The 111,192-nt window shown below is 53.4% G+C and overlaps 1 protein-coding gene and 1 long non-coding RNA gene across 2 annotated transcripts; one reads left to right on the top strand and one right to left on the bottom strand.

Annotated features, from left to right (window-relative positions):
• Positions 1 to 27,715: 27,715 nt before the first annotated feature.
• On the bottom strand, positions 27,716 to 83,147 carry BAHCC1 (BAH domain and coiled-coil containing 1). The gene is made up of 28 exons (XM_080922205.1): positions 83,015 to 83,147; positions 78,869 to 79,276; positions 58,408 to 58,583; positions 48,846 to 48,977; positions 44,451 to 46,196; positions 44,127 to 44,235; positions 43,655 to 43,845; positions 43,367 to 43,525; positions 42,870 to 43,093; positions 42,370 to 42,700; positions 40,857 to 41,669; positions 37,796 to 37,995; positions 37,548 to 37,684; positions 36,946 to 37,074; positions 34,973 to 35,090; positions 33,938 to 34,226; positions 33,158 to 33,340; positions 32,773 to 33,077; positions 32,491 to 32,598; positions 32,263 to 32,410; positions 32,063 to 32,177; positions 31,904 to 31,979; positions 31,659 to 31,767; positions 31,278 to 31,394; positions 30,944 to 31,120; positions 29,621 to 30,789; positions 28,409 to 28,645; positions 27,716 to 28,260 (listed from the first exon to the last, which is right to left on the bottom strand). Exons 2-28 carry the CDS (start codon positions 79,054 to 79,056, stop codon positions 28,054 to 28,056), a joined length of 7,893 nt encoding a protein of 2,630 aa, XP_080778331.1. The 5' UTR covers positions 79,057 to 79,276; positions 83,015 to 83,147; the 3' UTR covers positions 27,716 to 28,053.
• A 1,374-nt stretch (positions 83,148 to 84,521) lies between these two features.
• LOC308425497 lies at positions 84,522 to 86,238 on the top strand. The gene is made up of 3 exons (XR_013975160.1): positions 84,522 to 84,633; positions 84,830 to 85,071; positions 86,182 to 86,238. It is a non-coding gene; the product is annotated as an uncharacterized lncRNA (long non-coding RNA).
• Positions 86,239 to 111,192: the final 24,954 nt, after the last annotated feature.

Below are 111,192 nucleotides of genomic sequence, written 5' to 3'. Positions count from 1 at the left end.
AAATGTCCTAGCAACTTTTTGTCTCCGTTTGCTTAGATTAAACATTTGTTTTCTTCTAATTAATTTTACTGTAATGGCGTTTTGAGATAAGGTGTCCTGCAGCCTAGGCTGCCTCAGATCTACTACATTGTTGAGAGTAACCTTGGGTTCTTAACCCTTGTTTCTACCTGAAGGGTTTTGAATTCTTTCTTGCAGGGGAGGAAGGCAAGGAGATTTGGGAGGTGTGGCTGCCCACTGCTAGAGCAGGCTTGACCTGTTTTCCCTTCCCTGTTGTATAATGTGGGCGTCAGGTGAGCTCTGGTTAGACCTGAATACCTCAGAGAAGCTCCTCAGCACAGCATTTGGCTTTCTCTCTGCCCATGTTTCCCTGGGAAAATTAGCTTAGCACAAACCTTGCCATTTGCCTGTGGTGAAAGGGACAGACACCTTTGTCTGATTTCCCTTATTCTGTCTTTTATTCGTTGCTTTTACAAGAGCAGGTTACATACATGCTGGGGAGAATCACCTACCTCACAAAGAGGTACTCCTGATGGTCCTGAGGAATCAATGCCTAATCCTATTTTGACCCTCTCACATGTACATGCAATGTGTTCTGGTTACATTCATTCGCCTCCGGTTGATTATCTTCTCTTTCTGTCCCTCTCTGTAGATGACAGACGTGACGTCCATGTTTCTCTTTTTCTTTCCTTTTAAGTTATAAAGAAAACATTGATTTTGATTCATGATTCTGGGTCAAGGTTGGGAGCACAGCGTGGGTGGGGGTGGGTAAGTCTCAGAGGCAGGAAGTCCTCCATGCTGTAACTCTGGAGAGGCATGTAGTATCTGGAGTCCCAGCAGCCACCTGGAGATCAGGGAAGGAGAAAAATCAGCACTCACAGGCGTTGCCGGGAAAAGAGCAGACGAGTCTGGGACCCGAACTGGACAAAATCACACCCCAGCTCTAACTACCCCAATTCCCAATCCCCTCACCCCATCGATAATATGTAAGAAAGATAATTCTTGCAAACTGAATCCCTGTTACTTGGCCCTCTGTAACCAAACTGACTGGCAGTGAAGCTTCCTGAACATGCCTCTGTGGTTGACACTAGCCCCTGTTGTGAGCCCGGGGCTAGCAGAAGTCCCGGGTCTATGGAGCTATGCTATATAGCATGTAGGATTCTTGCCTGTAGGTAACAGATTCTAGCTCCGGGTATCAGGGTGAGAAGACAAGATGAGGGTGCCCAGTGAAACCCTGGGGAGCCACTTTCAGAAAGTGAGTGTGCGCCTGGACAACAAGCAGCAGACGTCCATGGTGGCCCGGGCTCAGCCACCATGTTATCTCCATACGTTTTCCTCTTCTGTGTGGACTAGGGCTCGCGGACAATTTCTGCTTACCCCAAGCCACTGAGCCCTCACCAATTAGGAGTGACCTTTTCCTGTTTAAAAGCAAGTAATGAAGGTGAGCATGGGACATCACTGGGGGGCGGAACCGTATCAAATTCTGGGCTACAGAGTGAGTTCGAAGTCAACCTGACCATGTAAGAAAACTACAACAGGGGCACTGTGTGGCCAGCGTCAAGCAACCAGGTTTCAGGCATAGTGATCATGAGCCCACTTTTTTGTTGGGTTTGTTGCGCAGTTCCAACCAGGGTCTCGAGTTAAACATCAGCCACCTCCAGGTAAGGCTTCTCTTCCGTTTCCTCAGCTCTGTCCTTCACACTCCCTTCTCCTCGCTCCACACACTGCGGTCTCGGCAAACAGAGCAAATGTGGACCTCAGAGATTAGAAGGAACAAAAGCCTGGGGCTCCCAGCAGCCCCGCGGGCAAAGAGAACTTCCTTATGATTGGGCGAGGCCTGAAATGCGCGAACCAATCACAGTGCAGGGTAGGCAGGTCCGCTCTGGTTGGCTGGTTCTGGTGCTGGGCAGGATGGACACCAGCAAAGCCTAGTAGCTCCAGTCTGGTCCGTAGGACGCTTTGGGAGATGGGAGAACGCTGCAAAGCAAGTGGTTTAGTCCCAGGCAAGGCTGAGAGTGGACCCAGCTGCTTACGTCAGTTCATTTTGTCCGGCTCACTTACGGGTTACACAATTAAGTCCCGCAGCCTCGATGCCTCGGTTTCCTTGCCTGTGTAGTGGGGTTCGCAATGCGGGAGCTGGTGTGCTAACTTGTGTTATGAGAGAGTGTTATGCGGGCGCGCGCGTACACACACACACACACACACACACACACACACCACAGCCACTGAACCCTCACCAGAACAGAGTGGTTGGATGCCGTTGTCATGCCCTCCAGTTTCCACACTGAACAATGCCCCCCTTTTTTTCTCTCTATAAAGTGAGCCCATCACCCATATTTCATTAAAGAAAAATACCCCAGTGCAGATGGTGTGTCAACTCTTTATTGCCAGGCAACAAATGACCTTAGAACCCTAGAGCTTGAACAGACATCTGTTACCTCACACAGTGTTTGCGAGTGGGCAGATTGGGGTGGTTTTGGCTCGGGGTCTCCCCTGAGGGTGTGGCCGGGCTGGGGTAGCTCACCCTCTGCCAAGTGCAACCCCTGTGGGAGAGTGGAACCAGAAACCATGGCAACCTTCACAGCCTGATTCCATGCGCATTATCACGCCTGTGGCCACAGACACGGTGGGAGGGTAGACGTGGGCAGGACAGGAGCACCAAGATGCTGTAGTTTCGGTGTCCACCCATGTTGGTCTTAATCTCTCGTCCTCCAGTTTTGTAAGGAGGCTCCAGCTTTTGCAGCAGTTTTAGACTCACACCCCAGATTGCGAACATGGCTCCTCCCAAACTCTCTGTGGGAGGTCCTGCAATTCAGTCCACTCTGACCCACCCAATGTATTCAAGATTTGGATTTTTTTTTCTCAGTTTCTTTTTGCTGAAAATGCTCACATTGGCAGCAAATAAAATCCTTACCTGGACATGCTGATTTTGTCTATCTTGATGATAGATTTTAAGGAATGTGTAGGGTCCAAACTCTCCCTGTGAGCCACAATCACAACCTTGTCAGCCTCAAGGAGGGGTCAGGGCTGTACCCTTACCCAGATGGCACAGTTTTACGAAAGTGAGATTGCAGCCACTGGTTGCAGGTACATGAACTCACTGGCAAAGGTTGTTCAAGCTGAGGTTATTTCAGGGGGTGGGACCAAACGGAAGAGAGGAGGCTACCACAGGGGGCGGAGCCAAAAGAGCATCAGAACCCTAGAGCCTACAACTCCGGGGCCCTAGGGAGCCAGACACTGGAGGATCAGGAGTTAGATTTTTAGCCATCTGTCCTAAGAAGCCTCTGAGAAAGTAAAACATTCAATCTGCACCACCTAATACCAAACCAAAAAAAAAAAAAAAAACAAAACAAAACAAAAACTAAATTAAATATGTCCACACACTACAAACTTCAGGCAGCAACGAGGAGGGGAGGGTGCAGAGACAGACAAAGCTGCGGCTGTGGGGTGCTCTGGCTTCCTCCCACTGACCATAAGATCCTGCAGGCACTTCCTTAGAACGTGAGTCCAACTGTCGACGCCAGCTTAGTGTCCCTGGTCAGCCATCGTCCACAGTGTCGCAGAAACATCAAACAATAGCGGAACTGGGAGGGAGAGGCAGGAAGGGGCCGGGGCAGCATCTGTGGGCCCGTTCTTGGCCAGAGCTGTGACGTCATTGTCCTGCAGGGTCTGCTTGATTTCTGCACACAGCAATGCTCAGTGGTCCGCCTGGCTCGGCTGCTCTTCTTCCTTTGTGGGAAACTTCAGGAACTGGAATAGCAGACCCTGCTGCCCAAGTCTGCCTTCTCCCCAAGCCAGCCCCTCCAGCTTCCCCACGGGACACCTTCCTTTACACCTGGGAGTGTCTGCCAATTTGGCGGATAAGTGACCACTGTGACTATTTGAATTTTCTTTCTTTCTTTTGGGGCCACTATGAAAAAAACTTTTTTTTTTTTTTTTTTTGACGATCTTTGCTTATTTTCTGCTAAGTGTTCCTGTTTTCCTTATGGAGGAAGGATGCTCTAGAATATTTGTTTCTATTTAGTTAATTTTGAGACAGAGACTGACTGCAGAGCCCTGTCTGACCACAACCTCACAAACAGATCTGGCTGTTTCTGCCTGTGTGCTGGAATTAAAGGCATACGCCCCCACCCAAATATTTCTCGGTTTGCTTTGGTCTGCAGTCGGAAAGAAGTTAGGTGTGGCTCGATAAAGGTTTCACATTTAGTTTCACACTGAGTTTTGTGTGTTGTAGGCATGTATGTGAGGGTGGCCGGGTCATTTATGCACCTGCAGAGCCCCAAGGTCAATGTGGGCTGTGTTTCTAAAGTGCTCCGCCACGGTGTTTTGTTTCTTCATTTATTTGGTGTGTGTGCTTGTGTGCACATGTGTGTGTGTGTGTGTGTATTTAGGTGAGAGGATAACTTGCAGCAATCAGTTTCTTCTTCCAACAAGTTAGTCCCAGGCACTGAACTCAGGTCCTCCGGCTTGGCAGCCAAGAGGCTTTTTCTCACCAGTGTTCCATCTGTTTTGTTTTATTTATTTATTTTTCTTTGAAACTGGGTTTCCTGTGTAGCAGCCCTGGAGCTCTCTTTGTAGACCACATGGGTCTTGAACTCACTCCTGGCTCTCCATCTTATCTTTAAGAACAGAGTCTCCCCTGCCAGTTTCCACACTTAGCCTTTATGTGGGAGCCGGGAATCCAAACGCAGTCCCTGTGCCTGCACGGCAGGCCTTCACCCTGAGCCATTCCTGCTGCAGTATCTTAGCTGTTTTAATTTCACACTGCAGACTAGTTTTCAACAGTTCAGAGACGCCGGGTTTATTGCCGGGTGTGGTGGTGACTGTCTTTAATCCCAGCACTCAGGAGGCAGAGGCAGGTGGATTTCTGTGAATTTGAGGTCAGCCTGGTCTACAAAGAAAAGTCCAGGACAAGCAGGGGTAGACAGAAAAACCCTGTCTCGAAAAACCGGATCAATCAACTAATCAATCAATGAAACAAACAAAACAACCATGAAAAAAAGATGTAGTTTATTAAGATGAGATTAAAAAAAAAACCCAACTCAACAGTTTTAGGCATTAACTGTTTGAGTTCAGGCTGACCTCAAACTCGGGATGATTTTCCTCCTTCGGCCTTTCAACTTTGTGGTGCTGGGGTTATTGGCACGCACCCATCCCCACAGTGAGCTCAGAGCCACATCTCTAGTGAATGGCCTGAAGTCCATGGCTTCCTAGTCAGCTTGAGGCAGGCTGGGAAGACAAGATATATGCAGAGGGATGGAGCCCCTTCTGCTAGTTTGGTGAAGTCTTCTACCGAGAGTCACGAATCCCAGCATGATTCATAAAAATTTGTTGTGAAGGCTGTCTTTGTAGAGACAACATCCCCGTTATACAGAGATATCTCAAATAAGAATAAACCAGCAATAAACCAGGCTGGAGACTTAAGAGTATATGACCTCTGAGTTTGGCCTCATTTCTTTCTCCGATATAAACCTGCAATTTTCTAGGAATCTCACAGGCAAGATTATAAACCCCATCATGGTAACAGACATGGCTTAACCTGTGTGCAACCTTCCCAACCCATGGTTTCACCACATTAGATTGTCGTCCTACCCAAACCACTTCAGGAATTGCCGGCTCTGTGATCTAATTCACGGAAGGAGGGAGGGGCTCACTTCCAAACGCCTTGAGCAACGTAAAACTCAGGAGTCACCAAGAAAGTGCATATATGGTTACTGCTCAAAGCAGGAAGCTCGGGAAGGCTGCACTCAGAGCCTGGGTACACCGGATGCTTTCCCTGGATCACCTTTAAGACTTAACGCTGTTAGCAATCTCATCTTTATAAACTTTGACTCTGAATCCTGGCTTCCTCTGAGAACTGTTCTGAAGGAAAGCCTCAAACTGCTTTAGGCACCAGGGTGGGGCTGTCTTTTGCTCCCATTACTTCTGACTGATGACAGCTTCCTCTTGCCCCCAGCCAGATAAGACAGACCCAGATCCTAGCTAAGGGACTGGGTTATAGGGAAGTCGTTTGTGTAGGGAGGTCAGAGTAGGAAGAACACTGCAGTAGAGGTTTCCCCAAGGAAGGAGGGAGGGCAAGTGTCCCCGAAGTGAAAATCTTGGAACCACTTGGAGGCCTGTAGAGCCAAGCAGGTGCATAGCACAGGGAGGCAGGTGGGGTTGCGAGTTCCCATGTGTCCTTTTAGGGTTCTGAGTAAGAAGGGTTCCTGTGCAATGCCATGCAGCTAGGTGACACAGCGCAGGTCTGCAGACAGCAGAAATTCCAAGCTCAGGGGCCTACAAAGCTTTATTGGAGAACCTGCCAGGCAAGGGTCCTGAGGCCCCACCCACCCCATGATCCGCCAGCCTTTGTTCCCTCCTCCCTCTATGGTTTGGGGCTCCGGATCCAACAAGCTGGCCCTTGGGGAGCAAGGTCCAGGTCAGGAAAGGCCTATCATGGCTGCTTGAAGCACCACACCACATAAGGCAGGAAGGACGGCCAGGTGGTGAGGTTCTCTTTGGACTTGGGAGAATCCGGGTTTCCTGTTGTTCTCTGGTCCGGCGAACTCAAATGCAACCTGCTTCCTTGTGGCCTATGTCATCTCCTTCATCTGGGCGACAGGAGTCCAGAGCGACGCGGGTGGTCAGCCCAGTCCCCTAAGCACGCTCGGGGCGGGGGAGCTCGCCCAGGCTTCCCCGCACCAGAGCAAGGCCCTGGCGCTTTGTCCTAAGGAGAAACCGGCTCCCGGAGCCCAGAGTGGGGCGCGCCTGATCACGTGGGGGACCGCGGGACCCAATAGTCAGCTCAGCTAAAGTCTCGAAGTCCCCCATCCCCCACTCCCATCCCCCATTCCGGCTGCAGAGCCCAGGGCGCACGCGCGCCGCTCCCCGCCCTCCGCATTCCTAGTAGGCGCTGGGATGTTGTGCGTTGATTGGCTCGGGCTGCCGTTCTCTCAACCAATAGGCGCGCGGCTGCTGGCTAGCGTTTAGCGGTGTGTGCGCTTCTCGGTGTCTCCCCGAGAGGTGCTGCCTCTGCCCTGACTGCAGACAAGGGAAGGGAGGCTCGGGGGTGAGAGCCCATCTGGACGTACCTTGATAGGACGCTGACTCCTGGCCTTGTTTGGCCTTGGGTGATTGTCGGCGTAGCCCTGATTCCTGATGTTCCCCCTCCCCAACACCTCCACCGCGAGCCAGCCCCAAAGGCAAGCCAGCCTATGCTTGTCAAAAGTGTCGCAGTAGGACTTGATAACACACACCTATAATTCCAGGACTAAGGGAGGTAGAGACTATTCTGGGTTCCATGTCAGGGTTGGCAGAGGTTGTAACTAAGTGTTCGCCTAAATGTACAAAGCCTCACAAAACTAGGCATGATGGCCCACATCTGCAAGCCCAACACTTGAGAGGTGGAGTCGGGAAAATTAGAAACTCAAGGCCATTTTGGGCTATATATGGAGTTCAGGGTCAGCCTGAGCTACATGAGACTCGGTCTCAAAACACAAAACAAACTTAGTAAGTCTCAATAAAAATTAGCAGTCATCAGCCAGGCAGAGGTGGCACACACCGTGCATGCTAGCACTGGGGAGGCAGAGGCAGGCAGATATCTGAGTTTGAGGCCAACCTGGTCTACAGAGTGAGTTCCAGGACAGCCAGGGCTACACAGGGAAACCCTGTCTTGGAAAAAAAAAAAAAACAGTAGTGATTATAGCTGAGATATTTTTCTAACATGCAGAAATTAGATATGTGGTTTACAATAAGAAATTTGGCTTTAAATTGAGGGTTCCCCCTGGATACTAGTATTCCAAGAGTTGTCAGTAGTTATTCATAGTGGACAAAAGATGGTTTCCACCCAGAACAGATAGGTAAGCAAGGACATACACACCTTAACATAGGAGCCTTACTAAGGAGGAAACTATAGTATGTTGGCTTTTGAAAATATATGTATTTTTAATTTATGTGTGTGTGTGTCACTTGCATGTTGCTTGCATGTATAGTCCCATGGAAACCGGAAGAAACTGGGATTCCCCCCAAACTCAGGTTACAGATGGTTGTGAACCAGCACATGGGTGCTGGCAAGCAAACCTTGACCCTCTGTAAGATCAGTGGGCTATCCTGCCACTCTATCCCAGTGACAACTAAAAGCTTAAACACACTTAAGGCTGTTTTAAAAGTTAACACTGGGGGCTGGAGAGATGGCTTAGTGGTTAGAGCACTGACTGCTCTTCCAGAGGTCCTGAGTTCAATTCCCAACAACCACATGGTGGCTCATAACCATCTATCATGGGATCTGGTGCCCTCTTCTGGTGTGACCGAAGACAGCTGCAGTGTACTCATAAAAATCAATCAATCTTAAAAAAAAAAAAGTTAACACTGTAATATATGTAGGCCCCAGCAACCTGTGGATTTTATGTTATGTGTAGGTTGTGTTTCAATAAATCGATTACAAACGTCACTGGGACAAGAAGGCAGGGCAGACAACTCCCCTGGAAATGATCTATTTGAAGGCTTTGGGGAGGTCAGAGGTTGGTAAAGGCTTTAGGTTTCTTAGGACACAGCCTCAGGCAATGATGATAAATTAGGCTGGGCTTCTGACTCTTGGGCTCCCTGAGGGGTGCTCCCTGAGGTGTGCTCCCTGAGGGGTGCTCCCTGAGGAGTGCTCCCTGAGGTGTGCTCCCTGAGGGGTGCTCTCTGAGGAGTACTCCCTGAGGAGTGCTCCCTGAGGGGTGCTCCCTGAGGAGTACTCCCTGAGGAGTGCTCCCTGAAGAATGCTCCCTGAGGTGTGCTCCCTGAGGAGTGCTCCCTGAGGGGTGCTCCCTGAGGAATGCTCCCTGAGTTGTGCTCCCTGAGGTGTGCTCCCTGAGGTGTGCTCCCAGACCATCTCCAGTTTCTATCCATGTGTTCCTGCCATCTCCTAATGTGACGATTCTAGCTCCTCCTGGGCTGGTTCCTTTCTGGTTAGGTGATCTTTGGCCCCACCCCTTCAGGACCCTAGTGAAGTCGTCTAGGACAGTCATCGTGCGTTTGTGTGAGGTATATGCATAGGAATTCGTGTTTGCTCTTGCCTGTGCACACATGGGGGCCAGAGCAGATGCCAGGCGTCTTCCCTCCCTTGTCGCCTTGAGGTGCAGCCTCTCATGGAATCAGAAGCTGCTTGGTACTCAGGACTCACCTGTCTTCTGCCCTCAGTGCTGGGGCTGTGTAGGCAAGAACAGCTTTTCAAATGGGTGCTGGAGATTCAGACTCAGCTCTTCTGTTTGCAGGCCACTGTACTTGGCCATGGAGCCATCTGCTTAGTCCTTTGGAGTGTGTGCATGTGTGCGTGTGTGTGTGTGTGTGTGTGTGTGTGTGAGCTGCCTGACACGGGTGCTCAGAAACAAACTCAGGTTCTCTGGAAGAGCAGCAACCACCCTTAACTCCTGAGCCACCCCTTCAACTTCTTTGGTTAATTTTTATGTGACCTGGGCTGCACTCAAACTCAAGATCCTCCTGCCTCAACCCTCTGGGTCAGGATCACAAGTGTGCACCAGTGCAGCTAGCATAAGAGACATGTTACTATTCCCTCTTTGACAAACGGTTCATTTCTTTAGTCCCCAAGTTGCCCATGGTCCAAATCAGGAGCATTTGGATCCTGGAAGCAATCCCAGTCTCCCCTCCCCCGTTGCCGCCTTCTTGTCTCCCGCGGCTGCCATACTGAATATGACCGCTGGAGGGAGCTCCCGCACCGCTCCTACTGACCAATTGGTTCCTATGGGAGGGCCCCTGTTGTGTGAAAGCCAGATTGATTTCCAGATTCATACTTGAATTGTAAAACTGAAAACCAGAGCGAGAGGCTGCAGAAGTGAGTTTAGACTAAAGTTCCCCGACCCACTTGGTGGCAACTTCGTGAACCAGGCTGTAGGTCAATTCACTAGGTCAGGGAGGCCGACCAGCTCCTTTGTAAACGGGGCCGGCCATGTCCAGATGAAACAATGTTGCCAGATGCTTACAGGCAGAATACTTGCAGAGCAGCCAGTGCCGTCTGTCACCGAGCCTCCGACATTAAATACGAAGGCAGAAAAGAGTTCCCCAGTGGTGGTGACTTCCATTGTTAGCCTCTCCCCTGCCCTTCCAGCCTCTATGTGTTTACCTCCCTTTGATGTGTCCTTCCTGTCTCTTGGTCCGGTGGCCAGGAGTCAGCTCACATGGGACAGGCAGGCTTCACACCTACAGAGGCCTACTCCCAGTGGAAGCTAGCTAGCTCCATCTCCAGGCATTTCCTGCACTCTTGACCAACTCCTGATCTCAAGTTAGCGAAACTCTTTCAAAGCCGTCTAGCCTGGGGCTCCTGCTTGCTTCAGACCCCTGATAAGTACTCTACCCTCCCTGGGAGCTTCAGGGAGCCCAGTATCTGTTGCCTGACTCCAGACTAATATTAAAAATACCCTAGCATGTGACGGAGTACAGGCAGTTTGGTGGGTGCTAAGAGTTGGGTGGCCAGCAGTGACTGCAGGTGACCATGGCTGGCTCCACCTGAAATGAAACCCTCCCCCATCAGCCCTAGTCCTGATCTTTGGAGAAAGGCAGAGGTTGTCTGAGAGCAACCAGGACAGGAGGAATATGGTAACAGCTTAGTCAGGTTCTCAGGCAAGGTCATCCTGGCCAGCTGGGTCTGCTCCTGGAGGGCGACTCCACATCCTTTCTAATACTTCTACAATGGGATTCCCCCTCCCTATACACCTGGGGAGTCTCCTCTCCTGATGACTTCCAGTATTTGGAGTCTGGATTGACTTAGGAACTATAGAGCTCCAAAGAGCTAGAGGCTGAAATGCCCAGATGCCTGGGAGCCCCCCGGAGCACAGGACCAGCACCAGACTCCTCTGCAGTAACTTTCACTCTCTTACGAGCACAGAGGCCCTATGGCCTCCAAACAGCAGGGAGAGGAGCATGTTTAAAACCTCATGGTGTGAGGATTGCCCCTCAGACATTCACTGGTTCTCAGCCACCCAGGGTAAGAACAGCCCACAGATGTTAGCCTCCAGCATCCAGTCCTTAGGATGCACACCTGCCAGAGGCCACTTGTGTCAGGCTGTTAGGAGGTGCAGGTCGCTGTACTCCTTGCTAGGCATGCACTCTTAAACCGTGACAGGGCCTTTTAGACTCCCAGTTCTAGGAGGGGACCTTGGAAATGCACCCTCCTTCCTACCCCAACTACTCTCTTCTGCACCAACCTGGGCTTGAGCAGGGGGCCTTTCCAAGTCCACTCACGTTATGGGGTTACTAAGGGCTCCCCAGCCTGATCCCTCCTCTGCAGGCTGTGTGAGACTGGATGCAAGTGCTCACAGCCCACAGCACTGTGGCCTTTCTGCAGCGGATGCTGAGGGAAGTGCTGAAGCAGTTTCTAAAAGGAAGGTGTTGGGACCAGAAGTCAGCTGACTCAGACCTGACCCCCCCACCCCCCACAGTTGAGCCTAGAGAGCTCTCTCTCCTTTTGCTGGCTCTGGGCTTCTTGGGGCACCACTTTTCATCCCAGACGAACTCCACTACCACTAACTGAAAAAAGATTTAGGAAGGCGTTAGCCTGGATTCAAGGCGGAAGTTCTGTCCAGTTTCTACTGAGCCCGGAGTCTTGGATAGGAAAAGAGCTCATTCTGCAAACAGGCTCAGGTTGGTAAAGATTCTCTCTAAGCAGTTTCCCACGTGGCCTCACTCTTAAGAAAGACCCAGCGCCCTTCTATCACTGAATGTTAGGTTTTTAGAAACATTCCAAGCTTGCTGCAGGCTGGTTCTGTTCTTCGCCACAATTCCTAGGAGACCAGGAGAAAACGAGGGTAAGAAACCCGGGAACGGAGAATGAAAAAGCTCGTCCAAGGTCAGACCCTAAGAGGGCTGCGTTGCAGGCGGCTGTTCCTAGTTCGCGTGTGCGAACAAGCGGGGGGTTCCGGGAGGCGCGCAGGGCCGGAGTGGGCGCGCAGGTGGCGGGGCTGGAGCGGGCGCGCGGCGCGGGCGCAAAGAACAAAAGGGCGCCCCACTCCCGTCCCACCCGTCCTCTCTTGGCCAATCGGCGTGGCCTGAACAGGAGCGGCCCTCTAATTGGCTGCACAGCGACCAATCACACACCAAGACTGACAGCCCCAGCGGCCCCACGTGGGGTGATGCTCCTTGCTGGAGAAGGGCGGGGCGCGGAGCTGGCCCGCGATTCGCGCGCCTCGGGGACCTGACGGCGACCCGTGCAGCCCTGGGGGATCCCCTGCGGTAGCCTGTGGACCTCGTAGCCTCCGGTCCCCATGGGGGCGTCGTCAGGCTCCTGCAGCGCCTTGGGAGTGCAGAGCCTCCCGGATGGGAGGTGGTAGGGCAAACACGGGGCTGTCCCCGGCTCCCATGGGAGGTAATGGGGGAAGCAGAAGAGCGCCACCTGGGTTTGGCTCGGAGGCTGAAGCTGGTGGGGTGGAGGAAAGGAAGACATGGTCCTGCTGTTCAGTGGTGGAGGCATCTATTCATTCTTGGACCGAGTCCGGTTTTGACACCTCCTCTCAAGCCCTGGGGACACAAAGAGAGGTGGCCTCTGTGCAAGCTTGGGGGCTAGTCCCCCCCTGGCCGTTTCCATTAGTCTCCCCTCCAAACTACTCCAAGTGGAACATACGAGAATGTTTTTTGATACGGGCAATTGACACGGTCTTACATTTTTATGGCACCCTCAGACGGGACATTTGAGGAGAGTTGAATAGATGGAAAATACATGGCTTAAAGGAGAGATGTTTAGTACCCAAGCCAGCAACCAAGGGGAGCAGCCGCCACCCCGGACCTGGAGGGCAGCTGCAGGAGAGAGAGAGGCCCAGTTCAGGAGCTGTGACCTTGGAAAGGAGACGTGGTGACCTCGCAGGGAGGTGCTGGGTGGTGTATACTTTCCTCAGGCTAGCCAGGGCTTCCCACTGGTTGGATAGAGGCCCAAGTTGGAGCAAAAGAAGCCAGGCCAACACTGCCTACAGTCAGTTTCTGCTGTGGGTAGGGAGGTGGGGTAATGGTAGTGATGATGGTGGTGTGTTAGGGTGCAGGGGTTCAGCAACAGGACTGTGTCCTGCGCTTGCATTCAAGGGTGAACAGAGGAGTCTTTCCTTAAGATTTATTTTGGTTATATGAGTACACTATAGCTGTCTTCAGATGCACCAGAAAAGGGCATCAGATCCCATTACAGATGGTTGTGAGCCACCATGTGGTTGCTGGGAATTGAACTCTGGAAGAGCAGTCAGTGCTCTTAACCACTGAGCCCCAAACAGAAGTGTCTTATGAAACATTGGGTTTTGTTCACAAGCAGTAGGCAGATGTAACATAGGGAGGCCTGGTGGCAGTCTTGGGACAGATGGGTAGGACTGGGCTGAACCTTTGTCCCCACAGAAGACATCCTGCAAGTCACACAGTGGGAGATGCTGTTCAGGTATCTCAGCTATCCTCCTGGATGTGTTTTTCCTGTAGGGTTTTCTGGCTTTGCTGTGGTCTCAGGGTAATAGTAGGAACCTAAGCTCTGTCCCGGGGGCTTGGATCCTGCTTCCTTGTGTCCTTTCAAGGGCTCAAATTGTCAGTCAGCACATACTGGAGTTAGCCTGGATGACTCGGAGGCAGGAAGGATGGGCTCAGCCCTGGGGGTGCCTGGCGGGGGGGTTGGAAAAGTATATGGTTCACCGTGTGGTCACGCTCAAGTCCAGATTGAGTGTGGGAACCACAAGAGGTCTAGAAAGGTTCCTCACAAAAATGGGGACCAATGTGGAGCTGGAGGCAGCTTTTAGAGGCAGTTAGGAGTTGGCTGGTGGACAAGACGAAGAAAGACAAGGATCAAGGAGGCGAGACCAGGTCCGAGAATGTGGTATCTGTCAGGTGTGGTATGTGCAGCGGGCCTCTCTCATGTGGAAGGCTGGGGACACTGGCAACACCCCCCCAACATATGGTGATAATAACAGGATGGTTTGGGTGACTGCAAGGAGGGTGTGCTGTGTGCAGTCCAGTGTCCTGCAGTCGGCAATTACAGGCTCAGTGCACACACGTCCGCTGTCAGTACGGGCTCTGCCTGCAGTGAAGGAGAAGAGGGTTGTGGGCATGTGAGCCGAGTTGCCCGTGTGGGGACCATGGATGATTTCAGGTAAGGGTCACTCTCTTGTTCTTCGATCACTCACTTGGCCCCACCTGTTCGAAGTTGCTGTCCTGTAATTCACAGGTCTGGCCCCAGAGTCCTCGGCCTCCTGCCTGCTCTAGGCAGCCTTCTTGTGAGCAGGGGCAGCAGACAAAGCAGGGCTGTGCTTGCCAAACCCAAATCTGCTGTTAAAAACTGGTGTTTATGGGCCTGGAAACAGCAGTTAAGTCCGGATCTAGCTGCCTTGAGCCCTGGGGCAGCCAGAGAACAGCGCTTTGGAGGTGAGTTGAGCAGGGTCCTCAGAGGAGCAGCCCTGGCTGTGGTGCTGGGGTACAGGTGCCCTGGGGAGTTGGAACAGCCACAACGTACCAGCAGACATCATCTCCTGGTGAGACCATAGAGAAAATGGTCCAGGAGAGGCCAGAGATCAATAGCTCAGCCTGGGCATGGTGCTATAGAGCCCTGAGGCTCCAGCAGAAGCCACAAGCTCTGAACAGGGACAGAAACAGAAAACACAAAGGCTGGTCAGATGGTTATAGTGACAGTTCCTTCAGATACACACGTGGCAATGTGACATTAGACAGATCCATGGTATGTATGTAGGCATGCATGTATGTACGTATATATATATATATATATATATGTATATATGTTTGTATGTGTGTGTCTGCATGCATGCATATATCTATGTATGTGTATATGTGTGTATGCATATATGTATGCAGGCATACATGTGTTTGTATATATATATATTTGTTTATATGTGTGTATCTGTTTGCATGTATATATGTGTGTGTATATGTATGCACATATGTGTATGAATGTGTATATATGTATGCGTGTATGTGCACATGTATATGTGTATGTATATATGTATGTGTATGCATACATGTATGTTTGTATGCATGTGTATCTGCATGTATGTATGAATGCATGCATGCATGTGTGTGCATGCATGTATATGTTTGTATATATGTATGCATGCTTATTTGTGTGTGTCTTCGTGCATGCATTTGCATATGTATTACATGTGTGTATGTATGTATGCATGCATGCATATATTTTGTAGTGCTAGGAATTCAGTGGCTTTGTATCTTCTAGGAAATGGCTCTACTACTGAGCTACACTGTAGCACTGCCTCTGTTTATCTTAAACATTTGGGATAAATGCACTATTCCTAAAATGCATGAGGTAGAACTTCTGCCCTTCCCCCTCCTACCCATGAGGCAGACATTGCTTTTCTTCCTTGCTACTGACTGCCTTTGCCTGGCCTCAGTCAGGGATGGTTGTGTGGTTGCTACTGTAGCTCCTGGGGGCTTTCTCTGCTGTGCTGAGCTTATGCCCTCCATGTTGTGGGGCCGCAGGGTGTTCACTGGTTTCTCTGCACATCCACTGTCACTCAGAGCAGGGCAGTAGCTCTTCAGGAGGAGGTTCTAGTGGCCACATGTCCTTTCAAGCGTTTTGTATTTCCATCTCTTTCTGTCAGTCATGAGGGAAATCTAAGGGTATGCATGCCACTCCTTAATCTCCCAAAGCTCAAAGGAGCCTCTTACCCCTGCCACACAGGCACCCTTTCCTCATGTCTGAAACCAGAGTTCAGAAGACCAGACTGTCTGGGCCCGAGTCTGCTGCAGGAAGGCTTTAGTATCAGCAAAAACAGGCCAATGAAGAAGATGGCTGGGGCAGGGTTGGGGTGTGCAGAACTCTGGGTCAGAGCAAACCTGGGAGCTGAGGACAACGTGAGAATGCCTTCTTGTGCCCAGACCCCTGGATGCTGAGGACACTGTGGTGAACACGGAGGCAGGAGCTCTGCCATCATGTTAATGACAGGCCAGGGAAGGCAGCAGTCAAATAAACCCACAATAAATACATAATTGCAGACTGTGATGAGTATTCCACACTGTTAGAAGGCCTGACCTGGCAGTGACATCAAACTATAGAGGACTGTGCCCTCAGGGACGAGAGTCCTGGAGGGTCTCTTAAAGGGTGTCCTAGCCAAATGGGGGTGGGGCCTTGTTCTGGAGAAATGTGCAAGCTATAGATGAGGAAATGGGAGGGGTATCTAGTAATTGAAAGTCATGAGATGGTGTGGTGTGTGTGCATATGTGTATGGATTCATGTGTGTGTGTGCATGTGCGTATGTGTATGCATATGTATGTGTGTATGTGCATGTGTGTATGTGTGTGCATATGTGTGTATGTGTGTGTGCATGTGTATGTGTGTGCATGATCAGAAGCCCAGACTTAGAGGGGGTTGCATTTTGGCCTTGAGGGCTAGCCTTGAGGACTAGTCTCTATTTTGGCCTTGGGGGCTTAGTCTCTGACATAATTAAATAGACCTTGACAACCATTTTGCTTGGTCTCACTCTTCTTTCTCGCCCATTTCCCAGAAGGCATGGTGCCCCTTGTGCCTCTCAAATAACTGGGTCCTTCAGGACCGGACAGTCTTGTCCTTCAGCTATTTCCAAATGTGGCTTCCTTCTCATAATAAAGAGGATAGTTAATGCTCTCTCTAGTCTACATTCCAACCAGTCAGGAGAGAAATCAGGCACAGCTCTTGAAGAACTCTTCCCACTCCATGTTCACCAGCACCGCTGCATATAGCTGCAAGGGAAGCTAGGAGGTGATGTAATTTTCACCCTGAAGGAAAAAGGGAGAGTTGGTGTTGGGGATCTTCCTGGTAGCTTTAAAGAAAAAGCTAATGCCGAGAACAGGAGACTCTATAGTCATATGTAGCACTCAGACATGCCTTTATTGAGGCTGTCGGGCCAATGCCAGAGTTATCACATGTTCACACACAAAGGAAACAGCTCCCAGGGAGCAGATTAGTCTGTCCAATCCAGTTGGGGACAGCCTAAGAAGAGGCAGGTGAGGAAAGCTCCAGAACTTTGACTCATGAGGCATTCCTCTCTCACCTTCCTTTCTCTTGTCTGTCTGCCTGCCTGTCTGTCTGTCAGTCTCTCTCTAAATATTGAAAGCCTCATCAATTTGTGTATCACCCCTGTGTAGGGGTCATGCTAATCTCTATATCATCCCAGCTTTAACGTGCACAAGGTTTTCTTTTGTCTTTCTTCATGGTCTCCTCCTCTTCGTGTTCCTTGAGAACTAGATTGTCTCTGTGACCTTTTGTTTGTTTGTTTGTAGATAAGGTTCCTCTATGTAATTCTGGTTGGCCTGGAACTCACAGAGATCCACCTGCCTCTATCCTTCCTAAATGTTGGGACAAAAGGCATGTGCCACCACTGCATGCCTGAAGTAGACATGTTTTTTTTTTTTTTAATTAAAGATTTATTTATTTATTATATATAAATACACTGTAGCTGTTTTTAGACACACCAGAAGAGGGATCAGATCCCATTACAGATGGTTGTGAGCCACCATGTGGGTGCTGGGAATTGAACTCAGGACCTCTGGAAAAGCAGTCAGTGCTCTTAACCACTGAACCATCTCTCCAGCTCCTGAATTAGACATTTTGATGTCTGTTTTCATTTCAGTGGTACTGGGGATTGAACCCAGGGCCTTGGATGTGGTAGGCAGCACTGAGCTATTCTCAGACCTCAGTCATGTGTTGTCATCCTTTTATGTGAGCTTCGAAGGACTTGCACACAGGTATTTTTTTTTTTTTTGCCTTAGTTTTGTTTGTTTAGTTTTAGTTTTTTTTTTTTTGTTTTGTTTTTTCTTTTCCTCTTTCTTCTTTCCCCACTCTGTCCTCTATTTGTCATAGACAGGGACTTATCTTGGCCTGGAACTTGCTTTGTAAATCAGGCTCGTGAAACTTATAGAGTCCCTCTAACCTCTGCTTCTCAAGTGCTGGGGTTGAAGGTGTGCACCACCATGTCTGCCCTGAGCCTTCATCTTCACCACGGTTCTGATAGTTGACACTGTCAGCTCAGCCCCTGGTTCAAGGCAAAGAGGACTCTGCTCCCTCTTGGTACTGAGATCTCACAGGGAAGGGAGGACTCCAGGCCTTCCCGAGGGCTGGGGAATAAAATGCTGGATGGTCTGTTTAACTGGTTCAGGATATGAGAGAAAATACGGTTGGCTCCAGACGAGGTACCTTCCTTTCTGTTGTGCAGATGGGAAGGCTGTTCCCAGGTCAGGTGGACCAATCCTTGTCCTTGGGGTCAGCCCTTGTGTCCCTGCCCAGCCAGAGTTGCAAAGGTCCTTGTTATCACAGCTCTTCCTAGAGGATGTTCCTGAGGTTCCCTGTCCACACACATGCCAGTCTGCCAGCCGACATCCCATCTCCTTGGGGCTGTGCTTGACGATCCTTGTCCGTGAGCCACTTGGTGTCTTGTAGGCTCCGTGTCACAGATGGCAAGGCACTGACACAGAGAGGAGGCTAAATAAACCCTGGGCACTGGTGTGACCAGTGAAGGAGAAAACCCCAACTCGTCCTCTTCTCCTCCCTCTGGCCAGGACCTGCCCCAGTCCAGCAGGGTCCTGGATACCCAGGTAGGGGTGAGGGTCAGCTTCTTCTAAAACTATTCCCAATCATATTCTATTGCTGTGGGGCTAGACAGGTGCTCTACAGAGAGACCATGGGCTGTTCAGTCCAGAGTAGTGTCCACTAAGGTGAGAACAGTTATTACCCACGCCATGATGGACAGACCCACAGAAGCCTGGCCACTGGTAAGCTGCAGGACATCACAAATGATATCAGAAGAATAAAGATTTTTTTTTTTGAGACAGAGTTGTTGCAGCAAATATTAAAAAGTTTCTGTTGCTTCCCGAGGTCACACTCCGTGGGAGCTGCTCTAGTGCAGAGCCAGGCGCCTGGACGCCATCACACGATCCGCAAGCTGCCCCCCTCCACTCTGTTCACTTCCTGGTCAGTTCACTCTGTCCACCTATCTCAGCCATTACTTTCACACACATTGTTTTCCTCTACAGCCTGGTAAAGTCATGATTCAACAACCAGTAACTTATCAAACAGGTTTAGATGTTAAATTCTCAATCCACAACCCCTTTATACAATAAACTTACAACCAGTTGAAAAAGATATAAACTGCCCACCTAGATAATATACATTAACCCATAGAAACCCTTAGAAATAATCATAACAACCTTATCTATATAGAGATGCATTGAGAGAAACAGCCACGTCTGCTTCCATGTTGCCTCCTCTCCCATCTCCTTTCTCCTCCTCTTCCGCTTTACCAGCACTTTGTCCCCACCCACTCTCTACTGTTCAATCATGTATCACCTTGACATCAACCTACATAGGGTCTCTTGTAGCCCAGGCTAGCCTCAAGTTCTGTAAGCAGCCAAGTGAGTGTTGAATTCTGACCCTCCTGTCTCTACCTCTCAAATCCTGGGATTACAGACATGGACCCCCAAGGTGTGGTCATTTGCCTGAAGCAATCCAGGCCTGCTGTGGATACTACAGAGTCCCATGATGGGGTCCTTTCTGTCCACAGGCTCCTCAAGGAAGCCTTGGGCTAGTTTTGGGAGATCATGTACCCTCTTCATCTTCCAGTGTGTGTTTGCTTTGGTGATGAGCACCCAGGGTGTGTATAGCCAGACACGGGCCAATATGTCTTCCATCTTCTGTGCCACAAACTTTTAGTCTCAGACACTGAGACAATTGATCCATTTTTTTTTTTAACTCAACCCTTGGAGTGAGTTTTATCTTTTGTTTTGTTCTGCTTGTTTGCTTGCTTTCTGCAGGGAAGTTCTGTAAAGGCTCACTTGTCTACTTGAGGTTGGGCGGGCACCCTCATAGGAGATGTTTGCAAAGCTGGGCTGCCATAGTTTTGGCTAGCTGGCACTTCTCAGGGGGCCGTGAACTTGAGGTGAGGGAGGGCCAGAACAATCTCTTTTCTGTATTCCTTTCTAAGCCATGTAGGACAGCTGGGTGCATCTGTTTATGGCAAAGGGGAATGGGGCATACCCAGTTTGAATTGGACAGCTGGATCTCACACTTGCTAGACTTAGCCAATAAAATATAAAATGTTAGGTTAAATTCAAATTTCAGATGAAGAATGAGCCATTTGTAGTATAGGTATGCCCCAAGCATTTCATGCAACATTTATTTTACAAATATTTGCTCCTTCTCTGAATTCAGATTAAACCCTTGAGTTCTGAAATTTATCAGAGAGTCTGGTTCCTGCCAGCGTCCTGGTACCAAGAGTGCTGGAGGCAACCACAGAGAGGCCAGTGCATGGTATTCCTCCTGATGACGCCCAAGAAGGACTTCTGTGTTTCTTTTTCTCCCAGGGAAAGCTCTGATTGATTGGCTCATGCTGGGTCAGGTGCCCACCTGAAAGCCAATCACCATGGCTGGGGGAGGTACAAGTGCTATGATTGGCCTACCCTGAGTCATGTGGCTAGAGATGCACATGGCAGTCGGTAGACCCAAATGAGAACAGGGAGGACCTCGCAGGAGTCGGTAGACACAAAGTGGGCTCTTCACTGTAGTAGCCTGGGCCCTGAGGTTGTGGTCTTCCGATGGCTTTTTGGTACTTGTTTAAAATTCTATGCACTAGAAGCTTGAAACGTTGTTGCAAGCACCTCGAATTGCCCATTCTGCCTCCAAGAGCTGAGAGCCCTACCCTTAGGCTGCTTGGCGCCCTTCTTTTCTGCCCATCAGTGTCTTGTTCATACTCACCTCTAACCCTCCACATTGCTCCTCTTGCTTAGAGGCACCCCCAAATGGGAGCCATGTTAGGTGCCCCGGGGTGCCCTAGACCTATTCACATAGGGTCATAGAGGGCAGCTGAGGACCTGGAGGGGAAAATGTAATTACCAGCAGAGTGTGTCTCCTCACCTGCCTGCTCACAGCAGCTCCGAGCCTGTTTCTCCTAAGTGGAAACAGGTTTCCCGAAAGGGGGCAAGATCATAAACTTCTTTGGAGGCTTGCAAATAAAAATGGTTGTTTTAACTTTCCCTCCTCAGCAAACCCAACTGTGAGGAGGCCTCTAGACCGTTCCACAGCTGTTGGGAGGGCTGCTTAGAAACTTGGGCAAAGGCGAGACCTCAGGTGAGTTCCAAATTAACCTCGGGAGGGCAGAAAGACAGACAGCTCGGAAGGAAACAGGCTGTGTTATGCAGGTCTAGAACACAGCCCACAGGCAGAAGGGCCACGTGCTTAGAGCTCTTTTCTGATGGCTCAGGGCACCATCACAAGCCTCTTCTGGTGGTATGGCTAGTCCTGAAATCTTAGACCAGGCTGGAGGCGTAAGCCACTTCTGCTATGAGTCTGGGGCTGAGGGAGGCAGGACTGAGCAGAAGGTGGTGGCCTAGGCTGGTCTTGTTGGTCTTTCACATTTACATTCTGAGGATGTGCTACCTGCTTTGGGTGCCCCAAAGAGCAGACAGGGACACAGTCCAGAGGGGGACTGCAGACTCTCATGCGGCGGAGCATTCCTCCCCGTACTTTCCTAGGAGGCCAGAGACACAGTAGAGGCACATGGAACCCACAGAGCTGTCTGCCCTGTAATCCTCCTCTGGACTTGGCAGCTGCTCTCTGTGCCGCTGGGGTCTGTGGCTTCTCCAGCTTCAGGAAGGCCCTCCCCCAGGCCCTCGGGACTCCAGGGGGTTGTATGGAGGTCGAACGTGTCCAGACTGCAGAAGTCACACAATCGCCCAGAGAACTCTCCTTTAAGATTGTCCCAAACTGGTAGCGATGGGACCCACTCCTGTTAGCATGGACTGGATGCTCTCAGGGTTCCTTTGGTTGGGGGCCAGAGCCTCTGCAGAGGGGGTGAGCGAAGTCTGCAGAAAGTATTCTGATCAGCAGCCCTGCAGAGCCCCTCCTAGAGCAGGGATGGCTTTTAGTGCCTGAACTGCTCTGGCTCTCCTAGGGCCAGGCTCTCTCTGGGTCCCAATCTGGCTTTTGTTGCCACCAGAGTCGGTCCAGGTTCCTAGTGAAGAGGGTGTATATGGGATCCTCAGAGCTGACTTTGGGGCCACAGTACCCCTCCATCTTTCAGAGGTGGGTGTGACACTCAGGTAAGTCTGACAGATGCTCTTCCTGAGATTAGGCTTGTGGTGCAAAGGAGACTTGTAGGTTGAATGACCCAGTTGGGGCTTCCTCAGTCCTGGGAACCTGTCCCTGCCAACAGTCCTCCTGGGCTGCATCCCTCTGTATCTCTTTGCCTCGGCCTGCTCAGCTGTGGGACTGTCCCTGCTCCTGACAGGTTTTTCTATGGGGTCCCCCACACGTGTGGAGAGAGGGGCTGTCTGATTTACCAGATGGGCATGGCAGATAGACAGCACCTTCATTTAGTGCAGATCTCTGCGCAGGGAATGAGCGAATGCAGGCCCCACCATGTGCGCCACAGAAGCAGATGTCTCAGGAAGAGTCCACCCAATATAGGGCCACACCCCAAGGGAACCTATTGCCACCGGGTCCCCAAGGAGCTTCCGGAGACAGAACCTGGGAGCCCCTCTTCTGACAGCAGGTGGAATCCCACTTTCCCTGTATCCAGTTGTCTAACTGAGGCCTTGTTTTATCCCCATGTCTGAATCCCACCAGGAGGTGTTGAAACAGTGAACTTGGGGAGCTCAGTCCTTACAATGGGACCCCTGGTAGGGACTGGGTTAGCCCTGCCCACATGCTGGTTCCAAGGCTGGTTCCCACCACCCTCACCCGAGTCTCGCAGCAGGTTTGGGGCGAAGCCTGTGATGTGAGAGTGGAGTCAGAGAGCAGACACTGCAGGGTCTTTGCCCTACCTGCCTCTCCCCAGAGTACGCTGGAGGGCTGGGTTATAGCCTCATGGTTCCCTGTAAGCTACGGTCTGGTGCCTGGGGGACAGAGAGAGGGCTGGATGTGTTATCAAGGGCAGAGCTCCTCAGCACTTTGAGCAGTGTTGAGCAGGGGGCCTGTGGAGATGCAAGGACTGTGTGGTGCCCAGGAGTGGCTCAAGAAAGCAGGAGGTCGGTTCTCTCTCTGGTTGTCAGGGTAGAAAAATGGGGGCTCCATAGGGCCTGTGGGAGTAGCGTGTAGGGGTGGGGGTGGGGCTGAGGGTACAGGGTTGGCTGTAGAATAGCAGTGGCGAGGGTAGGGAACCACACTCCATTGTCCTGACAGCTACTCCAGGAGCTTCCTTGACCTACCTGTGAGCCATGGCAGCCCCTCCTTACCTGCCTCTGTTCCCGGATGCTTCAGACATGATGCTCATGCAGGGCTGTGACACCCCAGGGTCTCTGAGCCCCTCTCAAAGTTGGTTGCTGGTGAGGGCTCCCCTACGCCCGGCCTAAGTAGTTTCAGTGTTCCACCAGCCCCTGGCAACCTTGCCAAGGCTGGCGCCCAGCAATTAAAGCCCCCTCGTCTCCGATTCGTTTGTAAGTATTAAAAACGAATTGCGATCAGCCGGGTTGTCATTTCTACCTGATAAAACATCACTTTTATTGATCTCGGCTCACCCAGTGCCGTCATTTATCTTGCTCCAGCGTTTCACATAATGGCTCGTTTGTCTTGATCAAAGTGGAGTCTTGCATGTTTAACCCTCGGGGCGCCACAGCCCATGTCCTCTCCATGTCCCTTCCTGCCCTTGGACCAGCCCCTGTTCTGAGGGCAGCGGGTCCTGGAGAGCCAGGACCACAATGTCTAAACTCCTGGAGACATGGAGTCAGACTCAGAGTCGGCTCCACCCGGAGTGTGTCCTGCCTGTGCCCCTTGGAACTCCTACGGGGAGGTCTGAACTTGGGGGCTAGTACAATGTGTTCAGCAGTAGCCTGCCTGGGGCTTGCCCCACTTGCCATGTTCCTAGGCCTGTGAGCAGCACCCTCCTGGTCCTGCCTAGTACACTTCCACACCAGCACCTTTGTCTTGGTGAGGAATCTTTCCTGGGGTCTGGACCAGCCTGGCCCCTTTAATGCTGACCCAAGGTCACAAAGGAGCCATCTGTCTGTGGCCTCTTGGTGCTCTTTGGCGATCTGCTTGTCAGCAAGTAGCTACGGGCCTTACAGTCCCCCTCCCCATGTCTAGCCACTATCTTCCTCTTCTCTCTACTTGCTCTGTCCTACCTGGGTGTCCTTTCTTCAGAAAGCTGCCTGGATTAACTCGGGGACAATCAGGGCTGCCTGCTAACAGCATGACCTACCTCATGAGGTGTTATCTTGGCCACCTGGCCCCAGTGTAGTTGCTGGCTTCTGCCTGCCTGTGTGTCTGGGGTCTTGGAGGCTGGCTGTTTAGCTGCTCCCAGCCATGCTTGCTGCTCAGCTCTGCTGGCTGCAAGTAGACTTGATTGGACAGAGGAAAGAAGCCCAAGGCCTGCTGGAGGGTCTCTTGCTAGGCCTCATGGCAGATGTCAGAGACACCCTCCTGGCTCTGGCCCCGCCTACTTCCTTTCATCAGAGCCTCCTTGTGTGACCCCCCTGAGCAAGCTTTTGCCTCCTCCCTCTCTCTCCCACCTCTCTCTCTGTGTTACTGGGGTAAAATCCGGGACCTTGCATATCCTAGGTTTGCACTGCACTCTACTGAGTTACAATCCCAGCAAAACAGGTTCATGGCAGAAGACACTCAACACTTCTAAGCCCCTGCAGTTGTGCCAAGTGCACAGAGGGACCCTGGACCAGAGGCCTGTGCAGTGCACCTGGGAGTCCTACCCTTTTGTGTGGCCCCAGGTGGGCAGAAGACAGTGGTCACTGGCGGCTAGGAAAGACAGGACACCTTTTCCAAAGGTCAGTCTCAGATAATGCCAGGACTCAGTATACACCCCCCCCCCCCGCAGCTAACTACTTCACCAGCACCCTGCACACCTGGTCTCATGGCCCTTACCTATCAGCTTTTGGTGGGACTTAGAGTGGGGTAAAGGAAGAATTTGGTGGCTGTCTATGCAGCAGATACCTGCTGGACCACACAGCCACTCGGAGCTTGTCCTGCTTCCATGAGAGGGGCATCTCTTACCAAAATAGTTCAGGTAACACTGGAGAGGAAGACACACCAGCCGGGCAGGGCTGGGTTGAGTGTCTATGCACCACAATCCTTACAGATCCTTACACACGGAGGTAGAAAGCTAAGGACCCCATTCTGCTCCCAGAGCCAACCTTCCTTTACATGTCCCCTGCTGGGGTTGCATCTCAGGGCATCAGTAGTTAATTACAAGTCCCAGTTGTCCTGCCTGGTCAGTGTTGGGCTTTGGGTCTGCAGCCTCCTGACCAGGCCACGCATAGTCCTGTCTCCCTCCCTGAGTCTTGGTCACTTGACTTGCTTAGCAATGAGCACTTTTTACCCAAGAGACAGGGTCTCACCGTGCAATCTTTGGCCAGCTTGGAACTTGCTACAAGGAGCGAGCCAGCATCAAACTCAAGGGGGCTCATCTGTCTCTGCGCCCTGAGTGCTGAGGTCACAGGCGTGCGCCACTGTGTCTATCAGAACTGTTTCGTATTATTCTTGGCATAGCCGTCTGGCAGGGACATTCTTTGTTGAACAAATCCATTCAGCCCTGGCCAAGGCAGTTTTTCCAGTGTGGAGCATCAGTGTTTGGGGTCTTCTCCCCCTTGCCCTGTGTTTTGTGGACTCCACCACAGCTCTTTGAGTGGTTAAGGTTGGCAGGTGACTAACATTCGTGCCTGACTAACAAGTCCAGCCTAGGATCAAGCAAGGTATATGACCAGGGGAAGGGTGGCATCTCTAAGCCTAAGGCGGCACAAACCCATTCTAGCCAGTCTTCCCCCAGCCCACACAGGAATGACCGTGTGACACACATGTAGGAGGCAGGTACAGTCACAATCTGGACTACCGAGCACCTGTACAATGGTCATATATTTATTCTTAAGCAAGTTATCAATAAAAAATTTAATAGTAAAATGCCTTTACATAGAGTTTGCTGTTCATAAAACCTTTGTGTTTTTTTTTTTGTTTTGTTTTGTATTTAGTGTTTACATCAAAAAAAAAAAAAAATCCAACCCAGCCTCTTAGTTTACACATTTACAAGAATCGTGCTTTTTACCACGTTAGCCACAGTTGGGGAGGAAGGGTCACGCCATTTGCGTGCGTACACAGGGCAAGAAAGGAAAAGGGTGGGGGCGGGGCTAAAGATAAAGACAGATAAAAGAGGTCAGCTCAGCAGAAGAAACATGGAGAAGGTGGCGGCATACAGAACAAACAGACTTTCTATGTGCTCCGGGGCTCCTGGGTACTGGGGTTCTGAGCCGCCTTCCTAGTGCCGGCCCTGGCTCTTGCTTTGTCACCATCTTCTGGATCCCGAGCTGTGAGCAGGACCTTGGTGGCTGTCTCTTCTAAAGACCACCAGGAATGAAATATTGCACTCATGTGGAGAACAGAAACCCTCGGGGTGATGGGACAGCCAGGAATGGGTACCCTTGATTATCCTGTGGGCCGCCAAGAGTGACCCTTGGAACAACTAGTGAGAAAAATGGAGTCCCTGGGATCGGGACAGACTCCTGGTGCGCCTGAGCAAAGGAAGAGAGGCTGAGGGTTCCCAGTTAGGGTTGGGTGCCCATCAATACTTCTTGCTTCCTAGGAAGCCTTGGCCCAGTGGGACACTGGGGAGGACAAAGGCTTTTGGTCCATGGGTCTAGCCTGCTCTTTCCATCACAGAAAAAGTGGGGACCGCTGGGCTTTCCTGGTACTTGGGGCCAGGATGTGTGCACAAGAGGCCAGAGGGGACCCTGCCATGCCATCGCCCCGTTGAGTGGCTATAAAAAAAGGTCCAGAAACTGTTTGGGGGTGGGGTGAGCAAAGGGCCTCCCGCCTTGGGTGAGCAGCACCTTCCTTTCTACCGTTCTGACTCCAGAACCTCCGGCTCAGCCATGCCATTAACCACACCTGAGGTTATCCAGAGGTGGTGGGGCCCCAGGGAAAGTGTCTGGTGTGGAAAGGGGGTGTGTCTTAGTGGTGAGAAGGTACTCATATAGAACTGTGGACCAGCCCCAGGCGGGCCCCAAATTCTGGCCCAGACAGGGGCCTGGACCAGCTGCACCATTGTGGAAGCCCTGCAGCTCTTGTGGGGAGGCAGTTGCTGCCCTGGATAAGGAAGGGGCTGAGAGGTGGAGGGGCCTGGGGGCCGGCTACATCCTGCTTCAGTGAGGTCAGGCTTCTCTCCCTGCATCAAACTGGCCATGGAAACGGAAACCAGAAATGACTTGGAATATTCAGGAAATAAATTCTAAAACATCCATTTTTCTTACTGATATTTCAAAATATTTGTTCATTTGTTTTAAACAGAGGTAAGAGATAACGTGGCTGCTGCCATACTCCTGGGCTAGAGAGCGGGGCAGGCTGAGACTGGCCTGCAGGCCGATCCTGGTTTTCATCTTGTGGCTGGAACCCCTGTCCTTCTGGGGACCGCCATCACTGCCCCCACCCCAATACTTTCACGGATGGGATGTATTGAAAGGAAATAAACCGCAGTGTAATTTCCTTCACACAGTTGGCCCCCAAGAGATTGGAGGGTATGATTGGGTCTCATGTGACCATCCCACGGCCTTTGGCCTCGCCCCCATTCCAGCAGCCTCTGCAGTCACAGATGCCCCTGTTGGAATTCAACTAGGCTGAGAACAGTGCATTTCCAAAGAAAACCCCAGGACAAAACCCCTACACACACACACACACACACACACACACACACACACACACACACACACACACACCCTTGTCACGCATCCACCCTTGTTGCAAAGGTGGGGAAAAAAATCCTTTTCCACTTTTTCCCCCATAAAACTTCCCCACAGAAATACAATATTTACACAGAGAAATAAATAGACAACACACCTGATTTCTGCTTTCCCTGGTGGGAGACAGTCGGAGGTACTAGGGAAATATGGCTTGGATTCTAATCTCTCGAGAACTGCGGTACAGAGGCAGAGCAGCCGGTCCCTGTGGGACCGGCATGGCTCTCCCCCTAGAGCGGCTAGGATGGGATTGGGGGTCCATCCTAGGAGCTCTCTCCAGAGAACTTCGAGGAGAAGTCTGATCCCGCCTGGGGGGTTGCATATTTCAGACCAGCTCCTGGCTGGCTGACCTCTTGGCTGCAGCCGTGGACTTGGGTGGGTAGAGGCAGAGGCAGCTCAGCACAGGACGGGCACGCCGTCGGCTGTCACCAGGCGCCCAGTAGTAGGATCATAGGTGCCTGCCAAGTAGTAGAGGTCCTGCTGGTCCTGGTACTTGCGGGCCCGAATCAGCTGTTCATACTGCTCCCGGCCCACCACTTGGCACTTGTGCGAGATGGTCTGCACGTCATTCTCATCCTCATGACACGACTGGTACAGCGCATTCTGCAGGGTGAGCGAACACCCCACACCCAAGGGAAGGCTCAGTGCTTGGAAAGGGTTTCTAGGACAAGGTGATGCTGGCTTCTGAGATGCTGCCCATTCTCCTGAAGGCCCACCGCACCCGCCGGACCCCCCTCCCCCGGCACCCTACCTTTCCATCACTCTGCCGCTTCCCCAGCTTGGTCTCCTCGGGGTGGTAGAACCATTTGACCTTCACCACCATGTTGCTGCCCCATGACTCCCACAAGCTCTCGATGCGGCCGATGTAGGGCAGATTGGGCCGGCCGGCCGACAGGAAGACCGCACAGTCCCCAATGCGCAGGGTCTCCTTGCCTCGGACAATGGCCTTGTAGAACAGCTTCCTGGCTTTCCCCTTCATGCCTCTCCTCTGCAGGGCAGACCAGCAGACACCGGAGCATGAGGAGGGACCCAGGAAGCTTAAGAAAAGGTGGTGGCTGGGGAAACTGAGCGCTCTCGGAAGGGGCAGGTGGTGCGTCTCTGCATGTGTTTGGGAGGGCAGAAAACTGGCACAGGATGGATGGAGAAGTGTCACCACTGCAACAGGTTCCCTATGAGGTCACGACAGAAATACTACAGTGGAGTCCAGAGGCAGAGACGTGCATACGAGATGCTCACTGCAGTTTGGTTTACAAGTGTGTGTGTGTGTGTGTGTGTGTGTGTGTGTAAAACCCAAATAGCTGAGCAAGGTGGTACACTGCACCTTTAACCCCAGCACTCAGGAGGTAGGAGCAGGAGGATCTCTGTGAGTTCGAGGCCAGCTTGGGCTACAAAGCAAGCTTCAGGTCAGCCGGGGCCACACTGTGAGACCCTGTCACAACCAAACACCAAAAAGCCCCAAACAAGTGCTGGTCCCCAGGTCAGGAAAGGCTCCTCTAGCAGCATAGCCAAGGGGCGGAGCAACATGAAAAACTAGCAGAACACACACTCCCAGTGTGCAGGTCACTTGTGTGACCAAACATGCAAGACAACTCTCTAAGGTGCCGATCACAATGCTGGCTGTTTGTCTCATTAGGTTACTGGCGGGTTCCTGTTGTTGCTCGGGGGTTTCTAAATGGCTTAAGTAAGTAAAAATAAAAACAAAAACACAGCATTCAGGAGACAGCCAGAGGAAGGTGGATCTAAGTTCGAGGCCAGCCTGGTCTACAGAGCAAATTCCAGGACACCCAGGGCCACATAGAGAAACTCTGTAGGGGGCAAAAATAACTGAACCAACAAAAACCAAACCACCACCACCAAGCCTCAAACAACAACAAAAGGTATTTTATGTGCAGGTTCCCCTGTAGCTAGAGTTACAGACAGTTGTGAGCTGCCCTATGTGGGTGCTGGGAGACAGGCCACCTACCTGTGTGGGGTTTCCCGACCACTTCCACAGCTGCCGGGCAGGCAGGAAGGCTGAGATCTTTGGCCGGTTTTCTACGGAGGGCAGCCGTTGCCTCCGAGAAAGCTCTTTGGCTTTGGAGAAGCTCAGGGTCTCCTTGCGCTTGAACTTGGATTTGCTACCACTGGGGCCAGCACCTGCACCTGCACCAGCCACCCCAGCCCTGGACAGGAAGCAGCGCTGGGCGTGGGCGTGGGGGCTGCTACCCTTAGTGCGCAGGGCTTCGGGTGGGGCCAGGAGGGCGGGTACAGGGCGGGTGAGACAGGTCTGCAGCAGCAGGGCGGGGTCCTCGTCATCTGAGCTGTAAGATGAGTCCTCATTGTCTGAGGAACACAGGCTGGAAGTGGACACGGAGCCTGAGGAGGAGGACGTGGACGAGCCAGAGGAGGAGGACGACATGGATAGGCGGGTGAGGAATCGGGAGGGAACGCCGGTGGCTAACCCCGGCCCATCCTCATCCTCATCGGAGTAGGAGCTGGGACAGTCACTATCACAGGGCAGTGGGTACTTGCGCAGAGCCAGTCCCATGGGTAGCGTATGCACAGGGGTCCGCCCCTTCTTGTCCTTGCCAATGAGGGCTGGGTGTGCGTAACTGGGGCTAGCCAGAGGTCGCCCCAGCTTGGGTCCAAAGTCCTTGTCGCTCATGAGCAGGGCCTTGCAGTTTTTGTTCTTGGGAGAGGTCACACCCTCATGGTCCAGCTTAACCAGAAACTCGCTGCCTGCCCGCCGCCTCCCGGCCTTTTCTACTTCAGCCCGCTCAGCCTTCTTGGCCCGAAGCAGCTTGTGGGCTCCTCCGGGAAGGCCTGCCCCAGCCCCTCCAAGGAAGGGTGTGTAGGAACTGGCCAGGCTGCTGAAGGAGTCAGCTCGGAAGCTGTTACCAAACACAGGGGCAGCCATGCTATGCATGGGAAACAGGGTGTCCCGGGCCCGCAGCTTCTTGGTGCTTCCGTTGAGCTGGAAGAGGTTCTGCAGTGCCCCTGGCCCTTTGCCAGCTGCCGCTGCTGCAGCCACCGCTTTCCGCTTGGTCTGAGCCACTGCTGACCAGCTCAGCAAGGGACTGCCTCTGCGGCCTAGGAAGTGGTCTGAGGCCCCCGTGGGGGACTTGGCACCTGAGGTTAGGAGGTCGACTTTGCCTGGGGGGGAAGCCAGGTAGGGTCAGCTGTACCTGCTGGGCCCACACAGCTATCTCCACTCACCCCTCCCTGACCCCAGCAGGCCCCATGCGCCTCCCAGTGACCACACCCCCAGGGGCCCTCCCTTCCCAGTTCTCAACAGCTCTGCAAATACCAGCTTTGTCTTTGGTGCCAGATTTCTTCCCAGGGGTCTTAGAAGTTTCAGGGCCATCCTGCACTTTAGGGGACAGGCTGGGAGTGGGGGCTTCACTGGACGGGTGGCCCTCACTGGCTGCTTTTTTGGTCCTCCGGCAGCTGCTGGACACCAGCAGGGCTGGCGAGGGCTCTGTACCTGTGGGGTAGACAGAGGGGCCTGTTGGTAGGTGGCTACCACCCTCTGTGGAGTACTGAGAACATCTCCAGGTTTGGTGAGGCCCCAAGTAGGAGGGCAGGAGCTGTTACAGACGGGGGAGCCCCACTCTTAGGTTAGATACTCCTGAGGTACTCACATTGGATCTTGAAGTCCGGAGGCAGCAGTCTGATGTTAGAGACAGCTATGTGGCCTGTGTCTCCGTCATCAAACTCTACCAGCACCGAATCCAGGTCTTCCTCATCGCTAGAAGCACCTGCAATGGGGCATGTCCTTGCATATGTGGTCGGCCCAGCTCACCAGAAGGCAGGGGACGCAGAAAGACAACAGGAGTGCTGAGAAGGGTGCTTCCCCCACCCCCCTCCGACTTTATGGCTGCTGGTGGATTGATCTTACTGGTCTCACTTAGAGCAGACCCAAGTCTGTCTTCCTCCAACCTCCAGGATAGCTGGACTGTGGGCAAGAACTCTAAAGGTCGCAGAGGGGCCTCGGCCCTAGTCCTGGCCTTGAGCATGCGTACCTTGAACCACATTGCCTGGATATAGGCACCGAGACTTCTGACTCCAGTAGGCACAGACCCGGGTACCAGGTGGAAGGTACCGACTGGACTGCGGCCGGACATCAAGAACCTGCAGGGAACCGCAGAACAGTAGCCTATGAAGGGTTGGGTCTGGTCACGGGGTTCCGTGTAGGGCTGGGCCAAGGTCCTCCTGGTGGTGGGGAAAAGCCACCAGGCTTGTTTACCCGGGCACAGGCCTTGCTTACCGCCTCCTGCAGCAGCTGCTCCAGCGAGTAGATCCGCTGCCGGTTGCCTCTCTCCCCCTCGATGACGATGCTGTAGCTGAGGGAATTGTAAGGGTGTGTGAGGTTCCTGAAGGAATCTCACTACCCAACACGTCACTCCCACCCAGGCCTGGGCCTCACATATCGGGGGGCTGCAGGGTCCTGACGCTGCCCGCATAGAGCAGACTATCCTCCTTGGGGATCAGCACGGGTAGTCCATCCTGCAGGTCTTCCTTGTGGATGGTACAGGATCGTGCTGCAGGAGAGGACATCGGTGCTGGGCTCTGGGTCACCCAACCACCCACCATTCCCTCCCTGGTCAGCTGCCGTCTCTTCCTTACCCAGGGCTGCGCTCTGCTCCGCGCTGAGCTGGACACCGGCTTCCTCCTCTTCCTCTTCCTCGTCTGAGAAGCTGCTGTCATCGTCAAACTCGAAGTCTTCCTCCACAGCGAAGCTCTCCAGCAGCCGGCTCACTGCTCGGCCCTGGCCCTGGGCAGACCACAGAGGTCAGGGGAGGAGGCTGGGAAGGGCTGGGCCCCCACCAAGCCTTGGCCTGGGAGGGCTGTTACCTGCTTGCTGACAGCCTCTCTCTTCACCTTCGTCAGCTTCCTGCTCTTTCCCAGGATGGCCTTGGTATTTCGGGCTGACAGGGCGATGGACAAAGCCCCATTCTTCCGCTGGTCAAGAAGGGTGGACAGAGAACAGCAATGAGGGTCAGAATGGCTTGCCCAGGCCAGCAGGCGCTGTGACTCAGGGGTTCAGGGTCGAGTGGGGGAAGGAAAGGAGGCTGTGTCATTCTCCTTGGGATGCTCACTGATCACTCTTAAGGTCTACTTGACCGGTTAGCCTACCCTCAGGACCGGCTGCAACATGGCGCTCTTGCGTGTGGCCCTCTTGAGGCGATCACTGGCAAGCTTGCTGCCCTCCTCGCGGCAGGCAAAGGTCCGGGTGGGGTTGAAAAGGGCGTCCCTGCTGGTGGCGTTGTTCCCAGGCTCTGTACGAAGGCCAGTCTTCGCCTTGCCCTTGGCTTTCTTCTTGCCCAGTGCACCCGGGGGCCTCCGCCCCGGTGCCCGCTCCAGCTTGGGGCCCACCTTGGTCTTTACTGTCCGTCTCTTGATCTTAACCTCGCCCTCGGGGCTGGACAGGCGGCAGGTCCCTGTGGAAGGGAGGGAGGCTGTCACTGGGACCCTGGTTATCTAGGCCCCTGTTCCTACTCTGCTCTGGTTTCTCAGTTACCTAGTAAGCCCTGCCTCTCCTTTTTCTTCTTGGCCTTCTGGTTGGCTTCCATCTTGACCACGGAGGAAGGTGAAGGTCCCAGTACTGCCATACCAGTCCCTGGGTGCAATACCAGCCCGGGCTCCCTGGGAGCTGCCTCTGTCCCCAGGAGTGCCTGGCAGTCCTCACTGTCATAGCCGATGCCTGGGGGACAGTAGAGAGGACTTAGTGACTAGTGTTAGACCTGGCTATTTGGGGTATACCTAGGGAGTATAGCCAATAAAAACACTCATCTTCTGGGCTGCTCAGGGGTGGGACACCAGGGTTTTCTCTCTTGCAGTCCCACTGAGCTTCTCCCAGGGGAGGCCCTCCCTCTTTCTATACCCCCTGGCCCAGCAGCCCTTGCTTCCTGCCCCCAAAAGCAGTACTTCCTCTCAGCCTCAGGAGGAGGGACTGGGAGGGAGGAAGCATCTATTTTTCCAGGCTGTCTCTGGACTTGTTTTCTGGGGAAGGAAGAGATACCCCACCAACCTGCCGGATGCTGTAGGGCAGAGGTGAGGAGGGGCTATTTTTAACATACTTTCCAGGGTGTGTCCAGGGCTTCTTTCTGCCCCAGGAAGGGAGTGGCTGGGCTCTGGCCTGGGGACAAAGGCTCCTTCCCAACCGTTCACAAACAGCTGTCCCTGGTTCTGCCTATTCACAGGCTTCCCTTGGATCTGGTGGTTGTGACCCCTGTGCACCCGACCTTCAGCCCCCAGGAAACCATGGCTCAGGTTCCAGTCACTCAAACTACCAACTTGCCTGCCTCATGTGCCACAGCCACTGCTGGTTGGGCTTGGAATTTGGGCATCTCCCTGCCACCATCCCCATCGGGGTGCGGATGCCGCGCTGTCCCTGACACCTTGACGCTCTTGGTTCTTGAGAGCTTCTTTCGGATGCGCCCACCTGGGGCAGCCTCTTTGCGCTGGAAGGCACCGAGGCTGGTTGGCAGTCCCCTGCTCTTGACCTTGGGCTTCAGCTGGGCCACCTTGTGGGCCACTGACGATGACAGTTCGGCTTGGGCAGAGCTCTTCTTGCACCGGACCTTCTCCTGTGAATGGAAAGATAAGGTGCCACCCACAGGACTTGTCTTGAGAAGGGCTCTAAGGACTGGAGCAAATGCCATGCCCATCTCCTGAGCACCCCTTCCACCCACACTGGACTTTCTATGCTGTTTGCTTTTGTGAAATGGAAAAGTTAAAAAGAAGAGTTTCTTAGGCAGAATAACCTGCCCACGCCTACATGCACAGAGATACACAAGGAGGGCTACAAGTTCAAGGACGGCCTGGTCTACACAGCAAGTTCTAGAGTCAGGGAGCATGGAGGCTGAAACCACTATGGCCAAACCATGCCGAAAAGCAAGCAAGCAAAAATAAAAACAGCCTTCGGATGTGGAAGGGGACAGACTAGGAAACAACAGGTCTGGGAACTTGGAGAATGAGAAAAGTTTAAGGGTTCCACTAGGCATAATAGATATTCAGAGGCATGTGGAGTCCTATCTTCAGTGTACTACTGTGTGCATGTGCATTTTATGTCTACTGGTGTGTGTGTGTGTGTGTGTGTGTGTGCGCGCGCACACACACACGTGCACAAGTACAAGCATGTGCAAGCCACCGAACTAGCCACACTCGGAAATCTGTGTCCAGCGTGCCAGAGGAAACAGCTCCTGGCTACTACACCTGCAAATCTGCAGCATCATTTTCTTTAACCAAGGTATCCAAAGCTCACCAAACCCTAGCTGGTCTACCCGGGCTCAGTACCCGGCACCATCCCCAACATCTCCTGTAGGGTGCCCACCTGGGGTGAGGCCGTCTGCAGGCCAGTGTAAGGGCTCTTTTCCAGTTTGCTTCGCTTTCTCGGGGGCTCGTCACCTCGTAGCTCAGCACACAGCAGACTTAGGCTGGAACGGACAGCCCTAGGGGAAGACAGTGGTCGGTACAGCAGCAGGGCCTGGGCCTCAGGATCCCCTCATGCAGCCACGATGGTATGTCCTGTCTCGCCTGCTAAGAGCAGGCCCTGGGGGTGTCAGACCAGTACTGAGCCAGTCGGTACTTTCTGACCACCAGCTCCTGGTGGTGGTCCCTGAAGCCCTCAAATCCTGACTCATCCGGCTTCAATAGTGCTATGTTCCGCGGTGAGCTAGCTCATCTAGGCTGGTAACTGGGTCAGGGGTCATTATGGTCAAGCAGCTACTGGGGAAAAAACACGAGGGATCCTGCCTGATCCCCCAACCCCCATCCCTCCACTTTCATACCCTGTGGGCAGACACTGAACACACGTGTTCAATGTGTGATTTCATTTCCTTCCCCGTATTCCCTCCCTGAGAGGAAACGAACACTGCCTGTTTGCCCATGGCTGGCCAGGGGCTGGGGTTTGGCCTCCCATCTGTCAGCCTTTATCCCTTACAGAGACAGAAGGAAACTGGCTGCTCGTGAGAATGAGTGAGGGCTTGGCCTGGCCCTGAACTCATGGCCAGACACGATTCTCCACCTTCCTGTCCAACAAGGAGGCTGAACCTCTGAAGCCAGGGAAGGCCAGGCAGGAAGCCCCTGCAGCTCTAGGGGCCTTCTTGACCCCAGCTTCCTGCTGCCTTTCCTGGCCTCCCACTTCCTGCATGGGGGAGGCCCAGCCTTCAGGCCCAAGGCCTCCTGCCCTCACTGGATTCCGGAATGCAGCTGAGAGTCTGGACAGGAGCTGGGGAGGAGGTCAGGAGACCCACTCTTTGGAAAGAGAGGGCTGTGGCCGTGCCCTTAGGCTTCTGGGTTCTCTGGGTCATAGGTGACTTGGTTACAGGGTTAGGCTATCTCTCTGGGATCTGGGACACAGTCCAGCATGGGTCGGTTTGCGGCCTATCACTCCCATCTAGCATTTCTTCCAATGCCCCCCACTGGACCCCAACTTCCAATGGCCCTATCCTGCTCAGCAGCCCCAATACTTCAGACAGGTTCTCAAAGGATACCCCTGGGCTCCCTGCTGGGTGACACCTGGGTAGGACAACAGGCCATCTTGGCGAGGCCCCCAGCCATATGGTGAGCCTTCTCCGTTGCCTGTAGCCCACACAAACTCCCCCACCTCATAACCTTCTCCGCGTTTGCTAATGTTTTGTGACATAAAGCCCCGAGATTAATTTTTTGCCTCTGTCTTAATTGAAGGAACCGTTTAGTGCCGATTTAACTATTATTACCAAATCATCAGGATTGATGCAGCGCACACGCGTGCGCGCCAATCCTGTTTGGAGGAGCTCGGAGGATTTATGCAAATGGGCCTGCCGGGAGAGGCAATTTGTAGCCGAGAAGGACAATTATACCCGGCCCGGGAGTGTGCCAACGAGTACGCCGGGCGGGTAATGGGTAATAACATCGCGCAGCAGCCGTGAGCAGCAGCCCAGCGTGACCAACGACTTTATACAGTGCAGATAAAGAGCCTTTTACGCAACGCCGCCCAGCATGCAAGGGGCCAGGGCTGGCCGGTGGCTCCGGTGGGGTGATGCCACCACCTTAGCCACGGCCAGGTTCCCATAGTTGGTGCAGCCAAGCCTAAGCTGTGGCTTCCCAGGAGGGGGCGCTGATACTGGCGGTCATGCATGGAGAGAGGATGTCTGTACTGGGTCATGCCAGTCCCTAACAGGGAGGTCTCTCTCTGCTGGACATTTGTCACGGCCCCAGGTTTTGGTAGGGGACACACTAGGCCTTCAGACACTGCACCATCAGTTCCTAAAGCCAGAGAGGAACCGTGACCCTCCATGGTAGCCAGGCTGACTCCAGACTCACTTGGCTTTCTTGCTGTCGCTTCGGGCAAGCTGGCCCCCGGGACGCAGTGCGGGCAGTGAGCTGGAGTGTTTGCGCTTTCTCGGCCGGCCAGGCCCGCGCCGCGCAGGACTCCGAGAGCTCTCCTCTCTCCTGGGGGCCAGAGAAAGGGTGTTAAGAAACCTCAAAACACCCCACCCTCTGGGCATAGTGCTGAGTGTAATGGCCATCAGGTTGAAGTCAGGCCCAACAAGGTTCCTGCTGCCCAAGATCTGTAGCTCTAAGTGGGAGGTGCCGTTTCCTGCTCTACCCTGGGATCTAACCGTCTTGTACACATTGGTCGGGAAGCCCACACTGCCCCTCATGCAGCTGAGCAGGTTCCCAGTCCTCCTGGGGTCACACTCATAGTTGCTGTAGCCACCACTGCCCTTTCTGAAGGAGCATCTTCTACCCACCCAGGCCTCACCCTCTGCTCATCGACCTAGGTCTCATGAGCACCATGCAGATCCCAGCCCCAGGGCTGCTCCGGCACTGCCCCCCCCACGCCCGCCCCCCCCCCCCCCCCCGCCTACAAGGTGGCACAGGACCCAGTGACCAACGGTGCTACCCCTGCCTGGGCGTCATACTCATGGTCGTGCCTGCGTTGCAGACGAGCCAGCTCCCGCTGTTTCTCCTTGTAGCGCCTCTGCAGCTCTGCCAGCTGCATGCGCATCTCCACTTCCTGCGTGTCCAGCTGGTCGATGGCAGCCTTCAGGGGGCATACCTGTGTGCGAGAGTTTGGGAGCCTGAGTACTGTAAGCCTCGGCGTGGTGTGGTGGGACGCCGCCCAGGCATGCAGAGGTCTTTTCGTCTGTAAGGCGGTGTTCTAACTTACAGGCTTGGTTTTAGGGGCCCAGGTGTCCTTGCGCTGTAGGATCTGCATTCTGGGAGTGAGCCTGGGGCCTCTGTCTGGGCCAGCAGCTGGGGCCTGCAGTGAGGTGACTGAGTTGTCCAGGCTAGCAGCCTCCACTAGGGACCAGGCTGTGGCCAGTGTGGCCAGGTGCTGCAGGTTGAAGGCCAGTACATCCTCCTCCTCTGCTGCAGGGAGAGGTACGGGTCATCATTCGCTGCCCCCCGCCCGCCCGAGAGGCTTTGAGGTCAGCCCCCTTACCAGCAGACCCAGCCTCAGGCTGTGAGAACCCGGGGAGGAGTCAAGCCATAAGGAGTGGCCTGCCTGCCGAGATACAGCTGGGGAGATCCACTCCAGGACACAGCACAGGGCAAGTGTGTCATGCAGGCCTGCCAAGTGTGCGCCCACTCCTTCCGACACTGCGGATCGAGTAGACAGAGGATGTTGCGGCCATGAACCAAGTACAAAATTAGGCAGACCAATGCTTCCCAGACCCTAGGCCCAAGCACTGAACTGTGCTCTAGAGACCGATGTACAGTTACGACAGTCTATCCACCCTCGACCAGCATGTGTAATATCAAGGCAGCAGGGGTAAAGAACCACAGAAGGAAAACATGGAAGAAACAGCAAGGGTTGGCTCAACATTGAGCTAAAGCTCAGGTAGCATGGATTCAGGGAAGAGGCTTAGAGCAGAGACACCCTGAAAGACCGCGGACAATGGAGCTGATCCCACCAAGACATCTAAGGAGGACCACTGAAGCCCAGTGGGGTCTGAGTGGAAGTCATGGTATCCTTAGACACCCTGGAACAGCAGCACTCCACCGTCCCACCCCGTGGCAATGGGCACGCTATGGCTCTGGTCATGAATTGACACCACTCTCCACTGGAAGGAAATCGGGCTCCCCAGGAACAACTGGGGCTGAGGACTGCAAGAGGACTCTGGAGAGCAAGGGAATGATCCAGAAGCGACAGGGAAACACGGAAAGTAAGTGCCCAGGGATTGGCTCAAGGGTTCTACCATCAAAACCCAAGCAATCTGGTCATTAGAGCAGTGATAGCAATGGACCATTGTAGCTGGAAAGACTGAATCTAGGAAGGGCAACGAGTCAGGATATCAATGCAGGGTAGGGCATGCAGGGAAAAGAGGCCTCCACAGCTCCACGGTGCTTCTGCACCAATGTTCTCAACTACTGAGGGGCAGGCAGGAGGGGCTGTGAACCAGGGAACACAGGTGACCAATGACAGCTGATTGGTAACCTGGAGGACCTACCAAATATGCACTGCCTGAATCTCAACAGGAGGAAAAAGCAGTGAAGCCCAGCACTAGGTACCCCAGAGTAATGGTGTTTACCCTTTACATGAAGCAATGGGGATGCCCAACACAGGAAGTCTCCCCAAAGGTTGCTTCTGTGAGCCAGGAGGGGCAGCCGGCAAATGCTCAAACTTTTGGGCATAATTCTTTTTTTTCCTCACCAAGGATCTCTACCCTTTCAACCTAGAGACAGGTTTAGGCCCCAAGCAATGAGAGGGCAGAAGTCTGGCTTTCTCCTTAGGAAGAAGGCAGACTTTATCATCAGGGAATGCCCGCCGTAAACCTAGGTCAGATGGGAGCCTTTCTTTTGTTGCTGGTGCCCTTGAGGCCTGGGCTTGGCACCCATGGCTCTGACAGGCCTGGGTCGCCCAGGGGTCTCCTTGTTATTCTGGTACAGGCAGCTGGCTCTGAGCCTACTCCTCCTATTTGTCTCCTCAGACAAACCTGGTGGAAGAAGCTGATCTGGCCGATTTCTGCCACAGCAGCTACATCTTGTAAGGCTACTTACTGTTCCTGCAGTGGCTTAGGCTCAGCCACTGTGGGGCTGGGAAGAAGGTAGGTAGGGTACGCAAGGCATGGATTGTCAGCTACAACACCCACACCAGCTTATACAGTGCCCTCCCCCACCCCAACACACACTCACTCACACACACTCTCTCTAAAGGTCGTCGCACAGTGAATGGGCTCCAGGCTTGCCAACATTCTCAGGCAGTGTGGCATGTGCACATAGTGCCCAGCATCTGATTGGTGGCTCATAGTCTCCTTCATGCTATGACCTTCATACAGGCGGCTCTGGCCTCAGCAGGGATCTAGCCAGGGTTCCTGGGTCTCTTCCCCTCTACATAGCCCAGCAGGGGTTCCTCCACAGTCTGCACTTGCTGGCACTGCCCATCTGTTTTCCTCATGACTCTTGCCCAAGTAGGTCTGAGTCTAGGCTACACTGAAGCCCCCAGCTGAGGACAAGGGACTTGAGAGCTTTGTGCATCAGGAGACTTGGCTAGCTCTTTCTATAAATACTCGGCTGCACAATGGTTGGCTGAGGTGCTCCTCAGTGAGGGGCTTCCTCTGCGGCCACAAGGGAAGGGGCCGTTTCTCTGGGCAGTGAGGAGGGGGACTTACAGTACAGGGGCAGCTGGGGAGCTGTGTGGGGTCTTCCTGATGAGAAGAGATGGCTTAGGTTTCAGGTCTCAACCTATTACACTTAGGGTCTTTAGGTGATTGGCTGGGTGAGCTTAGTAACTCTTGTCCCAAAAGCCAGCATGAAGCAGACTGAAGCCATGGCCTGGTGGGGCGTATGAGAAGCCTCCCGAGGCTGTGAGGTTCCATGATTCCCAGTCTGGTGTCTCTGCTTGGAACAATGCAGTGAACTGGAGATCCCTGACCCCTTTCTTGCTACTAGGCCCTCATCTAAACCTCTGCCTTAGGCCTCAACATGTCCTCCTCGAAACGGAGACAGCACAGAGTTGTGCTAGCACCCCTGAGGTTTGAACCCACCACAGAGGACTGATCTGGAACCAAAGGTCCTGTCCAGGATCAGGTGGCTCCTCCAGGCTAGAGAGAATCCTGTAGAAGGTGGTACATCTGCATCTGATTTCCACAAAGGCAGACCTGTTGGGGCTTCCCTGGGGATTTTCTTTTTTCTTTTTCCCTTTAGGAACAGATTCTCCAGGCCAAAGGCTACCATCTGTCCGACCCTGAGGGTCCAACTCTCGGGGTACTGTAGCTGGGACTCACCTTGCATGGTCAGCTCGCTCTTCTGCCGCTGGATCTCCAGGTCAGCCAGCTCACTGAGCAGGGCAATCCCATGAATCCCTGAGCTATGGGGCAGAGGGGCCGTGCTGAGAGGCACGGAGGCTGCTGGGGTCTGAGGATCTGGCAGGCTGATGTCAGGCAGGTCCCCCAGATCCACAGTAGCAGCCACCAAGGCATCCAAGCCTGGCAGCGCTTTGGGTGAGTGGCTATGGCTGGGAGTCCCCCAGTCTACCTCCGAGTCCCCCCTACTCTCCTCCATCCGTGTTTCCTCCTCCTGTAGCTGGGCCACATCAGGGACCTTCTGTGGACCTTCATCCTTGTCCAGGGCAACTGGGCTCCCTGCTACTTGTTCCAGTGCTTGAGGGGTAGCCCCCAAAGAGGGCTGCGGTACCCCCTGATCCGCAGTCCTCTCCTGCATCCCTCCCTGAGTAGAATTAGTCTGGCCAGTAGCCTCAGTTTCCCCTCCCTCAAGGAGGTCTCCAAATTTCAGTGCTTGTAACCCCTCGAGTGGGCTGGGGTCTTCTGCCTTCCCTGGTGGGAGTCCTCCCTCAACAGGAGGGGGCAGGATGGCAAGGTCCTGGGTGGTATCCCTGACCCTTGAGAGCAGCCCAGGCTCTTCTAAGCTCCTGGGGCTGCAGGGAGGTGGCTCCCCAGGTAAGAACGTCCTCATGGGCTCAGGCCGAGTTCCTGGGGTAGTGGTTTGCATAGTTTTGGGGTCTGGGAGGTCGGCGGAGTGCACGTCTGAAGGGAGGGAGAAGTCCACGCCAGCTGTGGGGTTCAGTCCTGGAGGCAGGTCTGTGGAAGAAGGTACATGTGAGCGGCCAGCTGCGGCCAGTACAGGAACTGTGGCCCCATTACAGGACAGAGAGAGGCTTTCCAAACTAAAGGGCAGGAGACTTGGGGACAAAGGCTCAGCAAGGAGAAAGGCTTCAGAACCAGCACCACGCCCAACCAGGAACCTGCAGAGATCCCCGGGGGACACCTCTGGTATGGCCGTCTGGAAAAGAGGAATTTTTAAGCCATGGCGCCTGAATTGGGGTTTTCCCTGTATGAGAACAGGGTGGCGGCATGTGAGAGGCATTATGCCCCATTATAAACAAACAAACAAACACAAAACCTCTGCTGCCTGATTCAGGGAAAACCCTAGAGCGGCAGACATAAGACCCCAGCACAGCCACCTTGCCTCGCCTAGGGCAGGGCAGATTATTTCTCTAGCCCCAAGTCTGATGCCACCATCTGCAGCAGTTCAAGCACGCCACCGCTCACACTGCCGGTTGGGTCCCGGAGGCATGCATGGGTCTGGTTCTTATTTTGCCCCATCTACCCAGGGTAAAGAGGGGCCGGCCTATGGCTGGGTCATTACACTGACCCGTGGATCGTAAGAGGGGTGCTGAGAAGAAAGAAAAAGGAGAAAAGCTTCAGGACCTAAGGACAAGAATGTCTATCCACCCAGTGGGGGTAGGACTTGCCAGGCCAAAGAGACCCACTCTCTCACCTGGTTCCAGCGTGGTAAGGTCGGTTCCAGCCCGCTGGCCCTCCTTACTCTTGTCCTTGGTACTAGGCACCTTGGAGCCAGGCCCTGGGCTGCCAGTAGGGGAAATGGATAAAGTGCAGGGGGCGCTGGGCCGAGGTGGCGGTGTCGGGCAACTAGCAGGGGTCTTCAGAGTGGGTGACTGGCAGCAGGGTGACAACTTGACCAGGCCTGCAGTGGCAGATGAGGGGGTGCCCTTGGCCATGGGGGTTAAGGCAACTGGCTTGTGGGTGGACTTTGGGGCCTTCTCCCGGGCAGCTTCCTCGAGTTCCATGTGGCGATCCTCAGGCTTGTGCTGTTGGGGGTGAGGGGAAGAGGCTGAGATGGCTGGAACCTCGGTACTTCCTTGTGACTCACCGCTTGGTGAGAGACATGCAGGAGTGTCCTGGGGCCATCTGCATGGGACCTGGGGGGGTAGAATTGCCTTGGATCTCAGGTTGGGGTGGCTGTTGGGGACAGGGTACCTGGAATTGGGCAGCTCGCTGTAGCTCAAGGGCCTGCGTGGCCCGGTGGTGGTGGTGGTGGTGCTGCTGCTGCTGCTGCTGCTGCTGCTGCTGCTGTTGCAGTGCATACAACTCTTGCTGCTGAAGCAGCTGGGACCGAGAGTACACAGGGTGCTGCATGTGTGTGGCGGGGCCCCGGGCCCCATACATGGGGGGCCACAGTGAGGCCTGATCCATAACTTCAGCTGCAGACAGGACCAGAGGACTATCAGTTCCAGTCAGAGGGGAAGGGCCCACCTGGGACAGTTTCCCTCTTATGCACCAGCCCCATCTCCCTTCAGCCTCTCTCAGCCCATTCCTACTCCTGTCCCTCGGGAGATAAGCAACCCATCTAGCATGGGTCCTGGTCAGCCATATTTCTGCCTCCTCCAACCCCCATACCAAGACTGCTGCTGCCCTCCTCCAATGCACTGCTGACACCCCCACGTGCAGCCAGCCAGACTGGAGAGGGTCCTTACCGAGCGTGTGAGGGGTGGTGTGGGGTGTGGGTTCCGAGGGCAAGATGACCAGCTGCGTGGCTGCATCTTGGGGGAGGGGGAACACAGAGGGCATGGAGCCGGGCACAGAGGCTGGGAAGCCAGGGGGTAGGTTCTGGTGCAGGGCAGGGTGTCCGAGGCCTGAGGGACAGAAGTGTAGTGTTCAGGCTGGAGAGCCTCCTAGGCTTTCCCATTCTGTGGTGGCTCAGCTAGGACAGGATAACCTCCAACCCCAAGCCACCCTCCCAGTCTGCTCTTGGGAGCACTGACCGTAGGAATGTCCCCCCATCCACAAGGAGGGACTTCGGGTGCGGGGCAGCCAGTGGGGGTGGGCAGGATGGGGATGGGGGGCTGGGTCCCCGCCCAGCTGGCCCCCTTGCATCATGAGGTGGGGGGGCAGGTCTCCAGGGCAGCTGCTCGAAGGGTGGATCCGGGCAAATTCCACGAGGTCTTTATTGTCTCTGTAAGATTATTAAGAGACGGCTTGGCCCCTTCCGTTGCCCCCACCAATGCCAGCCCCGCGACAGACTGTCAACCTGCAAGGGGACCCAGGCTCTGAGCCTCCGTTCCAGCAGTGGTACTGCTGGCAGAGGGTAAGTGACCAGGACCCTTTGGGAATGTTGGAATGCTGTGCATATGACACAAGACAGGCCAGCGCCTGATGTCATGGTCATGATACTTCCCTTTCTCCCACGAGGGCTCTGAGAGGCAGACCCACCGAGGGCCCCCACTCAGCTCTTACTGTAACAGCAGCTCACGGCCAGGCAGCCCCAGGCGGTCATCGCACGCCCGCGACCTTTCCTCTTCCCTCTCCAGGTCCAGCGCATGGCTGGCACGTGGTCCTCCGGCAGCTGACCAAGTAAAGATGGCAGAGAAACCAGGCTGGGTATACTCAGAGAACCACCGACTAACGTATGCCTTGAGTTGGGGCTAAGGGACTAAGGCAGGGTCCCCTGGTCCTGGGGGCTTTGGAGGATCTTCCAGGGGCAGAAGTAGGGAGCCCATGAGGTTCACAGAAAGAACCACTACGGATGCCATCTTGCCTCCCCGACCAGGAACAACATACCTTTGAAGGTGGAGGCGGCCCGGCCCTGCCGTCCACTGTTGGTGTTGTAGGCTGTATCGGGCCGGCTGACCGTGTCCTTCTGCCGGGCCAAGGCCACTGCGATGCCCACGGGTGGCTGCCGCACCTCCCCGTCTCCATGTGAGGCCTCATGCTCCCTGCTGCGGGCACAGTCGGGCCTTTCCACAGGGCCTGGGCCCTTGGTGGCTGGAAACTTGGCTTCCTGCTGGACACAGCTGGCTTTGAGGCCACCCAGGCCCACAAACGGAGCCTTCTGGCCCACGACCAGAGCTTGGTTGCTGTACTTGAGCAGGTTCTTCATGGCCGAGACCTCGTCTGGTGGAGTGGGCAGCTCCTGAGGCAGGAGGGCTGCCTGCTGGAGGCCACTTCCGAAAGGGTCAAGGTAGGCAGCGCCCTTTCGTTCCTCGATGATGGCCATGGAGGTGTCATGGCCTGTCTGAACACCCCATGGAGGCATATGGTGCCCGCTATAACCCAGAGAAGCCAGCTCCACGGACTTGCGTTTAGTCTCAGCCCCGCTGCCCCCCGATTCTGCTTCAGAGGGTACCAGGTGCTGCTGGTGCCGGATCCTGGCTACTTTCTGGCCCCCTGGAGGGCCAGCAGGGGCCTCTTTGTTGACCACTTTGTCTAAAGTGCAGCAGGCCTGGGTGGCCTTCCCACCCAGTGGGTCTTGGTGATTGGACCGGGCACAGTCCTGTGAAGTGGGCAACTCAAAGTAGCCACTTTTGTCCAGACTGCCTTTGGGAAGTCCAGAGAAGGGAGCCTCGGGGCCTGAACTAAGATACTCCAGGCCTTTCAGCCGGGGGTGGAGGGCTGCCTCAAAGCCCCCGGGTCGCCGTTCACCCTTGCCCTCAGCCTTGAGGTGGGCATAGGAGACTCCGTAGGGTGCACCATGGTCGGGGGCCATGGCCCCATCCAGGTGCCGGTCCTTGCCGTCCCCTGCCACGGCACAGGCCTCTGCCACTTGGAAAGAGCGGCTCTTGTCAGCCAGGTGTCCCACAGAAGGCACAAAGGTGGGCCCGCTGGCCTTTAGGTCCCGGGAGACTTTGTCCTGCAGGGGGCAGAGCCCGTCTGGACCTGCATGGAGCTGCAGGCAGGGGAAAGAGCCTGCTGGGCCTGTGCTGAGGGGTGGGGGTGGCCCGGTAGGCAGGCCAGAGGGTACTGTGTAGGACACAGCGTGATGCAGCATCTGCCTCCGCTCCAGGCACTCACTGAAGGCTGGCCCAGGCTCCACAGGGCCTGCTACCTCCTTGGCACAGCGTCCAGGTGCTGCCACACCTGTTCCGGGCCTGCCCAGCGTGCCCCCTGCACAGCTGGCCAGCGAGTTCTTGCCCATGTCTCCATTGAGTACCTTGGTGTTGAGCAGGCAGGAGGTGAGGTGTTTGGGGCGGCCCTCGCAGGACCCCCGGGGTGCAGGACCCGCCTCCTTGCAGGGCCCCTCGGCGGGCATAGGTGGCACCAGCTTCTGTCGATCTTTACTGCCGTCTTCCTCCACCGCTGGCCGCTCCCTGCCCTCTGCTACCTTGCTAGATTTCTCTTTGCCCAGCTCTTTACCCATGAGGAAGCGGTCAAACTCCTTAGGACCCTTCTGCAGTGAGGCAGCTTCAATGCGGTCCCGGCTGCAGGATCCGATGGGATGGGCAGGGGCGGCTCGGGGCACTCCGGGGAAGTTGTGGTTGGCAGGTAGGATTGTAGGCTGTGGGGGCAGGTTGCGCAGGTAGAAGTTATCTGCAAATCAAAAGTGCCAAGGTCAACAGGAAGTACAGGGGCAGGGATGAGTCTCAACTATCTCCCCAACCCAGGATCTTTGTTTTGTTTTCCAAATCAAAGAGGGCTGGAGAGATGGCTTAGTGGTTAAGAGCACTGATCCAGGTTTGGCTCCTAGCAACCACACAGTGACTCACGACCATCCCTGACTCTAGCTTCTGGAGAGCTAACACCTTCTGACCTTTGTGGGCACCAGACACACACCTGGTGCATGTACATACATGCAGGCAAAAACACTCATGCACAGGACGTGAAGTTTTAAAAATCTAAAGAATTTTCTTTAAAAATCATAGACACATATATGCAACATGAATCAACCCTCTTCAAGTGTTCAGTTGGGGCACTGAACGCATGAACCATGTGGCCCCAACATCACTGCCATCCACAGCCAGAACCTTCCAAACTGAAGTTTCCCTTTCTAAAATGCTGGCCATTCCCTTCTCCTCTTCTCTGTGTGTGCAGCTTAGAACAAGGGCTGGGGCTAGCCAGGTGCATACAAAGCAAAGTGGGCAGTGATGCCCGTAGCTCCTGCCGGTCTTGTCTTCCACACTAAATGCTGTGACTGTCAGGGTGAGAGTGAGCCCAGGGTGTCTGAAGATGGGTGGCATGGAAGATTCATCTCCAGGACACTCTGAGGAGTCCCGGGAATGCAATGTCTTATCTATTTCAGGCTAATAGGATTGGGGGAGTGTGGGGAGGAGACAATCTTCTCTGTTAAGGAACAACTGTACCTACTTGAATCCCAACTCTGGCAACTGTGGGACACCCAGCCTGGGGAGGTGGCTCCTGAGGATGGGCTGTCCAGATAGGGCCCTGGATCTGGGCAAACCCTTCGTACCAGGTAGGGTCAGTTCCAGGTTGTCAACAGTAAGCTCTAGGGACATCCACTCTTTGCCATTTACCAGCCAGGCTGGAGCCACATCAAACCTTTGGCTGACTCTGGGGGCAGCCCTGTCTCTCCCTAGTTGGGTGGGCGGGCAGCAGAGTGAGGTCCTAGCTAAGAAAGGGCACTGGGGGGGGGGGGGAGACAAAAGAAAACATTTGCAACTTGTAAAACTGTCCTCAGTCATGTAAATTCCTTGTCAATTTCTTCTAATTAGAAACAAGGGGGAAGGGAAGTAGGAAAGGGGGTAGCCCAGGAGAAACCCAATTAGCTTAATTTCCCAAACCAAATAATGTTCTTGGACGGAGCTCCACCACAGAGTTGTGAAAACCAAGAGGCCCGGCCAGCAGCCGCCAAGACACCAGTCAGCCCCACCGCCCAGAGGGAGTCCTGGGCCCTGGCTCACTAGTCTGGTTTCTAGGGCTCAGACTAGCCACCTGCCCACCCTTGACAGATGCTGTCAAAACAGCTGCAGGCACAGGGGACCAACCGGAGGCTGTGTGAGTAACGGCTTGGTGGACCCAGCCCACAAGTGTTCAAGTCTGGTTCCTAGGATGTGGCAGGACCGTCTAGGATGACATCAGGCCTCTGGGTGGGGCTGGGATAGACTTCCTGGCCACACCCCAAAAGCAGGCCAGCCTGCACCGAGTCTGAGCAAGGCAGAGGCTATTCTGAGCTTCAGGGATCCAAGACTCTCCTGTGCCCAAATGTGCAGAACCATTTCAAGGACCCAGACATGACAGACACCCTTAGGTCCTTAATTCACCTCCCTGGTTCGGGAGAGCCATCCAAAGGCACCCTGTACACTGCCCATACATCGGTTCCTAATGGCTCCTGGCAGGGAGAGGGCACAGTTATCTACCCCAACTGGGGCTCCCTAGGGAAACCAGCCTCACCCGTTTTCCTCGTGCTGCACACATACACACGTGTCTTATTACGTGGGGGACTACTGTTACGCTGTCCAGGACCCCAAGAAGGCCCCTAGGCCTCCATCTCTAAGCTGGGTTTATCTCCTCAAACTGGTGGTCCCTCCCACAGCCTGGGCTGGGAATTGCAATTATTAGGAATACATACTTCTGCCCTGGAATATACTCCCTGACATCACTAATTCTGCCTTACGAGACCCTGTCTGGGTGCGTGCCATATCTGGCCATGGGGTCACTGGAAACTGAAATACAGTCTCTAATCCAGTGCTAGCCTTTCGCCACACCGTAAGAGGACATCATCCCCAAATTTGAACAGACCCTCAAAAACAAAACACCTCCACCTAGTGACAGAGCCTCTGCTCTTCCCCAGCCTCCCCTAGTCAGGTCTCTTGCAGATTCCCAGCTGGGAGCTGAATCACTTGCTCTTGTTCCTACACAAGGAACTGTCTCAAGGGGTAGGGCTGGGGCAGGGGTAGGGGTTCCTGGCAGCCTAGAACCAGCTCAGCCCTCCCCCCCAGAACACTTCCTGCCCCAAGTCCAAGAGCAGATATGGATCAGCGTGGCTGTTTCAGAGTATCCTCAATGTGCATGCACCTGCTCCAGCACCTGTACCTGGCACCTGCACCTGCACCCGGCACCTGCACCTGCACCCGGCACCTGCACCTGCACCTGGCAGTGGCACCACGACATCCTCCTCTGGGTCCCACCTAGCCTGGGAAGGAGGGCTAACCTAGCCTGCTGCCTTTACTGGTACCCCTTAAGCTCACCCTCAGGATGCCTGCACCCCACACCAAGCCCCACAGCACTTGCCTTTTTGGGTTCCATAGAAACGGTGTTGCCCATAGAGAACATTGCTGTTTCCATGGTGATCCAAGTGGCTCACGGGTAGGAAGGTAGATGCCAGGCTCCCCGAAAATCTGGGGTACGCAGGAGCTAGGGAAGCAAAGCAGTGGTTGTAGAGACAATTCTTAGCTCCCCGGGCCTTACCATCCTGACCCCAAGGAAGCAAGAAGCACGCAAGCAGCCGGGGAGCAACACCCCGCAGAGCCGCTCACAGCCCACCAGTGGGAAATCAACCCATCAATACATCATATTAACTCTGACTCGACTAATACCATCCCTCCGGTGCGGCACAAATTGAATTGCTGACGGGCTAGGGGATGGAGGTGGGGGGAGGCTGCCTTTGACTCTCTCCCAGCAGCACTTGGTGTGGCAGAAGCTTCCAGGTCAGGCAACAAAGGGGCTCAGAGAGGTTGCCTGAGAGGAAGGGTGCAGTCTGGACTCTGAGTTCTCAGCTAAGAGAGAACCAAGACATGGCTGCCAGCCTGCAACCTCCACAGGCACCCATGAAAGCAGATGGTATGGGAGGGTGGTGCTGTGCCACAGCTGGTCTGGGTGACTCACACTCTCTAGCTAGGTGAAGCTCGGATGTGGCCAGTTCCCACTCACTGGAAGCCACAAGGCTCCCCTCAGCTGAGCTCTCTACGGAAGGGCAGCGTCTGCGTATGTCCCAGACCTTGTGAACCAGCCTTAGCACCAACTGCTACCTGGCAACTTTATTCTTTTTTTTAAAAAAAAATATTTATTTTCATTTGTATGAGTACACTGTAGCTGTACTCATCAGACACACACCAGAAAGATGCATCTGATCCCCTGACAGATGGTTGTGAGCCACCATGTGGTTGGCTGGGAACTGAACTCAGGACCTCTGGAAGAGCAGTTAGTGCTCTTAACCTCTGAGCCACCTCTCTAGCCCTACCTGGCAACTTTAAACGGTACAAACAGGCACCTCTCAGACTATGGTCCGTCCCTCAGAGGCAGCCAAAGCTCTGAAGGACTGCCTACATGACACGAGAATGCTAACCACAACCTAGAGCCAATCCTGCCTTGTTGACCTTGGGCTTAGAGTGAATGGCTCTTGTTCCTGTAACAATGTCCCCTTTCCCCTGCCTCAGGAGACCCTGGCTTGCTAGAAAAATGACTGAGACCTGGTGGCAAGTCCAGGGGAAGGGGCTCAAAAGCTGCAGCCCTGGGAGCTGGTGATATGACACAGTGGTTAGGGACTGTAGCTGGGCACTTGGGAGGCAGAGGCAGGCTGATCTCTGAGTTCGAGGTCAGCCTGGTCTGAGTGAGTTCTAAGGCAGCCAGGGTTACACAGAGACACCCTGTCTTGGAAAAACAACAGCAACAACAACAGGGAACATTGGCCGTTCTCTCGAAGAGGACCTGGGTTCAATTCCGGCACTCACAGAGTGGCTCACCACCACCCATAAACTCATTTCCAGGGAGCCCGGCAGCCTCTGATCTTAGAGGGTACCAGGCACACATGTGGCGCAGACATATACACATGCAAAATACTCACACACATTAAATAAAATCAGTCCATCTAATACCTTTAACAGGAAAACATGCTGCAGCTCTGTACCGGCTGCCCTTGGGGAGGTCCTGGACTAAAGGATCAGAGACCACTGCCTCTAGGACTATGACTTCCTGGCTGGTCCCTTCTGTCAGGAGCATAGGGACCTGGACCTCCATCCAACCCATCCAGGAGTCTTGGCTGCTGGTAGCTTCTGACCCTCTCCACCGTCACCAAGACAGCTGCTAAGAAATGGGGAGGGAACTTGTCTCCTTCAGCTTAGCTCACTGGTTCAGGCGACTGGGTCACACGGAAGGCATTCTTACAAGAGGCCACATGTCCTCCAAGGTCTTTGGTCAGTTCAGTATGAACCGAAGGCTATCGGTGTATGTGTGGGGTTGAGCACTCTGAGGCAGAGATGGAGGGTGAGCCAGGGAAACCTGGAGGATCAACTCAGAGATGCTCTGCCGGGCAAGCAGGCACTTCCCCATACCACACAGGCTAGGAGAGAAGCAGGCAGACTGAGCTGGAGTTGGGCTCCGCATGTATGTGATTCTGGTGTTCCCCGGGGAGATCAGACCCTAGAAGGGCTTCTCTCTGGGGACACCACTGCTGCCCCAAGAGTTTCCCAACAGTCTCACTTCTCAGGCAGTGCTGGAGAAGAACAAGGAATCCTTTAGTCTCCTCTCCATAGTCCCCAGGGAGGAACCCAGGGCAAGAAGTGCTGTTACTTGATGAAAGGCACTTGAGCCACAGGCACAGGACTCTCGGTGCCACAGGCACAGGACTCTCGGTGTCACAGTGGGGTCCCCGACAGTCTCACCACGGCCCAGAGCTGGCACACACAGCAAACGCTAGGTCGGGAGCGGGAGACCACCTAGAACCCTCAGATCCCAGTGAGGCGTGGGAGCAGGGGGATGCCCCTGGGGAACCCATGTTGGGAATCCCTTCCCCCAGAAGGACCAGCCACAGGATGGTATAGTACAGAATAGAGTTTCTTCAGGTCATGGGGAGGGGAGTTAAGAGGGTAGTAGAGGCAGAGAGAGAGAGAGAGAGAAGAGGAGTAGAGAAGTAGAGGCCGGCCATGAGCATGTGGAGAGAGAGGGGAAGGGAATGGGGAGAGGAGAAGTTGGGGGGGCAAGAGAGCCAGAGAGAGTAAGAGGAGTGGGGGCAAGCAGCCCTTTTATAGTGCTAGTTAACTGGGGCAGAGCATACCTGGCTGTAGCCAGAATCCCAACACTTTCCATCTGTGTCACAAGGAAAGGGCCACAGGAAATCTCAGAGAATCCTGACTGCATGACGTGGCACCGACCACACGGGAGGGTCTGGGGACAGTGCCCACTGCCAGCCCTGTACCCTGTTGCTGAAGAGCAAGCTGAGACTGAAAGAGCTACCCCATTGGCCTGGTGTGTACGAACACATCTGCAGCAGATGTTAGCCAGATTAAACTCAGCTCCTGGAAGACTTGACAAAAGCCAAGAGGCCTGGGTGGGAGCGGCTGAGGGGGGTTGGGGCCTGGGGGGGTAGGTAAAGCACTGCAGCTGTCCCCCATAATTGGCTGCTGTTAAATGTTTTACGGGCCTCTTTTTTTTTTTTTTTTTTTTTTTTTTTTTTGGTAAACAGAAGTCTGTAAATTCCTCCTTCCCAGACGGTTCCAGGCGCGCACACACCCCCTGGACTCCCTGATGAGGCCTCGGCCCCTCCTGCTCTCTGGGGGCAGTGAACACTTTGGCTAACTGAATATGGGTGCTTTGGGTGCTGTGAAAAGGCTGGTGGCCGCCACTCCAGGGAGTGAGGCTGAAATCTACCGGCCATTTCAATGTACGGAGGTTCTTCACATCCCAGACCTCAGATGGGGTGCTGCCTGGAGAAAGAAGAGCAGGAACAAGAGAGGCAAGAAGTCCCGGGGAACACAGTGGGGAAAGGGGGGTCCCCTTAGCCCAGTAACAGAAAGGCCCCTTTCTCTTCCCCAAGACTAATCTGTGAACCAAAGAGGAAAATAGAAACTGACTTCTGAATCGGAGCAGCTGCTCCGAGACCAGAAGCAGGGACATCCAGCATCCTGAAAGGACCAAGAAGACCAAGCGTGGGCTGTGCCGATCTAGGGAGGACCCTGGTAGGGGTAGCCTGGGCATCAAGGAGAGGACCCTGGGGCAGAGAGAGCCTCACAACTCACACCTCTGACCACCAGGCCTGCTTAGCCCATCCCCCTGCCAGGAAGTCCAGACACCAGGACATCCCTGTCCCTACAGCCTCTGCATGTAATTGCTCCAATGATCACATGACAAATCTGAGACCACCTTGGAACCCCTGGTGGACTTGGGGAAGCAGCCCTGAGTAGGTGTGAAATCTGGGTTTAGGATGTTCTCTCCTGCCTTACCGAGGCTGCCACAACTACCAAAGCCCTTGGTAATGGTGAACATGAGCATTCTCTGATCAACAGGCAGAAAGAGAAAAAAAAAGGCTGGAAGCGAGGTCACCTAGAAACAGCCTTTAAAAGACAAGGCAAGCAGACAAATGAGCACCTGGGTAGGGAAGCCTTAAGGTAGGGGCTCTCTCTGCCCACCGAGAAGAAACAGATACCTAGAAGGTCCTCAGATGGGCTCTGCTTTTCTGGTGTGTTGAGGGATGGTTCCTGCTCAAGTGCCCTGGCTTGTTCCCCATTATTTAGGACGCTGTCACACGAGGACGACACAGTGACTCGGTGCTAGCCCTCTCCCAGATGCCTGCCTTTCACATACAGCCAGCAATTTCCACTGCAGTTCATTCACTGATGGGCTAAGAACCCCAAAGCTAGGTTCTCATGCTGCCTAATTGACTAGTAATGTCTGCCTTGGGAACAGGCAGGATGTGGCTGCCGGTTCACGGGATGCTTGCCATCTCCGCTTTGGTGACTGAAGGGAGTAACCTAGCAACAACCCAAGATCTCCCGGCCAAGTGCCCCTCCTTCAGGGTCTCTTCACCCTATTTGGTTGGAATTGGTCATCCAGCCAGGATTTCAGAGCACAGCTCCCAAGGATTGACCACCCAAGTGGCTGAGGATTAGAATGACACCCTTCAGGGTTTGTATCCTCCCTCAGGCTTGCAGAGTGCTGACCCACAACTGCTCAGGGAACAGGGCCCTGTAGTCTCCATATCCCCAGGAATGACATATCTGAGAGGAATAACGAAGTGCCAAGGGGCCAGGCTCCCATGGGCAGGCTGCCCTAGTACCAGGGGGACAGCCTTCCACATCACAGGGAGGCGTCTGGCCAGTAGGCAGGATGAGGGGGCTGGGAACTCAACCGATAATGACTACAGGAGTATCCTGGATGTGGCCCCAATACCTGCTGGCACCTAGGAGAACAGTCCTGCCACCCACGGCTTCAGCAGCAATCCTGGGTGGTCCACTGTTCCAGGACACCACTCATGGGCAGTGAGCAGGTGCGTCTGGTTGGCAACTGTTTTTGTCCAGGTTAGTCTTCAAGGATCCAGGGAGAGCTTTGCCTAATGACATGGCCACTTCCTGCCCCTCTACCCCCAATGTATATCTGAGGAAGGGGTGCCAAGTGAAGGAGCCATCTCTAAAGCACTGGTCCTGTGCTGTTCTCTGTCCAGGCAGCTGATCATCTGTGTGCTTTACAGGTGAGGACAAAGCTTCAGAGGCTTAATGCAGCTCTTGAGACTGTGACAACCAGAGTGTGAAGCTCTGAGACCCCGGAGCTGCTTCCTGCTGGCTGCAATGAGGCTGGCTGGGAGTATTCTAATCAGGAGAACATCCTGATTCCCAGGGCAGAGTCTGAGTTTGTCCCAAGATGTCCTCCAGATATTTCCCTAACTTGTCCAGAAGCTCCTTGTGGATAAGGGTGCGGACGGAACTGGGCTCTGAAAGGGGACATTTCATTCAGTGACCACAGGTATAGAGACGATTGGTTAAGTGTGCATGCCGCTCTTGCAGAAGACTCCGGGTTCTGTTCCAAGCACCCACATCTGATGGCTCACAACTACCTGTAACCTAGCTCCAGAAGACCCAATGTCCTCTTCTTGATTCTATAAGCACCTGCACCCACACGTACACATACCATACACGCCCACGTAGGAAACCCATTCATACGCATAACTAAAAATAAAAAATATATCTTAAGAAATTTTTTAATAAAGGAGAGATTCCGGGATGCAAGGGTTCATCCCCACAGTGGCAACGAGGAGGCAGAGACCAAGGGATCGTTGCAATTTACAGACCAGACTGGTCTTCATACCAAGTTCTAGCCCAGCCAGAGTTACATGCTGAGCCTGTTTCAAGAAAACTAAATGAGGTAGAAAAAGAAGGGCAGAGAGCATCGAGGGTCTGAAGAAATAGTGTTAGAGCAAGCGCAGCCACTAGGGGGCACAATTCCAGGGAACTGAGTCTGATGGGCCACAGAAGTCTTTAGCCCACCCATGAGGGTGGATGTTGGATAGGACCTGTCTCCTGAATGGACATGTTCCAGCCCCTGCTTACCCCTGTGGTAAGTCTTGGGGCCTCATAAGGTATTGAGGGAGAAATGAGGGAGTGTGTGAGGTCTGGAGGAGCAGGGTACACTTGGTGGTGGCTCCTGTGTGTGGCTCCTGTCTCACTGGAATCCAGCCAGACACCGATGGAGAAGTGGCCACCAGGGTGGGTGTGGCTTTCACAGAAGCTGGCTAGGCAGGCAGCCAGTGCTGGCACGTGTACCCATGGCTCCCCCTCCAGGTGGCATAAGAGACCACTTCTAGCAGGGCTGAGTCAGCTCCAAGCTCCTGTATCCATCCCCAGCCCCCTAGCAACAGCATCCTCTTTCATTGCCCTGTGGGTGGTCCCAAGCAAGCAGGGGGTGGGGGAGCTCACTGACAATAGGGCCAGCTGTGCCGCACCACACCCCGGCACCAGCCACTCACTCAGGCCAGGTTGGCAACTAGCCACTCACCTCTGCCCTGGGCCAGTTCTGTTGTCCACCCTACGCCAAAGCCCTGCCGTCCATTTCTGGCAAGACCTATCATCTTGGGTGAGCCAAGGGGCCAGAAGGCCTGGGGCTCAACAAGCAGGTCCTGCTCGGGGCCAGATGTTCCAGGGCGGCTCCTCCAACACCAGGGTGCATCCCTTGAACCCCCAGCTGTTCCGGGGACACAGGAAGCCTGAGCCCCCGCTCTACAGCTGCCTTACAGATGGTGAGGAGAGGGTGTTCCGGCTGTCTGAGAGTCCCCGTCCAGAGTAGACAGGCACCTAAGGCTAACTCCCACATGAAGTTAGCCACTCAATCAGTCCTATCTGCCTGGCCTACCTGCTCTAGACACACAAGAAGGCCCAGGGCAGGAAGAAAGCGGCGAGCGTGCGAGGCAGAGTCCCTGCACCTCTCCATTCTAGGGTGGTTTAAGGAAGCAGGACAAGGGTAAAGCTGGGCCTCCTGGCCTACTGCCCAGGAAGCCCCCATGCTGATGGCCCCCATTCTTTGGCCCTGTCGCGTGCCCCTGCCTGCCTTGCCCCCCGCCCTTCTGTACACACATGGCCGAGAAACAGGCCCCAGCACGCGGAGCCAGCTGGCACCCCGTCAGACTAGCAGCCAGGCATGCTGCCAGGGCAGTCAGCCAGGTTGCCACTCGCGCTTACCCCGCCCGCCTGGCCTCTACCGCTCGGAGCAGGCTGCACCATGTGGCCTGTCAGGGAGTAAGGCTGCATACTCAGAAAACAGGGGAACCCCTGCGAGGAAGGGGGGGGGGACACCCTGGGTGGGGAGGAGCCAACGGTGAGGGGGGTAACCTGAGGCTGAGGCTTGAAAGGTATGCACTGTCATATGATGTGGACTTGCCGTCACTCTTGTGGGACTCCGGAAGGTTGCAAGCGTGCACTTCCCCCTCCAGGACTGCAGCTTCTCCACACACCTGTCTCCAGCCCCCGTGGGCCCTGTGCTGTGCTGTGTGCGGCCCTGAACATCCTGCTTCTTATACAGCCTACACCTGTGCTGGTCCTCCCCTACCTGACTCTGGGAACTCTGTCCTGCACCTGACACAGTGGGTGCCCAGCAGCGGGCAAAGAGACTCCTGCTGCCCTTGGAGCTGGTCTCAGGGTCGAAAGCTCTCTCCTTGTGACACAGCCAGGCCTCTGTTACTGACCCAAACGCTGGGTGGGAGACAGAGTGTGAGCCAGTGGCAGGAGAGAGCCGAGAACTCTCCACGGTGTACCACCTGGGTCCTGGCTTTCACCAGCCTAGTGGGCATCCTTGGGACTCAGCCTTGAAAACAGGACCACAGAGGCTGGGCCTCATGTGGGGTCTGAGGTTTGAGGGTACTTAGGGTGGGTCATAAACAATGCTACCAGTCAACCGTTGATACAAGGGGAAGTAAATGCTTGTGGGTGTTGTCAGCAGGTCCCTACTCACCCTCTGGAGCGAGTGGCCCAAGAGGGAACAAGGACTGGGCTCTAAGGCAGGTGGTGCCACCCACAAACTGCCCTTTTTGCTGGTGGTGTCTCCTGGGGTAGGATAGAGAGGAAGCAGGCATATGTGTCTCTACTGAGTAGGAGGTGGGCCGACATTCTGAGCCACTGTTGCTTACAAGGACAGAAACCAGGTCAGGTGGCCCAGGATGCACCTACGGTCAGTCCAGGGATGCGGCTCTTTTTGAGAAGAGGCTTCTCTTGAGAAGGAGACTTCCATTGCTGGCTCCTCCTGTTTGACTACCCTCATCTCTTCCTGCAAACATCCCGGGAGCCAGATGCTGTGGCCAGCTGGGAGATGCCCAGCAGACACAAAAGGCTGGTCTGAGAATAGGGAGCGAGTGTTTCTCGCAGGGTCTGGGGCCACCCACAGCTGGCCAGGGAGTCTCTTACTAGGGCCCAGCTCTGCCAACCCAGTCTCCTCTGCCTAGGCTTCTGCTGGAAAGGCAGGAACAGAAAGCTCGCAAGTGGGTCTGGGATGAAGACCCCACTCTGCCGATTTGGTTCTCAAGACCTGGCTGGCCTACCGTCCACCCAGGAGAGTTGTTCCTTATCATTTGCCCAACATGTGTGCTCTGAGCGGAGTCCAGAGAGCAGATTACTCTAACTGTCCCTCACTTGTCACCTGTCCTGTCTGGAAAACAGCCCCTTCTGGTTGCACAAAGAGAGGTTTCTCAGGGTTCCAGCAACGCCGGGCGCTAATCTCTCACTCAGCCTAGAACGCAGCCGGGCTGTGTGTGGGTCCACCGCGCTCTGTAAACACGATGCCTGAGCGCAGCGCTCATTGAGTTACGGTAGTGCCTAGTGCCAGGAGTGAGAGCCCTGTGTGCCCGCTGCCAACTACAATTACCTCCCTCGTGCCAGCGGGGGGGGGGGGGGTTAACCCTTCCTGCACCAGGAGGGGTACACAGTCGAGGGAACACAAGCAATGAGCAGGCCAGGGATGTCGGGGACCCAGGGCCACCTTCCAAGTTACAAAACCAAAGTGCAAAGCGGACCCCAGACATCTGGACGAGGTGCATTCTAGTCTGGGAAAAAACTGGGAGAGGCCTGGAGGTCCCAACGGGGCTCTAGAGACCGTTCAGTTTCACGGTGTCTGAGAGCAACAGGTACCTCTGGGGCACCAGACTGCACCAAGTGCAAGGCTGGTGGCTGAGGAGGAGCTGTAGCATAGGCAGGATGGGGTGGGGGTGGGAGCAACAGCAGTCTCTGCCTGCTGACGGCTCTCCTCTCCTTCCCAGCTGACACATCTGGAACCCATGCCTGCTTGAGTCTGAGGAGGTGGGGGCAGGCCATGGTGGAGGGCACAGCCCAGTCCGGCTGGCCCAGCTGCATTCCACATTTCCTTCGCTCCCTGGAGCCCTCCCTGCCCAACATCTGGAGCACACATCTGGCCAGGACCAGTGCCTACTGGGGCCATCCCATTTCCAACCAATTACCACCTCCCCTGAGAGCCTTCCTCAGCAGGGAGGCAGCCCCTCTGCCCTAGGACACTTGACAGGGTTAGCCAGTGGGGCTTCTCCAGTTGGTCTCCTACAACCCCTGGGGGACAGTCAGGAGCCTGGGACCTCACTTACCTTCGTGGGAGTGGGAGAACCAGATCTGAGAGGTGGCAGGGTGTGATCCTCGGTAGGCCTGCTCAGAGGGAGAGGATGTGGGGCCATTGGGGTGCGCAGACGCTGCTGAGCCCAGGCTGCTGGTGAGGAAGCTGCCCATGAAAGAGGAGGCTGGGGGGTTTCCCATCAGACGGCTGCTGGCTGTGGACACAGGACAAAGGTGAGTGTGTGGATGCTCCGCGGCACAGCATTAGAAGCACAAGGCCATTCCTCAAAGCTCTCCTTCTGGGTGCCCCTCAGGTTCCATCGCTCCCACAGAGCCTTTGTCTTCAAATGTGTAAGAAAGCCACCGGCAGGGCAAGTTGCCCACACAAGGACCTGACAATCACACCCACTGTCCTGAGACTCTCGAGCCTCCAGTGTCTTAGGAGTAAAACCCTGTTTCTTTAAAGCCACCATCTGTACCACTACCACCCACACCACCTACTAACACACCATCACCACCCACAACCACATCAGCACCACCATTATGTCACCCTCCATACAGCACTACCATTCCTATTACCACTAACAACCACACCACCCCCACTGCCACGCCTAGCACCTCCACCAGGACCAACAACTCTATCAGTATCGCCATCGGTAACCAAGTCACCTAGCTGTCACTGTTTCCTCTACCATCGTAAGCTCAAGCATCACCTCCACCACAACAGCCATCTCACCTACGGTCAATCACATCATCATCGCTGTCACCAACAACTAGGTGCTTGATGCAGCGTCAAAACCACATTTAGGATGCACTGGGGAAAGACTCCCTGTGGCCTTCTCATTAGTGCAGCTCTCCAGCCTTGGCATTGGTACCCAGAGGCTTCGCTGACACCAGTGGGCTTGTCAGCAAGCTTTGCTGGCTGAGAGGGCCCAGGTGAGGTACTTAGAAGCAGCAAGACCCCAGTCGGAGGCCATGGTCTGTAGGGACGGAGGTCCCTGCCCTGTCCTGGGCGGCATGGGAGAAACTGTGCCTTTACTTTTTCCACTACCACGTAACTGTTTATTTAGACAAGGGGCCCCAGTCCCAGGTGAATAAGGGGAGACTGGATTGGACTAGTCAGGGGAGGAGTTTGGATCCACACAGAGTATCTTTTCAAGTCCCCTGTGGATCACTCGGGAGCGGGCTGTGATGGAGTTGACGCTGAGCAGGAGACAGTCACTTATCTGATAGTTCAGAGTCCCAAGCTTCTTGGACCGGGCCAGTGTTTTTCTTGGTGGCCTGGGAATGCAGCAGATGGTGAGCTACCCCTGACCTAGGCCAGTCTCCACAACCTGTTCACCCTCTTCTCTTGCCCACCAGCTAGCTGCATCCCTCACTGGTGGCTGGCACCGTCTGGGCCCTGTCTCTGCCAGAGTCCAGCAGTCAGGGCCAGGCCAAGAAAGTCTCCCTGGTTGTCATGGTGACCAGCTCTTGTCCACACATCACATACGTGCACAGAAAGCCTCTGCACACAGGGTTGTTCGGTGGGTGGTCTGGGCTGCAGAGCTGGTCTTTTACCCCAGGATGTTGCCCTGGTACCTTGCCATAGGTACCCAGGGGGCCTAGTCCATGGCCATCCTGGGGTGGTGGGCAGGCAGTGTAGGGTGGAGCCTGGCCAGCCCAAGGTGAGTCACTGCAGTAGCTTCCCGCCCAGGAGGCAGGGGAATTGCTATATTGGTGATGCCTCATCTCAGCCTGGCTTGGCCCTGGGAACTTCCCAAACACAGGGTGACTCAGTAGGGAAGCAGTCAGTAGGGGAGGGGACTGCCCCTGTGGGACCCTGCCATCTGTACTGAATTCCACCAGCTTCCAGCCTAGTGGTTGGAAAGTGGTTTCTTCCGCGCCTGGTCTGAGGGGATGGGGTGCACAGAGGAGACCTTAGACATGGGCAGAGGAAGGGCATGCGAGTGCTGACCCGGGCAGAGCTGAAAGGGTCCTCCGCTTTGTGCAGGCCCACGGAGAACATGCTGAAGGCACCCAAGAGCCAGGGACTTCCCGGACAAGACCACATGGCTGGGATTGCCAAGGGATCTACTCCAGACCACAGGCGTGTCCACGCCAGGGGAGGAGACTCCAGGCTGGGAAGGGAAGTGTTGGCCTTCCTGCCCTGCTCCAGAGACTGTGGGGGGCCATGCTTGTGGGCTGAGTGTGGCTGCTCCAGCTGCAGACTTTGTGCCTGCCCCACGGAGCTGGCCTGGAGTCTCCCAGGCCTTTCTACTCCTCCCACCCACCCCACCCCCACACCCTTTTAGGGAAGCCCCGCCCATGGGAAGTAATGGGAGTCCAAAAGTTGGGTCTGCAAAACCAATTTCTCCAGGATCTCGGTCTGGGAATGGAGCACCTGGAGTTCTCTCACATCACGTGGGTGTGAATCCATGAAACCCAGGCAAGGCAACAGTTCCCCCACTGTTTCCTGGCAAGGAAGGGGATCAGCAGGAAAAGTCACTGGCCAAAATCCTACAGCAGCTAGCAGGGCTTCTGAGCAACTAGGCCCGCAAGTCAGAGCCCAGTATGTCTTGGGCCATCATGTTCCAACCTAGGAGATCGATCCTGACTGCATCTGACGCTTTGCCCCAATACTTTCTCAGAAGAGGGTCCTTCTGATTGGAGGTGTGAGGGACAATACAACAGACTGATCAGCCCCCTACTCTATCTCATAAGGGTAGAGGCTGCTCTACTGAGAGGCTGTGCCAACGTCAACGTCTTCCAGCCTGAGGGCCCTCATCACTCCATATTGGCCCACATTCTGACTTGGGGGGGGGTCTCTTTTACAGATACCCATTGAAGCATGGGCTGCTGCCTGTGGAGTCTGTGAAATTAAAGCAGAGGGGGCAGGGTCACAGCTCTCCCCCTCTTGCAGGGTTCCACACCTCTCCTCTCCTGTCATGTTGAAAAAGTGCAGAAGGGAACGCAGTGTCCTCACCCAGATGCCATATCTGTCCAAGTAGTAAAAGCAGAGGAAATCCCCAGCCCAGAGGTCACTGCCATGAGTATTTCGAGGGACCCCCCTTTTGGGTACTGCTGACCTTGGCAGAGTTCTCTTATGGCATAGCCAACTTCCTGGGACATTGCTCCAGAGGACTTTATTTGCTACAGCAGTTTGGGGTGACTCAGGCAGGCCCAGCATAGACCACATATGATCCTGACTCGGCCTGTCGAGGGGCAGGGTTTTCCCCACCATCTTTGTTCTGGTGGGAAAACTCCAAGGGATTCCGTAGGCCTTGCCAGGTGGACAGCCTCACGGTAGGTAGCAACTGCTGTGGGGTAAGAGACACTGCTGGCTCGTTGAGGTTTTCCCCTCAGCCTACCCAGTCTCTAAGCAACCCGAAAAAACCCAGGACCAGGGATCTGAGTTCCTATTGTCACCTACACCTTTGAGGACTGCGGTGATGGCAATGTGCCAGGCAAGCAGAGCCCTGGGCAGACCTGGCAGCCACCTTCTAAGCTCTGCCTGCTGACCAGGAGCCAACCCCAGACAGGGCTGGTGCAGTGGGCCTGGGATCCCAGTTCAGCTTGGGCCCTTGGCCAGGGCCACTGCCTCAGGCCAAGTCCAGCCAGGAACTAGGCTGAAGGCTCTTTCCTCTTGGCAAAGTCTCCTGTCTATGAGTGTTGGTTACCAGACTAGGCAGGACACTGGGGAGCCTGGTACAGTGGAGAGAGCCAGAAGGTCTCCTGACAGTGAGTCGGGGGTCTCCTCACCATCAGGCTCCCAGATCTTTGCACCAACCGCACTTGTCCCAGGTCCTGCAAACAATACACGTTCTACCCTGCATAGCGTAGTCCCAGCCCACAGCCCCAAGGACCGAACTGAACAGGTCCATAGAATGATGTCACTGACTATCCAGTCACCCCCTCTGTGGGACAAGATGAGCCCATTGCCTGAACATCCTCCCAGGAACTATCTGAGAAGTATGAGGTGACAACGGCCTCTGGGACCCCACCAGCTGCTCAACTGGAGTGAAGCTCTGGTCTCAGCTCCAGGCCCACCTCAGCTCTGCCCAGGACACCATGAAGGCCTGGCGTGAATAGCTGGCTGGCTGAGAAAACCATTCTGGAAGCCAGCATGCCAGAGGGCCTACTTGACACACCTCAGGCAATGACACAAAAAGCACAGCCCCATTCGTGGGAGGCTACTCTGTCCCCATGCCAAGGTCAGTGACCCGCCATGGGCCACACCTGGATCATGGCTGCTCCGGGGCTGCCAGCAGCAGGAGGGCTCAGGAAACTGCTAGACAGGGCATAGAATGGCCTGCTTTGAGGACTGCAGGTGCTACACAGCTCTCAGGTCTGTTTCTGAGAAGATGGCATGCTACTGTGATGGGCAAGAGAGACCGGGTCACTGTGTTTGCCAGGCTCCTCAGAGGGAGGGCTGACCATCAGCAGGAGCACATGGGAAGAATGGACCCCTCAACTTTACTTGGAGTTGTGGAGGCTACAGTCCCAGGGCAGACACCCTTGGTCAGCCTTCCCTGTCAACCCGACACAGCCTAGAGTCAATTGAAAGAAGCCTCTACTGAGGAGTCGCCTACACCAGGTTGGCTGTGGGTGTGTCTGTGAAGACCTACCTTGATTATTAATTGATATAAGAGGGCCCAGGCTGGCCGCTTCTTTCCTTGGGCACATGGTCCTGGTTGGTGTGTGTGTGTGCGCGTAAAGTCTAGTTAAACATGAGCTAGCAAGTAGCATCCATCCATAGCTCCTTCATCAAGTTTCCTGCTTCAGTTCCTAGTTTCCTTGAAGACAAAATACAGCCTGGAAGTATAAGCCAAACGAGCCAAATAGTGTGGCTGTTCTGGGCCAGACTGCTCAATCACAGCAAGAGAACAAAACCAGAAAACCTGGAGATCTCAGTGACCACTGAGGCCACTATGTAGGCCGTAGGGGTAGCAACAACCTATATACCTGGGAGGCAAATGCAGCCTACATAGCTGGACATAAGCCACTCATGAGCAGAGGAGGAAAGAGAGACAGCCTTTTCCGCTCACTCATGTGTATGCTGGGCCACTGAGGCCAAGACAGTTCACAGACAGGAGATCATCAGACCACCTTAGGTTGCCTAGGAGCCTGGGGGACAAAGCCTTGAGGGTCTGACAGCCTAAAGCCGTGCCAAAGATCCCCATGAAGATCTGGCACACCAGAACCCAGTCCCGGGTGGCTGGGTGGCCAGGTGCTAGCTAGCCATGCCTGTGTACCAGCTCTCTGGCCAGGCTGTCTTGGCATTCTGACACTCTCCTGAGCCAGTGGGGTAGGCGGGAGCAAGCATTTGTTCTGAGTTAAGCTAGCCTCTGAGACACTGTCCTCCTCTTCTGGAAACTGTGAAATGGGTTGTAAAAAACAAAACAAAACAAAAACACAAATAAATAAATAAAGCCACAGCTCCCTGAGATGGCGGCAGCTCCAGAGAAACAAGTCTATTCCCAGGCTCTCTGGGCTCCTGTTGCTTCCGGAAGCCCAGCTGACTGGCTGCTGGCATGGGCCTTCTTGGTTCTGTGTCTGGCGGCTGTACCCACTGCCTGTGCCAGCTCCCACCCTCCCGCTCACACCCATTCAGACTCCCCTCTTCCTTAGGCACTGGCTTCCTGCTCTGCCTCTCTAGGTCCCCTGTAAGGCTAACCAGGCAATGGTGACATCTAGCTGCCCAGCTCCACAGGAGACACCAGACTAGGGTGAGGAGCATCTTTGGCTAAAGAAGAAAAAAAAAAATGAAAGCAAAGTTCTCCTCTCCGACCAAGCCTATCCCACAGGGAACAGAGGAGGAAGGAGAGACAGCCCTTCTGCCCCACCCCACATTCCTCTCATTCCAGGAACCCTAGGGAGAACAGAACTCCAACACGGGTCTCTCCACAAGTGCAGAATCAGGAAAAAAGGCTTCAGTCTAGCCTGCTTGGAAACCGGATGACGCCTATCTAACCCCCCTGCCCGGTGGAGGGTGGAGGAGGAGGGGTTAAGAGTAGGGATGCCAGGCCCGGTAGAGAAACAATTCTGAAACTCTTCCCCAAGCCAGGTGACTGGAAAGAGGCTGCTCCTGGTGTGCACTGGTCCCATCTGCTGCAGCACCTGACAGCATGGGGACAGCACACATGGCAGAGGTGGGAACAGGTCTTTTTCAAGCACTCGAAGGGTGTGTCTCTTAATGTGTGCACACTTCTCTCTCAATGTACGTCTCTGACGATATGTGCATGTTGGGGTACAACAAGCGCTGGCTGTGAAGGCATGTCTAGATTGTGTGTCTGTGAGGACGCACCCATGGCTGCCTAGAGGCCTTTACAAACTCCGTTCCTGAACATGAGGGCACGTAGTCTGTGCACATTCTCCAGAAAGCTATTTCCCAAGGGTCTTTACCAGACTCGCACTGACTGACTTGGGTGGACCCTGATAAGTCTGCCCACCGCCTCCCCTGGTGTAGATAAACATCCAGGCTAGCTTTGGGAGGAAGGGAACCAACCATAGGCTCAAGTCAGCCCCAGGCGGCAGCTTTAAGGCCTCTGTCTGAGCCAGCACAGCATCCCAGCCGCCTCTCTTGCTGCAGGAAAGATCCAAACCTAAGAGTGGCTGAGAAAAATTACTCGAGAAGGCAGGTTACATGGTCAAGGCTGTCTCTCCACTGGGAGAAGCAAGGTCCAGTTTTCCTCAGACTCCTCTTCATCGGCAGACTTGCTGTTATAGCAGGGGGCCATCTTAAATGGGGGGGGCAAAAATCCCCTAAAGCTTTGAGCCCACTGCCAGGAGGTGTCAGCCTGCAGCTCAGCAATAGGCTTCCCTGACCGGCCTCTTCAGCCCTCGAAGCTCAGATAGGACACCCAGCCATCACAGGGCCCCACACCGCAAAAGCCAGCTCCATGAGGTGGTTAGAGAAGAGGCTAAGACAAGCCCAGAGAGAGGAACAGAAGGAAAGGGAGGGAGGAAAGATGGAAGGCCCTGCAGCCACGGCCTGGGGCGGGAGCTGAAGGAGAGGCCAAGAATGTTGAGCAGTGGGCGTTGGGCTTGGCCCATCCTTGGGACATGGGGGTGGCCTGGGAATGATCACCTCACCCGGGAAGCCCCTTGGCCAGTCCGAGAGAACCTTCCGGAAGTCCCAAAGGAAGTCACTCTCAGGCCATAATAGGAAAGCTCTGTGGTTGCTGAACCACTCAACTGGGCAACCATGGAAAAGGCCGGGAGGCAGTGATGACAAGGGACCAGGCTCAACCGACAGCCCAGAACTAATAAAAGAAAAGGAAAATCGGATATAAGTCTGGTTCTTATTAAAAGAGTAAATTTAGCCCCTTGGCTAGGACAGGAGGCGGGTGGCCAAGGCTCCTCAGTGGGGGGACGGGGAGAGGCTTAACTTCTTCCTAGAGTGATTCAGTGTCCCAGGACAGGCAGGCGGGGGCTGGTGTTGCAGGAGGGACAAGGAAGGGCACATACCCACTCTGGTCCTTCACACATTCCCTCTGGGGCAGCTGGGAATCCAGGACTCTCCCAGCTGCTGGTCAGGCAGCAAGAGTGTGAGAAGGTAAGTAGGGCTGCTCAACACCACTCTTGGGAGCCACACCCGCCAGCTTGGAGAGCTTCCACTACTAAACAACACTTCTCTTCCCACTGCCTTGAAATAAGCCAGCCACATAAAGAAAGGCCACCCTGGTGTCGTTTATCAGGGTTTCCCACCCATACATACTTGCCTGTAAGGCTACATGCATGCTCACATATACACTCACACAAACATGTTTATACATATAATGTTCAGGGACCTACAAATGCACTCACATGTTTGGGCCTCATCTCGGAGAAGCATCGGCCCCATAGTTAGGACTGGAAACTCTGATCCAGCTATGGACATCCACCCTGTTCTCTCGGATCTAGCCTCTCAACCCATGCCTATAACCCTTAAGGAGAGCCCTGAATATGGTCCATCTCAACTATTCATGGAGAGGACGGAGGAAACCCAAACAGGGAGGGACACAGACCCTCACCAGGTCATGCTACCTGCAGGATGAATGTCCATGAAACTATATCCACAGAAAACTTTCACTCTTCCTAGTCGAGTGTCTGTGGGTAATGACATCACCAGGTTGGCGCAATTTCCCCTTCTGCCAAGTGGACAAGTGTCTGTGATGGTGCATGTAACCCCTTGTCCCATCCAGGACCCACAGTAGTGACAGGAGCTGTCTTGATACTCCAGAGACAAGGTACCCTGAGAGATTGAGGATATTAAGAATATGGGGGAGGGGAGGTTAAAGATATGGGGGAGGGGGAGGTTAGGAATATGGGGGAGGGGAGGTTAAGGGTATGGGGGTGGGGGTTAAGGATATGAGGGAGGGGGGTTAAGGATGTGGGGGAGGGGTTAAGGATATGAGGGAGGGGCTAAGGATATGAGGGAGGGGGAGGTTAAGGATATGGGGGAGGGGGAGGTTAAGGATATGAGGGAGGGGGAGGCTAAGGATATGGGGGAGGGGGCTAAGGATATGAGGGAGGGGAGGTTAAGAATATGGGGGAGGGGGAGGTTAGAGCTGCTAGCGGGCAGCTCCCAACCTTCTCTGTGACTCTATTCCCCTAGCTTTATTCATGCTCACACATTTCCTGGCCGGCCTGGTTGCTGGGAGGTGTGAGCCCTCAGTCCTTGTGGCCAGGGCCTCTCTGGCCCACAGCCAAAGTATGTGATGGTTCTATGGAAAGCCACTGCCCCAGGCCCACAGCACTATGGGAACAAAGGACCACTGAAGGAACCCAAGTCCCTGCTGCTGCCAGTGTTCTGCCTGTGGTGCCCAGCGTCTCTCCTGCACCCAGGGGCTAGCTACCTCCATTAGATATCTGCCCAGGTCTCCAGAGCAGCAGGTATTCATGCTGTGGCTCTCCTAACCTGGCCCTCCTTGCTGCACAGGGAACGTACAAACCGGACAGACTGACTTCTTGCAGGAGCTCAGACTTCTAAGCCCTCTTGATACATAAAGTATAGGATCACTTGCCCAGCTGACACTGACCACCTGAGAAGTGGGAAGTACCTCATCTGCTAGAGCTGAGGGAGGGCCATTCATGTCTCCCAAACACCTTCCCATGGTTTCCTGGAGCAAGCCATTCGTCCGAAAGCTTGGGCTGGCTCGCACTTCCTGGATGACTGAGGACCCATCTACAACACCTAGCAAGACTCCAGCCATGAAGCGCCTCTGGTACCACACACCTAGGCAAGACAAACACCAGCCTGTGTCAAAGATTTAGCAGGCAGTATAGCAGCAGGGACAGACATGCACACGGTGGCCTCTGGCCCCGGGTCAACTGCCACACTGGGCTGGGAGAATTCCTGCTGCCCACAGGAACCATCTGTCCTGAAAACTGGGAAAGAAGGCACCCAGGGCCTGGATTCCAGAATGGCTTGGCGTAGTTAGTTATCATCCCCTGGAGGCCCGAGGGACACTATATTCCACAGGGATGCTGCAGGACCATGGGCCTTCTAGATCTGTGCTGCCAGCGCCAGACTGTGTCATTTCCCAAACAGCTGCCTCAGGTACGGCTGTCTCCAGCCGCTGAGACTCATACTGTGTTCTCATTCGGAGGGAACGGATGGGGGCCCCTCCGAAACTCCTCAAGGTTTTCCCTGAAAAGCCCTGGCTGACCCCTTCCCAGTGAAGGCTGCACCCTGGATTCCTCACCACCACAGGACCCTCCACTCAGCCTTCTGCTGCATGTCCAAGAGGCGGAGCGGGCATTTGTGTCTTGCGCTTGGCCTGGTACCAGACTTATCTAGGCTAACCCAGGGCACAAGGACCTTGCAATAAGAAAGGGCAAGGAAAGGTCTGGGAAGGAAGCATGCAACAGTGCTGCCTTCTGCTCCGGAAAACAGGACACTGGGCAGAGAGAAGCAGGAAGCAACTTCCCGATTCTGGTGCTTTCTCCTAGAGATGGGTCCTGGTTCTCAGGAAGACCTCCCAGGCTTAGGCACGGAGAGGGAAGGACTAGGTGCTCAGAAGCATAGAGGCACGTGCAGGAAAGAGGCTAGGGGTACAGCAAGTGCTGAAAGGTTCTGTGAGACTCCACAGGCCCAGACAGAGCGGGACAGAGGTCTGGGGATCTGATTAGCGCGAAACCATGGTCATTTCTCAGCAAGATTGCATCATTTTGCCAGGCTGCTGAGCAGAGGCGAGGACTGCTCAGCCCATGAGGACACTGACTTGCCTGCAAGTCCACACACCCTTTCAGGGGCACAGGGTACCAGCAGTAGCTTCCAGTGGAGACACAGCGGTCAGATAATTTACAGCTGAACAGTGAAGCTAAGGAGCACAGAACGCAGGCTGTACCTGAGCATCTCTCCTATCTCAGGAGAAGGCGTACCACTGGGTGTGTCTTGCTCCTTGGTGCGGGATGCTTTCCAAGTGCAGTGCCACTGTGGCAGACTGTCTGTCCCTGCTCCCTTCAGTGTGGGAAGGAAACAAGGCCTTTGGTGCATATGTGATGGGAAAGGCAGAAAATTACCTCCCTACACCCCTGCCATGCTGGGTAGGTCCTGCTCTCAGGGCAGGGTTGGTAAGGCACCAACTGATTCTTACCCTGTCTACTTAAGAGTTTGAAGGCCCCGGTGAGCCTGGGGCTGGGCGCTCATTGTTGGGGCTGAAACAATGGTAAATACAGTCCTTAGAAGTAACCCCAACAGCTTTAGAGGAGGAATGACACCTAAATGCATGGTGGTGCTCTGATTAGCTCCTCCCCCAGCATCATCCCCCCCCCCAGTCAGCTGCCTTTTACAGGGAAGTGGGGACCAAGGGTAGGGTTGGGGTCTGCTTAGGGCCTTCCCTGGAGGCTGGATGAGCTCTGACGCCACTTGGGCAGACAGACAGCTGGCAAAGGGAAGACTGGAGGAAATTCTGCCCAGATCAGAGGACATGAACTGTTGCTATGAAGGCCACAGAATGAGAGACCTATGCACCATCCAGAGGAGGTTCTACCCCAGCCTATGTGGCTCTAGGCTCATCCCCCCCATCACCCTACCCCTGCCTGCAATCTGGGGAAGCCATGAGCTGCCCTGTACTCGATCTGTAGCCTGGCTCTGTGTCTCACACAAACCCCACAAGCCCCTAGGTAGTGGCACAGCTAGGGAATAGGCTTCTGTCAGGGCTCAGGCGTCTGGGTCTGTGACCAACAGTATCCTGACTGGTAGAAGGGACAAGTTTACACATTTCACACATCCCCAGAGTCCTGTGGAGCGGGGACAGCTCACAATGGAGTCTACAGCAATGCTGGAGAATCGGGAAGAGAAGCTGGGACAGAGAATCAGGGTGAGGTGCGTTGGGGGTCCGCTTTGGGGTGCCCAGGGGCTGGAACGAGGCTGAGAGGCAGGAAGGCCTTAGTGAGAAGAGAGGCTTCCATTCGAAGGAATAAACCCTAAGGAGGTTTCTGAGCCAGTATCCAGAGACCAAGGAGTGAGGGGTGCAGGGGGGCTGGTATGGCCACAGGAGTGCTGAGATAGTCTCCAGTGTTTCTGACATGTACCCTATTTGTATCCAACACACACACACACACACACACACACACACACACACACACACACACACACACGTACAGGGCAACCTCAGGTTGATTGTGTGACTAGAAGGCTGTCTCTCTGTGTCGTGTGTCTCTGTCTCTCCCTCTCCCTGTGTGTCTCTCTGTCTCTCTCTCTGGTTTGCTCTGAGTAAAATGCTGTCCAGAAGAAGGATGCCAGAAGGCCCCAGGGGAAAGAACTGGTAAGCTACCTACAGTTCAATCCACCCTGTGCCCCAGATTCCTGACCCACAGAATCTGAAATAATAAACACTTGCTGCTTTAACCGACTGAGGACAACAACGAGGAGGATAATTGGATGCTATTTGTTAACCATCCTGCAAGACCTAATGAATACGTATCGAGAGGAGACAGAACCATAGGCTGCTTAAGCCTTCAGAGAGCCCAGAGCACACAGCGAACCCCAAGAAGGCAAAGGGAGGTTCTGGAGGGTAGTCAGCAACACAGGAGAAGTACAGATTCAGGTGTCCCGTGGGCCCCAGCATCCTAGTGGCCCCTGCTTCCTAGTCTGTATCTGAAGGAGTGTTCCCTGCCCGACTCCCACTGAAGGCCCTTCTGGGATTGATCGTTCTGGCTCTGTACTGTTTACCACCTATCGCCAGTGTTATAAAAAGACAAATATGGTGCCACGTACAACTTTTGCTGCTGCTGTTGTTGTTGTTGTTTTCTTAACTTTAAGTTCAGAAATGATAAGGGCTTGTTCAGGGTTGGCCTAAGATGTATTGTGATTTAAATTAGTTTCCATTTCAATATTACTTTAAAGAAAATTAAAAGCTTATTTTTAGGACACCCAAAGGGTTGTGACAAGTCTCAAAATGGGGGTTGGTTTCGTTTCCAGGTGAGTTTTCCGCAAGGTGACCTGGTGGCTTGGGGTGACACAGCGCAAAGAAACACTGGTGGGGTCAGAACAGTCACTCCTCTACACAGAGGGGCACGGGGCAAGGAGGGGCCGGTCCTCTAGAGGTCGATCACTAGCTAGAGACAGAGGGGTCTGCGTAGGGAGGAGTGAGGTAAGGGGCTGACAGGGCAGGCTGAGAGTGAGTCCTCCGTACAACAGAGCAGAGGATCCCGAGTGTCGAGAAGCAAGGGGAGCTCGTTGGGAAGGACCTCCCTGAGTTGTGTATGTGTGGGGTGGAGTAGACACAGCACCTGAGAGGGACACAGCAGAGCTAATGCCCGGGCAGCATCTCCAGGTCCAGTGGCCAAGCACAAGGTAAGCAGAGGTGGGGGCTGAGCAGCAATCCGACACAGGGGAATAGGCTCACTCTCCATGTTTATGGTCACCTCAACATGGGGACGTCTTGTGGGGGGTCCAGAGAAGCAGAGTGGGAGGCCTTGGGTGGTGCCAAAGAGGGTCATGGGGCCTGCAGCTCAGCTCAGTCAGTAGGTGGCAGAGATCAAAGGCTGGAGCAGGTGACACCGGAAGCCCTAGAGAATTCACTGTCCCTAGATGACTGGCTGTCAGGCCACTGGAATGTGATTCTCTGAAGGCCACTAGGAGCCAGCAGAAATGTATCAGTACCAGTGAAAAGACCTACCCCAAAGTGTTGAGAACAGTGAGCAGGTGTGAACTGTCACGTGTGTGTGTGTGTGTGTGTGTGTGTGTGTGTGTGTGTGTTTGTGTTTCACCCGCCAGCTGCTAGCTAAAGAGCTATTTCCAGGTGTGTAGCTTGGGCCCTGCTTCACAAAAGGGGACAAACCTGCCAGGCCTAAGGGGAAACCTGCCCTAAAGGGAACACCTTCTCCATGGTGTCCTGGATGCTCACTTGGACTCCCACTTTCTCCTCAACGCAGTCCTCACCCTGCCCTGTCCCACTCCCAGGCCGCTGGCCCTGAGGAACCCAGTCCCATCTGGCTGTAGGAATGAGTGTCCGTGGACCCTCCTCTGGAGCCTTTGCAGAAGACAGGGAAAGCAAGGGCCCTGTTCCACTGCAAACAGACGGGCAGGTGAGGAAAAGAGAGCCCAGCTCTTGCACGAGGATTGTAGCCGGCTAGTTCTTTTCTTACTTAGTAAAGCTGATTCTGCTTTTTGGGCAGGGCACCTCAGCATCACACACACACACCCCCCCCCACCATGCTGTTCTTTGCCTTGAGGACCCCCGTGTACTGTTCAGAAAAGCCTTCCCTTGGAAGTATAACCATTCTCCACTCCACTGCCCCCCTCATCTCTAAAATCTTCCCCTGAAAAAAACCGTGTCCCTGCTCTGAGGTAGGAGTGGGTTGCTTGGCTTGCCTTTCTTCCCCAATTCCAGGCACACAGTGGATACTTTACCAACAACTGACTGAACACTGCCTCCAGCCAGCCGAAAAGCCTTCCCATGCAGACACTGGACTCTTTGTTGGGGCTGGGGGTGGGGGAAAGGGACAGGAGCCAACCCACCTGTTCGCTCCCCCAGGTCAGAATGAAAGAGATGTTTCCTAGCCCACAGAATCTGGAATCTAATCATGTAGACAGCTGCAGCTGCAGCCTACAAGCAGAGGCTTGATAGCTCTAAGCTTAGACACTGGACACCTCTCCACCAGGCTTGAGGTCCACTGTGAACCCAGAGCTGGTCCTGAAGCAGGGTAAGGTGTCCCCTTATTCAACCCCCACCAACACCTCCCTTGAGCCCACACCCCACGCCTGCGGTGGCAGCTGCTCACAGGGCCACAGGACGCAGTGGTATTATATATTACGACAAACAGGGGCGGCCCACTGACAAATAGGCCTGCGTGATCTAAACGGTATATTATCCCATAAAAACGTCAGCGGGCAGAGCGTCGGAGCCAAAGCGGAGTGCCGTCCCATGCCGGAGGCCCTTCGAGGCCCTGTTCCTTCCCAGCACAGCGAGGGCTGTGAGCTGATTTTCTAGGCCTTGCACAGCGCTTGCGATTCTGTTTTCTGCTTGTTACACCATGTCTATTGGGGAGGAGAATGAGGTCCCAGAGGTTAATGGGGACCAGGAACCCCAGGGGAGACACTCCTTGGCAGGCAAAGGGGTTGGACATGGGACAGAGTAAGTCACCTAATTTGCCAAAGAGACAAGGCACGTGCTTTGAATTCTGAAGCTAGTTCACCGTAGGTCTGAAACTAAGGAGATACACACACCCAACCTGGAGGCCTCTTGGGCAGGCCACCACCCCTGCAGGATCAGGGACTTCAGAACCTCTGGACAAAGGAGCTCCAGGGACTTGCCTGCCAAAGGGCCTGAGGCAGCAGCTGTGTCCTGAGATTCTTTTGAGAATCTCCAGAGTCATATTGGTCAATAAGGCAAGAAGGCATTTCCTCAAGGACTCCCTAGGCAGGGACCTCCCCTCCTGTGCCAGGCCCAGGACAGGGCCACTAGGCCCCTCCAATGTGATTCTGAAGGGGCACATTAGTGCAGGCTGAGCTGGGGCAGGGGTAAGGGGGTAGGGAAGAACTCTCTTGGGACTTTGGCCTCCACAATCAAGGCATCTGCACAGGATCCAGGGGATAGGGCAGCCTATACCATTGTGGGGACTTACAGTCAGATGTTTGTGGTAAAGAGGAAGACAGGCAGGACTCCTGGGGCCTCAGAGGAAGAAGGGCAAAGAGACACTGGGGTGACCACCATGGCTCCCTTCCGCTGCCCGGAAAGCCCTGATTCCCAGTGGCAGTGCTTGAACTTTATCGTCTTTGCTTGGGAATTCCCAGTTCAGGGATCCAAAGGGTCCCAGGCTCAGAGTCTGGAGCTAGACCAAGGCATTCTGGGAAATGTAGTCCTTGGGGAGTTACAGGGGTCAGTAGAATGGGATGTTGGGGTGTTTAGTTAGGGAAGAATGAGAGCCAAGGATGCCACCCTGACAACCACAGTCAGAGTAGAAGCATAAAACTGGATTCACTTAAAAAGCCGCCAACTTCACATGGTTTTTCTGAACACGAAGTCCTGGCCCCTTTTATTTTGGCGGGAGAGAGATCTCTTCAGGGAGGATGGTCCCAACCCAATCTCACAAATAGAGAGAAGCATTCGTTCCCACACCCCTTCACTCCTCTGGCCAGGACCTCCAGACACGGAGAACGGGTGGGGGGGGTGAGAGGTTGGGGTGCGACCTGCCACCTCCCCTTGGAGAACCTGTGAGCGTCCCGAAGCTCCCGAGTTATTTATGTTCACAGCCCGTTCTGATGACATATGTAAGTTGACAGCGAACATCCTATCAACTTGCTGGAGTGTATCTTGATTGTTAAAACACACTCTTAAAGGTGTACAATCATTTATCAAATTAAAACAGCCAAGCTTTGCTTGCTGGTTTTCTGTCTCCCTGGAAGATCCCCAGGCAGCCTCCTGCCTCCTCTGGCCTCCTGTATTAGTATTAGCACTGTGCTCTGCTCCCCAGAGACCCTTTTCTGATGCCTGGGACCCTGGCCTCAGCACCCCCACCCCCGCCACACCCCCGCCCCAGGCCAGGGCAAGCAAGCCCACTAATCGCCAAGAAGTGACAAACGCCAGAAGCCCCACCAATTAAATTTAAACTCATGCAAAGCTCAGTGGCTAGTAAATTATTATTTTTATTAGCTTGAACCAAGTTCCCGTAAGAGAGAAAGTCAACTTGCTCCCATGAATGGCTCTTGTATAATTTATTTAACTCTGTGCTCTTTGCCAAAGCCTGGAATATTTTTAGCTTGTTCTGTTGTTGGATTTGGCTTTTTTATGTGTGTTTCTGAGGGGTATTTTTAGCCACATCCATGTTATCCTAACTGCCTCCTATGCGCTTTTTGTCCTGTCTGTGCGGGCTGCTGAACCCTGTCTCACAGGGAACCGAGGGAGATTTCTAAGAATAACTGAGAAGTGTTTGGGGGTGTGGTATTTTCCAGGGTGATGTGCCATTTGTACAATATCATTCTTACTCCGGCCACCAAATTCGCTTTACTGTTCACCTGCCTTGGATAGTCCACCGGAGAACTCCATGTTTCCCTATAGGAATAATTGGACATGGTGACAGCATAGGCCCCAACTGAGAAAAAACCCACATTCCAAAAACAGCTTTGGTGGAGCGGGCGCGGCTGTCTGCCACAGCCGGCCCAGTCTATGCAGCCGCCAGATTCCCGGATCCCCGCGGCTCCGTTGGGTACAGCGGCAGCTTTGATGTCTGGCTCTGTCACTTATGAAGCAGAATGGGTAGAAGCTCGGAAAGTAACTCTTTTCACACCTACTTAATGTTGGTAACTGCTGCAGAGACACTCTATCGTGCCGTGGAGTTAATGAGGTATTTACGAAAATGTATTTTTTTTTTCTTTACAAAAAAAAAAAAAAAAAAAAAAACCCTCATGATGAGAGGGACACCTTTGATGGGGTCTTTTTTTCACACAGGAAATTGTCTTTTTATTTTTTTAAATCTTTGAGGCTAGGAGGAGTTTGGGCGGTTGATTATTTTATTTTACATTAGAGACTGGTCATCCAAAGCGCCTTTAACAGGAAATAGGTTGGCAGTCTCCCTCCAGAAAGGGCCTGCCTGAATCCCCCCAAAGCCGTAGCCAAGACACATGGCTGCACAGGCCAGGCTAAATCACATCCCAAAGCCAAAGGGGGTGGAGAAGAGTCCAAAAAGAGGATTCACACCAAGAAGTGAACCAGCCCCTTGGTGGAGCCCCAACCCTGGGGGGCTGGCTCTAGGAGGGCAGGACAGGAGCTGACCCAGCCGGAAAGGGGGAGGGGTGTGCGAGCACACAGCTCCCGGGTTTCTCCCGGAGCCAGCTGCCTCCTGATTAAACCCGTTCCCGGGGAGAGAAGAGATTCCCCCAAGTCACTCCAGGCAGTAGCACGGAGGAGAAAACCTAGATTAGTTCATGTTGATTTTTTTTTTTTTTTTTTTTTTTTTTTTTTTTTGGTGTGTGTGCTTCCCCATCTCTAGATTTCACATCTTTGCCTCCGGACCATCTGTATTAGAGACAAAAAAAAAAAAAAAAAAAAAACCTTACACCGAACTAAAAGTAATGGTTCCAAACATTTTAATTGCACCTCTCCTTGACAAGGTTAAGGGAGCACCGCTTTACCAGATCCTACAGCTTGGATGTCGAGAGACTGACACTTTCAGTTCGGGGAAAACAATGGAAGACACCCGGGAGCCCATCCTCATCCCTCCTCCCCCGCCCCGTAGGGTCCCGCAAGCTGACACCATCAAAGTACCAGGTGGGAATGGAGCAGGGCAGGAAGTGGAGAGACCCTTAGCTCAGCCTGGTCAGGCAGGTGGGGAGAGCATAGCGCACAAGGAAGTCCTTCGAAGCAGAGGAAGGGCAGCCTGGATGTCTGTATCCTACCCAGACTCAGGGAAGAAGAGTCTTCCCCAGCAATTCTGCTCTCAGCAGTTGGGGCAGGGAGGGGCGGGCTGGACTACGGTGGGCCAAGGTCATCCACAGACAGAGGGAGAACAGAAGAGGGTGACCATTTGGAAATCCACACACAAAACCCACACTCAAGATCTAAAGACAAATTCCTTAACTTCATCCCATCTTTTTTTTTTCCCCCTTTCTTTCTAAATGAGGACCTAGACTAAAGTACAGGGATCTTGAAGTCTAACTCCTGTTTTAAAAATACATGTAGCAAGATTCTAAAAATGAATGTGAAATCCTGGCCATCCTAGCTCTTAACAATTGCAAACGGCCTCCAGCCCCACACAGCCCAGCCAGCTTTCTCCTTGCAACCCAGTCCAGCATCTCCAAACACAATAGGTTCCTCTGGGGCCCAAGGGGATGGAAACCGGGCCTTGGGAAGCAGGAGACACATGGCCTCCAGCACTAAAAGAGGGAACCCTCTAGAGCCCCCCAGTGTATGAGGAAGCAGGAAGGGTGTGGGGTCACACAGTAGGACCTGGTACAGTTGCTCACAGCTCTCTGTGGCCTGTAGTCCAAGAACCACGTGGTCCAAGTTAGTATGAGCAAGACAAAGGTCCAGACCACTTCACCACATTCCTACCTGACTGGGTATTACCTAGATCTGGGAACAAGGGCAAAAAGGAAGAAATGGCTGCTGACCAAAAGCTGGCTGGGCTAAGGGCTGGTGACTGGGGGCAGGAGGCAGCAGTGACCTGAACTGATGGGGAGCTGGGCTTAGCCTAGCTGCCCCCCCAGGGGGCACAGCCCCAGCCAGCCTGGGTACTACTGTGGAAACTTGCTCTCTGCAGCACGGTGACCTAGCAGGCTGGAGGGCACTGCACACTGGAGGAAGAGGGCAGAGGCATCCTCTCTCTTCCTCAACCCTGCAGACTCAGCCTCTCCAGTCTGCCACTAGAAGCTGAGGCTGTTGGGGAAGCTGAGCACTGACCATCACATGTCAAAGCACCCCCTCTGCTCCCCAGTGGGCCAGGGACAAGTGGGCAGCATCTCAGTGCAGCAGTCAGGACAGACAATAACCGCAGGGATATTGGGAAAAGATATTTTTAAATTCATCAATTGTTCAACCAAGTAGTTTCCTTTCTCTTTCCAGTTGTAAATCTAGAAAGGGAGAGAGAGAGAGAGAGAGAGAGAGAGAGAGAGAGAGAGAGAGAGAGAGAGAGAGAGAGAAGAGAAGAGAAGAGAAGAGAAGAGAAGAGAAGAGAAGAGAAGAGAAGAGAAGAGAAGAGAAGAGAAGAGAAGAGAAGAGAAGAGAAGAGAAGAGAAGAGAAGAGAAGAAAGGAAAGGAAGAGAAAAGAAAAAAGCGATCCACTGAGAGGAAGGCAGAGACTCGCTGAAGCTCCGCCTGGAAAGGCAAGCCGGCAGTGTGAGGATCACCCAGAGCAGGAGGCTGGCCACTCTAGCCCAGGGCTGCTCACTCAGACTAACCCCAGGCCGTAAAAACTGGAGGCCCTTTAGTAATTAGGCAATTTCAAGGATTTTTTTTTTTAAAAGAAAATATGTTTTTTTTTTTTCTTTTTGACTGCTTTCCCCTCCAACATTTTCCCTTCTAGCCCTGCCGTTGCCATCCGTTTTAATCCACACACTAATTGTAATCCCATTAAAGCAGATATAATTTTATTACTATTCACGGTTCATCAAGCTAATAATAATAACTGTTACTGCCAAACTGAAAAATAAAAGCAGCAAATAATATTTCTGATGTTTAGGATAAACTGTAAACAAAAGCAAGCCGACCTGTGAGGGTGACCCAGCAGGTCCACGCGCAGTCCCTCAGGCCCCCCCAGCTCCGCCCACGCTGGTCAATGACTTCCCCCGCCAGCTGCGGCTTCGCTCCAGAGACTGGGTCAGCGCTACCAAGAACAGACCCTTGGGGAAGGGGTCATGAGTGGCCCGCAACACGGGGGCGTGCCGGGAATGATCAGAACAACTCAGGGTCTCTGGTCTCGAAGCTAAAGCACACGGACTCGCCTGCACCGAAATCCCGAGCGGGGCGCCGCTCTGAGTTCCCGCGGTGCGGGATGCGCGGTCCGCATTCGGGCCACGCTTAGTCCGGCGTTAGCAGGATACCAGAGGCACTTGTTAAAGCGCATGCATCCCCTGCAAACCCATTCTCGCCCTGACACTTCAAGGCTTTATATAGAAACAGGATTTTCTCGTCTTACACTAGCAGTTCCCATTAGCGCTCCCCGGGCGCGCACTGCTCTCTAATCCGCGGGCCGGACGCGCCCTGGCCCCCTCCCCCAAGCCACACAGTCGTTCTGTCCCTGCAGAAAGCGCCACGGTGTCTCAGACGCTGAACGTCTTAAGGAGGTGAATGCAAAATGCAGAAAAGAGGCTTCCGCAGAATTTACTTCTGCAGAAAGGGGTGGGGGAGGGCGGCTAGGAGTTGAAGGTTTGGTTTGGTGCCTGCTCTCGGGGCCTCCCTGCGTGACCCGGGGGTAGCCCGGGAAAGGCAGCTGGAAGCGGCGTGAGCAAGCTCGGCGTTGCACAGAGAAATGAAACCGAAGCTCCGAGAACTGCTCCGAGGAGCGGAGGAGCCGGCGCTCTTTGCTCTGGGCACTGTTGCCTGCTGCGGCGGAGCCTCCCGCACAGCACCCGCCCCGGGCGGACACTGACCTGTGTGCGAAGCCATCGGCAGCGGCGACGGGAAGTACTTTCCGGGCTGGAAATGCGCGGCCGGTTGCGCGGCGGGGCCGGCGGGGGCGAGGCGTGCGGCGGCGGCGGCGGCGCTGCGGTGGCCCAGGCTCCCGCGCTCCGAGAGCAAATGCGGCGGCGGCGGCGCGAAGTCTCGGCCATCCATGCCGGGCCCCGGCCCCGGCCCGCCGCCGCCGCCTCCAGCAAGCAGCGTGGCCGGGGCCTGGGAACGGCTCGGAGTGCAGGCGGCGCGCGGGCGGCGCGCAGGAGGCGGCGTGCGGGATCACCGGAGGCACAGACAGTCGAGCCGGTCAGCACACCGGCGGACTGGGCTTCTCCGCCGGCGGCCGCGCTCCGAGCCGGCGACCGCCGTGCAGGTCCATGGTCTGCAGAGGCAAGCAGAAGAGACTCGTTGACTAGGGGGTTCTCGTCGCCCGGGGTACCCGCCCCTCCTGCTACCGGCCCCCTCCTCGCGCGCCAAACGGAGTGGCATCCAGACCGGACAGCGAGGCTGGGAGCGCTCGGAGGACTCCCTACTGCACACGCTTACGCGCCGGGTCATTGGAGCCGCCCTGCACGCGGGTCCGCGAGCACACACGCACCGTCCGAGCCACGCTTGGCCTGCAAGAGCCAGAGGCAACCCAACCGCGCTGCGCGCAGCTTCCCTTTCTGGTCCCTGAGAGTCCCTGCGGCGAGGGCGCCGTTGCGAAGAGGCTGCTGGCTCCGCTGGGTGATAAAAACCCAAATCTGCGAAGCCATCACGCACACTCGCACGCGCGCGCACTCACACACACACACACACACTCACACACACGCACACCCTCTCCCCTCCCCCGCTGCCCAAAGGTGTCTCGGAGGAAAAAGCCCGGGGTCCACGCTACGCCCCCCCAACCCCCCGCCCGTCTTTCTGAGGTCCAGCTTTTACTACATTCCGCTTAACCGAATAACCATGCTAATTAAGCGAGTAATTTTATTGATTGTAACTCAAGAGTTCTTTTTAAAATAACCTTCCTTTTCTCCTCTCTCCCATCCCCCCATGCGTCTTTCAGTCCATTCTTTTGAATGTCGTACCCCACTCAGCCTCAGTGGGACCGCCCCCCTCACCCCAGCATTGTGCCACAACCCCAGACTGGCGTCCCGGAGCTCCGGGCGCCCCTCGACCGCCACCGGCATCACCTGGGCCGCTACGCCGCAGTGCCTGGCCTGCTGTCCCCGAGCCCGGAGGTTCCCGGTGAGGCTGGAACAATCACCCCGCCCCCCAATCAAATTCGCCCAGGATCTTCCTCTGCGGATTGGGGGTTTGGGGGGGAGGGGGCTCAGAGAGTCAGAAATTGTTTTCTCTCGGCCTCCCAAATCGGCCACAATGTTTCTCCATTCAGCGCCTGCCCGCGATCACCTAACCGAGGCTGGTCTCCCCGCGTGGCACCTAAGTCGACCCTGCAGGGAAGGAGCCCAGACCAAGCACACAGCTCAGCCTTCTGCGTCTGGGTCCCAGCAGACCCGGGTCCATCTCGGGCAGGGCCGGCTTAAAATGACCCTCCTCTCCCTTTTCTTCTACCCCTCCCATCGCGGAAGTCTGCTCCCGGGCGAAATCGGAGACAATTTCAAACTCTGAGAGGAGCAACCGAGCAAGCGAAATAAACTGTTCACCACCATGCACGTGCGAGCAAAGTCTCTCGGCCCTCCTCCATTTCGAATACTTCTCTCCCTATTTCCGAAATACGCATTATTTTAATACTTCGTCTCAGTTGCAATAGAACGGAGATATTCCTAACTGTGAACTTTGCAGACAATCAAAACCTTTTTTTTTAAAGCCACCCCACCGTGACAACAAAGCGATTAAGATGTTTTCTATTTCGTAAATACCATTTAAAATTGCTATATTTTATGCTCTGGGTTCTACACTGTCTTATTTGCACACTATTTTGTGTCTGATTTAATCTATAACCGAAAACATAATGTATTAAGTGAATACATATTTGCTCAGCTGATAAGCTTTTTTAATATTTATTCGGAGAATTTTGCATTGTAAATAAACGGGACTACACAAAGACTTCTCTTTGTGCTCAAACTGCATACAAAGGGGTTTGGTGCTCTCTTCCCTCTGGGGAGCTCCACGCTCCCCGGGTCCAACAAATAACTCGCTTCTCCACCGCGCGGGCCTACTCGGCCATAGCCTAGGCGCGGAAGGCTCAAGAAAGGCCGAGGCGCTGGAAGCGCCGGGGTCAGGGGAGGAGCTGCCCCGGGATGGAGAGGGGCTTGCGCGCCCCTACCCAGGCCGGCGCCTCTCGAACCCCGGAGGCGCCGAGCAGGACAAAGGGAAAGGAGGAAGGGAAGGGAGGTCAGGAACCTGCCGCTTCAAAGGCGCCGAGGGCCGGAGTTGGGTCGGAGGCTGCGCGCGCGGTACAAGGCGGGCGACGGCCTCCGGGGAGTCGTGTGCGCTGGGCTTTTGTTCTGGGCCCCCACCCCCAGGAAGGCATTTCAAAGTAGGAGCGAAAGTGGGGGCTGCCCGCGATTCTCGGGACGCGGGCTCTGAGCTCACGCCGCAGCTTCACTCTCCACCCCCTGCGGGCTGCTGGCCGGCTCCTTCGTGCCCTTCCCGCAAGCCTGCTAGACTTTCTACGCCAACAAGGGCTGGGTTATGTCGCCCGTACCCGCCGTGGCGCTTCTGACCGGACTCAAAGGGACTTCTCTTTGTGTTCCCTCCAGCCCGAGAGCCGCCCTGCTCTGCTCGCGCCTTGGCCTTGGGACAGCCGGCTCCTCGGAACGAGGAAGGACAGAAGCTGAGACCGCAGTCCGAGAGCCGCGGCCGGAAGCTGAGATGCAGCAGTTCGCCGAGTCCCGAGGCTCCGAGGCCTCCCCGAGCCCAACCCCGGACAGGACACCGCAATGGACCGCGGGCATGTTTGGACCAGAGAAAACGGTGGCAGCGGGCAGAGAGCCGCGCGCGGCTCCAGTCGCCGACAAGAACACATCTATTGAACCCGAACCCCAAAATCCTCCCCCCCCGGGGTGGCTGGGCGTGACCCCCAGAACTGCGGTCCCTCCCGAGGCTTGGCTAGCACTCCTACCCCCAGCTCCTCAAGGTTTGCTTTGTTTTCAAATTTTGCATCTAAACGCCGGGGTTAAGACGCCTTTGTCCTCCGGCGGAGGCCACGGTCTGGGGTCCGTGGGCTCCCTCCTGCCGAGTTTCCCGCACGGGTGGGCGCAATGGGGCCTGCAAGGCCAGGCCGAAGCCAGGAGCGCGCCGGGAGCGAATGGCTCCAGCGTCGTTGCACAACCCGCTCCCTGCGAAACGCCACCCCCCCCATCGGCCCAGATAAGAAGGGAGACCGGGTAGTGGAAGACCCCAGCTCCGGGGGATGGACCGGTCCCCGGACCACGCCACGCGGGTCGTGGCCTGAGCCCGCGTGCTGCCCAGAACCCACCGCATGAAGACGCCCCACTGTTCAGCCCCCCTCCTCCCCAACTCCTCCAGAAGGGGGAAAAAAAAGAGAAATGTTCTGAAAAGAATTAAATCTGTGGGGAGCGGAACCTGAAGACCTGCCAGTACCCCTCTAATCTCCTGTCCCCTCACGGAGGCCCGGAAAGCAGCGGCCGTGGCCACCGAGAGCCGACCGTTCCCTGCGCCACGGAACGACCGGGCGGAGCCCATTCAACATTGCTGGGGGAGGGGAGTAAGATGGGGGAGCAAATAATTGGGGTTCGCTCATGGTTCCTCCAGAGCTGGGCTCTCACTAACTGCCCATTCGGGGCTACCCGCGAGGCTCTCGCTGAACGAAGCTTGGCGGTCTCTGTCCTGTCTCGATAATTTATTTTTAATGCAGGGTGTCGATCGAGACAACAAGCGCTCAGAGCAAAGCAAGGACGCATTACGGGGGGAATTTTAAAGCGATCGATAAAATTTTTCAGAGGAAAAAAAATATCGTACTCATATACACAGTCCATCTTGTTTTTTAAAAAGCCTTTCAACATCATAACGGATTTAAAAAGGGAAGCGCTATTATTTCTTAACATCACAATCCTGAATTTCTTTTGCTTAAAAATGTAAAACCCCCAAAAACCAAAATAAAATAATAAAAATTAAAATTAAATTAAAAATGAAAGCAATTTGAGTTACTTACTGGAGGCTGTTTCCTGGATACAATTGAATGCAATACAATTAAATCAGTAAATGTGACTTTGGTTTGTATTCCTACTGGTATTTTCAATGTGCTGACTGTTGCACTGTGAATGCACGGCTTCCACAACAACGACTCTAGCGAGCCCATCCAGAGCGGCTCTCAAACCTGCAGCCCGGCGCGGCGAGCCACGGACCCTGCATACTAATAAGCTCGTGCCACTCAGCCCGGAGCAGCCGGAGCGCTGATTGGCCGCTCGGCCCTCCACGGCCCTGAGCTCGTGCCACTCATTCGGCGTAAACAGGCCTCCCAATAGGCTGGCGCCGGGCCAGGGAGCTGCCAATCAGGGAGCAGCAGGGCTACTACCAAGCCTGATGGCGCCTAATTCAAGCCCAGCGACTGCGCAGCCCCTTTGCGCAGATCATTGCTGCTGAATGGGAATGTGGTGGCGCAGGGCGGGAGAGGAGCACCGGGGAGCGAGAGCGCGTGTCCGTGTCCAGGGGAGATTTGTGGTTTTGTTTTTCCATAATTTGTCAGGTGTAACGTCTGGGTTTTTCGTTTGTTTGTTTGTTTGTTTGTTTCGCACGGAATAAGAAGGAAGAAATAGTCTCACGCTGTAAACCGGATGCTCTGTCCATACCAAGGGTCTGTCTGGCAGGTGGCGGACCCTCCTGCAAGTAGGCCCAACTTCCAAGCGAAGATCCCGAATTGCCCTAATGTACCTCCACTCCTAGGCGCCCCCGACCCAAACTAGGAATACACTTCGGCCTGAGGCATGCCCACAAGACGACATAAATGCCCTTCCTCCTCCTGCCTGAGATGGGCAGATGTACCTTCGCCAGCCACCTATCTGTCCGCTCAATTATTTTCTCCCTCCGCAGTAACAATCGAAATGAAAATCGAGGCTCTGTTGCCCAGATAAGGATTTACTTTTTCTATCAGCCCCTACATTTTAAAAATATCTTCACTTGATAATTTTAGGGGTGGTTGTCATGGTGTGAAAACCATGCTTAGCATTTTTCAGTGCCTGTCCCTGCATATTCGCAAAATTCTCTCTACAATGGAAAACAGGCTCTAAACAATTCTCCTTATCATAATCAGAATCAAACCGCTTTAAAATATATTCTGCAAGCAAATATTTCGGTTAGAATTTGGTTGCCTACCCAAATGTTATTTATTCTCAAGAAGTAGAGGTGATGTCTTAGTGGCGATGAATACATAATTTCTGCTTCTCCTTTTTTTTTTTTTTTCCTGTGTCTGTTGGGGGGGAATATTTAAGTAGATGCCAAACGACACAGCTATATTTCTTTGGATTTTTTCAGTCTCTTTCCTGCGTGGACACAAAGGAGTTAAATCTGAGATCTGAGGTCCGCTCTCTTTCCCCGCCTCCCTCGCTTCTGCGAAACGGTTATGATTGGTTGGCACTCTGCCAGCGGGCTGTCCATCACTAAGTGTAAACAAGGCGCTGATTGGCTGTTATCCAGTCCGCACCGGGCCTCCTGAAAAAAGCAATTACTGGCTCCGCGGTTTCAAGGCTGCCCAAGGCCGCTTGATGAAAGGAGATAAACCGGGGACGGTTTCCAGGGTCCCCGCGGGCCGACCCAGGCAGCTCCCGAGCCGAGGTGCGGCGGAGAGCCCGGGGATCAAAGGCATCTGAAGAGAAAGGGGAAGCGGGCGCACTGCCGGGCCGGCCTGGCCCCCTGCGGGCCGCGCTGACCTGGGAGGATGGGGGCGGCGGGCGGGGACTCCGGGATTTCCCCCTCGCTAGGGACCGGGCTTCGGCCGGCGCCCGCTCCAGGTAAGCCCGGTCTTCCGCAGCCCGCCGGGACGGTGCAGTCCAGCCTGACTGCGGGGTGTAGACCCGAGGCCAGGCCGCGATTGCGTCTTCGCCAGCGCGGTGGCCGCTGCGCGCCGAGGCGCACGAGCTGCGGGGAGGCGCATCTCCTGGAGACCCGATCAACGCGATGGAATCAGGCCGTCCTGTGCGGGATGGCCGCGGACTCCGGCTCTCGGTGGCTCGGTGGTGACCAGACGGCGAACGCCGCTGGGCTTGGCCTGAGGTGAGCTCCGTTGTCTGGGTTCCTCCGGCGGCGGGTAACCGTTTCCCGCTTCGCACGCACGCAGAGGAGCTTCCCGGCTCGGGAGAAATCGCTGCTGGCAACGGGAGGCCCCCGGACGGGAGCGCCCCCGTTCTCGGTTGGTGTAAACATCCCTTGCAAGCCGCAGATTTTGTGAGTGCTTGGAATTCGAGTTCCTCATTATTTTATTTCACTGATTTTGGTTACCGATCCAGGAATCTTTGTATCTCCACATTTAACTATTTCTCCCCCGTCCCATCCGTCCTCTCAAAAAGGGGGGAAAAAGGGAGGAAAGAGAGGTAAAAGAGGAAAAGAATTAGATCCTACAGGAACAACTGCGTGGCGAACCTCCAAGCTGCTGCAACCTCGAGGGGACCCTGAAGGCCGGTGTGGGGGAGGGGCGCGCCTAGACAGCCCCGCACCCATCCTTCCATTTTGCGTAACCCGGGTCCCCTAGGCCGGGCCGGAAAGAACCTAGAGCTTGGGATCTAACCCTGCTGGGCGGGTGGAGACAGAAGGGCACACCGGTGATGCACCCGCAGGTCTGCTGGCTAGACTTGAGAACACGAGGTTTCTTTTCCTCCTCAGCCCGGTTTAGAATCTTGGGGATCGGCACCTCCGGATCCCTAAAAGCTGGGCATGAGGATTTGTCTCCAACCCCCGCCATGTGCTGTGTCCACACACCCCAGTCCCCGTTCTGTGTCCCCTCACATCCGGGAGACCCGGCCCCCCGCCCCCGGTGTGAAAGGCCTCGGCTCCTTGCTGTCTCGCTCCCACCTCTGCATCCTCTGTAGCCTCAGCATTCACTTAAGTCCAGTAGCCTTTTTCCTCCTTCGCTCAGTACTGTTTCAAAATAGTTGTTACAGACGCGCCTCTGGATGCCGCCAGAGGCTGGCAGCTGCCCAGCGCGGGCGCACAGCCCCCGGCAGTTCCAACAAGACCAAAATAAGCTCCCGTGTTCCTCTCACAGGGTTCGGCCTCCCGGGCGGGCCCGGGCTTGTCTGGCTGGGCTCGCTATCTCTCGGAGCAAACCATCCTGGTTTCCTCCTTGACTTCCTGCTATCCAAAACTAACAAATGTTTTTCATTTTAGAAGAACGTGGCGTGAGGACCGGGGTCCTTCTAGAGCAGTAGTTCCCACCCTTCCGAGTGCTGCGACCCTTTAATACAGTTCCTCGTGTTGTAGTGACCCTCAACCATAAAATTATTTTCATTGCTACTTCATAACTGCAATTTTGCTACTGTTATATGAATCTCAATGTAAATGTTTTTGGAGAGACGGGTTTGCCAAAGAGTTCATGACCCCTTAGGTGGAGAACCGCTGGATCTAAAGGGAAAGAAGCAGGGAGGGTTAGGAAGAGGAGAGGAGACAGACTATAAGCCGTAGGTCAGCCTTTGCAATGGCGTCTCCGCTGTCCCCTAAAGTTTTTTTTTTAATGTATGTTATTAATGCTGCAGCCACAGATGTCCAATCGCTAGCCCAGGGCACAATGGCCTCTGGATGAACCAGCCACCTCTGTAGCCTGGCGGATACCTTCATAGTTTCCTCTAGGCTGGGGACGTCCTACATAGGCAGCTGTGCCGTTCATACATCAGACTTCATCACCCTCGAACACTTGCGCCGATTTGGACGTGTGCTCTGCATACGCATTCAGCGGGCTCACACTTCATGTGTACGTATGCCACAAAATGTGAGTCTCACATCACACCAGGCACCTGAGTTAGATCCCGGGATCTCCTGGTTCTCCTGTGGTAGGAGGGAACTGACTCCTCTTGCAACAGGCAAGCCAGGCAGCTCGGCAGGCAGGCAGGCACACAGAGAAAATAAATAAATGTAATCTAAAAAGACAGTTTGGATCTCACAACACACTGACACACATCACACATGTACGAGCACTCTCAATTATAACTGACTAACCCGTGGCAGAGCAGCCTGTTACCCACAAACCCTGGTACCTCCTCCAGCATTTCCCCCACCGCCCTTACAAGACAGGAGACTGGAAGCAGGCCTAGGCCTCCCAGCTTCCAAATGACAGAGAGCCTACTGTGTGAACTCATTGAATAAATAATCACTTTTTAATACAAGGGGGTGGGGGTGTATCTCAAGTTACATAAAACCGTAAATGCCTGCTTGGGCCGGAGGACAGCGGCCCTGCTCTGCCGGGTAATTGTGTGTTGGGTGCCTTCATTGTTCCCTGGGCCATTAGTCAGAGGGGAAATTAGAAACAATTTCTTGACGACAAAAAAATTGACTCTTAATTCTTCCCACCAGAAGTAAAAGGGCCGAGTCCAGAGGCCATGTTCAAGGTTGGAGCCCGAGAGCAGCTCTGGGTCTCAGGGGCAAGGGACCTGGAGGGGAGAGGGTTTGTATGTGTGCAGTGCAGCCACTTCCAGGTTGGATCCAGCCGGGGAAAGATGGACAGGAGGGCCTGGGTTGGAGCTGATGTTCCTCCCTCGGAGATTGCAACCTCAGTCTAGAATTTGAAGAGATAATTGGAACATTGAGGTGTGTGTGTGTGTGTGTGTGTGTGTGTGTGTGTGTGTGTGTGTGTTCATGTTCCCCAAAGGTACTGGCTTGGTGCTCTGTGCCTGGGAATGAGAGAAGAAAGTGGAGGTGGTGCTCATCAAAAGGTAAATGGGCTTCTCCCCCCAAGGACAGAACTCTCAAACAGAGAGTAGGTAAGGGAGCTGGAGGTGTGACACTGACCTGTGGGCTCCTGCCCCCTTCCAACTGGAGCCTGGGCTGAGGCCCAGGTAAGGGGACAAAACACAGAAGCAAAGAAGGGAGAGGTGCAGGATCCTGGTTTGCTAAGAGTCACCTCCTCTCCACACACACCTCTGGAGGCCTGGCTGTGCCCATCACCAACATCCTCCCCAAGGCATTTCCCTGACACAGCTCCAAACCAAGCCTGGAGCTTTGCTAAATTGAAGCTGGCTCAAGCCAGAGGGACCCCTGTGGGAGGCAGAGGTTTTCCCTTTAAGGCCATAGAGGGATCTTCAGACCTGCCTCTAAGTTTTAAAGAAGCAAGGAGAGAAGCCCCGACCACTTTGAAGTCAGATAAACAGCTTCCCAGCCGCTGTGCCGCTTCCTCCCAGGGAGGTTTAAATTCAGTTGTTGCTGATTTCCTCCAACCAGGTCAGGAGGCTGCCCAGCCCCCTTCCTGCGCAGGAAAGGTGCTTGTTAAACACAGTCGTAATTTGTGGCTAAATATAACCCAGTGTGTTCACAGGGAAAGCATAATTCAGAGGGCTCGTTGCGTGAGGTTATCAGTGAGGAGACCCATCTGGGGTAAATTAAAGTGATTTTCATAAAGGGCAGAAGCATCTATTGCCAGGCTTCTCCGGGCCCTTTTACTAGTGATAGTGAGATCTTGGTACTAAAAGGGATTAGGGAAGGTGGGAGATGCCGCGTACCCCACAGCTGAAGAAGCAGCTTCCTGGGCCTGAACGCCATCCAGCCTTCCAGGGCTCTTCGTCTAAGGCTAGATGTGGCTTCTTTTAAGCCTGGGAAGGTTCTAGAGGAACAGGCTTCAGAGGCCTAAGAGGATAGCTTGCTTGCGGGGGAGGGGGTCTGCCTAAATAAGGAGTGATTCATTTTCATGTTAGGCTGATCCAGATAGCCCTCGGTCTCAGCAGGGCAGACGTGCCCTCTGAACTCATCCCCCACCACCCATGACTATAGGAGTCCAGAAGGGAAAGCCTGGGTGATTGGGGAGACTCAGGCATAGGTCAGGAGCAAGTACCAGGTCAGTCTCTCTGTGTGTGTGGATACTCCAGCTTCTTCTAGTCCCTAAGAAAGAGACGTACGTAGGCTGGGTGTCGGGGATTCCTTTGACCTGGCTTTGCTGGCCTCAAGGCCCAGGGTTTGACAGGATCCACGGCCACTCATGCTTCTTCCAAGCCCTCATACTGGGAACAGCCAGCTTTGGCCAGACTTCCCCACCACTATTTCTACCCCACAGAAGGTTCCTAGTTAGGAAAACCCACAACCACAGAGCACACCTGTCTTGTTCTGGAGCTCTGTGTTCTACACCCAGCAGAAGACCCCCTTCTGGGAAGAAAATAAGGTGAGACAAACATTTTGCCCCTTCTCCCTAATTTCTGGGGAAGAATCTCTCAAAGTTCCCACTGAGGGGCAGACCCTCCTCAAACCTGGAGGCAGCTGGGCCTCCTGAGTGCTGTCTTCTGGGCAGAGTGTGGTATGTCCACTGCCTCTTCCGTTAGCAGGACAGTTGATCCATTAAATTAAAAGTCAGTCAATAGATCCATCTCCCCCCACCTCTAAGAATGAATACGTATTCCACCCTAGTTCTCGGGCATCAATACCAGCTGAGGTGCTGACTCCCCAACCAAGAGAAGTGTCCACAAGTGGTTCCGAAAGGAAACTCCGGGGGACAATCTATATTCACCAGAAGCCAGGATGGCCAGAGAAACCTGCGGCCAGCACTGAACCCCAGTTTCCGCACTCTGGTATACTCCACCTAAGCAGGCACTGAAATGCGGTTACAGAGCTCTGGGCCCTGCATATCCGTGGGACAGACCCGGTGTGCACTGGGAATCCAGCATGAGGCTGCTTCCCATCCAGTGAGAAGTACACACACAATTGGGGGGACCGGGTAGTTGTCTTCCCACTAGGTTTTAAAGTAGCATGATTTCCAGATGCAAACAAGAAAAGCCTCCTGAGGTGGGCGGTTTAAAAAAAAAAAAATCAAAGCCTTTACATCTCCGAGTCATAAACAAAAGCTCTTTGGAAGTGCCAGGAGCGCATCGCAGATCTGGTGGAGCTAGCCGCCCAGGACCCGCATCCTGAGAAGGATCAGGCGGGCGCTAGAATCCCCACTTGCTTGCAGACATCCCTGTCCCGAAGAGGAGGAAAGCGGCCGGAGGCACTATAACCAGAAATTTATGGCCTGGGTGACGTGCTTCCCTCTCCCACAATGAGGCCTGGTGACATTAAACAGAAAATTGATGAGAGGGGAGCGAAATCTAATCTCTTTCTCTTCCATGCCGGCTCTTAGCGCTTTTGTGGAGGGGGTTGGGACGGGGAGGAAGACTGTGGTTGCCTGGGGTTTAGAGCTCTGGACCAGAGGTTTCTTTCCACCTGGTTTCTCAATACTAGTACGCTAGAGAACCGCGACACTTCGCGGACTGCCCTCTCGCAGTCATACTTCTGGTGGGATTTCAGAGCCAGGCGCCCGGGTGGAATGCCCAAGCCGAGGCTCCAGAATTATATAACATCTCAGGTGCTCTCCCAAACCCCAGCTCCCAGGAACACCTCATCCAGAGGAGAGCACCCAGTCCCCACCGTGGCCACGAGCCCCCACACCCCTCCACTGACTGCTGCAAGACTCCCCAGGTGCCGCAAGGATCGCCCTGTCCTTAAAGGAGCCGGCTTTCTTCCAGCTATTGTCAGTGTTTAGAAGGAGGTCATTCTAAGAGGATGCCTGGACAATGCCCTGGGGACCCAGAGGGGAAACCTAGGCCCTGCTGCCTTGGGCCACACATTACTTAGCTGCTTCAGGCTAGGTGTTACCACCTGGGTTGTGTTGGCACAGCTGTCCAAGGTCTGAGTTTTCAGTGAGCGTGTGCCCCTGGACTCCAAGGGATGAGGCTTGAACCAACTCATACCTTGCTCGCTTCCCTGACCTATGAGAATATGATGTTCGGGCTCCCGTAAAGAGCCTCTAGACTTGTCAAGAGCCACCCAGCATGAGGATGAGGCCCATTTTACAATCATCGAATAAGTTGGCCTCACCCAGGACCTGGATATATAGACCCTGGGTTCTTCCACAAAATGGGACAAGAATTAGCTGGTGTTTGGGTCCTGACACCCATGGAGTTCCACCTTTTGCCTTGAGACCAGCATTAGGTGTTTTGGACCACCACACCCAAGGAAGAACGTGCCAGAGGTCCATTCTCCTGGGTTATCCCCTCTGAAGGCCACATTCAGGCACCCTGTTGCGTCACTGGGATAAAGCCCAGCAGGGCAGGTCTCCCTGTCTGAATCTGGAGGCATAGCTAATGTACAGCATGAATCTGGAAACCAGATTCCAAAGGGTCAGGTTGGCCTGAAACCAAGATTACGTTTAACAGGCTGGAAGGGAACCTCGACTCTTAAGTTCAAAAATTAGTTGTAAAAATGCAGGGCAGCTTCCCGCTGTGGACAGGAGGAGCCTACCGCAGCTGCTGCACTGTTCATGCAGGACACACACACACACACACAGACATGCACACCTATTCACACACACACAGAGACACAGGGGCCTATTCCCAGCCAGCTCCCTTGTGAATTTCTCTGAGTGTCTGCAGCTGAGCCTGGCCCCAAGGGTGGGGGCTCCCAGGATGTCTGGCCCACTGGGGGAGGGGACACAGCTGGGGACAGTAGAGAATGGGGTCCTTGTACCACTGTCATCAGGCCCAGGGCTTCGATGAACACGGCTTTGTCCGGACCCACACCCCGTGGTGACCACGGGACCAGAGGATCAGTGGGTCTCAGAACAAGAATTGCTGGCTTTTTTGGCTTTGGTTTATTCTTAAACAGATATTGGTTGTACAGTCTCCCCGGCCATGTGCCTGGGGCAGGTAGGAGAGATGAAAATCCAGCTTGAAGTCCAAGGTCTAAAACAATGTTGCTAAAGTCAGGTTTTCTGTTAAAGTGACTGCAGCCAGAGGTACAGAGTGAAGGACCTGCCTAAGGCATACAGGAGCAACAGAAACCTAGTCTGGTCTGGCTAGTGTGGGGCAGGCATGCCTCCTGAGAATTCTTGGTCATCCAGAGAAAGTGGCCTCTTTCTTGGCATTGAGCAGACAAGACAAGCCTCCTTCTTGATAAAGGAAGGACCCACCTACAGGAGGGGACCTTGTGGGTTGTGGATCAGTCCTAAAGAACTTCCTGGAGGAAGGGGGTGGGGGGGTGTACAGAGACCTGTTGTTAAATGGCAGTCGTGGGCCTGGTTTAGGAAGTGGGGTTCTCCCTGCATTGTTAGTGAAGGATTATAACCCTGTTGACACTGGGAGCCCAAGAACTCAGACTATAACGGTCTACTCCTGAATCAACAGTCTGAGGACCCTAAGAACCATACCATCTAACTATCCTATACAGGAGGTCGGGTGAATTTTGTTTATAATCTTTATATATATATATTCCTCAAGTTTCTCTTGAAATGTATTTATTTTGTAGTCAGCAGCAACCAGTCAACACTACCCCAGAAAAAGTGCAGGCCTGGAAGTCAGTGGCTTGCTAAGGATGGGTCCAGTGCCTCAGCCCTAGTGTTCTGTCCCAGAGACCCCTCAGGTACCTACATGTGCTCCCACAGAGAAGGCTTAAGGAGAATTGCAAACAAGCCCTTTTCCTATTCCCCCATGATGTGGCTAGCAAAGGGTGTTTTCTCAGCATACGTGGAGAGAGAAACCTCAGCAAGGTTCAGGTTCCTGACTGTGAGAATCCCATAGCTCCTGGGGAGGACAAACCTGTAACATCCAAATCTGCATGTTGAGACCAAAAAGGTACTTCGTACCTGCTGTACCAGGGACTTTTAGGTTAGGGTTGACCTCCACCAGCCATTCAGAGGTGAGGCACAGTGGTTCCTTAAAGAAGGGACTGGGCAGCCAGCCCATGGCAGCAGGAAAACATCTGCAAGGCTGGGTCCCTTCCACAGGCCCCTACACTCATGTGACCGCACACATGTTCTGCCCACCCCACCCCACCCATCTCAGACCTACCTCATCAGGCCCACCCCGTGACTGGGGATAGGTTGGCCCCAACCATTCCCCAGGGTGGGGGGTCCTGTAGAATTCGTGACAGGAAGTGCGTGGAAGGTGAGCACCAGGAGTCACTGACCCAGACCCACAGGACCTGGATGTGGCTGTAAGTGTAATCGGAATAGGCCCTGGACTCTTTAAAAACTTCAGAAAGAATAGGAAGTTTGGAATCTAAGGAGACAGCAAACCCCCGACCCTCTTAGTTACTGCTTCTCTTCTGGTGAGACCATTGGGGGACCAGCACACACACAGAAAAGGGAGCCAAGGCTTTACTCCCACAAAGACACTTAGGGAGGTTGCAGGAGACACACGTGAACCAAGGTCATACAGTCCCAGCCTTGTGAGCTCTGAGCAGTGAGAGTCGGGCTGTACCTGTGAATCCTCAGAAGGGTCTAGTGACCACTGGCTCTAACAGGAATTCAGGGAGCCCTAAGTAGCCCAGAGGAAAGCACTGGGGGAGGGTCTTGAGCAGATCCCAGCCCTGTTACACTCCTTATCCCACAAAGCAGACCCCCAAATGCAAGCGGGGACCTATACAACCACCGTCCTCATTTATGACAGGCTACGCAGGGCACTGAGAAGCCAAACTCTAGGGGAACATGACTGAGAGTTGGGTGGAGTGTCCCACGGGAGAGGGGGGAAATAAGTCCTGCCCTGATGATTCAGGTGTTTCCCTCCCACCAGGTAATTCACATTATCAGTTAACCTCAGGTTCAAAGTTCAAAGGTTGGGGTGGGAAACTGGAAACAGAAAGCGAGTGTCTCTTGTAGTGAAGCAGGTGGCCTGTCCCCATATGGGTGGGGTGGCAGCAAGACCCATGTGTGAGTGGAGAACAGGTCAGCTCTGGATAGCTGTCACCTTGTCCCTCTCCTCAGACATCCCACCCCCATCTTCAAGGCCAGAACAGGCATCCACAGACTTACTGGGCCACCTTGGCTCCAGAGGCAGGAGCTCTACAGAGAATACCCCCCATGGCACTACCACCATTTCACAAGCTCCCCCGTGATCTGGCTGTCCTGGCTGAGGCTCTTTTTTGTCTCCAGTCACATAGGGTGACTAGGCACACATGCGCAGCTGTCACTAACCAGGAAGTCCTGCTGCCTAACCAGGTGCCCCTTCTTCCTGCGTTGGTTCTATTAGCATGAGCAACCATCCTGCTGGGCATAGTGACTTTTAATCCCACCACTTGGGAGGCAGAGGCAGGTAGGTCTCTGAGTTCAAGGCCAGCCTGCCTGGTCTTATATAGTAAACACCGGGACAGCCAAGGCTACATAAAAAAGAAAAGAAAAAAGCCTTTCCTTCTGGGGCACACCCCCTCTATGGTCAGGCCCTTACCTTCTGTCCTGCCTCCCAAGTCCTGTCCAGACTTGCCCCTCTGGCTGCCAGTGACTTGCTACAGCTCTCAGACTCACCTCTTAGTCATAACCAGCCCTGCGAGCCACAAACAGCACAAGAAACACTTCGAATGTCTGCGTTTGTTTTCAGCTGGGGTCAGGGATTCACATATCAGGGACTTCTGCCCAGCAACAAGACAAAAGTGGTGATTATTATTATTGGTGTCGAGACAGAGTCTCATGCTACAACTCAGACCAGCCTTGAATCGAAGCAGTTCTGTCTCTGCTAAATGCCCAGGAAGCTTGTCCAGCGCTGGGCATGTATATTTATGGCCGCTGGTCAGGATAGGCTGGCCTTCTCAAGTTGGAAGGGTTTCAGGTAGGTTAGGAAGCCCTGGGGGTTGGGACAAAGCTGATGTACAAATTATAGGTGTGAGGGAGGTGTTGGGGGGTGTCACAAGCTGGATTCACAGGCATGTGCTTTGGGGGTCCCACTGTAGTGAACTAAATGGTGTCACTCCCCCACTAAAGAAAGAGTAAAGAAAGGAAAGTGTAAGTTAAAGTCCCCTGGAGCCTGACCCAGACTCTAACTGGAAAGGGGTTTTTCCAGGTATTGAAAGAAATAAGGATCCAGAGATGAAGCCGGTGTGTATTTGGGAAGATGCAAGGGAGACGCAGGGAGATTAGAAGCGTTGAAGATCCTCTGTTGGGAGAGACTCAGAGGCCGCGTGGAAAGAAGCAGTTACAGGGTGAGGGCTCTGGGCCGCCAGCAGCTGGAGGCAGCAGTAAGGACTCTGCTGAAGGGTGGTCCAGGAGGAGGCAAGGTGGGATACTGTTCATGCAAGTCCTCCGCTCAGGACTGTGGTCCCCACCCAGGACGGGAAGAGCACAAACGGCCTGGGTTGCCTGGCTTGTCCCATGAGGCAATGTGCCTGTCCTTGCAGAGGTGTGGACATGTTTCCCTAAAGAGATCCAGGATGTGGGGTCCACACTACCTAGGGCATGTCCACTAGCTAGTTAGGGAACCGTGGAGGTCTCCACACCCCCTCTCACAGGTAGGGAGGGTGGGATTCAGTCTGGGCAAGGCTGGAAAATGCGTAGGCAATTCAAACTGACGCAGAGAAGGTGACTGTAGCCAGATGGCAGGGGTGCCTGGGTACAGGACAGGGGACTTCCTCCTTCTATATGTTTCTACAAATCAGCCTTTGCCTCCTTGGAAGAAGTCTTCCTTTTCTGGGGAAATCTTTGAGGACAGTGGATGGCTCAGTGGTGTGCCGTGGGCATTGTGTTCTGGGCTAAGGAGAAGGCAGCTGAGGGTCAGCTTTAGAAAGCAGAGGGGACTGGCCAGATTTGACTTGGCCTGTTCCTGTGTGGCCCCTGCTCTCAAATTACCACCTCTCAGGCTGTCACGGCAGCGTGCATCTCATAATTCCAGCACCAGGGAGGCTGGGACGAGAGAGCCAACTAGACTCAAGTCCAGCCTGACCTCTGTAAACAAGATGCAGGCCAACCTGGGTTGTAGTGTGAGACTCTGTCCCCCACCTTCCCTTGCCTGGCTGCCTCTCGGGTAAAAGGAGACACCGGCTGTGGCTTTCCTTTTTTTTTTTTTTTTTTTCTGGATGCAGTCTAGAGAGCAGGAGTGCTCCCAGAGGCTGGAGATCAGAGCAGCCCTCTAAGATCCTCCCTGGCTGGGAAGGTCTGAAGCAGGACAAAAAGTCCATGGTCTGACTGCACGCAAGGTGTAGAGAAACAGCATCGCCTGTGAATATTTGGGGAACAATGGGGTCCAAAGAGGAAGAGTTACTTGTTCCCAGTCTCACAGCCTGTGAGGGACAGCCAGGCTTTGACTAGCCGTAGCTGTCCCTTGGGCTGGAGGCCGGGCTACTGGTGCATCGTCTGGCTTCAAGCCCCAGCCTTGAAGACTTGGATGACTCTGGGATAAGGATACTGCCGCATTGATTTAATTAATTGACATTTACTCGTTTAAATTTGTATTGATTAATTTTGCTCTTTGGCAATTCGAGGTGCACGTATGTAGGCATGGTACATGTAGGTATTCACTCGCACACACGTGGCTATATAATTGAGGATGGCATTGAACCTCTGACCTTCCTGCTTTCATTCCCACATACCAGGACTCCAGAGCTATGCCACACTGTTTATGTGGTGCTTGGGGCAGAACCCTGGATTCAAGTTCATGTACACAGTCACTCTGCCGTTTCATCAGCTCCTATGGATAGTTTAAATTAACCTTTTTACTTTTGTAAGTCTTGGCTGAGTAGTCCAGGCTGACCTGGAACTCACTATACAGTCCAGGCTGGTCTAGATCTTGCTGCAATCCTCCTGCCTCGGTCTCCCATATGTTGAGATTGCAGATATGAGCCTCTGTGTCCAGCTGACAGTACGGTATGCTGTGGCCAGTGCTGCTGTCTTTGTGGCCAGCATCTGGCAGAAGCACAGCTCCCTGTCACACCTTTTCTAGTCTCTGGAGGAAGCTTTGGGGGTTCTCAGCCTCTGAAAGAGGAAGGAAGAGTGCTGTGGTCAGAGAAACAGGGCCCAGAGGCCTGGCAAAGCAAACTTGTGACAAGAGATAGCCCTGCTCTGCGGAGGGAGAGAAGACAGAAGGGAGGAAGAAAAGCCGCTGGATATGAGGCAGGGTTGGGAGTGGCCAGCTTCAGGCCAAGGTAAGCAAAGATCCCACAGCTTCTAGAAACCAAAAAAAAAAATGTCCCTGAAGCTTCCAGAAGGACCCAACCCTCCCCACAAATGGACTTCAGACTTCAGTGTCTAGAAAACCGAGGCACTAAATGTGTCCTGTGGAGCTAAAGCTGGTACATGCACTCTTACTTGGTCCTAAGCTCTTGTTTGATTTATGGATTATCTTGGGGTTCTCTGGACAGACATGGCTAACATGAGCTACACTGACACCTATGTTGATGTTCGCATAAAGAAGCTTGTTAACAAGACTTGTCTTGTGTGATTATGGAGTTTGTAACTTCCGCAGCACAGGGCAGCAGATGGTGCCATGTGTTCCGGCTTAGTCAGACTGGAAGAAAGTCCCTCTACTCTCGGAAAGATCAGCATTTTTGTTCCACTTGGTTCTTTCTTCAACTGATTGGATGAGGCCCATCCCCATCAGGAAGGGCAGACTACTCCGCTCGGTCTACTTGCACCTCACCTAGACATACCCTCAAAGACACGCCTATATGTCCATGTCTGGACCTCTCCCGACCCAGCCAAGCTGACACGGAAAATGAGCCACGGCCTGTTAAGGACAGAAGTGGGGCAGCTAGGTCGCCGGCAGGCATCAGAATGTGTCGTAGCAGCCAAAAGACTCGGCCACCATCATCCTGCTGAGCACTGTTGCTGCTACCCAGCCTCACCCACTCAGAATGGTCTTAGCTTAGCTGCTCTAGGGAGCGTGTGGTAACGTCCTCAGAAAAGTCTCTGTTCCCTAATGAAGAGGTCATTTGTTCACCTGGATATGAGCCGTTTTGATGCCTTTCAAGTCCACAATATGACTGCTTTGTTGTTTCTTCTTACTGATTTGTAGGAGGTCTTGGTATGGTATGGATGCAAAGTCTAGACCAGACATCTCTCTGTCCACCTATCAATGTGTGCAGAGGTGGCAAGGGGCATGTGGCTCACTCTTTCACTCTCCCAGCGGCACCTTCAAGTTCCTAATACCTTCCCGAACCTATGGCTGCTCTTCCAGAGGACCTGGGTTCAATTCTTAGCAACCACATGGTAGTTCACAACTGTCAGTAGCTCCAGTTCCAAGGAATCTTACATCCTCATACAGAAGTATATACAGGCAAAAACAATGCAAATAAAATAAAAAATAAATCATTAAAAATTCATTACATTTGGACTGGAGAGATGGCTCAGTGGTTAACAGCACTGGCTGCTCTTCCAGAAGTCCTGAGTTCAATTCCCAGCAACTACATGGTGGCTCACAGCCATCTGTATGGGATCTGATGCCCTCTTCTGGGTGTCTGAAGACAGCTACAGTGCACTCAAATAAAATAAATCTAAAATAAATAAATAAATAAATAAAAATAAATGCTCGCTTTTAGCAGGTATTGGTATCACTTTTAACAAAAAAAAATTAATTGCACATATCCATTGGTGTGTCGGTATGCATGTGTGTGCCAAATGCATGCATGGTGGCCGGAGAACTTGCGGGAACCAGCTCTCTTCTACCGTGTACGTCCCGGATCCAGTTCAGGTCATCTGGCTTGGTGGCAGGCACTTTTACCCAAAGACCCATGGTTTTCAAGTTCTGGTTCCATGAGGTCCAGTCTGGTTTTCATGGTAACTGCCATTAGTGTCTTAGAGTAGAAATCTCTGCCGAACAGTGTCTGAAAGAGTTCCTACCTTTTATTCTAAATGGGGGGGAGGGGTTGCTTTTCTACCTCTGGTGCGTGATCCGCTTTTTTATTTTTAAATATCTGTATAATGTGATGCTGGACCGAGGGCCACCTCGCTTCTCCCCGCACCCCGTCCTTCCCAGTCACTGTCCAGCTGAAGAGACAGCCTGGAAAGATGGGCTAAGCTGCTGGCTGCACTGCAGTGGTCTTTGTTATAAATCAGCAGGTGGGGGAGGGGTGGCTTCCTGGACCCGCCCTCCTGTCCACTGGTCTATTTGACTGTTCTTGTGCCAATCATTTGTGCCTTTACTGGCTACTCAAAGCCCACCCACAGGCTTAAGCAGAAGGGCCTCAGGATGAGGCTGCAGGCAGGCTACAAAGCTCATCAGTGTTCTGACCCTGAGTGCCTGACTACTCAGCCCCCTCCCTGCAGAGTGGCTTTACTCTGTCCCCTCTGTGATCCTCAGGCGGTGAATGGAGCTGCCCTGTCTGGGCAGCTGAAGGCCTGACCGAGACCCTGTTGCGGTTCCCAGGGACTGCCTCTTCCACTTATCCAGGCAGGACCCCCAGCCCACCCTATGACAGAAATGTTCCCAAGCAGGATCTCCTGAGGTCTATCCTGAGGAGACAGCTGTAGGCAAGGGGCATGTCTTCCTGTCCCCAAGCCCAGCCAGCTAAGTTCTGCGGTTCAGCCACCATTCATGTACCTAGGGCCTGTGAGCCTGACATGTGGACAGGAAAGAGAAATCCCACATGGAGCCAGACTCTGGGGCTTTTGAGGCAGCGAGGGCCAGCTTATGAACAAAGCATGCACACACGTGGGGCTGCCATTTTAAGTCAGGTCATGCTGACATCTGAGGACAGCTGCGGGAGGTAAGGAGCAGGTCCTACAGGAATGAGGAATGCTTCAGGAGTAGCAAAGGCCCTAAGGCTTCCCGAAGGGAAAGGAAGCCAGGGGTCGTCCTATGGGATAGGAGGGGAAATGGAGGGACAGTCACCTAGAGGATCTGGACAGACAGAGTGGCTGGATTCCAGAGGCCCTTGAAGCTTCTAGCTCTAGGACTGAAAGATGGGGAGCCAGGGCAGGAAAATGGGTACAAAAGGACAGCAATGGCTGCCTTTAGAACTAGACAGGGGAGTGGGGGGCATGGTGAGCAACCAGACAACAGAGAGGACACCTGATAAGGAGAGAAAAGGAGCTAGGACTGGGAAGGACCAGGGCCAGGACTGGCTTTATTTAGCATGATGTCTGGAGACCCAGGAGTGAAGGGGTTAGAGGGTGATGTCATTCATGCTTGTAGCCCAGGGGCTGATTGTCTGAGGGGGTACTTCAATAAGCTGTGGGTCAGGGTTGGAGAACCTTTAAGAGACCTGGGCCCTGTGTGGCTGTACACCAGACTAACATCAGGAGCTAGTGTGTCAAGTGTGCCCTCCCCTCTGGGGACATGAACTTAGAGCCGTATCGGGGACTAGAAAGCAGCAATTCGGATAGGGTCATGGCAAGGGCAGGAAGGGACAGGATGGAGCCTCGGGGAGGAGGTCAGAGAGGGGACACATGAGGCAGGTCAGGGTGGCGTCAGAAAGCCTGCAGAGAAAGGCTTCTCTGGGAGGGAGTCACTCCAGGACCCCCTAAAGGAGGTCTGAGCAGTGGCCCTTGTATCTGCTGTGGTGGCAGGCTCTCATATCTCTTCCTTGTATCCATGCCTCAAGCTAAGCCCCAGCATGTCAGACTGACAGCTGTGTCTTCGCTGAGCACCAGGCTGAATGAAGCCCCGGGAGTCCCCTCCTGCCTCAACTTTCCGACACTTGGATACGTGTAGGCAGGACACTCACACATGGTAAACAAAGAGTAAGTAAAAATTGTTTGATGACCATATCCTGTGTGTATTAGTCAACAAGAAAGCATTTCCCCACAGTTGCAGAAGCTGCCAACAGGGAACTGAGGTGTAGGCAGATGGTGGCTCTGGTCCTGAGGGCTGGGACCGTGTGTCAGGCTGATCTGAGCTCTCCAGCTGCTCCAGCAAGTGTGTCAGGTATAAGCTTTGCTTTATTTCTTCTCCATATTCATACAGTTCCTTCGTCTCAGTCGTCCCTCTGCCTCACCTGGGTTTTCCTGTATATATTAAAAATTTTTTTTTGCACATGGTTGCTGTGTTTGTTTTTTTTTTTTAGAATTATTTATTTATTTATGTATGCTTATACATGGTAGCTCTCTTCAGACACCAGAAGAGGGCATTAGATCCCGTGACAGATGGTTGTGAGCCACCATGTAGGTGCCGGGAATCAATCCTGGGTCCCCTGGGAGAGCTTTACTTGTTGAGCCGTCCCTCTGGCCGGCTTTTCCAGATTCCTCCTACAAATTTATGTTGCTGGATGAGGAGCCAAAATTGAGTAATGAAGTAACTTTTCTGGTTGCAGAGGCCCATATTGGAATTCCAATCAATTTGACTCCATCTCTGTAAATGCTGTGCTATCAGACTGCATTTACATCTTTTTACCAGCACAAAACTTTTCTTCAATATTGCCTGTGAGTTTGTTGGTAACTGTCAGGGTATCACACAACTCGAGGGAAAGATAGATAGATAGATAGATAGATAGATAGATAGATAGATAGATAGATAGATAGACAGACAGACACACAGACAAACAGACAGATAGATATCTTCTTAGAACAACATCATGTTGGCTAGGTTCATATCAACTTGACCCAAGCTAGAATCATTTGAAAGGTGGGGACCTCAGTTGGGAAAATGCCTCAGTAAGATCCAGCTGTGGGCTGGAGAGATGGCTCTTCCGTGGGTCCTGAGTGGTGTCTGGTTGTCTGGAGCTGAAAGATTGGGTGTGGTTGACAAGAACCACTGAAATTAAACCTTTTCTTTCCTTGGACAAGGAATGTTGGTCAGCTTGGACTGAAGAATCACCATTGATTAGGAGACCACCAGCGGGGCAGAGGTGGCTCACACCTTTGATCACTGCGCTCAGGAGGCAGAGGCAGGAGGTTCTCTGAGTTTGAGGCCAGCCTGGTCTCAGGCACCCAGAGCTACACAGAGAAATCCTGTCTCAAATCAAACAAACAAAAACCAGAGGAGGAAGAGGAGGAGGAACAAGAGGAAGAGGAGGAGGAAGAGCAAGAAGAGGAGACGACCAGCATTACTCATCATCTCAGAAGGCTTCCTGAGTCAGCACACAGAAACTGTGTTCCGCAGGTGGCTGTACCTTGAGCTGGCAGCTGAACTGGGTAGTGTAAGCGTCACCCGGGGGTTATCGATTTTGAAGGGAGGAAGGGGTCATGGAGAGCAGCTGAGGCTTGGCACTGTGTGACAGGTTGGAGGTCCTGTCTAGAGCCCAGCTGAGATGATGGTGAAAGTGTAACCCAGTTGCAGCAAGTGACCCCAGCATTTTGGAGATGCCAATGTCAAGGGATGACCACCAAGAACAGCAGCAGTGGAGAGGAGCCAGCTGGAACTTAGAAAACATCTGTGCTGCAGAGGCCAGAGCTAGAGAACGACCCGGGCCCTTTGGAGGGGCCCAGAAGATCATGGGTGAGCCCCAGATACCTGGACATTGAGTTATTTACACTTGTGCAGTTTGGTTTTACCTTGTTGAGATGGTGACTGTGTCCTGATTCTTCTCTTTTGAGATAAGAAAGAATTAACCTTATTTTTATTTTAAAAACTCCCACAGTTGGGAGACTTTAAACTTTTAAAAATTTCATTTATGTATATGAGTACACGGTAGCTGCCTTCAGACATGCCGTAAGTAAGAGAGCATCAGATCTCATTACAGATTGTTGTGAGCCACCATATGGTTGTTGGGAATTGAACTCAGAACCTTTGGAAAAGCAGTCAGTGCTCTTAACCACTGAGTCTTCTCTCCATGCCTGAGAGACTTTAAACTTTAAAGAGACATTGGATTTTTTTTTTAAGACTTGAGATTTTTAAAAAGAATATTTTAAAGAACTGAATTTTTAAAGACTGGGGCTTTTAAATTTTGGAATGTTTATATTTTAATGTTGATACTCATGTGTGATGTTGGGGATGAAGAAGAAAGGACTTCCATGGCATCTGTATCAGCTCCTGCCTCCAGGTTCCTGCCCTGACTTTCCTCAGTAGTGGACCATTACACACCTTTAATCCCAGCACTGAGGACAAAGAAACAGGTAGACCTCTGAGTTCGAGGCCACCCTGGTCTGCAGAGCGAGTTCCAGGACATCCAGGGCTACACAGAGAGACCCTGTCTTGAAAAACCAAAACAAGATCATGGCTAGGGCAGGCGAGACTGTGCCGAAGATAGAGATGTGTGCTGGCAAGACCATGCAGAAACACACAAGGCTTGTGTGCTACCAAGCCAGACAATCTAAATTGGAGCTCAGAGCTGAAGATGAGAACAAACCCAGCAAGCTGTTCTCTGATTTCCACATGCTCTATTACACACTCCCATAAATAAATGAAGAAAAACTGTGACTTTATGTATATATGTAAATAAATTTATAAAATTCGCTTTTTAACCATTTTAAGAGGTGTGTGCATGTGCGTGTGCGTGTGCGTGTGTGTGTGTGTGTGTGTTTTGGCCAAGGCAGGGCTAGAGAGACAGTTAAGAGCACCTGTTGCTCTTTTAGAGGACCCAGGTTCGATTTCCAGCACTCACAGGGTGACTCACAACCATCCACAACTCCAGTTCTAGGGGATCCAGCGCCCTCTTGTGGCCTCCCAGACACTGCATGCACCTTGTGAACATCCATACACAAAACACCCCCACAAAAAAATAAGAAAAGAAAAATTTCAGATCTGCATATTATCTTTATTATATGTGTAGGTGTTTTTCCTGCACGCACAGAGTCTGCATCTGTCAAAAGAAGGCTTCAGATCCCCTGGCGTTAGACCGATGGGTGATTTTGAGCTGCTGTGTGGGAGCTGGAAACAGAAAGCAGGTCTTCAGCAAGAGCAAGTGCTCTTAACTGCTGAGCCATTTCTCCAGACCTCATTTTTTCTTTTTTTGTCTTGTCTTTAAAAAAAAGTTTTATTTATTTTATGTATATGAATACTCTACCTGCATGTAAGCCTGCATGCCAGAAGAAGGCGTTAGATCCCAGTGTACATGGTTATGAGCCATGATTTCATTGTCAGGATTTGAACTCAGAACCTCTGGGGAGAGCTGAAAGTGCTCTTAACCACTGAGCCACCGCTCCAGCCTCACCCCATTTTCCTTTAAGGCCAGCACCTGTAACCATGTAGGAGCTGAGGCTCACCTTCTTCAGTGTCCAGTGTAAGGAGCTAGAGGCCACTTTCCGGGACACCCTTTGGCATTCTGGCACCCCGAGAGAGGGCTATCATATTTCTCTTGCCTTTTCCTCCTTGCAGAGGGGGTCTCTCACAGGGACACTAGCTGCCTCTCTGCCAGCTTGCCCAGAGCCATTCCATTCCCAGTATCCCCCACAAGGTAGCCAATGGCCCCTAGGACTCAAGCACTCACCTGCTCTAAAGAGGGCTAGCAGTTTGTGGGATCCAAGCCTTATGGCCCCACACCCTTCCCAGAGAAGATGTGGGCAGAGGAACCCAACAGCCACCAGTTCTGTGACCCAACTCCAGCAGCCTCAGGATACCACACTCTGCCTAAGCTTGCCCTGGGTCAGTCTGGGAGAAGTGAGGCTCCTCAGTGGCTTCTAAATCCTTCCACCCATCGTGTTTGGTTCTCACACAGCTCCATGGACAAGACCCTGCCTTTACTGTGGAAGAACAGCAGTCCTGCTCTGCACGAGACCCTTGGCTGTTCTTCCCCCCAAGCCACATCAGTCTCCAGTCTATGTGGATGGAGATCACCACAGACCCTGAAACCCCCAGAGGAGCCCCACAAGGGCAGGATAGATAGCCTACCTGCTCCTCCCCAGGCAGGGTCGGAACAGAATCAGCTCAGACACTTGAGAAGCCATGAAGCTTGTCTGTTGCATTGTGGGCAATGTCACCCTCCTGTCATCCCTCTGCTCTGTACCGATGAGGTACCAAGCCATTTGCCTATAGCCCCAGGGTGGCCCTTTATCCCTTGTCTCTGTGGGGCTTTTTGTTTGTTTGGTTTTTATTTATTTGTTTGCTTGTGACAAGGCTTCTCTGTGTAGCCCTGGCTATTCTGGAACTCACTCTGTAGACCAGGCTAGCTTCAAACTCACAGAGATCTGCCTGCCTCTACCCCTGAGTAATAGGATTTTTTTTTAAAAAAAGTTATATGGCCCCTTCCTTTTCTTAAAAAACAAATCATTCTTTCTTTAAACGTTGTATGTAGGTTTGCTCCACTTGGTGCCTGGTGACTGGGGGCCATAAGAGCACAGTCAGATCTCCTGTAACTGGAGAGAGCTGTAAGCTGCTATGTGGGTGGTGGAAATCAAACCCAAGTCCTTTGGAAGAGCAGCCAATGTTCCTAACTGCTGAGCCACCTCTTCGCTGCCTCCCCCCACGATTTTGTTGTTATTTGAGACAGGATTTCCTGTTACCCAGGCTGCCCTCAAACCTGCTGCGTAGCCAAGGATAACTTTGTGTTCCTTTAATGCATTTATTGTTAGTGTGTTTTGATGACATGTATGTGCGCATATCACCTACATGTGTGTCCATGCATCACATGTGTGCCTGGTGCCCACAGAAGTCAGAAGAGGGCATCTGATGCCCTAGAAGCAAAGTTACAGACAGTTGTGAGGAACTAGATAGGTGCTGGGAATTGAGCCCAGAACCTCAGCAAGTGGTTTTAACTCCTGGGCCATCTCTGGCCATACGTAGCTAAGGGTAACTTCACATTCCCCTGCCTCCACCTCCCAAGTGCTAGGATAGCCAGCGTGCACCCCATGCCCGGCTGCTTCTGAGGTACACATGCCGTCTGGTGTCATTCTCAGGCACCCAGGGATCCAGGCATTGACCTGAGACAGTCAGGCCTGCTGTCAGGATAAGGCTTGGGCCACTGTCCACAGGCAGCAGGGTCCTAGAGATCAAACCACCCAGGATGTCAGGTTTGTGAGACCAACATTTTTACCTGGTGAGCCCTCTGACCAGGCTCTTCTTTCTTTCTTCCTTCCTGCCTCCTTTCTCTCTTTTTCTTTCTTTTCTTTCTTTCTTTCTTCCTTCCTTTTATTTATTCCCCTATCTCTTCTTCTCTCCTCCCCTCTTATTTCTCTCTGTCTCTGTCTGTCTCTCTTCCCTCCCTCCCTCCCTCCCCTAACCCCCAGTGCTAAAGAGGGAGTAGAATCCAGGGTATGACCTGATTCATAAAAAGTAAGCCTCCTACCCCTGAGCTACATCCCAGATCCACAATTACATTTTGGCTTTATTTTGTTTTTATCGAAAATTTGAAGGACAGTGGTTTGGAGAGATGGCTCAGCGATTAAGAGTACTGGCTGCTCTTCCAGAAGCCCTGAGTTCAATTCCTGGCAACCACATGGCAACTCAAGATCCGATGCCCTCTTCTGGTGTCCAGACACAGACACACATGCAGACAAAGCATTTGTATACATTAAATACATAAATAAATCTTTATTAAAAAATTCAAAGGGCATAAAAGATTCTAAAGGCCAAGAATCATCCAGTTGTGTACGGCTCCCAGGAAACACCTATCGGCACAGGCCGCACACTTGGCTTTGCTAGTAATGGCTCGAAGCCCACATGGCTCAGTATTTTGAAAGGGTTTTTTTTTTCTTTCTTTCTTTCTTCCTTGTTTCCTGTGTTCCGCATGATTCCCCTGTGGTCCATCTTCTATGTTGCCTCCTTCAATCCCCCTCACCGCAGGCTCCGCTGGCTTCAGGCCAGCTGTGGCGAGCTGGTCTCCGTGTGCATCCTTCACACCTTCTTGTATGGGCTGAGAATGGCAGGATGAGGCCTAGTAGTGGAGCAGCTGGGCTATCTCCGGCGTGAATGTTGCTGGACAGAGGCCTGGAGAAATCCTGCTGGCTTGTCTCATACCTACATTGGAGGACTGAGAGGCCACTGGTCATGGCTCCCAGGACAGCAGTGTCTTGGCTTGGTCTTGTAGGCAGAAGCCCACGCCTAGTCTTGTCCACCGAGGAGCAACAGAGCAGGGTGCCTAGACTTTAGGAATTCGTGCCTATGGTGGCGGGAAGGCTCTGTGTACTCCCTGAGCTTGTTGATTGACATGCAATTAACTCGCCGGTGGTTGTGTGAGCAACTGAACTGGAACGGAAAGTTAGTATAGAAACTGGGGCCTTTCGAATTATAACAATTTCATCAAACATGAACTCCTGAGCAGGGAGAATGGCGCGGCCTCTGTCAGAGAGCTGAGTCTGCTTCAGCCAAGGGGGACAAAGCCCTTTCTAGCCTTTCTCTGAGGACAGGGCCTAAAGGCAGTTCGGGTTTAGTGCAGACTCTGACAGGTAGAGTCTAGGGGAGGTCTTGTAGAGTCTTGTGCAGATCTTGGGGCATCTTCAGTGTCTCTGTCTTCCTGCACCACCTCTGAGATCTGCTCAACATTGTTTAATGTTCTTTTCGGACTTCAGATGCCAGAATAGTCACGAAGCTGCTGAAAATCCTATCAGGAACCTGGCTAGTCTCCGGCGAGAGAGTAAGTCCTGGAGTCCCCAAGCTCCCCAGGGATGGTAATACTTAGTCATTCCTGCTTGCATGGGGAAATTGGGCCTGAAATGGTTATGAGGACCTATGCTCACTGGGCTGGGGTTGCCTTACATTGTATGGGAAGGAAGGTTTTATGATCGTCTGAGAGCTAGGAGTCGTGATAGCAGGAGAACCTCAAGTTTAGGTCTAGCCTGTGCTACCCAGTAAGGCAGTATCTTGAAGTAAACAAATAGGCTGATGGCTGATAAAGTTGGAACGACAGTCTCCCAATAGGGGGATACATACAGGAGGAGATTGAGGTAGGGCCTCTGTTCAAACCCTCCTCTTGAGGGTAGGAATCTGAGTCTAAAAGGTCCTCTGCTTGACCTTTCTAGCACAGCTTTTGGAGGGAGGCTTTGGCCGACCCTTGAGGGATCTACATAAGTGGGCGAGACAACTCTCCCCCCCACACACACACAGCCAGACAGCTCTAAAACGACTGGAGAAGAAACGTGTGTGGTACACAGAAGCAAGCTGCTGTCATGGAGTAGCAGACGAGTCCCTGAAGAGGGCTCCTACCTCTGGAGTAGGCTGGAGTTTTACCCTCTAAAGAGCCCCAGCTACAGCTGCTCCCATTGCTCTTAAAGTAATGGCCTGTCTCGAGATTGAATCTGGATCCAATCCCGGATGTCCTGAGAGACAGTTGCAGGCCCTGGGGGCTCATCAGAGACATAGGTCCTGACTACTTTAGGTTGTGTCTCCCTGGACTACATAGTACGTTCTAGAATAACAAGTGTGGTGAGACACATGCACACATACATAGACACACAGACACACAGACACACACACAGACACACACACACACACACACACACACAAGAGAAAGAGAGAGAGAGAGAGAGTCAGACAGACAGAGACAGAGATAAAGACAGACAAGAAAGAGACAGAGACAAAGACAGAGATGAGACAGACAGAGATAAACAACCAGAGATTGATTTCGAGACTAACATGGTGCCCTGTGTCTTTGGGAACAGGTTATAACCCAAGGTTAAGATAGAACTGTTGGCCACTGAACTGAGCAATATGGTTGATGTCAGAACCGTGGTCCAGATTCAGGGACTAACATCTCCATAAGGTGACAGCAATTTGCAGGAAGAGATGAGTGGCCTCAGGAAGACTGTACACCACACACCAAGGGCACCAAGGATCATCACTGGCACCCAAAGCCAGATGGAGCACAGGGTGAACCTTGGCTCTTCCCCAAGAAGCCTTCCCTGTTTATACCACATTCTCAACTTTCCAGCTTCAAGACCCCAGTGAAAATAAATGACTGTTGTTTAACCCCCGATTTGTGGTCATTTGGGACCCAAGAAGGTGACATCATGCCTCCTTCTATCCCCTTCCATGGAACCCAAGGACCAGGGCGTGGGTGCTTGCTGACGTGAACTGTGCCCAGTGCCCCTTAGAGAAGGAGTGTGGATCCTGAAAGGGGGCCAGTGTTGGGCTGCAGCTGTGGCATTGGCGTGAACTTGGGTTTCTTATTATAGACAGATCTAGAAATAGACAAGGGAGAGGGTACGTCTAGGTCTGGCCCAGAGGCAGCAAAGTCCCAGCAAATAGCGAGCAGACCCAGCTGGGGAAACGCCTTCTCAATCCTGAGCTAACTGGAGTCAGGGGCTCTGGGAGGAGCCAAGGGCAGGGTGGCCGGACACAGAATGTGCAGGATGAGCTTAAATGTTCCTTGTGTCAGAAAGACAAGAAGTGCTCAAGGGACAATGGAGCCTCAGCGAAAGGGCAGGAACTGGCTGGAAGGGCTTCCCTTTGGCCAGACCTGGGACAATGTGAACAACACAATATAGTAATGGATTGCTATCTTTATTTACTATGTAAATAATTCATGATAAAAATAAATGATTGAATATGTGAATGGGGGGAGAAAGCTGAGTCCCAAATGTAGAAGGAGTAATGGGACTAGAGAGCTTCCACTTGGCAGCTAGCATATTAATAATTGATTCGGGGAGTCAACAGCGGATGCTCCAACTCCTGGTGAAAGGTCGGAGGAAGCAGGCTATTTGCTTAGCCTTGACTATCTGCTCTCAAAGCACTTGCTAATTATTACTTAGTAATTAGTAAGTTCAAAATACTAATTAATTAACTGCACCATGGAGGAACCTGGCAGACATCACCTTCAGCCAAGTGGCAAATATTAGCGTCACCAGAGAGGGACGAACAGACACCCTGGGCGTGCTGACACGCGGCGGCGGAGGCATGCGACATCACTTTCGAGAGAGAAGTGGGACCCTATGCAACAAAGGACGGACAGTCTGAACTCAGGGGTATTTTACATCATCGGCCTGTACTCTTAGAACTGAAACAGAAAAATTAGAAAAGGAATCTTCCAAGCTGGGCATGGCGGAACACGTCTGTAACTCCAGCACTTGGGAATTAAAACCTGGAGGGTCTGAAGTTTGGTCTCAGCTACATAATGAGGCAGGGGCTAGCCTAGTGACATGGGACCCATCTTTCAAAAGGGAAGGTGGTTGCCCTGAGTTACAGGGTTACAGGACATGCCCTACCACTGAGCTACAGCCTCAGCCCAAGACTGACTCAGACTGTTTTAGGTGGCATGTTAAGAAGTGACCTAAGACACCTTGCCTGCCTTGTCAAATGACAGCCACCTCCAGAGTTCCAGCTGCAGGCCTTGGAGATCTGACAGAAGAGAAGGATAACCCTGAAGGGCTGAGCTCCTGGTTTCTGGCCTTTGCACACACATGTGCTTGACATTCTCTGCACCGTCCACCTCCCTTCCTAGATTCCAAGCAGTTGATCCAACTCTCTAGACCAAACCGTGGAACAAAATCTTCACCAGTGCAAATCTTCCAGGAAGATTTTTTTTCTAAGACGAAGGACGTCGTGCTGGAGAGATGGCTTAGCGGTGACAGAGGTCCTGAGTTCAGTTCCCTGCAACCACATGGAGGCTCACAGCCATCTATCTGTAATGGGGATCCGATGCCTTCTTCTGGTGTGTCAGCTACAGTGTACTAACATACATGAAATTAAAAAAAAAAAAAAGGTGACATCACATGACAATGATCTTGTAAGACCTATTTATTTATTTGGTTGTTTGGTTTGGGTTTATTTATTTATTTATTTTGGTTTTTCTTTTGAGACAGGGTCTCTCTGTGTAGCCCTGGCTGTCTTAGAACTCACTCTGTAGACCAGGCTGGCTTCCAATTCAAAGATCTGTCTGCTTCTGCCTCCCGAGTTCTAGGATTGAAAGCTTGTGCCACCGCCATCTGACTTGGATATGTTCTTGACCCACAAGAGTGATAGTGGGTGGAGAGCTGGAGAGATGGCTCAGTGGTTAAAAACAGTGACTGCTCTTCCAGAGGTCCTGAGTTCAATTCCCAGCAACCACATGGTGGCTCACAATCATCTACAATGAGATCTAATGCCCTCTTCTGGTGTGTCTTAAGACAGCTACAGTGTACTCATATACATTAAATAATTAATTAATTTTAAAAAGTGTTAGTGGGTAACTGGTAGAGCAGGAAGGAGCAGGAAGGAGCAGGAAGGAGCAGGAAGGAGCAGGAAGGAGCAGGAAGGAGCAGGAAGGAGCAGGGCCCAAAGGTTTTCGGCTGCATCACCGTCCTGGGCTAGGTGGCTATGCTGCCTTAGCATGGGGATGGCCAGGCACCGGCAGGCATCTGTGTACAGCAAACTCTCAAACGGTTCAAAAATAGAATAAGAAGTGTGGAAAGCAGTTGACACTTTAGGAAACAGGGTGAATAGAATGTAGGTGGGTTTTTTGCACTAGTCTAACAACTTTTCTATAAGTTGGAAATTATTCAGAAGTAAAAGGTTTAAAAAAAAAACGAATAAACAAATGAAAACAGGCAGAATTTTGGAATCTGGGGCATGGGCCTGCAATCCCAACTGCTCCATGAGGCTGAGGCAGGAAGTCATCACCAGTGTCAGCCTGTGTTGACTTCTTAGTGAGGCCCTGTCTTAGGCCAAAAAGAGAAAACAGGCCTGAAGTTGTGGGGGTTAGAGCTTACAGCGTCTAATCACTGTGAGGCTTACACTCATAAGGAAC

The sequence above is a fragment of the Micromys minutus genome (genome assembly GCF_963924665.1).
Source record: "Micromys minutus genome assembly, chromosome: 10".
NCBI lineage: Eukaryota > Metazoa > Chordata > Mammalia > Rodentia > Muridae > Micromys > Micromys minutus.
The sequence above is the reverse complement of the archived record's forward strand: the minus strand, read 5'-3'. Positions and strand labels throughout refer to the sequence as shown.

What these genes read in the sequence shown, in the direction of transcription:
- BAHCC1 (XM_080922205.1), bottom strand. Translation starts at nt 79,056, where the DNA reads ATGGATGGCCGAGACTTCGCGCCGCCGCCGCCGCATTTGCTCTCGGAG. An exon ending in CAACGCAGGCACGACCATGA is followed by an intron (nt 37,075 to 37,547) that starts GTATGACGCCCA and finishes TCTGGCCCCCAG; the next exon opens with GAGAGAGGAGAGCTCTCGGA. An exon ending in TGGCACCAAAGACAAAGCTG is followed by an intron (nt 30,790 to 30,943) that starts GTATTTGCAGAG and finishes CTTCCCCCCCAG; the next exon opens with GCAAAGTCGACCTCCTAACC.